Source organism: Peromyscus maniculatus, chromosome 15 (genome assembly GCF_049852395.1).
Source record: "Peromyscus maniculatus bairdii isolate BWxNUB_F1_BW_parent chromosome 15, HU_Pman_BW_mat_3.1, whole genome shotgun sequence".
Classification (NCBI taxonomy): Eukaryota; Metazoa; Chordata; class Mammalia; order Rodentia; family Cricetidae; genus Peromyscus; species Peromyscus maniculatus.
In genome coordinates, this window is record NC_134866.1 from 8,599,295 (window position 1) to 8,742,261 (window position 142,967).

At 44.7% G+C, this 142,967-nt stretch overlaps 4 protein-coding genes, 1 long non-coding RNA gene and 1 pseudogene across 12 annotated transcripts in view; 4 read left to right on the forward strand and 2 right to left on the reverse strand.

The window, feature by feature from the left end:
* Nucleotides 1–13,488: 13,488 nt before the first annotated feature.
* On the reverse strand, nt 13,489–34,907 carry Atpsckmt (ATP synthase c subunit lysine N-methyltransferase). Its single transcript, XM_006979972.4, has 5 exons — nt 34,790–34,907; nt 29,291–29,568; nt 27,095–27,232; nt 23,718–23,768; nt 13,489–15,083 (listed from the first exon to the last, which is right to left on the reverse strand). Exons 1-5 carry the CDS (start codon nt 34,839–34,841, stop codon nt 14,913–14,915), a joined length of 690 nt encoding a protein of 229 aa, XP_006980034.2. The 5' UTR covers nt 34,842–34,907; the 3' UTR covers nt 13,489–14,912.
* A 281-nt stretch (nt 34,908–35,188) lies between these two features.
* On the forward strand, nt 35,189–46,448 carry Cct5 (chaperonin containing TCP1 subunit 5). Its single transcript, XM_006979973.4, has 11 exons — nt 35,189–35,339; nt 38,497–38,557; nt 39,041–39,205; nt 40,753–40,951; nt 42,175–42,367; nt 42,444–42,593; nt 43,099–43,218; nt 43,798–43,983; nt 44,076–44,213; nt 44,410–44,590; nt 46,212–46,448. The coding sequence occupies exons 1-11, from the start codon at nt 35,235–35,237 to the stop codon at nt 46,337–46,339; spliced, it is 1,626 nt and encodes a 541-aa protein (XP_006980035.1). The 5' UTR covers nt 35,189–35,234; the 3' UTR covers nt 46,340–46,448.
* Nucleotides 46,449–47,267: 819 nt separating this feature from the next.
* On the reverse strand, nt 47,268–67,557 carry Cmbl (carboxymethylenebutenolidase homolog). 3 transcript variants are annotated; one of them, XM_076551680.1, is made up of 7 exons: nt 67,118–67,557; nt 63,719–63,905; nt 54,486–54,718; nt 52,643–52,750; nt 51,283–51,425; nt 48,836–48,927; nt 47,268–47,912 (listed from the first exon to the last, which is right to left on the reverse strand). In XM_076551680.1, exons 3-7 carry the CDS (start codon nt 54,698–54,700, stop codon nt 47,733–47,735), a joined length of 738 nt encoding a protein of 245 aa, XP_076407795.1. In that variant the 5' UTR covers nt 54,701–54,718; nt 63,719–63,905; nt 67,118–67,557; the 3' UTR covers nt 47,268–47,732. The 3 variants fall into 3 exon arrangements, with proteins under 3 accessions (XP_076407795.1, XP_006980036.1, XP_042117304.1); XM_006979974.4 differs by lacking the exon at nt 67,118–67,557 and adding an exon at nt 64,324–64,493; XM_042261370.2 differs by lacking the exons at nt 63,719–63,905; nt 67,118–67,557 and adding an exon at nt 63,633–63,652.
* LOC121822695 (uncharacterized) lies at nt 64,459–87,123 on the forward strand. The gene is made up of 4 exons (XR_006063872.2): nt 64,459–64,591; nt 74,801–74,999; nt 84,593–84,666; nt 85,631–87,123. It is a non-coding gene; the product is annotated as an uncharacterized LOC121822695 (long non-coding RNA).
* A 21,464-nt stretch (nt 87,124–108,587) lies between these two features.
* The window catches only part of Marchf6 (membrane associated ring-CH-type finger 6), a 67,930-nt gene continuing 33,550 nt past the window's right edge, over nt 108,588–142,967 (forward strand). The window contains exons 1-8 of one of the 5 annotated variants that reach the window (XM_076551681.1): nt 109,030–109,202; nt 129,353–129,457; nt 129,580–129,676; nt 130,483–130,556; nt 133,349–133,492; nt 136,398–136,470; nt 138,441–138,609; nt 141,563–141,752. In XM_076551681.1, coding sequence (XP_076407796.1) covers nt 129,391–129,457; nt 129,580–129,676; nt 130,483–130,556; nt 133,349–133,492; nt 136,398–136,470; nt 138,441–138,609; nt 141,563–141,752 — 814 coding nt within the window. In that variant the 5' untranslated portion in view covers nt 109,030–109,202; nt 129,353–129,390. Of the gene's footprint in view, nt 108,955–109,029; nt 109,203–115,179; nt 115,305–129,352; nt 129,458–129,579; nt 129,677–130,482; nt 130,557–133,348; nt 133,493–136,397; nt 136,471–138,440; nt 138,610–141,562; nt 141,753–142,967 lie in introns of those variants that run through there. The other 4 variants (XM_076551683.1, XM_076551684.1, XM_076551682.1 and 1 more) reach the window with 4 other exon arrangements.
* LOC102906720 (large ribosomal subunit protein eL30 pseudogene) lies at nt 122,587–126,558 on the forward strand (annotated as a pseudogene). Its single transcript, XR_013044671.1, has one exon. The product of XR_013044671.1 is annotated as a large ribosomal subunit protein eL30 pseudogene (transcript).

Consider the following 142,967-nt stretch of genomic DNA (forward strand, 5'->3'; position numbering starts at 1 on the left):
ATGAGATGTTCCCAGTGTACATCATGAGAAGCCAGGAGAACACAGCAGGAAGAAGGGGTGAGGAGGACTGAGGTGGGAGCACCTGCCACCCTCACAAGCTGCAGGCACACTCTGGTGCTTTCCTATAAAGCTGGCATGTCCTGAGGAACCCTACTCCCAGTGGCTTCATCTGTAATCATCAGAAAAAGGAAAGAAAAGAAATCTCCTCCTACTGATGAATAGGTCAGCAAAGAGGGGTACATCCACACAGTGGACCCTTACTCAGTAACATGAAGGAATCGCAAATGCATGAGCCCAGGTAAAAGGAGCCAGTTCAAAGAGCTGTCTCCATGACGTCACTCATCCGACATCCTAGATGATGAAAAACCCAGGTGCAGAAAATGGACCAGTGGTTGCCAGGCAGGAGCTGAGGACAGGAGCCATCTTCAAAAGGGCACAAGGGAATCTTACGATAATGGATTCATTCTATGTCTTAATTTCGGTGATAATCACATGACTCTGAATTGTCAAAACTCACAGTACTGTGAACTAAAAGGTGTGAATTTTTCCATGCAAATTATAGCTTAAATGTTAGAGTGTATGGCATTTATAATTTATCAGGGACACCTTTGAATATGAGGTTACATTTCTGCAGTGTTTATATATGTGTTACCATTATCAGCCTGTGCACAGAAGACAGTTCCAGTTTCTGAGGACAGACTATTAGTTTTTCTGAACAAAGGACTGAAGACTGACACAAAAATACCAAGCTTGCTTTGAAACTTCCCCCTGCTGTGGGAAAAAGAGTGTTCAGAAATTGCAAATCACACTCTCCTTTGTTTTCCTTCACATATAAGCTGAGCATCAAACCTTCTTTTTTGTCTGTGTTCTGGCAATAGTTCTGGCAAAGCAAACACTTTGGGGAGAGGCTTTATCATAATTCATCTAAATTGTTTCATGCTTGCTAGCAGTTTTCAGGATCTGACGACTAGTCAGATGGATGATCTGAAATGTTTGTTTACTGTTATCAGTCTAAATATTATCTGCTGTATTTGATAGCAAAGTGATTCTTTCTGCCCCCCCAAAAAAAGCAGAAACATCTGTTTTCCTAGAAACTCTCCCTGGACAGGGTCAAATTTCATGTCTTAAGTGGCACCAAATTTAAAAAAACAAACAAAAAAAAACTGGAGAAGTCATCACCAAACAATTGAAAATAGAAAATCCCAAATGTGAGTCACTTAACCAAGCTGAGTGAAATATGAATCTACTGCACACTTATCTCATCCCACGACGTGCTGAGCGCCCGAGCGGCTCCTCCTCTTCCCTTCTAAGCACTAATGGGTGGAAATGTTTGCCTTTCATTTACTGAAGACAGCAGAGGTGCTGCATCAGCAGACGGGCCACAACACAGCACACACCGAAAACACAGCGCCCGAAAACGCACACACCAAAAACACAGCGCCACCCAGCAAACTGTGAGCACAACGAAGAGGTTTCGCGGGGTCTGACTTTTGCAATCAAAAGTTAAATTCTGAAAAATTGAACTGTGGGAGGAAAAAGCCTCCACGGAGGACAGAAAAGGCACCTGGCACAAACCAGGTCCTGGAGGACCCGAGGTCTAAGACGCACACAGCAAAGCAACACCAAGCGGACTGTCAGACAGAGGAAGTGAACGGCAGCTTGACTCTCCACCGGATGCAGAACTGTTAAGCAGGAAAGGATTAGTCACACGTAATAAAAGCAGGAACATAGCAAACGTGAAATTCACACTTCTCTTGGAATCTACTACCTCAAAGCACACATTTTAATTAACACAGCTAAGGAAAAATGGTTAGTAGAAAAAATATTCTCCTAGCTAATCATTTGTTAAAAGGATTTTTTTATTAAAGATTGCAAATTTCAGGCCAGCAGGATTACTCGGAGTCAAAGATGCTTGCTGCTAAACCTGCCAGCCTGAGTTTGACCTCCAGGATCCACACAATGGAAGGAGAAAGCCAACTCCCATAAGTTGTCCTCTGACCTCCACGTGCTGCGATGTACATTACATGCATAATGAATAAATTAATGTAATTTAAAAATTATAATTTCCAACTTTGGATCCATTAACCCAGGAAGAAGCTAACACTGCTAGAACTCCATGGTCATAAAAAGTAAATTAAAAAAAAACTTAAAAAAGCTAAACAAGGAGCAAAATGTACTCCAGCTAGGGATTTTTAGCCCACAGAGGGACAGCGCGGCTGTTACCAGCTATGAAGGACCCAAGCCTGCCAGCATGTAAGCATATGCAGTATTATCAGCCAAGCTCCAAGCATACTAGCATATGCAGTATTATCAGCCAAGCTCCGAGCGTACAAGCATATGCAGTATTATCCAGAGACCCGAGCGCTCCTGTGAAGGAGGCAGATAAATTCTTACTGAGGATGCTGGAGAAAATGTGTGAAACAAGAGGTGACGGGGGTGTGGCATGTAGTGTGAGAAGACAGAGTGGGCAAAATCAGTTCTGAAACCCCAGACCAAGGGAGCCTGGTGTTGGCCTGTGGTGAGAGCGGGACTTGGAGGGGTTCTGCAGACCGCAACGGGAAGCTGGGACACAGGACCAGGTATGAGTTACCAATCACCGTCAGCATGACTACTCTGTGTTTTAAACGGCAGAGACAAAACCACTAGGGTCTGGGATAAAAAAGGAATGGATCTGGGAATGTAACTCTCTCTGTGGGAGAGCCTTCACCTAACACGCACAAATTCCCGGGGTTCGGCCCCAGCACAAAAGAAAAAAGAGCAATCTAGTAAGAGTATGGGCGGAGCGCAGTAAGCTATGGGGTCAGCCCCCCGACAGCCTCTCCCAGATATTTAGTTCAGGGACACCTGCAGACCACCTAAGACGTGCAGACAGGTGTGGTGCTCCAAGCTGACCATGTAGGACTGGCATCCTGGTGACGTGCTCACCTGCATGGCCTTCAGAGTTGAGACCCCCTGCAAGGAGCACCCAGAGTAGATCAGCCACTAGCAGAGCGATCTCCTACAGTGCCGTCAACAGAGCCAAGCAGACATGGTGCGGTGGAAAGTCCCAGAATCTGATGGCAGCCCTGTCTCATTCGGTCTGAGATTGTTTCCAACAATACAGACAAAAGCCCCTGCACAGGTTATTAACGTTCCAGTGGCATAAAGTACACAGGGGCGACCGAATGATGGAGTGATTAAATTAGCCTCCCCCAAAAAAAGCCTTTAAAGTCCACAGCAGTGGGCAGATCTGACATGGTCAAAATTTTTAAGAGAATATATAGTAAAGGTCCTTCACTTGCTGCAGAAACATGAAACACACTTGGGTCAGAAAATAGCTCTACTCATGCAGTTTATGTAAAAAACACAACCAAAAATAATAGTATGTGGGAAATACAGCTTATTGGAAGCATGACTGAAATCCCAGGTGAGTTGACATCAAGGTCTTAGTTGAGGACAAATTGAACATAATATGGGAGAGTCTATTCTTTGTACTTGGGGCCACACCTAGGGCCTAGGTCCACCTTCAGAAGCCACTTGAACAGATGGCATCTAACCTAAGGTTAAGGACAGATAGCAGCCTAAGGAAGAACTGGGGATAGGAGATTCACTAGGGATGGGAGGGTGTCCTTTAAATGCCTGAAGTCAGTCTCATGAAGAAAGCGTTCAGTATGTTCTGGGTTGCTCTGAAGATGAAACTAGGGCAGTGAGGGGGAGGAGGGGTGGCAGAGTGGCAGGTTTCAACCAGGTATAGAAAAGTTAAGCCCTGCATTAAAAAGGGCTGCCTTAAAAATTGGTAGGAGTTAGGTGCGGTGGTGCACTCCTTTAATCCTAGCACTCAGGAGACAGAGGCAGGCAAGTCTCTGTGAGTTCAAGTCCAGACCGTTGTACACAGTGCGGTTCAGTCCAACTCGGGCTACATAATGAGACTTGGTCTCAAAAAGAAAAGACTCGGAATGAACTGCCCAGCACTGGACACTTTCACAAGCCTCAGAAGGTACATAAGATGTGCTTCAGACAGGTGTTGATGGCTGTTTACAGTCAATAGCCTAAAGTTTCCATTCAGCACTGTTGGTGTATGACACTTGCTCTTCTGCCCGAAAGATCCTTTGTTAAACAACACAAGGGGCCGAGAAGCTCTTGGCTTTTATCAGCATTTTATCAGTCCTTCAGCATTTGGTACTGGTCATAACCAGTCAAAACTGGTCATAACCAGCTCCAAAAGCACTGACCGTTCAGAGAAGGCAAGCAAAGTCACTGAAATCAAAGTACAGTCTTCTGGAGGGTAGATGTGACCACTAGGGAGCTAGAGCGTGAAACAGGGAAGGGCATTGGGAAGGTGCCGCCCTCTAGGTGATCTACCAACACTGCTCCACTCGCTCCTGGTGAGATTCTCTGACTGCTACCTAACTCAGACTTTCTGTTTCTTTGAGCTACTGATTAAATCTCAAAAATTGAGTTTCTTCCTTTTATGATTTTCATTTGTTATTAAGACAAAGCAGGTCAAAGGGGAAGAAAGACTCTAACACATAAAAAATATCAGGAGACGCGCTAAATGGCTCAGCAGGTAAAGACACTTAGCCGCACAGGACTATGACCTGGGTTTGATCCCTGAAACCCATGGAAATGTGGAGAGAACTGACTCCACAAAAGTATATTCTGACCTTCACACACACACACACAAAAAAATAATTTTTATTTTATTTTATTTTATTTTATTTTACTTTGGTTTTCTTGAGACAGGGTTTCTTTGTATAGATCTGGCTGTCCTGGAACTTTCTCTGTAGACCAGGCTGGCCTGAAACCCAGAAACCCGCCTGACTCTGCCTTCCAAGTACTGAGATTAAAGGCATGTGCCACCACCCAGCAAATTATTTTTTAATGATGAGTGAACACTATTTACACATCGTTCATCACAGACACCCAGGGCTCCATCTTTCATGAAAGCCTACATGCTGATGGATTTACCTTGCTGAACTCCAGACGTCTAATCCCCAGAGTACTGCTGACCAATCCAATGGTCACATCAGCTTAGATTTCCGCCCCACGCCATCACTATTTCCCTGGATTTATATGGGCTTTTTAAAGTTGCATCTTAGTAAGGGTTTCCATTGCTGTGAAGAGACACCATGGCCACAGCAATTCTTATAAAGGAAAACACTTAACTGAGGTGCCTTACAATTCACAGGTTCAGTCCATTATCATCATGGTAGGGAGCATGGTGGTGTGCAGGCAGACGTGGTGCTGGAGCCGAGACTCTTACATCTTGCAGGCAACAGGAAGTCAACTGACACACTGAGTAGTATCCTGAGCATAGGAAATCTCAAGGCCCACCCCTAGAGTAACACACTTCCTCCAATAAGGCCACACCTCCTAATAATGCCACTCCTTATGAGATTGGGGGGGGGGGTTTACATTCAAACTACCACATTCCACTCCCTGGTCCCCATAAGCTTGTAACAATATCATAATGCCAAATGCATTTAGATCAACTTCAGAAGTCCCCATAGTCAATAATATAGTCAATATTCAATAGTCAATAGACTCAAACTTGTTTCAAAGTCCAAAGTCTCTTCTGCAATTTCTTAACTGCAATCCCCTGTGAAATCAAAATCAAAAAGCAGACCACATACTTCCAACATATAATGGCACAAGATATGCATTACCATTCCAAAATGTAGGGAAAGGAGCATATTGAGGAAATACTGGATCAAACCAAGACCAAAAACCAACTGGGTAAACTCCAAACTTTCCATCTCCATGTCTAATGTCAAAACGCTCTTCGGATCTCCAACTCTGTTCAGGTTTGGCTACAACATACTTCTTTCTCTTGGGCTGATTCTACTCCTTGTTAGCAGCTCTCCTCAGCAGATATCCCACAACTCTGGCACCTCTCTCCAAGGAAATCCAGGCTTCAACATCACAGCTTCATCCAATGGCCTCTCTACTAGGCCTCTATTCAGGGACACCCCTGATATGTGCCTCCAACAAAGCCACACCTCCGAATAGTGCCACTCCCTATGAGATTATGGGGGCCAATTACAAACTACCACACATCTCTTTTATAAATCAAAGCTAATCCTCTATTTGGGTGTGTAAACTTCAATTTTCATCCTTTAACAAAAAAATCAATTTGCTAGGCAGCTTTATATTGCTATGACATAATATCTGACTTACAAGAAAAAATATTTGTTTTGGATCATAGTTTTGCAGACTCTTAGTGTATGGCAGCTTAGACCAATAGTTCTCAGCCTACAATAAAGCCTAACATCAAACAGGGAAGAGGAGGAACACATGGTAGAAGAAGCCATGTAAACCAAGTTTCTGTCCCACCAGCAACTCCCAAATACCCAGAAGCCACTTCCCAAATTACCACACAGAGGCTTATATTAATTATAAATACTCGGCCGGTAGCTCAGGCTTATTACTAACTAGCTCTTACACTTAAATTAACCCACAATTCTTATCTATGTTTAGCCACATGGCTTGGTACCTTTTCTCAGTACGACATTCTCATCTTGCTTCCTCTGCATCTGGTGGCAACTCTCTGACTCTGCCCTTCTTTTTCCCCTCCTTAGTTTGGTTTTTCCACCTAACCTTAGCCTGCCTGGCTATTGGCTGAACAGCTTCTTTATTAAACCAATCACAGTGACAAATCTTCACAGTGTACAAAAGGATCAACCCATAGCAAAGCCACTCACCCCATGGTGGCCAGGAAGCCAAAGAGGAAAAAAAAAAGCCAAGTCTCCCAAATTCCTTTCCAGGGAATGTCACCAGTGACCTAACTTCCTTCAGCTAGACTACACCTCCCAAAGGTTACACCAGTGCCCAACAGGCAAATACCCCCAACTCCACTTTTAGCATATGGGACTCATAATAAAGTTATCTGGGTTCCCACAGCCTGAGGTAGAACCACCCCTCCAGTTCTGTAATCCACAGCACATGCAGCCTCTTTGGCCAACTCTACTCCATGCCTGCAGTTTTCCTTAGTAGACAGCCCACGATCCTGACATCTCCAACACCCTGTAGCCTCCACTGTAACTTAGGCCTCACCTTCAGCACCTTCTGTAATGGCCTATCAGATAACTGTAACTTGTGACACATTACCTGGCCTCAGCAGCTTTCTGGAACCTCAGCACAAGTCTCCATGACCCCCTCAATCTTGCATCTATCATGTCTGACAAAAAAAGCAGTTTCATGCGGCTAAGGCTCCCAAGTCCTGCTGCCAGCTTGAGATGTACCCTGGCTGCCTGAGCGGCATCCTCCCTCCTCTGTATGCCTTCGAGGGCTAACCCTGGGAAGCACCACCCTAGGCAGCTGTTTTTGAGCAGGGATCCTGTGGTTCAGGTCCTCACCAATCAAACGAATTTGCATTTTCACAGGTTAAAGCCTTCGATGGGTAGAGTCTTGACATCGGGGCATTTCTCATATGGGCCTAGTGCAAAGTGAAGGGTCTCTCCTTAATAATGTTTACATTTATCGTCTTTCTGTTGCTGTGAGAAAACACTATGACCAAGAAAGGGCTCATGGGGCTTCTGCTTCCAGAAGGACAAGAGTCCATCATGGTAGATAAGGGGCAGGCATGGAAGCTGGAGCAGGATTCTGAGGGTTCACATCTTGAATGGCAAGGAGGAAGGAGAGAACCAACCAGGGACGACTGAGTCTGAATTCTCAAAGCCTGCACCCCTGTAACAACTCCCCCCATCTAGGCCACACCTGGTAAACCTCTCAAACAGCTCCAACAAGTGATCAAGTGTTCAAATGTCAATAGTATGGGGACAGTCTCATTCAAGCCAACACAGTGCTATCTCTACAACAGCTGTCGTATTTCCTACTTACCTTGTACAGCCACACACTCACTCAAACGCCTTTCCTCACCACACTACACATCTGCCATCTTTCTCCTCCAGTTGTTGCTTCCTCTCTCACTGTCAACCCGGACAAGGAAGTGAACAATAGTCACTCCAAAGTCTGAATGCTATCCTGTCCTAAGGTTCCTCTGCTAAATAAATGAGTCCATCACTTTTTAATTTAGCCTCAGTCTATTTGCTGAGACACAGGTAGAATGTAGCCATTGTTGGAATGTAATACAAACGGCCTGTCACTCATTTCTAGTACAGTTCTTATTCCCCCTATGAAACCTCACAGCCAGGTCTTTACTGTCTGTATCCCTCCACATTCTGGTCCCCCAAAACTGCCCCCAGAATGGCCCATTAAGCTCCACCTGCAGCAGTCTGTCCTCACTAGCCCAAAGCTCCAAACTCTTAGACATCCATCCCATAACCTAGTTTAAAGGGTCCAAATTATGTGACAAGGTTTTATCACAGCAATTACCCCACTTCTGATAACAATTTCCTGTACTGGCTACTTTCTTCTCTACTGTGACCAAAATACCTCACAAGAGCAACTTGAGGCAAGGAGAAGGGTTTATTATGGCTCACAGCTTGAGGGCACAGCACATCGCTGTGGGGAACATGGGGCAGCTGAGGCTCGAAGCAGCTTGGTCACATCACACCCGCAGTTAGCAGGCACAGAGAAGTGAATGCTGGTGTCCACTCACTCACCTTTCTTTTCTCAGCCCAGGACCTCACCTCATGTAATAGTTCTGCTCACATTCAGGATGGGTCTTCCCTCTTCTGTTAAAACTCTCTGGAAACATCCTCACAGATATAGCCAGAGGGTCTTTCTCTAGGTGATACTAAGGCCCATCAAGCTGACAATGAGGCTTAACCATAATATTCCAAATGCACGTGCTGACCTCTTGACACCCGGTGTCTCAAAGCATGACACTGTTTGGAGATGGGGTATTTAAAGGGGTGAGTAAGGACTGGGGATATAGCTCAACGGGTGTTTGCTGGGCAAGCTTGGGGACATGAGTTTGGACCCCTAGCATACATGACAGTAAACTAGGGAGGGTGGGCAGGTCAGAGACAGGAGGACACTGGGGGCTTGCTGCCACATTTAGCCACATCCATAACTCAGGGTCGATGAGAAAACTTGTCTCAAAAAAATAAGGTGAAGAGCCACAGAGGTGGATACTCAACATCAACCTCTGACTTCCACAGAAGCACGCACATACATGTGCACATACCAGCACACAGGCATGTGTGCCCCAACACACACACACACACACACACACACACACACACACACACACACACACGATGTAGTGGGTAGCCATTCCAGCTTGGATCTGGAAGTTCCAACCCCCATTGAGACTCTGGCAACTGTCACGCCTACGAGGCGGGGCGAGGGGAGGTGCTGGAAACCCGAGAGCTGGATGGGCGAGCGCTCTCTCTGGGCGCGTGCTCTGCGCCTGGACCCTGGACAGTGGAGATTGACTGTGCAGAGCTCCAGAGAACACCGCTGGATTGCGATACAGCTTCCCCAGACCCCCGCCACCTATCCATTCCTTCATTTGTAAGTCATCCACTAAATAAATCTTCCTTTTAACTACGTGGAGTGGCCTTTATAATTTTCTCCAATAACACACGATGAGTAAGTTTAAATGGGGTTATTAGAGTGACCCTAATCCAATCTATCTGGCTTTCTTACTAGGGAAGCAGACTAGGGTGCACAGCAAGACACCAGGGACGGGCAGAGAGGAAAATTTATGTGAAGACACAGCAAGGAGGCACAAGCCTAGGAAAGAAGCCTCCAGAGAAACCAGCCTGTCAGTACTTGTACATTAGACTCCAGCCTCCAGAGATAAGGAATACATTCTGTTGTTTAACCCCAGTCTGTGTATATTGTCACGGCAGCTCCAACTAACGGAGACATGTGCATGCAACGCTGACTTTCTAATATGGGTGATGTGCTTGCACCGGAGTGTCTGTGTGCGAAAACTGTAAAGCAGTTCTGTTCTTTGAAGACACTGCTTTGCTGGCCCTCTTTACAGTGGGTGGATTATCCTTCAGCATATGCCTCCAATCAAGGACCACCCTTTGCCCACCAAAGACAAGCCTGATTCAAAGAGGCTCAGAAGCCAAGCTTCAGAGCTGCTCAGACGCTGCTGATGTCTGAGTTCATTGCAGCACGGCCTTCCCCATGCTCTGGCCAAGAAGTGCAAATAAGGAAAACACATGTGTGTCTTCACTGTCAGTCAGGATTAAGAGATTAAGTACTGTATGTGCCTTGCCCAATGTGTCACTGACTACATGCCTTAGTTTATCCAACAGAGAAATGCCATGTCTACACTGCAGAGCTCACAGGATTTTATTCTTTCCCTTTTTCTGAAACAAGGTTTCATATCATCTAGGTTGCCTTTGAGTTTATTATGTAGCTGACTGTGACCTTGAACTGCTGACCCTCCACCTCCATCTCCCAAGTGTGGAATTACAGCTGTGTACCACCACAGCCAAGAAATGTCCTTATGTGTGTAAAGGCCTTTGGTGGACAGTTAACACACAACGGCAGTCATCATCCTAGTTTCTCAGCAACAGACTTCTCATCACTAACGTGTTCAGGAAGAGAAAACTCACGGGGGCCAGCTTTGCCTTTCTGAGCTGTCATGGGTATGCAGTGCGGTGAGCAGGGATTGTAGACGTCAATCTGACATTTCTCCAGTACACATTAGCTTTTTTCAGTCTTCCCAAAATCAAACTTATTTTAGAGAGATCCTCTGACAAAATGCAAATACCTTTGAAGACAGCAATAGGTAATCTATCTCTTAAGTTGAACACCTACGTGAACAAAATGATCTGTAACACACCAGGGACCAGTCAGAGTGGGAATGCAGAGGGAAGAAGATCACAAACAGGCTGGAAGCTGCGCCTTCTTGCTTGTGATTTTGCCAACTGATACTTACACTTACAGGGATTTAGTCCAATGTTTTCTGCCACACTGTCATTCTGTTCACACACACACACTACAGAGTTGAATTTACAGCAAACCCTTTAAGACTCCACTACCTAGCCGGGCGGTGGTGGCGCACGCCTTTAATCCCAGCACTCGGGAGGCAGAGCCAGGAGGATCTCTGTGAGTTCGAGGCCAGCCTGGGCTACCAAGCGAGCTCCAGGAAAAGGCGCAAAGCTACACAGAGAAACCCTGTCTCGAAAAAACCAAAAAAAAAAAAAAAAGACTCCACTACCTAAATGCACCCACCAAATTGCAGAGATGTGTGCAGTTCTTGACTGTTCTGAAGCGCTGTTTTCATAAAGACTTGGACTTGATGCTTATTTTCCATGGCGATATGACAGAGAAGAAAACTAACTCCATGTCTCCCTTCCACCCTTGGATTAAACCCGGAGATCAATGAGCCATTGTTTGATCAATCCTTCCTGGATAATGTTCACACCATAATATTAAATTAGAAAAATAAGACATCTAATTTCCCCACCTATAAAAGTTATATGGTCCTTTTGTTCATGTTCAATTTGCATCAGCTCATTGAGTCACAAGTGTGCCGCTTCCAAGAGAATCATAATGTGTCATTATTACAGAGCACCTCAACCTAAAGGAAGGTGCTCTGCCTAAGAGGACTCTCAGACCACTAGTTTCCAAGCTGAGAGATGGTATTGTGTTATTCAGATTCAGCTATCCTCTCATTTAAACAAATATCCACCTTCCTGTTTAAGTACATGGTCCACGCTGTCTTTGGGGATAAGTTCCCCGTGCTTATACCTGTTTTGGCAAGTGTTATTTTCATCGGTCCTAAAGATTACCTATTTTATAAATGGAATCCTTCCAGGTACAGTTCATTCCATCTGAGCACATAAGGGCAGACTGGGCTCTGTTCCAAGGGTCTCTGGTCCTGTGGACTAGCCCCTCCCACTTGGGACTATGACATGCTCAGGAGTCTGTTAACTCGTCCTTCCGGTGAGCCCTAAAGTTTCTCTGGCCTCCGTTAAGGGATGTCCATACCCAGTCTTCATGTTCCCTAGTCTAACAGAGTCCACATAGTTCCTGCCAGCAGAGAGTCTACCCAAAAGTGTGCAGGACTCAACTCAGATTCTCAACCTGGTTCCAGCTGATTTGGGGAAGGTTTGGAAGGATGTTAGGGCCCCATGTGGTTGCTCTCTTGACAAGATTGGGAGTGGACAGAGTCCCTTAAGGGAGAATGGGGAACCATTAGTGACCGATGCTGACAAGAGGCTTCAGGAACTAGGTCCATGGGCCAGCAAGAGGCGCAGTGAGTAGAGGCCCTGGCCACCAAGCCTGAAGAACTGGGTTTGATCCCTAGGACACCCATGGTAGGAAAGAACTGATTCATACAAGCTGTCCTCTGACCTCCACATGTGTGTAGTTGTACCCTCACACACACCATGTACACACACAAAAATAATGTAAAACGGTATATTTTAAATGAGCTACGTCCATTCTAGCTAACCACCAGTCCTGAAATTTTAGAGCCCAGCTTTCCTGAGGCCTCACACTTCATGGCTATTCTAGTATAATTTAACTTCGTTCATCAGCATCCCAATATTCTGACCACTGTCACTTGTAGTGACAAACAGTTATGAGCAACTTACATCTGTGGGCATGGGAAGTTCTGCCGGAATTACGCTCCACTTTATTATACTGGCCTTAGAGGTCTGTTCAAATGATTCAGGGGCCCTACAAAGAGTGGAAAGGCCCCCATCACTTTGGTGATGCATGTGTGCTGCAAACATTGCTTCTGCAACATCCCCACCAAGTGGCTGTCCAGCTCCTGCTTCCCATCCACAGGAAGGAACTTCATGATCCAAGGCAAACATAACTTCAGGTGACTTCATGGAGTGCATTTCTACTGGGCATGGACTTCCTGTCTACATCTTCCCAGGGATCCTCAAGGCTCTCCAATGCCAAGCAGCACAGTCTAAAACCAGGGCAGATGAGGAGTTCATGCTCATGAGCAAGAACCCCTTGGATCAAAACATTTATGAGCAGTGAATGACACTGGGCTTGCACAAGCTGGGCAAGAGCTCCACCCTGGCTACCATTCTGTCTTCTTTAGCTTTGAATTTGATCAGGTTGGCACTTGTCCCTGACTCCAACCTGTTCAGACATGAACCTATTCCTGACATTCAAATAGTTCTTACGAGCAAACCTGACCAGTGTCCTTAACCTAGTAACTGATAACAATTCAAACTAGCCACAGAGGAGCCACATCTTCTAGTAGAAAAGTCCTCAAAGACTAATGCATGACCTCACAGAAACTGGTCAAAACACTTGTAAGACACTCTGAGGTCACACGACCTGGCATCAGCTAATGCTTACCACATTAAAGGGGAAGATGGTAAGTTATAAATGACTGCTGTTTGATCCTTTACAAACCCATCAGGAACGTATCTAGAAAACTGTGGGATATCTCCAGGGTACAAAAGACTCCACATCTACTCACAACATATGCCTGGTAAGGAACAGTGGTGGCCCCTCTCACTGTGTGTCCAGAATATAACAGCAGTAGCTAGAGCAGGAGGTGAGAGCAAGAGATAGACAGCAAGGTCTGTGCTTCCACCAAAACTGCCCACCCACCCACCTGGAAATCGCTCTTCAAGGGAGAATCAGACCTGGAAAGCAAAAGACAGCCACAGTGAACAAATGATTTAATGCCTACACCTTCCATGGGCTCCTCAAACAAACAACACTTCCATTTCTTCAGAGGAGTTCACACACACTGAAATTCGCTGTTTCTGCCTTCTACAGGAGACATTTCGGAGGCCAGGAGCCAGGCGTGTCTTCTCATCATGAACCAGCAGAGCTGGAACAGACATCATGCATGTGATGAGCGAGTGACAGAATGCCCCTTTGACAATGCCCCATTGTCTCCAGTCGGTTCTTGCTTTTATCAGCCATCTCTTAGAATTAAATCCCTACTAGGACAGCTCGGGACTTGGGTCCCAGGCATAGGAGCGGAGCTCGTTCTTTTCTCTGGAAGAGCAGATGAGCTGAGCGGCCGTACACCATTCAACATTCATTTTTCAGTCCACGAAGCCTGTCTACTCACAATCCAAGGCTTTCCCTGACTTGTCTTCCATCTAAATCAGTCAAGTCTCTTCTCAGGAGAAATGTTCCACAAGTGGCTGTTCTCATAAAATAAGAGAAGTGGCTGGCAGAAATAATCTGTAACTTCCCTGCATAAGCTTCCCTCGGTGTCTAAACATAAACACCATTGACTGGCCAAAAACACCGTGTTCAGTGTGTCACTGTCCTGGTGGCAGACACCAAGGCCTCCTGCTAACAACAGCAACTCAGTCAGATTCCAAAGCTCAGTCACTCACTGTTAAGCCCTTCCTAACTTCTCCCTGGGCCAAGGAACTTCTCTAAATGCCTCATCAAATCTAAGATACTACTCATGATAATGCAACTGACAGGAAACATACAATACTGCTAATTAAAGCCAAGTGCAATTTGTCACAATTTCCCCAATTTTAAACCATGTGCATGTCACATAGTCTGCTTACATACAGTTGTACATGTACATATACATTATTCAATCGGTAAAGTACAGTGGGCCACCAACATTAGGGCAAAATATTCCTTATAAATATTATCTTTTAGAAAATCAATTTAGCTACAAGCTACAGAAAGGAGATAAATCTCACTCATGGACAAAACCATAGGAAACTGTAGGCATTTGCATGAGTGCCCCTTCCTCTTCATGCGGCGTTCAACTACGCTGTTTCGAGATGACAGCCTTCCAGTCCATAAACATGACTCAGTTGTTTATATCTTTGAGCACCCTAGTGTATGAGACAGCAGTAAACCCATTCAAAATATTCCACTGAGCAAATTGTACTGGGAAGGTAGAGGAGGAAGGATCAGAGGTTCAAGTCATCCTCAGCTACACAGAAAATTCAAGGCCAACCTAGGCTACATCAAACTGCCTTTAAACCTAAATGTTTTTCTGAGCTCTATTCATTTTCTCCAAAAGGTGAGGACAGCAATGGTGACTTCTCACTCCATGCCAAGGAAAGTGAAGGTCTACTGGATGACACACTGGACGCTCATGGTCAGGACCTCTTTTCCCGTCCTCTGAAAGTGCTCATGTCGTACGCCCACACGGTGTCGATCCCCTCTCCAGTAGTGTGGTCTGGAGTCCAGTGTGGGAAAGGGAACCGGCAGGCAATAACTCTAGCATCATCCTCAAGTTCAAGCTCAAGTTTCTTCTCCAGCTGTGACATCTGTGGAGAACAACAGCCATCAGGTTGCCTGAATAGTAACAAAGGAGACAACTTCAAAATGCCTTTCTGCACTTCAAAGTCCCTGGAAATATTTACAAACACATCACTTGTGGCACAAAAGTTATCGAGCAATCTATCAACACAAGAAGACACATGAACACCAGTTACAGGGACATCTTCTAGTACCAATTCTAAAGTAACCTATCTTAGCAGATATGTATAATAAATCCTTGGTTTTCTGACAAAAATCATGATACGGCAATAATTAAAATACTAATTATTTTAAATGATTTATCTACTAAAGTACTTCAACACAGCATGTATTTCATGCATTTAAGACAATTTTTTCTATACTTTTAACATCTCTGAATTGGGACACATCAAACAACTGACATTATCCTAGAATTATAATCGCTGTTATTTTTTTTCTCTATAATAACAGTATACTGTAGCATCAACATTTAGAGTCGGTGAAATATTGTCTAATTAGACCATGAAAAAGCACATATTCTACCATTTAGAAATAATTTTAAGCCGGGCAGTGGTGGAGCATACCTTTAATCGTAGCACTGAGGAGGCAGAGGCAGGAGGATCTCAGTGAGTTCGAGGCCAGCCTGGTCTACAAAGCAGTTCCGGGACAGGCAGGGCTACACAGAGAAACCCTGTCTCAAAAAACCAAAAGAAGAAAAAAAAGGAAGAAAGAAAGAAAGAATTTTAAATGTATGTATAATGTACTAATGATGCATATCCCCCTTAGGGGTGGTGTTTAGTTCTACGAAGTACAGCCAGGACCTGACACACTACGCACCCCTCTCCCACTCAGCTACACCTGCAGCCACAACTTTAGTGAGTTTCTAAACAATATAGATATTATGTCAATCTCATATGATTTTATTACCCAACCTACCAATAGTGGTTTTAGTATTTGCTGAAAGTATTGACATTTTAATTACATCAACAAACAACTATTTAAAATTATCTGCAGTTTGTAAAAATGTATGAATACCCTCATGTTTAAAAATATGCTTCACTTTCTACTTTTAACTGATTTTGAGATGGTGTCAATTTGTAGACACGCTGCCAGAACTGAACATAGGACCCATGCGCAGTCCACCCTGGCTGAGCTCTGGCGCATGCGCAGTCCACCTAGCCAAGTTCCAGCGCTGCCTCGTTGCTCCTTACAGCCCTCCTCCCCCACGAACTGACTCTAAACTTTTGAGAAGAGGCTGCATACAACACTCCTGTTTCTTACACACCCCACATGAGGCTCACACCAGGAATCTTTTTCTCCCAGTAGTGTCCTGTACCGCCCAGGAAGCAGCTCCATGCTTAGCCGTATGGTTCCTCTGGTCTCCCAGTTTGGTTTGTTGTTGTTGTTGTTTGTTTTGTTTTGTGGTACTAGGGGATGATCAGCCTTGTGCATTCTGACCCAGGGCTCTACCCCACTCCTGTCTCTTCTGACCTGGGAGAGTCCTATCTTTCTAGTCTTTCATGACAACAGACCAATGACCCTCAGGTTCCTCTGCTATTTGCTCCCGATGGCTCAGTGGGTCTCTGGCAATGGCCCTGCTGTAAGCCTGTCACCTTATCAGAGCTCCAGGGGCCCAGAAGGCCCTCCTGCTCCCGATGGTGCCATCAACCACTGTTCGGGTGAATCTGGCATCTCTGTAATGTATTTACTGCCTTCCCTTTATCCTTAGCGACCCGCTGGAAGAAACTGTAAGCACCTTTACTCACAGACTGTCTCTGCCCTAGAAGTAGCAAATATTAAGGATTCTGACTGCAATCAATTTTTACTATAAAGGCTGCAAAGTAGCAACAGGCTGATCCATCTGTCCTCTAGATCAGCACTTCTCAACCTGTGAGCCAAGATCCCTTTGGGATCAAACAACCCTTCCACAGGGATCCCCCAAGACCATCAGAAAACACATATATTTACACTATGATTCATAACAGTAACAAAATTACAGTTATGAAGTGTGGCGGTCCGGGTAGGTGTCAATACAGACCATGATCTGCAAAGAGAGAAGAATGATTGACTTCATCAACTTGGACCAGAGTTTGGGGAACCTAATACCAGGTGGTTCATTGTTAGCACAATTAAAACACAGTACAATTTGAGAAAAGTTTCCAGGCAACAATCAGTCCAATTAGTCCAATCAGGTGCACAATAAAGCTTAAAAGTATCTTATGACTACATGGAGACTCTTTACAAAGTACATGTGACCATGAGGGTGCATTCTAAAGCTAAAACAAAGAATCTAGTGGGATCTCTGACCAACAGCATGGAGGTCAGCAGGCCATAAAGTACTTGTGACCTCCCCCTCAGGGATGTGCTGGGGATGTCTTTCTGTATGCTGTGAATGTGTTGCTCTGATTGATACATAAAATGCTGATTGGCCAGTAGCCAGGCAGGAAGTATAGTATAGGCAGGGTAAGCAGAAAGGAGAATGCTGGGAAGTGAAAGGCTGAGTCAGGAGACACTGCCAGCTGCCACCGCCATGAGAAGTAAGATGTAAAGATATCAGTAAACCACGAGCCACGTGGCAAGGTATAGATTTATAGAAATAGGTTAACTTAAGATGTAAGATCTAGCTAGCAAGAAACCCGCCACAACTATACTGTTTATAAGTAAGATAAGTCTCTATGTGTTTACTTGGGTCTGAGTGGCTGCAGGAACCAGGTGGACTACAGAAAACTCCAGCTACAGGGATGGGTAATGGTCTAGGGAGGGAAGAATCTGGAATAACCATTCTGGGGAACTAGGGTGAGGTCTGCCTCCACAAATAGTAAAACAGTCACCAGGTTGTTAACAAAATCTACTCTGAGCTTTCTGGATAGAATGCAAGTATTTGATTGTTATCTCCTCCATTGAGGAGACACCCCTACATCATTAACATTCCTGGTTCTTTCAGTGCGTCTCTGTGAGTACAAGGACCTCTGTGCTTGTGCCCCCCAACAATGAAATAGCAACAAAAATAATTTTATGGGGGGGGGTTGTAAATATACATCTCCATATTCTAATTTCATTATGCTAATGTTCAAACTGTCCTAATTTGGCCATGGAGCACCTCCTGCATCTGGCTGCTCCATTCTTGGACATACTCCCATTAAATATTTTGAGTACTTCCTCATGTTTGGGCTAACAACATGTTCCAAGCTTTTGTACCCTCCCTCCTGTAACCCTAGATCAGCTACTCTCAAGGATTCCTAGTTCCCTGTAGTGAAAAATGATACTTAGAAATGAAGATCTAAGCAAAAACTACTCCCTCTAAAAGTTAACTACAGCCAGACAGAGAAATCAGCAGGGCTCTTGTGAAGGTTTTATTCTTGACCAGCATCTTACAAAAATGACTTGGGAAAAAAAAAAAACAAGATACAGATGGAATAAGCCAAAATTCTAACGCATCATTAGAATTGATAATGGAGAAAAAAATTCCATTAAGGAGAAAAGATTTCTATTCTTCTAACGGCCAGCAAAGAACTAAAAAAAGAAAGAAGAAAAAATTATTCCTTGAGGGAAAAATTAAATAAGCAAAAAATGAGACAACATGCATTTTTCAAAATATCAGGTTTCTTATGGTAATTTTGTTCATAAAAAGATAATTGTAAATGTATTCACATTCCTATTCTTTCTCTTTTATAGTTTCTTTTATTTCAGAGTGGCTGTCATATGCTAAGTCAAGATAAACCTAAAAATGAAAGAAGCTATTTCAATCATAAGAAATTAACTGACTAAATTACACATAAATATGCATCAAATCTGTCCTGATATCACACACGGAGAGAAGTAGTGATGTGTCATGCCTGTCTAATAGAATTCAAAATTATTCATATAATTATGGATTTCACAGTGACACAAACTCATCAGATTCTAATCATATCTTCAAAATGTGAAGCACGCCTTGAATCCGCTACAGGCATACGGCAGACCTATGGCTGACGGTGCTGACCCGAGACCTGGCGGCCTCCTTCTTCCTCCACCTGGCTCCAAGGGTGAAGACGTCCTTACCAAGATCTCCTGAAGCCTTGGCTGTTATGCCCCACTCCCCAGACAAAGCTCAGGCCTTGGGCAGGTCCTCCCTGAGATCTGCCTGCCTCCTGGACTGGCCCATGGTTGTGCACACTCAGGCATGTGCACCTGAGCTCCAGACTCTCCCTCACCCAAGACTATCATGTGACTCCAGACTCCCCCTTACCTAACACCGCCAGTGTGACTTCAGGAGCCCACACAGAGCTGCTACAGATGGCTCTGCCTGTACCTCTCACAGCTCAGCTCCTGGTGACCCAAATATCAGGAGCAAAAGACAAGAAGTAGCCGGCCTGAACTCCTCTGTCTCTCACCAATGCTGGAGATGTCCACTACTTCTACTTAGTTTCTCTTTGCAGTGCAGCTGGAATTGGATGTCTTCTCACCAGCTAACCCACCCCAGAACGAGCCTTAGTCTGTCACCTCGACACCCAAAAGAGCACGTAAGTGTCTCCCAATTTCTAATGTCCTGGGTCTGACCTCCATGCAGTGGTGGTGATCTTCTTCTGTCCTATCCAGTCTCCCTGCCCCTGCTTACCCTCAACAGATCCTCCCCTTAGAAGGACCAGCATCCTTCATGTGCTGGTCCTATTCTCTGGCTCACCTCAAATTCACATCACCCTCTTCACCTGCATTTGCTCACTGCCTTCCAGCCAACAGGCCCTCACACCACTCAGCACTGTGCAACTGTAGGTCCTTAGCATGAATGACCGTTCGTGGATAGTACCCTTCCAGGGATCCTGACCTGCTCCTTCCCTGTTCTCGATGACCCCACAGAACATATTCTCCTCTAGTATATGGCATCTATGTAGATGCCTCGTTTAACATATAATCTTCCCACTAGTGAGAGGTACTGTGGGAACATGGTCCAAGAGTGGAGCAGTGTGAGAAGTTGGAGTGCTTTTACGAGAACACTACAAGAAAACAATACAAGGGTCTTCTGACCTCAGTTTCTCTAAAACACAGACTTATCCTCAGATTGTTCTCATGTTCTTCCCAGGTGTAGTTGCTAGGAGTGAGTTTACTTCAGCTTACTCATTATTGCTTGCTGTTGTTATGGAATTAAATGTTTAAACTATCCTTTATACGACTCTAGGGAAAACATGTCTTGGCCACATGTGGCTTGTCCTCTTGATTGTATACAGCTTGTGCTCATGAGAACTTTACTCCTGTGACCTTTCTTAACCCTTGCAGTATAAACTGTCTGAGGCTCTGAATAAAGTTAGCGATTGCGTGAGACGTTAGTCTGCCTCATTCACTGGCTCCATCCTCGCAGATCCCACCACCTCTAGACTGTGTAAGGTACCTCAGGGTGTACATGTTTTGTTACCCACTTTCGCAGTCAAGTGGTCAGGAGACCCTGTCTCCTGTGCAGCAGCCACACTTACTACACGAACAAAGCCTGCAGGCATAGAAGCGCACAGTGTATGATGTTCACTGAATTCAACAGAGTGGAAGGTAAGGGGCACTTCACGGGACCACTGAGGACAGCTTCATGGAGGAAAGGGTAGGCGTTCCCTCACCAACCCCTGTGCAGAGTGGGTCTGAGGTCACCAAGAATGGCCGGTACAGGCTCTGAGGAGCAGCACAGCCAAGGCCAGGGACTGACCAGATGAAGAACTGTGCAGAGAACTCATTAAAAAATGACTAAGCAAGGTCACAAGTGGGCAGGAGCCACCCCATGCCAATCTGAGTCCCGTGGCATGTTTGGACCTTTTCCCTAAGTTGGCAAGAGGTCACAGAGGGTTTAGGGTTTCGTGTTTTGGCTTTGGGGGGGGGGGTGTTTGTGAGACAAGGTCTCAGGTAATCCAGGCTGACCTCAAACAGGCTATGTAGCCAAGGATGGTCTTGAACTCCTGATACTGTGCCTCTGCCTCCCAAGTGCTGGGACTACAGGCGTGCACCAGAATAGCTGGTTTATGTGGTGCTGGGGACTGAACCCTGGGCTTCACGCATGATAGACAAACACCACCTGAGCTACATCTCCAGCCTCACAGAGGGTTTTAAACAAAGCCCCAGTTAACCTACTCCACATTTTGAAAAGAGCCTCTTGGTGCATAAATTCAGGCTAAATATAAAAATGTACAACCTTCGTAGTGTGTTCACCAGGTCCAAATGGGACTCCTCAGCGTACTCTGATACATACTTCATTCTGAATTGTCAGCTCCAATTTCCACCTCCAACTGCACTGTGCCTTCAGGAATAATCCAGTTGGTATTAAGAGGGCTGAGGCATTACAATGTCAGCTCTCCTCCTCCACACTTCCCTAAGGCTCCTCCTGGCTCCACAAGTGCCCATCAGTGCCTCAGCTGTCCTTAGACACTTGCCTTGACATGCTCATTTTGGAGGGCTGGCTGATCCATGCTCAAGAGAATGAGATGCAATTCAACAGCACCCTTACATAGCCAGGTAAACTCAACAGCACCCTTACACAGCCAGGTAAATTCAACATCACCCTTACACAGCCAGGTAAATTCAACATCATCCTTACACAGCCAGGTAAATCCAACAGCACCCTTACACAGCCAGGTAAATTCAACAGCACCCTAACACAGCCAGGTAAATTCAACAGCACCCTTACACAGTCAGGTAAATTCAACATCATCCTTACACAGTCAGGTAAATTCAACAGCACCCTAACACAGCCAGGTAACACTTTCCCAGGGCCACACAACTATGAGAGGGCAAAGCTGATCTCCAACTTCCCAGCCAGCATTTTCTCCTACCCCTGGCTACTTCCTCTTGACCAAAGTCTGACATGGGCTGCAAGTGGGGATCCCACATGTGACACTCCAGTTCAACAGATGCCAAATGGGCTCCTCCCGCCCACTGTGTGCAGAGCCCTGGCTGGCTGAGTCTTTTTTAAGGGGTATGAATGCCCTTTGGATTCCCACTGTTCCTCTTTTTCCCTAGAAACAAGGAACAGTAAAATGCTGAAATTCCTTGGTTAAGATTCATCTGTGTACAGGAGAAGAAGCAATAATTGCATGTATTTTTCAAAATAACAAAACTCACACTGCCCCTGAGGAAACAGCCCCCAACACTGTGCAAACCAACCCTGTCTCAGGCAGCAGGGCAGCCTCCACTCAGCATTACAAAGGCCACTGCTGCCCCCAGCTGGGACACGGCAGCAGGGCTTCAGAACAAACCCACATCTCAGCTTAACTTCCTCTCTCCAGGCAACATAGGATTCCCAGTAAATCTGCTTTTCTACTTTCAACATTCAAGTTACTTGTCTCCAATATACTAATTATTACATCTTAGAAGGCAGAAGCCAAACATCTTAAGTAGTAAGCCACCATCAAAATTCCCTATCTAGTCTATGATCCCAAATTATTTTTATTTGTGAGGTGAGGGGAGTTGAAACAGGGCCTTACTCTGTAACCTAGGCTGGCCTCAAATTTACAATAACCCTCCTCCCTCGGTCTCCGGAGTGCTGGGGTTATGCTGGGATTGCAGGCATGAGCCGAGGCCTGACCCAAGCAAGTTTTCAATGATCAAGGACCAAGCCCCCTCATCTGCCTTCACTTTTAGACAAAGCAGTTACTCACAGGTCCCATGGCAAAAACACGGATACAGTCACTTTGGTAATACCATCATTTCTGGTTTGTAAAAAGCAAAAAATGTGCCATCGTTCTGGAGGTTCCAATGTGAGGATCAATTTCTCAAGCAGTTAAACACTGTGTGTAAAAGTCCAAGCATAGCTGGGCATGGCAGCACATCCCCATAACCTCCACACTTGGGAACCGGAGGCTGCAAGTTGAAAGCCAGCCTGAGCTACATAACAGTTTCCAGGCCAGCCAGGGCTACACAGTGATATGATACTTAAGCTCAAAAAACAACAAAATCTAAGGCATAAATAAGAAAATGAAACAACAAAAATGAAATTTCCTTTTTATTTTAAATTAAAAACCCTATCCGTTATATTGTGCCATTTCAGCAAACATCCAATTCTACCAAGATTATTATGGCTACAATTACAGACTTTGAGAAGTAAAAAGGAATTGATTTCTCTGGTCTCTAAACCAGCAATGACAGTGAAGCATCCTACCCTGACTATCTCTGCAAAGGCTAGAGACACCATTTTCAGTACAATAGTGTGGCATTTTCACTTTCCAAGTACATAATCAAAGTTCAATACTCAGCTCTTTGGCAAATCTGTGAATTGGAGGAAATTGAAACCAGTCAATGCTCATCCACCCTTAAAATTATCTTCCAGCAAAACTAAAGAATGATCAATTCAAAGGGAACATCCCATTAACTTCCCCAAGTGATTGCAGTGGGGTGTGAGTGAACAGCCATGAAAATCATCAGCTATACTCAACGCTGGGACCTCATAAAGCAGTTTTCAAACTGGGATTGTTAAGGCTTTAGAGGATCATTGAGATTTTTTTTTCTCTGAAACTAAAACTTTAAAATGTGTCTGAATCTTTAATGATTAAACTTTTAAGGTCCTTAGTATTTTACTAAACCAATGAACTGAAATCCAGTGTTTCCCTCAAGTCACTGGGAAACCGTCACTGCATGTGTGAGAGGTGATGAACTGCATGCAGCTGATAGGCCGGCGACGTTACGCACCCCAGAAAACGGGGCTGCATACTCACCATCTGGGGCACACCAAAAATGACAACATTGGAGTACTGTGCGAAGGTGACCTAAACAGGATGGAGAAAGAATGGTGGGTTAATTCTAAGCAGACAAGCATCACAATAAACCTGCCTCACTGGAGCCCACATGGCCAGGCAGCAAGTTTTCACACACTCCCCCAAAGAAGAGCCTCCTTAAGAGGCCCAGCAAAGGCCGGGCGTTGGTGGCGCATGCCTTTAATCCCAGCACTTGGGAGGCAGAGCCAGGCGGATCTCTGTGAGTTCGAGGCCAGCCTGGGCTACCAAGTGAGCTCCGGGAAAGGCGCAAAGCTACACAGAGAAACCCTGTCTCGAAAAACCAAAAAAAAAAAAAGAGGCCCAGCAAAAAGAACACATTGCCCACCCTTTGATGCACACCAGTCAAATGCACCAGCTTTCGGGATGCATCCTGGGCCTCATCTCCCCATCCTCACAGGGACTCCATCGAGACAGAACTGTGTCCTGCTGCCAGTCAAATCTCCTAAAGCCACCTGTTTCAGGCTGCGGCATCTTCAGACTTCTAATCTTCTCCTCTTCCCTAAAACACTGCGTTGAAAGTTCAATAAAATGGTTTTTTGCAGCAGTTGAAAAATGGGGTAAAAGTGCTTTGCCAGTCAAAATTCTTATTGCCCAATAAAACCGTATTTGCTCTATGGAGACCGTTTAGTTATATACAGCCTGAAAACAACGCAAGCAAAATCTAAGTGCGTTTTTATAAGCTGCTGAGGACAGTGTTACAGTGGGAAATTCTTACTTAAGACAAAGCACTCCGTGAAGCTTCCTAACACAAAACGCAGGGTTTTGTTGTTTGGGTTTTTTATTTTTTATTGTTTTTACACCAATAATGCAGACATTGAGATCAAGAGTTAATAAATGGGACCTCATAAAACTGAAAAGCTTCTGTAAGGCAAAGGACACCGTCAACAGGACAAAAAGGCAGCCCACAGAATGGGAAAAGATTTTCACCAATCCCACATCTGACAGAGGGCCGATCTCCAAAATATATAAAGAACTCAAGAAACTAGACACTAACAAACTAAATAATCCAATTAAAAAACAGGGTACAGATCAAAACAGAGAGTCCTCAACAGAGAAAACTCAAATGGGCAAGAAACAAAGAAATGGTCAACGTCCTCAGCCATCAGAGAATGCAATCAAGACCACTCTGAGACTCCGTCTCACACCTGTCAGAATGGCTGAGATCAAAAGCACAAGTGACAGCTCATGCTGGCAAGGATGTGAGGCAAGGGGAACTCTCCTCCACTGCTGGTGAGAATGCAAACTTGTTCAGCCACTTTGGAAATCAATATGGCAGTGTTGTTGGTTGGTCTCTGGCCTTTTGGGGGCCTGCCACCCAGCTCCCAAATAAATACACAGAGCATTTCCTAATTATGAATGCCTGGCCTTAGCTTGGCTTGTTTCTTGCCAGCTTTCCTTAACTTACACCATCCCATCTACCTTTTGCCTCTGGGCTTTTCCCCTTCTCTTACTTCTGTAAATCTTACTCTTACTCCCTGGCTTGCTGGGTAGCTGGGTAGCTGGCCCCTGGAGTCCTCCTCCTTTTCTGGTTCCTAGATCTCTCCTCCCAGATTTCTCCTTCTATATATTCTCTCTGCCTGCCAGCCCCACCTATCCTATCTCCTGCCTAGCTATTGGCTGTTCAGTTCTTTATTAGACCATCAGGTGTTTTAGACAGGCACAGTAACACAGCTCCACAGAGTTAAACAAATGCAACATAAACAAAAGTAACACACCTTACAGTAGTATTCCCCAACATGGCAGTTCCTTAGAAAATTGGGAATTGATCTACCTAAAGACCCGGCTATACCATTCCTGGGCATATACCCAAAGGAAGCTTCATCCTATCACAAGGACACATGCTCAACTATGTTCGTATAAGCTTTATTCATAATAGTCAGAAACTGAAAATAACCTAGATGTCCCTCAACTGAAGAATGGATAAAGAAAATGTGGTACATTTACACACTGGAGTATTACTCAGCTGTTAAAAACAATGACATCATGAAATTTGCAAGCAAATGGATAGAACTTGAAAAAAATCATCCTGAGTGAGGTGACCCAGACCCAGAAAGACAAACCTAGTCTACTCTCACTCACAAGTAGATGTCAGCTGAAAGTAAAGGATAATCGTGCACAGACCCATTTCAGGGGCGATGCAGATGCCTAGTACAAGGGACATTACAAGAGTAACCCTAGCAACAATTCCTAGTGATGGAGGATAAGGAGCATCTTCTGTAACCAGGCAAGGCCTCGAGTGGAGGGACTGGACACCAACCCAGCCACAAACCTACAGCTCGTCCTGCCTGCAGAGCATTCTGGGACTGGTGCCCAGCAGAATCCTCATCAGAGAGACCAGAGAGACTTGATCCAGCAGCTGATGGGAACAGACACAGAGTCCCACAGCCAAACATTATGCAGAGCTCGAGGAGTCCTGCAGAGGAGGGGGAGGAAGGACAGGAGGAACCAGAGGTAACAGGGACACCACGAGAACACAGCCCACAGAATCAATTGGCTAGGACTCATGGGAGCTAGCAGACATCAGGAAGCCTGTAGGGGTCTGACCTAGGTCCTCTGTACATATGTATAGCTGAGTGGCTTGGTGTTCTTGTGAGATTCCTAACAGTGGGAATGCGGGTGACAGACTCTTTTGTCTACTTATGGGACCCTTCTCCTCCTGCTGGGTTGCCTGTCTTGATGTGATAGTATGTGCCCGGTCTTACAGTAGAGCATAATATGCCATGTTTGGTTGATGTCCAGGGAGGCCTGCTCTTTTCTGAGGGGAGATGGAAGGAGGGAGGATCTGAGAGACAGGGAGGGTGGGGTGAAAGGCTGAGAGAGAAGGAGGGGAAACTGCAGTCGGGATGAAATACGAGAGAATAAAAATAGAAGAATAGAGAGTCCAAATATATTAGAAAATCCTTCCTTCTATGATTATGAGAAGGAGCCACCATAGCAGGTTCATAGACTTCCTTCTATCATCCGTCTTTGTCTCTCTCTTAACACGCAAGCACACACACAGAAAAGCCAAATGTTTATCAAGAATAATCTGATTTCTAAGTGAAATGAAATAGCTCATTATTTCACAAAAGACAAGAAAATGCTTTAATTTAATCACTAAATTCTTAGCTTTCATATGACTTTTATCAAAACTTGAAGCTTCTATACTAAAGTACAGGCTAGTATAAATCTATGAGGTTAAAATGCATTTGCACTTTGTTGTCCCAAATATTCATTTGGACTTTCTTTTTCTTTCAACGATCTTCCTCGTCAGCCACACTCATTATGAATGAAGAAGCCCCATTAGCTTTTCTAGCACCGTCCTCCACATCACGTACCTTCCACAGATCTGAAATATAAAACCTGGCAGAGCCATGCACACCCTCTCTCCAGGCACGGTATCGGGAGTACCAAACCAGCCACGGGTTCAGTTCGTAGCCCACCGCTGGAAATCCTTCCTTTGCAGCCGCAATCACCTAGACAGAAGCAGGGGGTTAGCAAAAGAAAAATGTCATCTTGCATGAGAGTTCCCTATTTCGAGTTTGTAATATTCCATTAAAAGGTACTTCTTGAGAGCTACTGGGAAAGAGGAAGGGACCAGGGAGAGGGGAAATATGGTAGTTTTAGTGACAATGGCCCCCGTAGGCTCTTATAGGAGTGAAACTGTTTGGGAAGGATTGGTAAGAGTGGCCTTGCCGGTGGTGGTGGTGCACACCAGCACTTGGGAGGCACATCTTTGAGTTTGAGGCCAGCCTCATCTACAGAGAGGGTTCCAAGACAGCCAGGGCTACACAGAGAAACCCTGTCTCAAAAAAAAAAAAAAACAGTGGCTTTAGTTAAGGAGCTACGTCACTGGGAGTGGGCCTTTGAAGCATGCCATCCCCAGCTAGCTTTCTGTCTGCCTTTTGCATATAGATCAGATGTGAGCTCTCAGCTGTTGTTCCGGCACCCTGCCTGCTGCCATGACCCCCAGCATGATGGTGATGGACTCCAACCCTCTGTAAGTCCAAAACACTCTTTCTTCTCCAAGCTGCCTTGGTCATGGTGTCTTCTCACAGCAATAGGAAAGTAACTAAAGCAGGAGCTAAGAGATGGTAAGTGGAATGGGCAGGATCAACGTGCACTAAGTACATGGACAAAATTTCACAATGAAACCCATTACTTTGTATAATTAATACAGGCTTAAAAAATACTTTTGATGAAGATCTCACGTAAAAATGTTACATCTACAGTTCTATAGTTGATGGACCACACATGACTAACCCAAAGATTTCTGCATTTTGTCAAAGATTTTGCCTTGACTATCAAGAGATACTCAGGCTTGTTTTGGACAAATGCATCCCTGGTTCTGGCTTAGCTCACAAGCCCCATCCCTAGCCAGATGAGAGCACTCAGTGGTGGGCAGTGACGACAAGTAACAATGGGAATCACTTCATGTCACAGAACTGAAAATCATTAAGATGCTAAGTATTATGGTTCATAATAATTTGCCGGTCAGGTGGTGGTGATGCACACCTTTAATCCTAGCACTCAGGAGGCAGAGCCAGGTGGATCTCTGAGTTCGAGGCCAGCCTGGTCTACAGAACGAGATCTAGGACAGGCACCAAAACTAGACAGAGAAACCCTGTCTCGAAAAAAACAAAACAAAAAACTGCCACAGCACAAGAAATGCTTTTAAGCTTAGGTAGAAAGCCTGAGTCACCTTCCAGTGTCCCCATCATGATTTCAGGTCTCCCCCACAAAGCCAGCGTCCACAGGACCAGCGAACACGGTGCGGTCCTGCTGGTCGGCACAGCACGCGCTGACAGAACACGAGCTTGCCCTGCTGTCTCCACATCATCAGGGCGAGGCCCACGGATGCGGCCCCCTCCTCACGCAGGCTCACTCGCCTGCCAGTCAGTGGCCTTTTCTTTACTCAGAGATTCAGGCTGGTTCACAACATGGTAAAGTCACTGAAATTCTGATTTTTTTTTTTTTTTGGACAGGGCCTCATACAGCTCCGATTCTGTATCTAGTAGAGGCTGATCCTCCTGCCTCCACCTCCCAAGTCCTGGGATGTCAGCACATGTAACTGTGCCCACCCTGAATTCCTATCTTTACTCAAGCAGGGCTTCCCCAATGGCCTTTCTTATTTTAACTTTCTATCAGCTCCTAGAAATCGTCACTTACCCATGTATCAATACAGAGAAGCATAAAGTACACAAAAGTCAAGGTAATTTAGCTCCACAGCTCCATGTTTCTTGTAATCATGCCACATTTACTGAATCAAAAATTCTAATAGACTATTTGGTAATTAGCAATTAATTGCTCCTTTCTATCTGGCATGTTTACAGAGTACTTTTCCTCCAGGAGGAAAAAAAAATCAATCAGAGAAAAATGAACTCTAAACACATGCTGGTGGTCTGAGAGTTTTAGCCAAACACAAAGTGAAACACACACTTTCCTAACTGTCACATTTGGCACGACTTTGCAGAAGCCTCATAAGAAACATAAAGCAGCAATTCTAACAATTCAACTGTTTGGACATGACTCACAATGCGCCCATCGCCACTGCCGATGTCCACCAGGGGTCCTCTCCTGTGCTGCAACATCTTCACCACGTTTTCGATCTGCCTCGAAGTGGCAGGCACGAACGGCAAACAAACTCTCCGGAGGGCTGGTGTGACAAACGGTGTAACCACGGCATACAGTGTCACCAACGCCCCACCAATGAGCCCGGGAAACAAGAGCCCCCAATCGCTCTTCTTCAGACGGTTGGGGTCCAAACTGGGAGGCAGAACAGGTCCCGGCTGCCCTTCTTCCTCAGGTGTTTCTAGGCATGCGCCATTGTTGAATGAGAGCAGAAACACACACACAGTGCACATCAGAAAACTGACAACTCTTCTGACACGCGCACACACACACACACACACACACACACAGGCCAGCAGAGGTGTCTGATCCCGGAAGCTGCAGTTATAGGTGGTTGTGGCTGCCTGACATGGGTGATGGGAACCAAGCTTGGGTCCTCTGCAAGAGCAGCAAATGCTCTAAACACCGGCAGCCTCTCCAGCCCAGCTCATCTTTTTAAAGGATATGTTCACTGGATACAACCTAATTTACAAGTATAAAATTCTATAGTGACTTCTAAACGTCACCAACAAAATTAAAGTGATTTTGGGAAAATTCTTCAATACTAATGAAAGATCTAAAATCTTTTCTTTCCAATGTACTGGTTTAGTATGTGTCTAGGACTCAAGTAATGTGTTATCTCAATACCCATTATTGCAAGTTTTAATCATAAACTTCACATTTTTACAATCTGAACAAAGGAAGCTTCAAGAAAAAACAAGCATGAAAATGTCCAGTTATTGACCATCTGAAATGGGCTGAATGCATTATAGCATCTATAATCTAGTTGTATAGCTATAATTTTGAGGCAACCAGAGATGAAAATCAGATTTTGTTTAAGTCTTTAATAAATATGGTAATAAAAAAGTTTAAAACACATGGGGGGTCATTGCATTATTCTTAGCACAGAAGAAAGCAAACAAACTCTAATCTATGACTGCGGAGAAGTGCAAGTCCCCTTAATGTTCCTCCTTTTGCATTCACCCTTTAAAATGCGTCCTTAGTAAGATGAAAACTGAGGGAGGGGAAGTTGATTAATGACAAGCCAATCCCGGCTAAGAGCCAGACAAGGTGCCAGCTCTGTCACAGTATTAACACCGTGACCTCACAGTCCTCCTGATGAACTCCACCTCCATAAACCATGGGCCCCCAACTGCTGGACTCTGGAAAGGCGATCACAAGGCTCAGGCACACAGCAAGCAGAGGCACCCAGTGTCAACTATTTCACATTACTGGAACACTGTGGGACACCACCCCACCACCCCAGCCCCACGCCAGCAAACAGACCACTTCTGTGGGTAAGACTGGAAACACACGAATCCACAGGAAGCAGGAAAAGGTCTGCATATGACAGCATGGCTGCTCATAGCTGTCAGGAAGCCATTCTAAAGGGCTGCAGTGCTTACTTCAAGCTGCTGTAAGGAGTGAGCACAGCCTTACTGGCTTACACCACCTTTCTCACCATCCGCTGGAGGTCAGGAGTCTGCAGTGGGCTGGCAAGGCTGCATTCCCCCTAAGGCCTTTAGACCGGGGATCAATCCCTTTGCATTTTCCAGCTTTGATTTTAACCCCACAGCACTCCAATCCCTGCTTCCATCCCGATATCTCCTTTCTCCCATTCCTGTCCTCCTTTTTGACAACAGTGTGCACACCTAGTTAGTCCAAGATAATCTCTGGTCTTCAATCCCATTTGCACAAGCTACATCAGTCAGAATGCAGATACACTGGGGGGGGGGGGACATTCTGCACACTACACCTATCAGTGGGGACAAGCTATTCTACTGAGTTACAACTCTGAACACAGCACACAACAGAGCTGCCATACAGCACTAGGTCACAGTCCAGGGCAGCTCTCGACACCGCTTCCTCGGCTCAGCATAACTTCACTCTCCTCTCCTTTGCTGCCGACACCCCTTAAAGTGAGTTTTGAAGCTGCTTTTGTAGTAGACAGCCAACATGGAAGTAAGCCTGCTGCTGGGCAGTGATCGTGGGGGGCGGGCGGGGAGTCTGCTGCCGATGCTGTGGTCGTGTATAAAGTCACCCCTAGGTGTTATGGTAACAGGAACCTTCAGTGATTTCAGTCACCGTTGGACACTGTGGAGGAATATGCTATCGTCGTCGCATGTTTGCTCATCCGGGAGACGTCGAGGCTCACTGACTGCCTTCATGGAGAGCCTTCCTACTGGCGTCCCCATGGAGCACAGCACAGGCTGTAAACACATCTAAGATTCAGTCCTGGTGTCTCAGAACCTAAGCTAGCTGTTTAACATCTGATACTAAGCTGCTGCTGCTGCTGCTGCTGCACGATGGCTTGCTAATCTGGAGAATTTTCATTTTTTTCCTTCCACACAACTCAAAACTTAAGAGTTTAGTAACACTACTATCCTGATTACCACATTTAAATGAACGTGTATAAGGTATAAACCGAAAGACTGTAACAACGGTTAACTGCCACCCTTGAAGACCACCATTGGGAGGAATGGAGGCGCCACTGTTTTCCTTTTTGAGACAGTCTTGCTATGCTGGCCTTGAACATGCATCGATTGTCTTGCCTCAGCCTCCCAAGTTGTAGGATTACAGGCATCCACCACCACACTCAGCTTAGAAACCCAGCTTTTTAGGCTTTCCTGGGACAGGATTAACACACCTTGTCCAGTAAATGTGTACAATTCCCTGGGCTCTAGGGGGTGCATGCGGTCCTCCTCATCAGTCAGTTTCAGAACATGAGTGTCCACGAGCCCCTTAACCCTTTAGTGTCAGTGGGGGCACTACAGGAGATGGCTCAGTGGGGAGCACTGCAGGGAGATGATGGCTCAGTGGGGAGCACTGCAGGGAGATGGCTCAGTGGGGAGCGCTGGTGTTCAAACCTGAGCTCAGATCCCAGCACCCACGCAAAAGCCAGGCCCCACCACAGCACTGGAAGGGGGAGACAGGTAGATCCCAGGGACTGGCTCGCCAGCCAGCCCAGCCAAAACAGCCAGGCTCCAAGTTCAGCGGGCAACCCTGTCTCAAAAGAAGGAAGTGACCGAGCGGTGGTGGAGCCCACCTTTAATCCCAGCACTCGAGAGGCAGAGGTAGGCAGATCTCTGTGAGTTCGAGGCCAGCCTGGTCTACAGAGTGAGTTCCAGGACAGCCAGGACTGTTACACAGAGCAACTGTCTTGAAAAACTAAAAAAAAAAAAAGAAGTGGAGTACCTCAGAAATACCTTTTGTCAAACTTTGACCTCCATGGGTACACATATGGAACTTCTGCACATACGCACATACACACACACACACACACACACACACACACACTACAGTCTGTGGTCTTCCAACCAACTTCTGGCATTTAAAATAATGTACTCTAGAATCCTTCGTGCTATTCCTTATCAGTGCTTGATTCCTTTTCACAGCTGAACATAATTCCCTAACATAACTAGATCACACTGTTTATCAAGTTGGGCAATAGTTAATTAAACACGTGTCTAGTGGCCCAAACTCTACCTCACCTGTGTGTGTGTGTGTGTATATATATATATATATATATAGATATATATAGATATATAGATATATATATATATACACATATGTACCCATGCATAAACCCAGCAATGCATACAGTAACAAGGTCCCGGTCTCCAGGGTCTCCCAGCTGGCCTGTGTAAGTAGAGGGGACCAACCGAGGCAGACAAAGGATGCAAGAAATATTATACTGAATATGGGGGAAATGGAGGGAAACTATAAGCAGAAAACTTGAACTGAGGGCAAAAGAAGCCAGCCTGGGGACCAGGGCATGGAAGCAGGACAGAAGGAGAGGAGCCTACAGAAGGGCAAGTCTTTGAACAGAAGTGGTCATCGGGTCTCTCCTTCAGCATGTGGGATGGAGATCCAGCACAGGTTGTCGGGTCGGCAGCCGGTGCCCTTACTTGCCGAGCCACCCTTGAAGTCTTTGTGAAGCCAGCCTTGATGAATGGCTGCAGTTCAGTACATACATACAACGGAGTTTTATTCAGTTGTAAAGAATGACTCACAAAGGAAAATATGGTTTCTATCAGATGTAAAAATCTTAATAGTGTGATGTGTGTGTGTGTGTGTGTGTGTGTGTGTGTGTGTGTGTGTGTTTCTGAGGGAGGCGGAAGAGGTCTAAAGGGAGAAGGGGAAAGGAAATAACAGGGCAACAATACTGCATGTTTTCTCCTATGTGGAACCTAGATTTGATGACATATAATGTATGCACATATGTGATAAATAACTATGTGGGGAACAATGAGGAAATTCAAATGAGATGAGTGGGAGGGGAGGGGACAGTGAGGGATGCTTAACACAAGGTGCAATGATGTAATTTTATACGGATGAAAATGTTATCATGAGACCTTATTTTGTATTTTTTAACCCTTTCTTGTACTGCCCTAATGTCATCTGTGTCCTTTCGCTATACATCCCCTATGGATACTAGAAGCCATCCTAGACAGGGTTCTGACAGGAAATAGGGTGCAGAAGCCACCGTTGGATATTTTCTAATCTCAAATCAACAGCAAAATGGATTGCAGAATCCACCACTTGAATATTTAGAAACACCAACTCAACAAAATTGAAGGGAAATAAGACTACTACAAAACACAAAAGACACTAGGTGCATCACTGAGTAGAGGAGACAAGAGGGCTACTAGGCATTAGGCAAGATTAAGACATCAGCAACCGTATAACAGACAGCAGGCTGGCTGTCAGGTCTGTGCTGGTGCGAGCATTCTAATTTTGAGTCCTTGATAAAACCCGATAACAGCACAGCAGAGGCAGTTTCTGTTCTGTGGAGTACGGGGGGAGAGACTGGAAATTCGTGATCAGTCTAAGCTTACAAACTGCATCGTGATCTCGGGCCGGCGGACGGCGCAATTAGCGTTCTGGTGTCTTTCTAAAAGCAAAACGCTGGGGTTAAAAGACTCCGAAGCCAAGGCCGTGCTACTTTGTCTCCACCCAGCACAGACCCCGGTGAGCAAGTCACAGGATCTGTGCAACCTGGGGAGTTAAGAACCAACACTGCGTGCGTGCTGGCGACCAGGCGCTCTCCTCCCCGAACGCTCCCGGCAACCCTGTCAATCAATTATTACTGCAATTCTCTCTCTTTTTTTTTTTTTTGGCAGACAAGAAAATAAAGCCGCAGGCTCAGTCACTCCAAAGCAGCGGCTCGTCCACGACAGGGCTGGGACTCCAGCGGCCCCAGGGCTTAAGATCGGGCTGAGGAGTGAGTCGCGTGCACGGGAGCCCGAGGAGCCCCCAGCAAGCGCCGTGGACGCCGCCACCCACCCAGCCAGGAGAGCACCGGGCAGGGGCGTGGAGGACGGCGCGGGCGGAGAGCGCGGCACCCACGCGCTCCCGCGCCCCACGCGCGCCCGCGACCACAGCCCGCCAAGGAACCCGCCGCCATGCCGGCCAACTCTCACCTCCTCGCTCCATCGCGAAACTTCCGGGGAGGCCGGAAGTGGAATCTACCATCTTCCCAGAGCCGGGGTGGGAATCAAGGAGAAAACGTCCTAAGGAAATGAGTTCCCCGCTGCGACTCTGTATCCGAAAACTCTCCGAAACCAACACCTTGAATAAATAACCGAATTGGATCTAGTATTAGCACTAGTATTTGGGCTCTAGAAGTTGCCTTCCGAGTTTTGGAATAACCCCCCCCAGCTTCCTGGGTAATAGAAGTTTCCAAGAGCGGATTCCAGAAGGTACTCTCGGGCGTTAAAAAAAAGTCACAGGGGGAAAAAAGTCTCGCGCGGCCAGTACTGCGCAGGCGCGCGAGGTTTTGGGTCCTCTCGCGAGAGGGAGGCGCCTTCTCTATTCCGGAGTGGTCCCTGCCGGTTGTTGGGAAGCGCCTGTGCTCCGTCGCCCACCATGGCGTCCGTGGGGACCCTCGCCTTCGATGAGTATGGGCGCCCCTTCCTCATCATCAAGGATCAGGACCGCAAGTCCCGCCTCATGGGGCTTGAGGCCCTCAAGGTAACGGCCCGGAACGCGAGGCCGCGGGATGATGAAGGGAGGCGGCCGCTCCGAGCGCCCCTGTGCGCCTGCGCTGGCCGGGGAGCACTTCGGCCATGTGCTGGCCGGAGAGTCCCCGGCTCCGTGGGGGCCGCTCCGGGCTTCCGGTGCACAGCCACCCTCAGGGCGCGGGGAGGAGGCCTTACCCGAAGGCGGGGTGGGGCCGCATCATCCCCCAGCTCACCTGGGGAGCCGGCCTGCGGCCCCCGGGACGGGAGGAAGGTGTGGCCCCTCGCCGCGCGGCTGCAAACGGCACGTCCTTCGGGACAGGTGCCGCCCGTCCGCAGTGGTAGGAAAAATGGGAAAAGCGTCAGAAAGGGGGGCAAGCGACGGGCCGTGTGCTCTCCGCGTGCAGGAAGGATGTCTGCCCACTGGGGATGGAAGGAACTCCCCGGTGCGCACGCACGTGTTTGGAAGGGCCAGGGCATTGTTTGTGTTCGGAGGAGACGGTAAATGCTCTTGGGCCAGAAAACACCTATTTTGGGAACGGAAGGAGACAGTTTCAGTGGAGCATGGTTGGCTGCAAATTAGGGTGTTTCCCCAAAGTTGGCGCTCTTGAACCCCCGTCACAGGGACACAAAGCAGTTGTCCTGAGGGAAGGCAGAGCCGAATTGTCGGGTAGGAAGGAATGAAGAAGGCCAAGACCCAGAGCTTGGGACCCAGATGAGAAAGGAATGTCACTGACCAGCGTTGCCACAGAAAACGCAGAGGAAGGAGGGAGCCCCCGTCTTAGGTTTGACGAGTACCAGTCATGCCTCCAGGTTTGAGGTGTCCTTGTTCACCCAGTGTTAGGGTTTTATTTAAACAGATTAAGAAATAATGCACCTCCTCACTGACTCCAGTTACACAGCCTCTGTGGATCTGGTTTCTCAGTGGAGATTTTCTGTCGTGCCAAGGACTTGACAGTGTATTGAAGTGGCTGATGAAGTGGACAGAGCATTCAATTCCAACCCCCACACCCCACACACCGCAGGGGACTTGCAGATGAAGTAACATTCCAACAGGCAGAAATTTTGCCAATGTCATTAATGTTAACAGTGTGTCAGCCGTTTGCTAACTGCATGGACTGTTGTAGGTGGTCCTCACTCGGGATAGGTCTGTTTACAGAATTAGGCACTTAGGGACACTGTCATAGGGAAATTGCCAAAAAATTCACAGCTACTATGATAGAGAAGGTATGACTTCAGTCTACCTGAGTCAAAGCCAGTGGTGCAGAGCAGTGAGCTTAGCCTTGGCATTCAGGGCCAGATTATTTGTAGTAGAAGCTTGTTCTGTGTGTGGTGTTGAACTCTTGGTCTCTGCTCAATATATACCCGTTTGGCCAACCAGAAATATCCTTGAGCACCCAGAGAGACATTTCCCTGTGGTGGATATTCAAAAGGCCCATTATGAATACATACTGTCAGAGTGCATTTCAAGAGTCACCAGAGTTTGCAAAGACAAAAATGAACTTGGTGTTTTGTAGTCAGCCATTGAGGGTGACAGGAGACGTTCATGAACTTGTGTACTTGCACAGCTCTGAAAATAGCCAAGATTTCTGTGGTTAGAGAAATTTGTATCCACCTGCACCTTGGGGATAAGATGAGTTAGAGAAACTCTGAGGAGTGCTCTGGAGTGCTTTGCCTTTGAACTTCAGTATGAAGGCACAAGAGTCCTTTTAAACCTTTGGAATTGTTTCTGAAGGACTCTTTAGAAAATGAGTTAATTAGCAAATAGGAAGTGGAGGGGATATGGCTTTGGAATTCTGTAGGGTGATGTTGACCTGAGTTGGTGGTGGCAAGAATAAAAGATCATGACATTGAAGGGAATGAGAGCCAGGCACGTCTGGGAACAGGGAAGGGTCCTTTCAGACTTGTACAGCTAATATTTTAGTGACATTGATGTGAATTCTGGTGTGGGCAGATTGCTGTCGTTAACACCTGAGGTAGAAGAATTTCAGTGAAGACTAACGAACCAGACCAGATATTGCAGTGAAGCTGCGGAGTGTGTTCCTGGAGTGTAGGGATCAAGATCTCAGCCTATGAGGATAGTGGTATGGGTGCTGTAAGATTGGGTGTCCTGGGTCAGCCCCTTTGAATATTGAGGTTCATCTGTTTAGGGGCATGTAGTTGGCCCTTGGTCTTGTAGAACTTCTGACGTTCTGAGCGAGCCAAGGTGACAGAAAGTACCATATGCTTGCTGTGGGTGAAGGTCACATGACCATAATGCATATGTGGGTATGGGTCACATACACTTTTCTCCTGTGAAGTTCTACATGACCCAGGGTATAGGTGTATATAAAATAGGTATACAGATCAAACATGGACTGAAAATAAATCAGAAAAGACATTACTTTTAAACAATGTTATGCGTGTAACTTTGCTGTTGATTAAAGACAAAGGGCAGATTTGTGTAATAATGAGATGTCTGTGTGTTGGTTTTGGGTTTTTTTAGATTTATTTATTTTATGTGTATGTGGAGTACCTTCATGTATGTATGGTGCGCTCTAGTGCCTCTGGAGGTCAGAAGAGGAACTGGAGTCCAGGCGGTTGGGAGCTGCTGTGTGGGTGCTGGGAACTGAACCTGGGTCTCCTGCAGGAGCTGTTGACCACTGAGCCCTGTCCTGTGCATGCTGGGCAGTACTGTCAGTGAGCTACACTCCAGCCGCACTCTAGTGTCTCTCACACCAAGTGTGGTCTGTCATTGTTCGAGGACTTCAGGTGGAAGATATTTTAATTTTAGAACAGTCTCCAGGTCCCGTGCCCCATTCAGAACTTGACTTTTGAAAATAGTGTTTGCTAAGAATGTTAGCAAGGGTGGCTCTCCTGTGTGGGTGGGGTTAATGCCGTATATCTCTACAGTGAGCTTTAGTGAAAACGGAAGGTGTTCTGTGTTTACAGTTGGACATTGTGTTCTCAGAGTTCAGTAATGGAGACAGCCTGCCTCCTTCCCACGCTGAAAATGCGAGACACAAAGCTCTTGACACTAAAGCTTATAGCTGTGTGACTGCTCAAGTCAGACCTCGCTGTTGGTGTGGACATTTCTAGATTTTAGAAATTACATCCCAAGGCCTCCCTCCTCATTTACATCAACTTGAAGTGACATGTAACTGTGAATTTGCTTTTTCTGTTTCATTTAGTCTCACATCATGGCTGCAAAAGCTGTAGCAAACACAATGAGGACGTCACTGGGACCAAACGGTGAGAGAACCATGGATATTTTTAATAATAACGGTTTGAAGTCATTGTACAGTCAGTAACACCTTCAGAAATGCAGTGGAGCAGTCTTCCAGCTTAGTTCAGCTCCGTTCAGCCAAGCCGCTCTGAGTGTCCGGGCTTATACTTACAGTGTGCTCACAACTTTAGATAGGCCTTTCTTCACTTCCTTAGCATGTTCCAGAGCACACTTGTGTCTTGAGTTAGTACTGTATGTAACAGTGTTCTGTATATGGTGGTTAATCTGCATTTCTTTGATTTGAGACACTTAGACTGTTTCCAGTGTAGAGTTTCAATTAGCTGATGGAAAGATGTCTTTGGTGGGTGTTTTATATGTGTTGAATTATTTGTTTCCAATGAATTTTATGGTAAGAATTGTTTGATATGCTCTCTCTAACCCCTGTAGTAGTTGACAATACTGGTTACACATTATTTTGTCCAACTTCCTTCTGAACGTTTGTCTTTTAGGGCTGGATAAGATGATGGTAGATAAGGATGGCGATGTAACTGTAACAAATGATGGTGCCACCATTTTAAGCATGATGGATGTTGATCATCAGATTGCCAAGCTAATGGTCGAACTGTCCAAATCCCAGGATGATGAAATTGGAGATGGAACCACGGGAGTGGTTGGTAAGAAAAGAAACAGCCTTTCTTTTTTAAGATTTATTTATTTATTATGTATACAGTGTTCTGTCTGCATGTACACCTGCATGCCAGAAGAGAGCACCAGCTCTCATTACAGGTGGTTGTGGGTCACCATGTGGTTGCTGTGAATTGAACTCAGGACCTCTGGAAGAGCAGCTGGCGCTCTTAACCTCTGAGCCATCTCTCCAGCCCCAGAAACAGCCTTTCTAACTTCAGAGGTTGTTTAGAAGCAGCACACGAGCTAATGTTTCTGTGTCAGGTCCTGAGGACAGTGGGACAGACTAGAGTAGGGGAACACATAGCACAAGTGGGACAGACTTGGAGAAGTAAGTGTTGGGAAAGAACAGGAAGGAGGCAGGGAGAGTTAGCAGTGAGATAGGACAGCTGATGGGTGCTTTTGATCCATTTGGGTTTTAAGCTAAAGGTTGTTAAGATAAATGTGGAGGAGGTAATTGGATTGTGGGTTGCATTATATCATATCAGTGTTCTTGTCCTTGAGCTGACGGCTCTATCTATCATGGTTAGACAGAGAATGCCCAGGTTGTCATACCAAAACATAGAAGGGGAATGGCATGCCTTGATTCCTGCTCCTAATTCTCAAAGAGTTAACTGGAAAAGGTGTATGCATCTGAAAAGAAAACAGGGAGTATCCTGTTTGTTTTACTGTTTTTAGCATTTTTCCCCTGAGATTGGGAATCTTCAAAATGATCCAAAGTTTGAGGGCCAGCAAGATGGCTCGTCTAGCCAGCCTAAGTTTGATCCTTAGGATCTGCATGGTAACAGGAGAGAGCTGACTCCAGCTGGTCATCCCTCACCTCCACACCCATGCATGCTTGTGTATATATACAAAAATAATTCTAATTGTAATTGCTTTACAGATCAAAGGAGATGAAACGCATTAATATATGCAGAGTTAGCTTTGCTGCAACCAATTTAAAGTCATTTATTCAACACTCTTGGAATTGCCCTAATTTCCCAAGCACTGCTGTAGGTATACATGGAATGCAGCAGGTTTTAAATTAGCAAAACCAAACTCATTTCTGTCACCAAGAGGGGAAGGGAGACGGGTTGCTGCTTAGGGACCAGGCACTCAGCAGCCCTCCACAAGCCAGGATACTCTCACCAAGCAGAAGTCCCTGGCCACAGAAAACAGTTTGCTACTATCCATTTAAAGTATTGTTCTTGCATGTGGCCTACGTCTTTCTGTTTGTACATTTATTGTGAGGAGGGTCATAGGACAATCAGAAGACAACTTTTGGGAGTCCATTCTACTATGTGAATTCCAGTGCTGTCAGTATTGTCAGGAAGTGTCTTAAACCACAGACCAATCTCACTGCCCCAGCTTGCCTAAGTTTTTATTATCAAATTCATCTTTAAGGGGCAGCTTACTAGACCTTGACTATGATCAAAACTAAGAGGGGGAGGCTCCTCCCTTTCCATCATAGCCCTAGCTTCTAAGGTTACATCCAGCCCAATTCTAGAACTTTCTTAGTTTTGTAACTTAAACTGGTGGTCTGCTGTCTTGCTTGCAGTCCTGGCTGGTGCCTTGTTGGAAGAAGCTGAGCAGCTGCTGGACCGAGGCATCCACCCGATCAGAATTGCCGACGGCTATGAACAGGCTGCCCGAATTGCTATAGATCACCTGGACAAGATCAGTGATCATGTGCTTGTTGACATAAACGACCCTGAACCCCTAATTCAGACTGCAAAAACCACGCTGGGCTCCAAAGTGTACGTGTCCTACCAGTAGAGCAGTGTGGTTTGCTGCTGTTTGGGTTGGTTTTGCTTGCTTTCCTGTTTTTGTTGGAAGTGGGATTGCCAGGTAGTAAGTCACTCTGCCTATAAAGTTCTTCCAACACTTTTCCCTCCCCTCTTCACTAGGAAGTCACTCTGGGGAAGCATTTGTGCTTTTATTCAATAAGCAGATGGACTGCTCTAAAGTTTTAATGTCATGTCAGTAGGAGGATGGCCCTAACATTGACCTTCCTTCCTGTCTGTCACTATTTCCTAACGTCTGCTCCTGCCCCTGAAGGTTAAGTGGTCTCAGCCTAGGGGTGCTCCTCTCTACAGTGGCTGAAACTCCAGTCTGCTGCCGAAATATGGCATTAAAACCCAGCGAAAGCATAACTACACACAGAGTTATGACATTTCATAAGTGTTTCCTTGTACTTTGCTCCTGTTTGTCCCCTCCTGCTTGATACCACTTTTTTCAATGTAAATATTCCACATGTGAGAGAAAATGGGGTAATTGTCTTTATTTCCTCCTTTTTGTCCTCTCATTTCCCCGTTATTACTCTTTACATTTGTGTGTGCGTGTACAACTTGTGGGAGTCTGTTCTCTCCTACCAGGTTGGTCAGCAGGCTTGGCAGCAAGCGCTTTGACCCATAGAGCTACCTTGCCAGCCTTAGAACTCTTGGTTAAATCACCTAACGCTGTGAGCAGTATTTAAATGCAGAGCTGTTGAAGTTTTTATGTATCTGGTAATTTTAGCAGAAGAAATGGTCTCAATAAAAGGCAAATGCAATAAATTTGAGCTGTGAAGTTCCTAAGGACTGCTCATTCAGTGTCTGAGAAGACCCAGGAAAGCTGAGCACCTGCAGCAAAGGACCAGATAACCAGAACAGAAACAAGGCTAGAATGTAGTTAGTATCTGAGTAGATAACTGAGCATCCTGCTCTAAGGTGGACCTGGCCACCACCAGATGATTCATGCCTTTTTAGAGGAAAATCAAAGTACATGTAGGTGTCAAGACTTGGAAGTAGAGTTGGTTCAAATCATAAGGGGTTTGCACAGCTCAGATGTATTGCTTTGCCTAGGCCGTTACTGTCCCCGGTCTGCTTTGAACTTGGAAAGGAAGGAGCACTGGTTTTCCTAGACCCATTGAGTTGCATGACGTGCTGGATTGGTTACTGCAGTTGTGTAAGGAATGTGAGAAAGGTGTGTGTTTTCTCAGGGTGAACAGCTGCCATCGACAAATGGCTGAAATCGCTGTGAATGCCGTCCTCACTGTGGCAGACATGGAGCGAAGAGACGTCGACTTTGAGCTCATCAAAGTGGAAGGCAAAGTGGGTGGGAGGCTGGAGGACACGAAACTTATAAAGGGTGTGATCGTTGATAAGGACTTCAGTCACCCACAGATGCCAAAAGTAAGTTAGTGCTCCTGCACTTTCCCACTGCTCGGAACTAAAACCCTCTACTTACAGTGTTGTTGCTTTCCCATAGAGAGTGGAGAATGCTAAGATTGCAATTCTCACGTGTCCATTTGAGCCACCTAAACCAAAGACAAAGCACAAGCTGGATGTGACCTCTGTGGAGGACTACAAAGCCCTGCAGAAATACGAAAAGGAGAAGTTCGAAGAGATGATTGAGCAGGTCAGTCCTGTGCTGCTCTCTGAACCAACTCCTCAGGAGTAACTGAATTAGCATCTGGGGACTTTGTCACGGAGCTACAAATAACATGCAGTGCAGCCTGTGTTCAGCATCAGTTGTAAAAATAAGTACTGTAAGAAAAACCAAATGGCATAATAGGAAAGCAGCTGGTTTGCCCTGAACTTCCTTGAGAGTTTGGCGTCTTAGCTGTGCCTTTGGTTAGCAGCTCTCCTGGGCTTGAGTGGAGCAAGCGAGAGCTGTGAGTAAGAGGAATTTAAAGCACAGTTGGCGAGCAGAGTGGTTTCTGTTGGTACGTGTTTTAGTACTGGAAGGAGCAGATGAAGATGCACACTTGTGTATTTCTTCTCTCTGTGCTTTCCTGTTCCTTTTCAGTGCATGGACTTCACACACACTGCTTTGCGTCTCCCCCTTTGTTTTTTTCAGGTCATGTAATGAGGAACAAATAACTGCTTGTTATTGATAAGAGTTGTGGCATTTCTTTTCCCAGATTAAAGAAACTGGTGCTAACCTGGCTATTTGCCAGTGGGGCTTTGATGATGAAGCCAATCATTTACTTCTTCAGAATGCCCTCCCTGCAGTTCGCTGGGTAGGAGGACCTGAGATTGAGGTAGGAGGCTGACATTCAGAGCCCTTGCTGAGTGTGGGGTGAACCTGCAATGTATGCCTGTATTAGGGTGCCACTTTGACAGCTTGCCTGAAATAACCATCGCACACCAAAAAGCAACAACTTAGAGAAAGAGTAACTGTGGAAGAACATTCTAGAATCATCTTTATTTGAATGACAGTGTGTTGTAGAATGAGCTCTCTGGGCTTCCCTCTTGACTTTCAGGGCAGGAAACCTGGTGCTGTGCCTTCAGTGGCAGCAGAATAGGAAGAGCTCTCCTAAGCCCTGAGCTGGGCAAGCTTTGCTTCCCTTCTCCTTTTGCAGCCTGCTGTGCTGTGGGGGCGTGTGAGCTGGGTTTGCAGACCAGGCCACCCAGACTGTAAAGAACTGAGTTGGAAGTTGACTATGATAAGAGCTGGGTAGCACCAGCCCCTCAGAGCCTGTTGGGCTGCAAGACAATTTGCAGGAACCTTGAAACTTTGCCCATCCCAGAACAAGGTGGTCCTAAGTTGCATGTGGTTCATTTGTGGTCTGCTTCTGGAAGTTCACTAGCATTGATCGCATCTGTCTGTCCTCTAATAGCTGATCGCCATTGCAACAGGAGGGCGGATCGTCCCCAGGTTCTCAGAGCTTACCCCTGAGAAGCTGGGCTTTGCTGGTGTGGTGCGAGAGATCTCCTTTGGCACTACAAAAGACAAAATGCTGGTAATTGAGCAGTGTAAGAACTCGAGAGCTGTGACCATTTTCATCAGAGGAGGAAACAAGATGGTAAGAATCCGTCCTTGAGCTGGGAGGTGGCTCAGTTGGTCCAGGGTCTTGCTCCAACTGCATGAGGTGCTGAGACATGACCTTCTCCCCAGATCATTGAAGAAGCAAAACGATCCCTCCACGATGCCTTGTGTGTCATCCGGAACCTCATCCGAGACAATCGGGTTGTATATGGAGGAGGGGCTGCTGAAATATCCTGCGCTCTGGCAGTCAGTAAAGAAGCAGATAAGGTAACGGGCAGAATCGCAGTGAGAACTACTATGTCTATGGTTCAGGCATGTTTTATATCCCACCACCTTCATCCTGTAGATAAAGGAACCGTGGTTTATTAAGCATGTCCTAAGTGTTCCAGTGCATACTTAGGGAACTGTGGTTGGGTCAGGTTGGCTCTTGCCAAGTGCACTCACTGCCCCTGTGCCCTTCCAGTGCCCGACTTTGGAGCAGTATGCCATGAGAGCTTTTGCAGATGCCTTGGAGGTCATCCCCATGGCCCTTTCAGAAAACAGTGGCATGAATCCCATCCAGACCATGACTGAAGTCCGCGCCAAACAAGTGAAGGAGTCCAACCCTGCCCTTGGAATTGACTGTTTGCACAAGGGCACAAATGGTGAGTTGTCTTCTGGGGCTCTGTGAGTGACCCAGGTTTCCACTGACTTGGAAAGCGTGTGCTCTTACTGTGTGGAGTAGTACATACCACAAGGCTGTCTGATGTGAGTTCTTGAATGCACGTGGCTAGTTAAGTTCTTGGTTTGAGTATTTGAGTTGATTGCTGTGGGACCTAGTCTTAGTGACACACTACACTCATTTTACTACAGTACAGGACGGTCTTCCTTCACACAGATGGCTGTCAGATTCCGTACAGCGTAGTTCTGTTCACAGCATGCCACTGGCTGTTCTGTGGCTGTGGAGTTTGGTAGATTTATAACGAGCAGCTTGGCAGTTCAGCTGTTGAAAAAGTGGCAGACATTTAACTTGGTGGAACTTCATTACATTACTTTACTAATAGACCATGCCTACATTCCTGCAATGAATTCAACCACAGGACTTGACAGTTTATGAAATAGCAACTCCAGCATCCAAAACAAATAACAACTCTTAAAGTAACTTGTGTTGATATTCTGACATGAAGTGTCTACTGATTGAACATTGCAGAGACATGATTTCACTGCTGTGCCTCTGGGTGCTTGGAGATGTCATGTCCCATGACTGACCCATGAGCCCTGGCAGTTCTGCTACCATTTTCCAATGTAAGCATGCCCTCAGTACTAAGGAAATTCATCTGAAGATGACATGGGGAAAATTGGAACCAATTGACTGCTACAGCTGGGATTTTGGGTTTTGGATTTTGTTTATCTGTTAAAATTTATTAGCAGTGTGGTGGTGGCTTTAATCCCAGATTCAGGAGGCAGAGGCAGGCAGAGCTCTTGAGTTCGAGGCCAGCCTAGTCTACAGAGTGAGTTCCAGAACAGCCAGAGCTACACAGAGAAACCCTGTTTCAAAAATTTTTCTTTAGTGTGCATGAGTGTTTTGCCTGGATGAATTTAAGTGCACTACTTGTGTGTCTGCTACTCTTGGAGACCCGAAGAGGGCACTGGGATCCCCTTGACCTGGAGTTAACTGGATGGGTGTAAGCTGCTGTGTGGGTGCTGGGAACTCCGATTCTCTCTAAGAGCACTTGATGCTCTTAATCACTGAGCCATCTCCAGCCCTTCTTTTTACAGATATAGTTTTTATTTACTTCACTGTTTAACACTTTGATATTGATATAGATGCAGATATGATGAATTCTTGCCCCCAGACCCTGTTTTATAAATCTTTTTCCCACATTCCTGCCTTTAGTTCTATTAGAGTTTAACCAGGACTGTCTCTATGACCATAGGTTTGTAAAACTGTCCACTGGAGCCCAGTGGGCTCTCTCCCAACTGAAGACATAGATCACCCAGAGTCCACCAGGGCTCAGTAGATAGCAGGGAGAGATGGGGCCCCGTGAGCCTCTCTCTGTCCGTGACTGACAAATGGCGCAATCTTAAACCATGTTTGCTTTTGAAGTGGAATTTTGCTGTGTTGCCCATGCTGACCTTGAACCTCAGCCTCCCCAGTAACTAGGAGCACGGATAAGCACACTACAGCCTGCTACATGTAGCTTTGTGATGACTACATGAGTTGAACTGCTTGTTGACAGTAAATTGCCTGCTCTGAGACCACTGGTTCCTGTATTTGTTTTTCAGATATGCAGCACCAGCATGTCATAGAAACCTTGATTGGCAAAAAGCAGCAGATCTCTCTTGCCACACAGATGGTTAGAATGATTCTGAAGATTGATGACATCCGTAAGCCTGGAGAGTCTGAAGAATAAAATGTACCATCCACCACTTGACTAATAAAGGGTGTGTTGTGCGCATCTGCAGTGACCACTGGTCCTCAGCCTGTGATGCTGGAATAAAAGCGGCTCTTTGGTAACCGTGCCCCTTGTTCAGAGCTCAGTGCGGGATACCTTCTCACGGCCTCTGTGTTAGTAGATGTCTGTAAGCATCCTGCATCTGCAGTTAACCGTGTAAGGAAGCAGATACAGACGACAGATACTGTTTTCACAGCTTAGCGGTCCTGTTGTCAGGGTTTGTTCTGCAGTTGACGGGACAGGAACTCCCCGTCAGGAAGCAGAGCGGTCCTGACTGTAGAGGTCCATGAGGGTGCTCCTGGGTTGTACAAACACTTTAGGACTGATGACACCAGTGCCGGAGACCAAATCCTCTCTCACATGCCCCCAGGCTTGCTGGACAGTGGCCAGTTAGCTCATGTGCCAGTCAGAACTGGCATGGGCAGCACTGTGCCTGTAGCATGTGCTTAGAGGACAGTTGAGGCACAGGTGCCTTCTTGGCTCATGTAACATAACTGCTTAAGCCTGGGGGGTCAAGGCCCACCCAGGCAACCTGGCATTCCCTGTTTCAGGGGGGATCCCAGGAAAAGCAGGACATTGTTGATGACATCTGGAGCCTCATTCCTTGCAGAGGTAGGCTATGGGCTCTCTCCTCCTCCTCCACCTCCACCGGTTTAACGGCCCTTTGGAGCCCAGTCTTGGACACAGTGCCGGTGCTTGGGGAGAGTGTGGGACACAGCAGGATGATAGCTAGTCGTAGCGTTGCTGTCAGAGAAAAAGGCCTGCAGGTGGTGCAGACTGAACCTTGGACCCACGTGGTAAAGACTGCCGTTAGTTGTCCTCTGACCTCCACCTGTGTGGCACATACAGACACAGACGCTTGTTTAAAAGAGAAGCTACAAATTCATAAATTAAAAAAGTCAGTTTATTAGATTGAATAATTGGGTCTGTGGGAGCTGAATTCCAACACTACTCACACCAAAGTGCATATGGGCGGCATTGAGCTTCACCAAAGCCCATAAACATCTGGGGAGGTTTAACCTACCTAGTTGACAACTTGTGATCTTCCTGGCTTTGCACATGACTTGTTTTAACAGTCTTCAGTTAACAATGTAAAGCCACGTCTGAGAACCCAGCTGGTCCCTGAATGGCCCTAGATTCCCCTAATAATTACAGTTACACTATCATTTGAAGTCTTCAGGTAATGAGCATTTATTAAAAGTTTCTATTGTGCGTTAAGTATTTTTCGCTTAGTTTCTGCTATGTTTCAGAAAAAATTTTAACATTTCTATATTTTATGTAAAGTAAGAAATCAGATGGTTAATTGTGTCCAGGCAGACGTGATTGACAGCTGTCGTGTGCTTGAGTGCTGTTAAATGAACTTGTTCAGCCACTCAATGAGATTCCTCCTCGCCTCCTCAATGTAGGGCTTGTCAGCAGGGGAGCAGTCTTCTCTCTTCCGATGCACAAAGCCATGAGTCTGCCCAGAAAATGTTTTAACTTGGTAATTAACTACGCAGTGTTCCTTCAGTTTCTGGGTCAGCACAGAGACCTAGTGCACAAAGAAATAAAGTGAGGTGTTGTGACTTTAACCCTGAGCTGACATCGTGCTTTACCTAGAGAGCAGGCTTCACGGCTTCTGAATTGACTTCAACAGTTCCTGGCCCCTGTCGGGTTGCAGAGCAACATAAGGATGATGCTACACCAATTACAGAAGCTCCTTTGTTTACCCTAAGGCTGAGACCCAACAGATCCATTCTAAGTTAAAAATACGATAGGTCCAAAGTACACTGAGCATGGTGGTGGACATTTTTACCCTCGCAGAGACAGGCAGGCAGGTCTCTGAGGCCAGCCTGGTCTGTGTAACGAGTCCTTTGTGTAAGGGGTGCTCAGTGGTGGAGCACATACTCAGCATGTGTGAGCCTGCTGGGTCCAGTCCCCCAGCACCAGGCAGGGGACCTTGAGCACAGCTGCCCTGCTGACCATCCCACCCCAGCAGAGCACAGTGAGACCATTGCTGCTTCCCCTGGTGACCATAGGGCTGATGGGGACGCATAATTCATCCCAGCTGTCAACATGAGACCACATGCAGGTGTGGCTAGGCCAGGAAAAGAACCGAATTCAAAATTGGTCTCCTGTGTAATGCTTTTGCATTATAGTAAAATTAAACCAAATTTCTTAAGCTGAGGACTGTTGAAAAGGCTAATTTACAAATGACTGCTTTTAACTTAGACTTTTTCCTTATCAACTTCCTGGTCTTAATAAATCTGACTTTATGGTAACCAGTAGTGGGTTACTGTGGAGACCATTCCTTCTCACTGAATGGGCTGTTGGGAACATTTCCTTCAGCTCTCATTCTGGGTTTAAGTTCCATTCTTAGTACATTTTCATCATTGGAAACAGTTACAGTGATAAATCAGCTCTTTGGAACTTACTCCAAAAATGTCAGCATGTGCTATTAGGCTGCCCACTCACCTGCTCAAGTGGGATCACGGCATCATTTTCTGCAAAAATGAACAACGTTGGGTTCTTCAAATTATAAATGCCTTCGGACTCTCTGATGATGCCTGGAAAGAGTTGAGAGAGATTGACTTCCACAGAAAACTGCCTGAATTTGGTGTGGTTTTACAAAGTAAAGCAAGTATTAAGAGATTTCCGTGAGGTGGAGGGGTATGTGCATGTGTTGATGTACATGACCACGTGGGGTCTTGTGCACGTGAGGTACAGAAGTGTGGAGGCCAGATGTCCACATCCAGTGTCTTTCTCAGTCACTCAACATCTTACCTTCTGCTATAGGGTCGCATTGAACCTAGAGCTCAAAGGTTTCTCTAGACTGGCTAATTTGTGAACCTGACGGACCCTTCTGTCTCCCCCATCCAGTGCAGGGGTGAGAGACATGCAACCTTCTCCCCGCAGGCTCTTACACAGATGCCAGGGATCTGAACTCAGGTCTTCATGGATGTGCAATCAATACTTTACCGCCTTAACCCATCTCCCCAGCTGGTTTATTTTCATTTTGAGCAATTCCACAGAAGCCTGACCTGTGAAACTCTAAAAGTGCAACTGAGTTAGCCAAATCTTCCTCTGCACCTAGTGCTGTGTGCTGCTTGGTGTGTGAGGACAGCAGTCTGAGAGGTGCTCCCTCTTGAGATGGCTGTTGCATCAGGTAAAATTTTTAAACCACTGCTCTAGAAGTTTCTATGCAGGCCCCACTTGTTCGGGTTTCAATGAACTAGACAGTTTTATTCATAAGAACAGCAGCCGTTGGACCAGGATATTAATCCAACAAGACCCTAAGGGTAGTGTCTGCTCTGCAAGTCACTGTATGAAATTCAGTGTCCATCCTTTAGTGAAAAGTATTGCCCTGCCAGGCCCAGGCAACCCCCAGGTGTGTTTGCTTGGGAAAAAAGCAAGTCGTGTACTGTTGGAAGACTGGACAGAAAGTGAGTCAGAGGACTCACTTGCCAAACAAGCCTAAGGACCTGAGTTTGATCCCGGAACCCACATAAAGTTGTTCTCTGGCTTCCACACAGGCATTGTTGCATGCAGGTACACACACACACACACACACACACTGTGCACACAGACATGATCATGATGACTTAAAAAGATGAGAAGAACAATCTTCCCTGCTTCCTGCCAGTGTGATAACAAAGCTAAGTAGCACACAGCATCTCTCCCCCATTACTCCTCTCCAGAAGGCAGCAAGCATCAGGAAGGATGGCAGTGCTCCCTGCCCAACTCCAGCAGAGCCACATGTGGGTGGATGTGTCCCAACTCCTGTGTGTGCCCAACTCGGCAATTGCCTTCCGCTCACAGGCTGCACGACAGCAGCCAGCAGGTGGCGCCAGAGACACATGCACGCCAGGAGCAACCTTTTAATTCACCGATAGACCCCCCGGGCTGATGTCTGAGGCCAACTGGTGATTTATTGAATTTGTTTTGTTGTTTGAGACTGGCTCTCACTATGTAGCTCATGCTGGCCAGAAAATCCCAATCCTGCTTCAGTCTCCCAAGTATTGGGATGACAAGTGTGTGTGCTGTGCCTAACGATATTTCCTTTTGTGTTAGGAAATATGTTGGGTTTTTTTTTAGTGCTAATAGCAGACGAAGTGCCACGTCAAAGAGCTCATAAGCCATATGAGAACTGCTTGTGCATGTGTAGCTTTTTGAAGTAGTGGTCAGTTTTCTTGCATCATTTTTTTTTTTTTTTTTTTTTTTTTTGGGTTTTTCGAGACAGGGTTTCTCTGTGTAGCTTTGCGCCTTTCATGGGACTCACTTGGTAGCCCAGGCTGGCCTCGAACTCACAGAGATCCGCCTGGCTCTGCCTCCCGAGTGCTGGGATTAAAGGCGTGCGCCACCACCGCCCGGCTCTTGCATCATTTTTGACATTTCAGTCTGGATGCTTTTAAATTCCCTGTGCTGCTGCTGCTAACAGGTACAGAGTTCTTATCTCATGCTTAGAGCATCTTTGTTTCCATTTGGCTAAATGTAAACGTTGGGGATGGAGAGATGGCTCAGCAGTTGCTGGCTGCTCTTCCAGGGGACGCAGATTCAATTCCCAGCATCCCCATGGTGGCTCACAACCATCTGTAGCTAGGGAGGGGATCTGACAAATGTCTTCTGCCTCCGTGGGTACCAGGCATACACATGGTGCACAGACGTACGTGTAGGTAACATACCCATACAAATTTTTTAAATCTGCTAATTTTTTTTAAAGGTGAAAGTTGCTGTTTGTACTTTAAAATAGACTTTGCTTTTTCTGTGTCTGTGTGTGTGTGACAGAGCCATCTCCCCAGTTCTGTTTTCAGATTCAGAAAACCATGCTAAGCTGGTTCCTCTCGCGCCATCAGGTTTTGTATTGCAGCATCTGTCACTCCCCCACCCCCCTTTCTCTTGAGGGAAATGCACTGGGCACTTACCGTAAACGGACACCCCTGCCCTGACTTCTGGGTATGTCATCATCACATGGTGCACAACAGCGCCTCCCCAGCAGAAGCCTACAATGCCAATCTTCTGGGCATGACACTGTTGTGTCAGATACCTCATGACAGCCTCGAACTCTCTACAACAGAAAGAAAAGGCGATGGAAAGAGAGGGCTGATTCGTGAGCCTCCAAGGTTATGGTGACCGGGATGTCTCCGTGGACATTACTTGAAGGTTTTTTTTACTTATTTGGTGGTGAGAACCAGAATTCCTAGAAAGCAGCTGTGGCTGCAAGGCTGAGGGACTGCTTGAAACGAAAACTTGGGCAGCTGTGGGGAGCTTGGACGGTTACAGGTCCAGAGCCTAATTACAATGCATCCCTGTCTCTAACCCACTAATGAGCCATTCCTTGCCCACCTCTATTGGCTCTAACTCATGTAATTAGCAGATAAAGCTGAACCTAACATCCTGATAAACAGATAAAAGCCTTTGGAGTGCATCAACTCAATAGAACCCTATTCACCAATCACAGAGCTCAGAATGCTATCAGCTAGCATCTGGGGCCTGCAGCTGAGATTTCTCCATTCTACTGTAACCACTTAATGTTTCCACCAATGTATTTCAAGTGTCTTGACTTAGAATTTATCTTTATTCTGTTACTATGAAACCTTCATGACACTGTTTCCATAGTGGAATTTGAAGTAAACTAAATCTCTGTGGTTGCAGTAGTCTGTGGCTCATACCTGACCAATCAGAGAACAATCTCCTGGTCTGAATGATGGTTTTCCAGGGTGGATTGCAGAGGCCATCATAACCGGAGGGGAGCAGGAAATATGATGCTCTCCAGGTTGCTGGGAGAGAGGCTATGGAAGAATGGGCTGCCTCTGAGGTGGGGCTTCTTGAGGATGAAGCCAGCACACAAGAAGTGAGGCTGAGCAGCGACGGAAGAATGAGAGTTGGGGATACCTTTAAGCTACGGGCCAATTCCTACTTGAACCCTGAGCTAATTTCCATGGTTCTATAACCCAATAGCTCTTTGAACTGCTGATCCACTTGGGATAGGTGTCCTAACACTTGCAAACAAGCACCTATGTGGACACAGGACTTTGAACTCCTCACTTCTAAGAGAGGTGAGCAGCTATGCTTGCTGGGGCAATGGGACAAGGTGTGTCAGCCTCCATCCACAGCTCACAGTGTGCTGGAGCAAAACTTTCCCATCATGCTGTTGGAAGGACTTTGACTAAGGCCAGAAGAGGCCCTACCCCACAGGAAGGGAGCGGGGAGAGGAAACCTGTGGTGAAGCCCGCTGCTCTGTGGGCTGCGTCACATACAAAACCAAGCCTGTTGATAGCTTACCGATTGATATTTCTGGGATTTTTTGATTTTATCCACTCAGGGAAGGTAGACCAGTCACCAGCTGGGTCCCATGGCTCTTGCCCCACAAAGAAGTCTGGGACGATGGCTCTGTAAAATACGGACATGAATAAGCTTTTGATCACTTTGACTAATGTTTATTAAGCGCCTTATTAGGTTGCCAATTCTTGGCAGAGGGAAGGAAGAACCTGGGCCACGAAGGCCACCCTTGATTACATCAAAGGTTATCTGGAACCAAGCCACTTTGCCTCAGATCCCACAACTGCAGCTACACAGCATCCAGCAGCTTGGGTGTGACTCTGCTTCTCAAGAGCTATTCCAGTGCAGAAGGAGACAGACCTGGTACAGACCCTGAAATGTCCTTCCTTCCTCCATGGAGTTAGTTGTTCCTCTCAACCAGACCCAGAGCACTGGCTTTGGCCAAAGGTCACCCCTGAAGAATGTGAATAGTCACTGTGACAAGGTAATGCCCCACCCCAACCTCTGCACATTCTACCAGTTTCCTGCCCCAAGAGTAAGGTCCACAGCACGTTCTAGAACAGGCCAGAGAAAGTCAACAAGCAAAGTGAAGACTAACAGAGGTTGACCTCTGCCCTCTATGTCTCACTACAGTAAGCACAAACCCTCACTCACACACACATCTATATATTGTACACACGCACAAATCGTATGATCAAATGATAGAGGACCCAGCACAGACAACTGGCACAGTTTGGAAATCATGGACATTACTAATCCTAGTACTTGGGAGGGCAGAGGCAGGACTGCACATTGGACTCCATGCCATTCTCCTAGAAGCCAACTCAGGAGGGATGGAGCCAGGGCCACAGTCTCCCAAAGGGACGGGTTAGCTGTGGCTGTGATTCAAGGCAGAGCAACCAAGAGCCTCTGTCTTTGGCCTTGACTTCCCAGTCTTCAGTATGGGGAAGGTAATATCCCTCCCTCGCAGGGCTGTTGGAAGCATGAGAGGCTGTCCACATCGGCTATCATAGGCTTATTTAGAGGCTTCCCCCAGGAAATGGCCCCACTCTCCTCAAGGTCGTCTTCTCATCCCTCGATAGGTCTGCTAGGTCTGCGTCGGCAGTGGGGGAGAAAAGAAAGGCTCACCCTGGACTTGCAGCTTTCTGTGCACTATGAACCCAAGTCCCCAGAAAATAAGCCACCTTGCCCGTGCAAAAGATGGCGCTAGGCCCATAAACTGATGGGAACTTCACCACTGTGGAGGATTTGGAATGCTGCAGGACCAGAGCCCGATTCTCTTGGGTTGTCTTCAGCCCTCATAATCTATTCATTACCATCTCTGTGTCTGACCTAACATCCCTGTGACTATCAGCTAAGTCATATGGAGTGCAGTAACAGCAATCAGATATCCGGTGACATCCACAGCGGAAGGTTTTGCTGGAACTCACCTGAAATTTCCACTGATTTACTCTAAAGGACCCTTGACGTGTGACTTTCTTTTGTTCTGAGTCATCTTCCAAGAAGATCTGTGAAACCCACCCTGAGGCTGAGATGCTTGAGGGTGCACAGGTGTGCTGGCCTATGCCTGGATGGGACCCTTTGTGGGGAGAGGACCCTCTGTCCAGCATGACTGTAGGGCCGGGTACTGCTGGGGACCTGATGCCCAGGGATTCTGTTGGGAAGAGTTGGCTCCACCAGGTCAGTGTTAAATTTCAAAGGGCAGTTCCCAGTTCCCATCACTGAGATAAGGAAATAGATAATGTAAGTGAGAATACAGCTCAGGCTGTTAGGTTTTGTCTTTCAGAAGGGAACAAAATGGACAACAGAAATTCGCATGAATTTAAGCACAGAACTTCATACGTACGTGTATCCATTTCCAGCAATCATGTCAGCCATATACCTAGTGTTGGGCAGCCGCCAGCCAAATATATCCTGGACAACAATCACAGCTTTGCCTGCGTCCACAGGGGACCGGGTGACATATGCCTTGATGTGCTCAACCTGGACTTCCTGGCCCATGCCACCGTACTCTAGCTTGTGACCAATGTCACATGGGCAAGGGTTAGCTTCATTAGCCATTGGGGTCTTGATGTCAGGCTAGAGAAGAAATGAAATATTCATTACATGCTGACTAGTACAGATCTAAAGATAATCTACACTAAATAAATTATCATCAAAATTACTGGAAAAAACATCTAACTACACCTATGACATTTATTCGGAAATAACTCAATGTTGTACTGGCTAATGTTGACTGTGACCTTGACTGGATTAAGAGATGACTAGATATTTAGTGAACCTGTTGTTTCCGGAGACGATTAGATCATAGCATTAGGACCTGTCCTTTGGTGGTTTTATATCAGGAAGGATACAGGAATACCTTCACAAAGCATTGGCCAGGACAGTCTTTTCAAACAGATATGAACAAACTCTCCATATGGTAACTTTGGTGTAAATCTCAACAAATATTTTACATAAATGCAATAAGTGTGAGAAAAAAAAAACTGGAAATTAGCTCAGTTGCTAGAGCACTCACCTCGTATGCATGAAGCCCAGAGGTAGAGCCCAGCACTTCACAAACCAGGTGTGGTGGTGCACACCTGGGAAACCGGTGAAGTCGGGCAAGCATAGGGAATACCAGCTTAGGACTCCAGTCAAGTTGAGATATGCTCACACCTCTCCTCTAGTAACACACCTAGTGGCCTAGGAAGCCTGCCTGCACATGCCATGCACACACACCCACTCTGAACAATGCACATAGCAACCCAGGACTCCTGGCATCAAGCGTGTGCACAACCCCTCAGAACAGTGGAATAAGTTTCTCCTCTCCTTAACAATCTTCAAACTCAGATTCTATGCAATCATGCTCCAGTTGTGTGACAGTAGGAGGGGCTGATCTGGTTTCAGCTGGTTTGGTGGGCCTTTGCAGCAAGGCAAACTCTGTCCTCTAACTGAACTTTTAGGAAAAATTCTCTATTTGGTATCTTGTGCCTATTCATAATTGAATATACATATGATTAAAACCAGGTGCACTGTGGGAAGGGATGTGCACAATTTAAAAAAAAAAGATTGTATAGCTTAAAAACTGAAATAGAGAACCATAAAAAAAAAGAAAGAAAAAAGTAGTCCAGGCATAGTGGTACATGCTTTTAACCCCAGCACTTGGGAGGTAGATGCAGGAGGACCTTCTGGTTCAAGGCCAGCCTGACTTACATAGTTCCAGAACAGCCAGAGTAACACAGTAAGACCCTGTGTTAAAATAAAACAAACACAAAACCACCCAAATCCTCCCCTATTGACCAAGTTCTCCTCCTCTCAAACTCTACAAAAGAAGGCCCGCCGGGGCCAGGGCTGCTGGGTACTTTTTCAACTCTGTGTTTTGCTGTCAGTGACCTGTTCTAATGCTTTGTTTTAAATAACATTGCCTGATACTTGCAGATTCGTGTGAGCCTGTATTTTCAATTCTTTGAATAAGAGACAGAGAGCCTGAAAATGCCTGGTTGACCCTGAACGGTTCCCCTGATTGGTAAGTCAATCAGCATTTAGGAGGTCGAGGCAGGAGGATGAGAGGTGAGTTTAATGTTCTCCTCAGCTACATAGCAGACTATATGAGAGAGAGCACACCTCGGAACTAACTAGCTAAACACAACAAGAGCATACTACAAACTCACAAGGTTAGAAATCAGTGACGATGGAGCCTGTGTAGTAAGTGAGTACAGCGCACTGCAGAGAACCCTCCAGTCTACGCGGCAGGCACGTGTTCAGGGGGGCAGAGTGAAAGTGAGCTCCGCCTCAAGGAGACGTCGGAAGTGAGTCAGTCCACTCAGGCTGCTGTAACAAAACACAGCAGCTCGGAAGCAACGCCATGGTCCTAAAGACTGTGGGACCCAGGAGCCCCTGGTCAAAGTGACAGTCGCTCCGCTGTCTGGAGCAGGCATCTTTCTGAACCACAGATGTCACCTCCTCCCGGTGTCCTCACGTGGTAGGAGCAGACGGACAGTTCTCTGGAGTCTCTTATGAGGGTGCTCATAAAATCCGAAGAGGGGCTGGGCCTTTGTGACCCTCTCCTCTCCCACAGGCCCCACCTCCAGATAGCATCGTCTGCAGGATCACATTTCTGTGTAAGTAATTACTTCGGAAGTACATGTACATTCAGATCTAACAAACCCTTCAAAGAGACGAACAATAGAAGACCCTGGAAACATTAAATTCTGACTCTTGGAAGAGTTCTAAACCAAGCTCACACACAGCCAAGATGTGACTGATGAGAGAGAGAGAGAGAGAGAGAGAGAGAGAGAACGAGGGAGAGAGAGAGAAACAAGCACAGGAAGGAAGCAGGGTGGCGCCCAGGAGAGCAGTGGGAAGGAAGACAGAACTAAAATGTGAAAGGTGTCCGCACCTGAAGAACGTTACCCAAGGCCGTCTTCTGGCCTCTTTATGCACACACACATACACGCGCACACCAGAACACAGACACACACGCGCACAGAGAAATAAAGTAAAACAAAAACCATCTGTAATTAGTGGTGAAATTCCATGAAACCAAGGAAGGGTAAAAAAAAAACACAGGAGAGGACAGTGTCCCAAGGTCGACTGTGGGGCCAGAGTCGCTTCATTTGCTCACAGAGCTCAAGACTAAGAACCAGAGAGGTGGGAACCTAAAATGGGGTGGGTGGGTGGGGAACACTGTCCTAGACCCCCCGGCCTTGTTTATGCAGTCAGGTGTCAGGTGCACAGAAAGGCACAGCAGGGTTCTGTGTGGTCATCCCAGGGGCCAACAAGACACAGTCCATCCACATGGGAAAGACAGACTGGCCAGGGACGGAACAACAGAAGCCACATGGAGTGGCCCAGCTGAGAAAACAAGTCACACAGGGCCCCTCGAAGCGCAGCAGAGATCACATCCCAAGACTCCAAACCCAAGCAGAGAATGCGGAATTCGCCTGCTCCGTGCGAACAGCTCTCCTTTAATGTTGGACCGCGGCCTAATTTCTTAAAGGAGACTCCAGAATCATCCCATCACCAAGGAAAAGATTAGTGAATTTCAATCTACTTTAACTAACTGCTGAGGATAAAAAAAAACCCAGCTGGGACTGGAGAGATGACACGGTGGCTAAAAGCACTTACTGTCCTCGCAGAGGACCCGAGTTCAGTTCCCAGCACTTACTGTCCTTGCAGAGGACCCGAGTTCAGTTCCCAGCACTTACTGTCCTTGCAGAGGACCCGAGTTCAGTTCCCAGCACTTACTGTCCTTGCAGAGGACCCGAGTTCGGTTCCCAGCACTTACTGTCCTCGTTCAGTTCCCAGCACTTACTGTCCTTGCAGAGGACCCGAGTTCAGTTCCCAGCACTTACTGTCCTCGCAGAGGACCCGAGTTCGGTTCCCAGCACTCACATTAGGTGGCCTGTAACTCCATTTCCAGGGGATCTGAAGCCCTCTGACCCTCGGGACACCAACACGCATGCAGTGCATGTAAACTACACACACACACACACACACACACACACACACACACACAGATACAATGGGCAATTTTTTAAAAGAAAAAAACAAGCTGAGTGCACACCCCTTAATCCCAGGACTTGGAAGGCAGAGGCAGGTGGATCTCCATGAATCTGAGGGCAGCCTGGTCTCTCTACAAAGTAAGTTCCCAAACAGTCAGGGCTACACACAGAGAAACCCTGTCTGAAGAAAAATAAGGAAAGGAAACTACAGACACCTCAATGTTGAGTAGATGTTTACAGATGCAGAAGACTGCTGCTATGATGGCAGGGGGCGGGGGCTACTGTCGCTGGGTTGCACAGTCCTGTCTTTCCTAGACAAATGACATCTGTACAGATGAAGATGTTTGGGACTTGTTTCCCTGTGTTTCTCAGAGTCTCCAGTGAGTTGTGAGTCCAAGGTTGCCCTAGTCTCTCTACTTAGATATCCTTGAGATTGTTCACAAGTTTTCAGATGTTCACTATAGAGAAGCCAATCAAGTTACTAGGAAGTAATTAGGATGAATAAGATTGAAAGGCAAAGGGTGTCATGATGCCACCTTTAATTCCAGCACTCAAGAGGCACAAGCAAGCAGATTCCTTGAGTATGAGGCCAGCCTGGTCTACATAGCAAGTTCCAGGCCAGACTGGATGATATACTGAGATGCTGCCTAAAAACATGTAAAGCTCAATTAAAAACTCAGATATTCATACAAAGAGAAGAAACACACAGACGAGACGTGTGTCCTGGAGAAAGTCACAGGGAGGTGTGCACACACTACCATGTCAGTGATGGAGTCACGGGGAGACGTGCACACACTACCACACATTAGTGAAGAGCAACATTTTGTTGTTGTTGTTGTTGTTGTTTGTTTTTTGAGATAAAGTTTCTCTGTGTAACAGCTCTGGTTGTCCTGGAACTCGCTCTATAGACCAGATCCCTGTAAGTTCGAGGCCAACCTGGTCTACACAGTGAGATCTAGGTCCAGGAGAGCTACATAGTGAGACCCTGTCTTAAAACACAGACACACACAGAAGAGAGGTGGTGGGGGCGGGGGGGGGGGGGGGGGGGGAGGTAACATTGGGCTCTATCAGCGGTTCTCAACCTTCCTAAGGAGTCAGGGAAAGTCCACCCTGAACACTGCTCTGGGCAGAGGAGGAAAGTGAATCTCCCGAAAAAGAACAAAGGAAGCAAGCGAGCTGGCTGAGCCAGGCAAGGGGAGCGGGCCAGTAAGCGGCGCTCCTCCACGCCTTCTCCTTCAGGTCTTGCTTCCGGGTTCCCACACTGAGTTCCTGCCTCAACTTCCCTCGGCGATGGACTGTGATAAGCCAAATAAACCCTTTGCTCTCCAACTACCTTTTGGTCATGGCGTTTAATCACAGCCATAGGAAGCTAACTAGGATCCAGGAGGAATACAAGTTGGCTTGGAAGCCAGCTTGGGTCAGAGACCCTTTCTCTAAAAAAAAAGAAGGAAAGAAGGAAAATAGCCCCGTGAGCTACTTTCCACTGCTGTGAGGACCCAGGGGAGCCTGGCCTCTCCCCCAAGGCCACCCATAACAGGCTCTTTTGACTTGAGCTCCAATTCCAAACGGAATTTTTACATCTAGGAGCGCCAAGTTTTTTTTCTGCCACAGAATGGGGCAGAGCCAACACAGTGCCACGTGTGGAGGGCTGGAGTTCGGCCAAGCTCTTTCACAAGGTCTCAACTGCTGAGCCCAGCCTGGAAAGCAGGAGCCAAGTGTACTCTGGACAGGGCAGGCACAGGGCAGCCAGTTTCTACCCACGGATTGGCCTGTTGGGGTCCAGGCTAAGAATCGGGAACACATGCTTAACCCTTGGCAGCCCATGTTTTCTGCGTCTGTCTTCAGGATTTTTGCTTTTCCCCGTGACACATTTTCTAAAAGACAGATTGCAGGATAAAACAAAGGCGTCACTCTCATGCAGACATAAAAATGATAGCCCGCCTCATGACCAGTGAGACTAAGTCTGAAAAATCACAGGATCTGGGTGGGAACAAACCACGGGACTCGAGGCTTCTAGGCTCAAGAGTAGCACAAAGCACTTCTCAGTTGTATTACTAAAGCAAACAGAGCATGAGGTGACATTTACAGTTAGCTTAAGCAAATGTAAGAACAGCGAGGGAATGTACCTGGTGTTAGACCTTAGCACCATGTGAAAACAGCCAAGAGTGAGTATCCCCCCAAGGCCTTTGCCTTTCCCCACGTGGACATGCCAGGGCATTCCTTCACGTCCTTGCTTTCGGGTGCATTCATGTATGATAGTTTATGCAGTTCTTTCTAGAAGGCCACCTTATGAGAAGAGCATTCTGTACTCTGTCCCATCCATAGGTCACAGTAAGTTCACACCTGGGGTGACTGGAGAGAAAGGGGGAGATGCTCTAACTGGCTGGAGCCCATTTCCCCAGGAAGATGGGATGAAGTTCACATGGATACAAGCTTTCTCCCCAAGGAAAGGAGGAAGGAGATTGATTGTGTAACAGGCATGATGTAATTTAGAAATCTATCAGTCTACCAGTTAGTTACCCGTGACCTACAAAGAATTGCAAAATGACTCAGATACACGGAACAGGGCTGGACTCCAAGAGCCAGAGAGTGGGCCAAAGAGGACGGACACTTTGCACTGAAGCATGGTTTCTTCTGCACATTACCAGGTCCTTCACAGGAGTGAAGGCAGGGTCCTGTCCCTCCTGTGTAGAGTAGGCTCATTAACTGTGTCTTTGAGGACATACCCTCAGACCAAGCCTGTGGTCTCCACTGGCAGAGCCTCCAGAACTCAGGGACCTCTTGGTGCCACCAGGAAATAGTGGGACATTCCCCTATGGAGGGCATCCTGATGATTGTGTCTCTGGCCAGAGCCACAGTGGCTAGCAGCAGAAAGTGCTGGATTCTCCAAACACATTCGTGGAAGACACTGCAAATGTATAAAGTTCTTGTAGTAGGACATTTATTGCCTCCCACAGGCAAATTCCTCTGTAAATTGTAAGTCGAAAGACAAGGTGGGCTGGGTGGATCACTTAGCTGGTGGAGTGCTTGTCTGGCAGGCATGAAGCCCTGGATCCAATCACCACATCTCCCCAAATACAGCATGGTGGCACAGATCTGTAATCTGAGCACTGTGGAGATGGAGGGTGAGAAGTTCAAGGTTGCCCTTGGCTACATACGGAACATGAGGCCAACCTTGGCTAGTGACCCTGTCTTTAAAAATAAAAACAAGCAAGTTGTGGTTTCAAATGCCAGTAGGATTTGCTGAAGGAGGCAGAAACAGGGGTTTGAGGCCAGCCTGGGCTACAGATTTGTCTGGGCAGTTGTGGCACATACCTTTAATCCCAGCACTCTGGAGGTGGGGACAGGCAGATCTCTGTGAGTCCAAGACCATCCTGGTCTACAGATTGAGTTCCAGGACAGTATGGGCTACACAGAGAAACCCTGTCTTGAAAAACAAGACAGATAGATAGGTAGATAGATAGATAGATAGATAGATAGATAGATAGATAGATAGATAGATAGACAGATAGACATAAAAACTCCAAGAGGGTTCCTGTTGTAGGTGTGATGTACAAATTTCAAAGGCACCTTCACCCCCTCCAAGGGCTCCCTCATCTCCTCCAACAGCTCCTTCATCCCCTTCCAAGGACTCCTATATCTCCTCCAAGGGCTCCTTCATCCCTTCCAAGGACTCCTATATCTCCTCCAAGGGCTCCTTCATCCCTTCCAAGGACTCCTATGTCTCCTCCAAGGGCTTCCCATGTCTCCTTTCTCACAGGCACCTCTCTGGGGCTTTCCTTCACTGGACATAAGTCTGCGCTTTCTGACTTCTCTGAGTCAACTAAGACATCTGTCTCCTCTGTCATGACAAACACAACACCTTTATACCTGCCTGGAGAAACCTGTGGTGATACATTGTGTCCCCCAATATTGTGCACCCTAATAAAGCTTATCTGAGAAAAAAGCCAGCCACTGTATTAAACACAGAAGTCAGGCAGTAGCAGCACATGTCTTTAATCCTAGCATTTGGGAGGCAGAGATCTATCTGGATCTCTGTGAGTTCAAGGCCACACTGGGGACCAGAGCCAGGCATGGTGATACACAACTTTAATCCCAGCACTAACCATAGAGGCCTGGAGGTCTGTACTGACAGACAAGAAGTGATGTAGCTGGGTGGAGAGAGCAAGTGAGATTGTAGAACAGAAAGGCCTATAGGCGTGGGTATACAGGAAGTAAGTCTCTTTGGAGACTGAGGCATCAGTAAGGTGAGGTTGGCTGTGGCTTGTCCTATTCCTCTGATCTCTCAGTTTTAACCCCAATATCTGGCTCCAGGTTTATTATTATTATTATTATTATTATTAAGACCGTTTAGCAATTTCTGTTACAGAAACCTTTTGTGGAAAACAGTCTTTTAGTAGCAGAACTCAGTATTAACACCCCCCCCCCCAGAAGTCAGACAGGTCAGGAAAGCATGTGGGAATGTAGTTTTCCTGGTTTCATGCTTTCAGGATTTGTGTAGCTCAGAAGTCAGATCACACAATGAAGCTGCCCAAAAGGAATGGGGAAATAAGTTCAGCAAGCTCAAGGCGCAAACAGGATTGCAACAGGAAAGTCTGCAGCTAGGAATCATGGACAGGGCTCAGGGTGCAAGGATGCATTTCATTCTGCAGAAAGCTGGCATTCAACAGGGAGGGACTGGCCGTTTGCCAGGTTAAATGTTGCAGAAGCTTCACTGCTCCTGATTTTGAGTCCTGCCCTGGGAAAGGCAGAGCCAGCTCTTAGCCTTGGGTGATTCTGCCTCCCCTCCACGTACTGAGTTTTCTTGACCATGCTTGCCACGTGCATATCTCTTGTTTGGATAGCGTTAGAAAGAAAGCTAAAGAGGCACATAGCAACCTCTTTAAACGCGCCAATCACAACCCTGCCTTTGGCCTGCTCTCTGGCCGTTGGAGGCCCAGCAGGCTGTCCCGGGTGTGCACAGGGCTCCTTTCTAACTATCTTGTTTTAAACGGGCTCTGAAAACAACAGGTGGCCTTTTCTGTCAGCAAGTGGATATAAACTGCATCGGCCAGTCTCTGCAGAGCCTGGGCCAGACCTCGTAGCCATGGACTGTAAAACCACACTGACTCTCTCGGGAAGGCTGACCTGCCATCTAGGATGTCATATTCTTATATGACAGCACCTCTTCCCAGCACAGAAGACCTGCCAGACATGGGTACTGATTTTGATGCAAATATGCTCAGTTTGTCCATGGTTCCATATTCACAAAAAAAAATCATACAATTAAAATGCCCAGCCTAAAAATAGTATTTAAGGGCAAGGGTTCCTTGGGACCACGAGTTGGTCTACAAGCTCTCAGCTGTTTTAAAAGCTAACCTCTGAACACCTACAAGAAAATATACTCCGAAGCAAAGGGTGGCTGGCTAGGTCTGGATCAGGGTGTGGTCCTTGCCTTTTTGTTTTGCAAGGACGGTATAAACTGTCATGAAAGTTCATTTGGGAAGACGGACTTGGAAGTGCCTCACCTCTACATCAGCAAAAGCCCTTTGCTTCACTGCAAACCCATGCACAGGTTCAGCAGGCTTGACCGTCCCCAGCGACCTGCACCTACCTTGTCCGGTGGAGGGGTGAAGAGGGCAAGGCAGGCAGGCAAGCCGCGGGAGCAGACGCCCTGGAGCTTACTGCCAGTGGAGAGCCAGCCGTGCAGAGGGAGGGAGGAGCCTGGTCCAGCACGGGAAGTGGACGCGCTGGCTGACGGTGACGGCGGTGGCCGGGTGACCTGTATTCCCTGGAAAAGCCTGAGCCAGGGAGCAGGGGAGGAGGAGGAGGAGGAGGAGGAGGAGGAGGAGGAGGAGGAGGAGGAGGAGGAGGAGGAGACCTGAAATCAGGGGGTCTGCAGGGATCGCGAAGGGGCTCTCTCTGGGATGGAGGCAAGAGGGCAGGGTGGGAAGAGAGTGATAGGAGGGAAGCAGAGGCCTGAGGAGGCAGCGGGGGAGCCTGGGACACTGCCCGGTGCCTATCTGCTGGGACCTGTACTTCTCTGTTGTCAATCACAATCAGGCTATTTCAAGGAACGAGCTAGTGCATTTCTGTACTTATCCCCCACGCCCATGTTCACCTCATGCAACCCGAGTTCGTTGTCCACAGAGGAAGGAAAGTGAAAGAAAACTTTGAGGAAAGAAGATGGAGTGGGTAGAGGCTTCCCGCTGCCCTAACCTTCCCCAACACCCCCAGGCAAGGGCGATGAAACGGGGTTGAACGTCCTGTACTGTCACGAAGATGTAGAAGATAGATACAGGGGCTGGTTCATGGCCTTCCTCCGGGTAGCTCTTGTCTTCACGACAATCCAGACAATACTCCAGAACGACCCCGGGGAGCAGGTGTGTCTCTGCTAAGAGAGGTGGACGGCATCAGAGGCCTGTGAGCTCCATTCGACACCTCATGTGGACAGGACTGCTCCTCTGTTATGGAACCGTCAAAAGAGGTACAACGGAGGGGGGGGTGCCCTTCTTCAGTTTCCGGGGGCGGGGCGGGGGGGGGGTTAACCTGGGTTTTTTTGTTTTGTTTTGTTTATTTATTTTTAATTTTCTGTGTGGGTATTTTGCCAGCATGTGTGTCTGCATGCCTGGTGCCCCTAGAGACCAGAAGAGCGCAGTGGACCCCTGGGATTGGAATAACAGACAGTCGTGAGGCCCTGTGTGAGTGAGTGCTCAGAACCAAGCCTGGGTCCTCTGGAAGAACTTTGACTGCTCCTGACTGCGGGCCATCTTTCCAGACTCTGTTTGTTTGTTTGTTTTTGAGATGGAGTCTCCCCGTGTGATCCAGGCTGGCTTTGAACTCTTGATGTTCCTGTCACTGCCTCCCAAGTGCTGGGCTATGGTGTGTGTGTCACCACACACACGATGCCACTTTTCCCTCCCTTTTCTATGTGTGTACGTGTGTATGTGTGTATGTATGTATGTATGTATGTATGTATGTATGTATGTAGAGTGTTTTGTCTGCATGTTGAATGAAATGAGAACACGACCACTCCATGGTATGGTTGAGGAAAAGGTTTTTTTGTGGATATGAGAGAGAGTACATCCAGAGGCATCTGGAAGAGTCCAGACTGAACATGGCCAGCAGAATAGACCAGGCCATGAGAGGAGAGAGAAAGGGGGAGCATAAGAAAGGAAGAGAGAGAGGGGGCAGAGGAGGGGCAGGAGCCAAGAGAGAGAGAACAGCCAAGAGTGGCTGAAGTGGGGGGTTAGGTACGAAAGAGGAGCTGGGGGAGGGGAGGGGAGGGGAGGGGAGGGGAGGGGAAAGAGGGGCAGGGAAGGAGGGGGAGGGGAGGGGAGGGGAGGGGAAAGAGGGGGCAGAGAAGGAGGGAGAGGGGAGGGGAGAAGGGAGAGGGGAGGGAAGGGGGAGGGAAGGAGGGGGAGGGGAGGGGAGGGGAAAGAGGAGGGAGGGAAGGAGGGGGAGGGGAGGGGAAAGAGGGGGCAGGGAAGGAGGGGGAGGGGAGGGGAAGGTGGGGGAGGGGAGTGGAAAGGGGGCAGGGAAGGAGGGGGAGGGGAGGGGAAGGAGAGGGAGGAGAGGGGAAGGTCCCTGGCAGGGGCATGGTGAGAAGACCTGAGAGGTGCCATGGGTACTGAGTGAGCCTGGAGACCTGTGTTTGCTTTGATAGGCAACACAGTTAACCATTTGTCCTGAGTTTCATTGGGATCTGACACACATGCATATATGTATGAATGTGTGTATGTATATATGCATGTATGTATGCATGCATGCGTGTATATATGCATGCATGTATGTATGTATGCATGCATGCATGCATGTATATATGCATGTATGTATATATTTTGTATGTGTGTATGCATGTGCACCATGTGTTTGCCTGATACCCTTCAAGGCACAAAGAGGATGGTGGATCCCCTGGAACTGCAATTACAGACTCCAGTTGTGGGCCACTATGTGGGTGCTGGGGACCAAACCTGGGTCCTCTGGAAGAGCAGCAAGGACTCTTCACCACTGAACCATGTTCCAGCTCTTCGATTTTCTTTTTTAAGAAATAGAAATAGAGACAGTATGTTAAGAAGAGGAAGGCAGGCCGGATGTGGTGGCACAGGTCTTCAATCCCAGCACCCCAGAGGCAGAGGCAGGCAGATCTTTGTAAGTTCGAGGCCAGCCTGGTCTACAGAGTGAGTTCTAGTGCAGCCAGAGCGACATAGTGTGTCCCTGTCTCTAAATAAGTAAGTAAATAAATAAATATAAAATAAGAGGAGCGCACCCATAAGAAGGGAGTGGACAAGGATTCGGGGAACAGAACGGACTCAAAAGCTGTGAGAATGTTGTAAGGGACTGGGATTGTAGCCCAGTTGGTAGAGTGCTTGCCTGACATGCACAAAGCCTGGGTTGGATTTCCCAGCACTGCATAATAAAATCAGGAATGCTGGTATACTGTCTCAATCCCGGCATTCGGGGTGGAGGCCAAGAAAAAGTTCCAAGTCTCCCTTGGCTACGTGGTGGAGCTGAGGCCTGCCTGGGTTACATGAGACACTGTAGCATTAAAAACAAACAACTAGCTTTTAATCGCAGCACTCGGGAGCCAGAGGCAGGTGGATCTCTGTGAGCTGAGGCCAGCCTGGGATACAGAGCAAGTTCCAGGACAGCTAAGGCTACACAAAGAAACCCTGTCTAAGAAAAACAAAACAAAAAAAAAACCTATTTTCAAGTATTGTTCAACATCTTTGAAACTCTGTAGACATGGAAATAATAGATATGACTAATTACATATCATTTTTCTCTATTTGCTAAATTTAGCTCCTCAAGTGTCAGTTCTAGTCTCTGATTTAATAACACTGTTATTAATAGATGGGATTTTATATTCTAAGGACTCTGCCTTGTCACAATTTGCTAGCCTTGTAACACAAATCTTAAAAGGTCTTATAATTAAAAAAAAAAAAAAACAGAGACAGATAGTGGGGTGAAAGCTGAAAGAACAGGGAAGCAGAATAGCCAGCCATTAGCTTACCTCTGTGAAATCCTCAGCCTCAAGAGAGCAAGTTCCTGTTTCCTCACGCCTTATATACCTTTCTGTGTCCTGCCATATTACTTCCTGGGATTAAAGGTGTGTGCCGCCACACCTGGCTCTGTTTCCAGTGTGGCCTCGAACTCACAGAGATCCAAACAGATCTCTGCCTCCTGAGAGCTAGGATTAAAGGTGTGTGCCATCGCTTACCTGACCTATGTCTAATTTAGTGGCTGGCTCTGTCCTCTGATCCCCAGGTAAGCTTTACTGGGACGCACAATACATCACCACAAGCCTGTGGTGAGCCCAGTTTGAGGGGCTGAGTAGAAGCGTGGTAATGGAGAGAAGGAGTACGGTTATAACTGGGCCACAGGAGCAGAGACCATCTTCTGGTTGAAGAAGGCCTGCTCTTCACATGAGTCAGCCCCGATGATGATTCTCCAGCTCCCACTCTGAGCAACCCAAAGAAACGCCTCTGCCCTTTGCATTTGTCCCGACGTTAAGTGCAAAGTCAGGGGGTGACACCAGATTTGGCCCCTTCCCAGGGGAGGCTGGCTAAACGGCAGGGATAAACCCTGACCGGAGAGCTTCTCATCCAGGGGGTCCAGGTGGACCTCAGAAACTGAGCCCCTGGAGCCAGGCACATGCGCGCACGCTGTCACTGCAAGGGTTCGGCTTATTTACACAAGCTGGCTGCGAAGTGTTGCTAAGTAACCACATCCAGTGTTAAAGGCCAAAGTTGACACACGAGGCGGGGAGGTGGTGAGAGAAGATCGTGACTCAGCAACACCTGCTGGTCCAAAGCCCGCGTCCGTCCTTCCTCCTGCTTCTCACCGGGATGGCGAGGGTGCCCTGCAAAAACGCAGAGCTGTTCTTCATGAAACTAAACTCACACGCTTAGGCAGGCATGAAGCACATGAGGAGAAAGCCAGCCAACGGCTGGTCCTGCTACTGCGTTAGCCAGCAGAGAGGTATCTCAGCAGGGAGCCGCACAGGAAGACTTCCTCGCTCCGCCTCTCTGGAGAGCACAGTCCTTCCAGCTCACCCAACCAGGAAACACAAGCGAAGGGAATCCTAGGAAATACGGTCCGGTCTATGACAGGGGACAGACACATTGCCAAACTGCTACACCATGGCAGATGCCTTACCAGACCTCGATGGACACAGCCCATTCAGATGCTGATCCTAACTTCCACAGTGATGGGATTAGGAGGTGGAGTCTTAGGGAGGAGCTCAGCACAGTTAGTGTGCCGGAGCAGAAGGGACCGGAGTAGGAACTATAAAAAGGCTACACCCTCCACTATACTACCTTACCTCAGGCGCGGCGCTGCTTGAGGGATGTTTGTTGTGTGACTGACCGAACTTAGCGTGGTTTGGTTACGACCGTCTGATTCTGTGCCTGGAGACAAATCACACATGCACAAATGTTCTCCCGTGCCACAGGTTCACCTGCAAACAGAATCCTTCAGATTCTAGTCTGATGTGTCTGTAGTTGAATGACATACTGCCCTGAGACTTGCCTGAAATGGAGGATAGGTATATTTTAAGGGTTTTTTTTTTTCTATTGTTGTTCATTTTGTTTTCTTTTGTGTGTTTGTTTGTGTTTTTGAGACAGGTTCTCACTATGTAGCGTCCCTGGCTGTCCTGGAACTCACTAAAGTAGACCAAGCTGGCCTCAAACTCACAGAGATCTGCCTGCCGCTGCCTCCTGAGTGCTACACCTGACCTATTTGGGGTATTTTTAAAAAGATGTATTTGTATTTATGTATCTGAGTGAGTGTATGCCACGAATGTGTGGGTGCCCACAGAGAAAAGAGCATCGGATCTCCTTGGAGGTGGATTTACAGGCAATTGGGAGCCACCGGAGTGGGTGCTGGGATTAGAACACAGACAGGTCCTCTGGAGGAGTGGCAAATGCCTTTAACCACACTGGGCCATCTCTCCAAACCTGATGTCTTATTTTTAAACATCTGAAGAATGAAGAGAAGCCACCAAGGTGTTACCACCTAGAATGAATCGAGGACCAGCAGCAGTCACAAATTCTTTCCATGGGGCTGGTGTGGTAGCGTGTGTGTGTGTGTGTGTAGGGGGGGTGCGTGACACCCGAAAGTGGCAGCTTTCTGGCATCCGCTGCTTCATTTCCGACGCCACTGGAAACCAATCCCCACAGCGAATATTTAACAAAGGCTGTTAAAGTCGTCGGTGCGGGGGTTTCCTGATGAGCTCTCCCAGCCGAGGGAGCCTCAAGCTTCAGGGTCCGACCCAGCAGCTGCTGCAAGTTACTCTTGCGGAGTTGTTTTGATTTTTCATTAGGAAACGAGGAACCAAATTCCAGGGACCGATGAGTCCAAGCTGAGTTAACAAAGGAACAAGGGCAAAGTCAAACAAAACTGCTGACCGTGCCAGCCCCTGTGAAGGACGCTGCCCTTGATCACAAGGTTAGGAAAAGAATTCCCTCCGAACCACCTCTCCAAAGAAAACTGAAACAAGTCAGAAGCGGCGCCTTTGTGCTTCAGGGTATCTGGGAAAGGTACCCAAGGAGAGCACCCCACCACCTCATCTGTTCCCACTTACAGGCTGCCGCTGAAGAGAGGCAGCTAGGAAGCGCCCCTCCCTAATGTGCAGGCCAGGCATGGGGGCGCTTATTGCCCTCTCTCTCTCTCTCCACCTCACTTGTCACATATCTGTACTAGGTAAGTAGCTGCCATGCTTTCTTTGAAGGGCTTATATGACACAGCATGGGTCTCACTACAACCCCAGTTTACACCCTCATGACAGATGCTGGGCTAGCTTCACTCCCAGAAACCTGAGAGTCACAAACTATGCAACAAGGTTTACTGTCTCACCCCGCTAAGATCGTGGCTAAATTTAGCCATTTTTGGTATCCGAATTAGGTGCTGCTTTTATAAAACCTCATATGTGGAAGTGGCTTTGGAACTGGGCACGAGGCTTTGTTGAGAGCAGCTGAGAGGCTTGGACAGCTTCAATAGGCTTCCGGTGCTTGCAGGAAAGCAAAGCTGAGGCTGTTAGAAATGCAGGGATGGGATCTTCTGAAGCACGCCAGAATGCTGAGCGGTGCTATCCTCAGCCATGGAGACAGAAGTGGATGTACTGGGTGCCTTAGTGAGGATGTCTCAAATCAGAATGTTAGGGTTTGCCAGTTTCCTCCAGTTGCATCAAGTAGGATGATGATGTGCTGTGGGATGATCCTTCTGTAAACTCTCAATATGTATTATTCCCATTGGTCAATAAAGAAGCTGTTCAGCCAGTAGCCAGGCAGGATAAGGTTGGGCAGAAAAAAAAACAAACTAAGGAGGGAAAGAAGGAGGGCAGAAAGAAAGAGAGACAGAGAGAGGGAGAGAGAAAGAGAGAGAGAGAGAGAGAGAGAGAGAGAGAGAGAGAGAGAGAGAGGCGAGTCAGCTGCCCAAGATGCCAGAGGACCAGTAAAGCCACAGTGCTGTTGTTTTTGCTCTTTTGCGGGCCTCCCACCCAGCTCCGAAATAAGTCACATATAGAGACTTATACTTAATTATAAATGTCTGGCATTAGCTTGGCTTGTTTCTTGCCAGCTTTCCTTAATTTTAATTATCTATCTTTTGCCTCTGGGCTTTCCCCGTTCTCGAGATTCTATAAATCTTACTCTTACTCCGAGGCTTGCTGTGTTGCTGAGTGGCTGGCCCCTGGAGTCCTCTTCCTTCTCTGACTATTTTTTCTCTAGATAATTCTTTTTTCTTCCTCCTCCCAGCTTTCTCCTTCTATATATTCTCCCTGCCTGCCAGCCCCGCAGCCTATTTCTCTATCCTGCCTTGCTAGTGGCCGTTCAGTTCTTTATTAGACCATCAGTTGTTTTAGACAGACACAGTAACACAGCTTCACAGAGTTAAACAAATGCAACATAAACAAAAGTAACACAACTTAAAATATTATACAACATTTCCCCCTTTTTGTCTAAATAAAAAGAAAAGGTTTTAACTTAAACATAGTAAGACTATATAAAATAGCATTTATCAAGTAAGGATTACATTCACAATATTCTGTCCATTTGTAGTTAGCATATTGAGAGAAAATAATGCATTATCTATCCTATCTTAATGAATCCAAAATTTTACACCTAATTTACTTTCTAAGATAACTAAGGAAACCTGCAACTGTAACTATCTAGTCTTCAACTCCATCAAAGACCCAGAAGGATATAATATTATTTAACAACAGACACAGTTGGCTACCTGAACAGTCACCTAAAGTTTCTCTTCAACATTGGGGCATCCATCTTCAACCTACAGGCCCAGAATATCTAGCAGACTTTTCAGTGAAACAGAAAATTTGAAGGACTATCCAACTTTGTATTGGTGAAGTTCATCAGTTACTTTCCTCTGTATCCTGCAGAATATCTGGCAGACTCTTCTGTGAAGCAGAAATTTTGAAGGACTTGTTTTGGTAAAGCTCAATGGTCTTTTTCCTGTGTGTCCCTCATGTCCAGTCTGCACATCACATTGTTAGCAGTCAAAGGCAAGAATAGTTTCTTTGCCTAGTGGCTAACCTTGCCACAATGAAAGCAAACTCCCTAAGGAGTTTCTTCAATGTCCATCATCTTCTCTGAAGTAAACTGGTGCTGCCAGGAACAGGTGCATCTCATTGTCATGAAAACTTTCAGTTAACAAAACATTTTTAAATGCCATATTCTATAGGTCTTTGAAGTATTTGAAGACCATCTATCTAAAACATATCTATTTAACCTAGAAAATATACCTATCTAAAAATTTGGTTGTTATAAATGACTAACTACTGACCTATGTTTCTTGATTGTCCTATATAGTTTATAATAATAGCTTTCAAAAACTAGAACTTTACCTTACTTTTTTAAATGAACTGCATAGGTACAATACCTTAAACAAGAGTAGAAACATTTATATAATACATGGTAACAAAACAACCTTAAATTTGTATCAATATACAAAAACCCTTTAGACAAGAGTAGAAACATATGTACAGTGTAATAAAAGTAACTTTAAATTTATATCAATACACAAAAATCCTTCAAACAAAAGTAGAAATATATATATATATATGTATATATATAGTGTGTGTGTTGTAACAAAAATTACTTTAAATTTATATCAGTATACAAAAGTCCTTACATATACAAAACATTTGAGATCAATAGTTGCTCCTTAGTTTATAGTCAATTCAATAATCTACCTTATTATTTAAAGCAGATTCAACAATCTACTCTTCTCTCCTATTATTCTTTTTTAAAAAATATTTATTTATTATGTATACAGTGTTCTGTCTGCATGTGTCCCTGCAGGCCAGAAGAGGGCACCAGATATCATTACAGGTGGTTGTGAGCTACCATGTGGTTGCTGGGAATTGAACTCAGGACCTTTGGAAGAACACTCTTAACCACTGAGCCATCTCTCCAGCCCCCCAGCCTATCATCCTTATATTCTCCTAAGTGATAACAAACATCCATAACCCACCAAATAACCAAAGACCACCCATACCCCCAACTCTTGGGAATGTGGGCATAGTTTTCTCCATACTGCTTCCAGCTGTCTGTAGACGAAGTATCATTAGGGTCCCAGAGAGAAAATTTGAGATAATAACCAAGTCCTGGGAAGACCAGCTATAATTTTTGTTGACAGATATTACCTGTTAAGGTTCAGGAGGTCTCCCCTGATCAAACCTGATCCATATTAACCCCGAATGAATCCATAACCTCTTATCTCCTGTGAAAACAAAACTCCAAAGCATTTTTGATTTCCATTAATAAATATATTTCTTATTTCTTTTTTAAAGTTAAGGTAGCCCTAAAGTATCTAGGTTGGTTCAATTTTGCAGTCCTGTTCACAAGCCCATGTCTGCCAGCAGCTGTCTCTTGCCCACCAGCCATCAAAAAAATTCAAAATCAATACAATAACATACAGGATCCAGACTCCCTGTGTAATTCCCATCTCTACATGGCTTTTTTAATTATTATTTTACTTCTCTCTTTAAAGACTTTATTTTTAAATTATTCATTTAGAAGTTTTTTCCAACCTGGACCTCTTTTATTGCATATCTTTTAGCCTTTTTGATTGCATGAACACACTTTAAACTGCTAAGTGGCATGGACTTCTGCCCTAGGCTTTGGAAGAATAATATTAAAAATAATATCATAGATGGCAATACTTAGATTAATAGAAATGGGTTAATTTAAATGTAAGAGCTAGGTAGTAATAAGCCTGAGCAATCGGTCAAACATTTATAATTAATATAAGCCTCTGTGTGGTAATTTGGGAAGTGGCTGCCGGGTATTTGGGAACAGGCAGTGGAAAAGAAGGCTCTGTTTACACTGATGGGGACACTTGAGCAGAAAAAGCAGCTGACACTGTATCTGGGGAGACATGGACAAGTGTCTCTTCACCCCAGATAGAGACCCAGTGACAGACCAAAATAAGGATACCATCAAAGTCCAACCTGGTAAGCCAATGAGTTTATTGGGTGAGAGGTTATTTATAGGATCAGAAAGAATTCAAAGGCAGCTGCATCATTAAAGTTCACCCCAGCATGAATAACAGCTCATAAAAGCTGACCTCACCACACCACTTGTAGACAGCTCACTGCACCACTTATAGACAGCTCAACAGGTTGGAAAGTTGCCTCTTCCAGGCAGCTAGTCTGGTCTGGTCGCTTCAGCAGTCCCTCCTGCTTATCTGACCTTGGGGTCTGATGAGCTTTTGATATGGTCAGTTTCAGGGACTTCCTGGGAGTTCTGAGTTGCTTACTTGAATCTGAAGAGCCTTCTTTAGAAGTCATTGGGTTTTAACAGAGGAAACTGATACATAGCAGGAGCTGGTACTGGGTGGCTTTGGAAATGGTCAGCTTTCTCAGAAGCAAACTATATAAGTATGAAATGGATGCAGGGGTCTGCCAGGAAAGCTGTCACCCAGAGTTCTGGAGGCATGGCCAGAAAACATATATTGGTGAGATTTCAGGAGCAGGGGAGATAGGTCAGTAGGTAACGTGCCTGCTCTGCAATCCAAAGACCTGAGTGCAGATCTAAAAAACCCAGATAGAAATCTGGGCATGACAAGAGCCAGCCTGTAACTCCAGCCTTGAGGGAAGGGGAGCAGAGCCAGGATAGCTGAACTGATGAGTTTCTGGTTCTGTGAAAGACCCTTTCTCAAACAAAACAAAACAGAAAAACAAAAAACAACAAAGGTAGAGCACAATCAAGATAAGACACATTGACATTGGGCTCCCACATGCATATGCACATACATACATGCACACCTACACACACATGAGCACACACACACACACACACACACACACACTTCAGAAACAGAGAAGGCATCACCTCAGCCGACCTTATTCAAACAAGGGGTCCTTCACTGAGATTAAGAGCACACCTCACAGACTAAGCAGCCAGTGCCTTTGGTGGGAAATCCTCCACAATGCCCTCAGGGCTGATGCCATGCTCAGCCCGCAACTGTTCCAGAACTGGAACCCAACTAGGGGAGGCGGGTGTGTGTGTGTGTGTGTGTGTGTGTGTGTGTGTGTGTGTGTGTGTGTGTGTGTGTGTGGTGGTACTCCTAACAGTCATTTAATTTTTGTAAAGGTGACTTTCACCTTGATGCTCAGGTGCCCATTTCCCCTCCCCCATCTTGCTTTTCCTCCTCTGTCCGTCCACCCATGGTGAAGAACTGAAGCTGTTAGCAAAGGCCAGCACACAATTAAGGATTATCTCCAATTGGCCACATGGCTGTCCATTTGGGAAAGAGATCCTTGAAGCCCAGTAAATCACCAGATGATGGTATCCCTGGATATCTACTGAAACTTCCTGAGAAACTCTGAGCAAGAGGCACTGAGCCACTAAGCTCAGAGTCCTGACACTTAGAAGGTATGTGAACTATTAAATGTTGGTGAGTAGCATTCATTTGTTTAGAACAAGATCTGTCCCTCGGCAGCCCATGCTGACCTCGAATTTACAATCTTCCTGCCTCACCCTCCTGAGGGCTGACCACATTCATGTATCATCATGCCTGGCAGTATTTGTGTTAAATTATGTGTTTCTGATGCTTTGGCAGCTGGGTCCTTGCCAACCTGGACATAGCCCTCTAGGGCTGGCTGATTCCTAGAGATAATATACCTTTCATTGGCAAACTAACCAATCCTGAATCAGATCTCAATGCTCCTTTATCAGGTGCTACTGGGCTCTCAAACTCAGAACACTGACCATCAGCTCTTCATGCTAGACACCTAGAGAGAGCCCTTATGTATGGTGATATATTGTGTACCCTAATAAACTTGCCTGATCAGAGGACAGAGCCAGTCACTAGATAAGACATAGAGGTCAGGCAGTGGTGGCACACACCTTTAATCCCAACACTCAAGGTCTCATGCCTTTGCGTGGGAAGCACACATGCCTTTAATCTCAGGAAGTAATACAGCAGGGCAGAGAAAGGTATATAAGGCATAAGGAAAAGGAATGCACTCTCTAAAGAGATTTAGTAAAGGTGAGAACTAGTGGCTGGCTGCTCTGCTTCTCTGATCTTTCTTTCAGCTTTCACCCTGAGATCTGGCTCTGGGTTTTTATTAAAAGACCACCTAAGATTTGAACAACAATTATGCCTGGAACTCTCTGACATCACTCAGATTGGCCAGTCTCACCCTGCCTTACCCACTTCTTCCCATGGGAACTACAAAAAAGGCTTTCTTCAAGGGGACATTATATCAGATACCAAGGACATTCAGAAAATCAGTAAGATATACCTTAATAACTTATATTCCACTAAACTGGAAAATTTTTTTAAAAATGCACAATTTTCTAGGTTCACACAACCTACCTAAATCAAACCATATGAGACAAACAACTCAGACAGTTTTATGACAAGCAATGAGATTAGAACAGTAATAAAAATTATCTCAGCTAAAAAAAAAACCCAGACTTTGGAGGGTTGACTGCTCAATTCTACCAGACATTTAAAGAAGTAATACCAAATGTTTCTCAAACTACTCCATAAAATAGAAACAGAAAGAAGACTCCACACAAGGCCAGATTTACCCTAACACCAAAACGAAATACAAAACACACACACACACACACACACACACACACACACACACACACACACACAGAGAGAGAGAGAGAGAGAGAGAGAGAGAGAGAGAGAGAGAGAGAGAGAGAGAGAGAGAGAGAGAGTTATAGGCAATCCTCCCTGGTGAACACAGATGCAAACATTCTCAGTAAAATACTTGCAAACTGGTTCCAAGAACACATAAAAAAGATCATTCATCATGTTCAAGGTGACTTCATTCCAGTAATATAGAGATGGCTTAATATATTCAAATCAATAATGTTATACATTCCATGAATAAACTCAAGACAGAAATCAACTATCAGGCTGGGTGGTGGTGGTGCACACCTTTGATCCCAGCACTCGGGAGGCAGAGGCAGGCGGATCTCTGTGAGTTTGAGGCTAGCCTGGTCTACAGTTTGAGTTCCAGGACAGGCTCCAAAGCTACACAGAAACCCTGTCTCAGAAAACCTAATAATAAATAAATAAATCACACTATCATCTCAAAGATGCAAAAAGAACTTTTGACAAAGCCCCAAATCTCTTCACCAAAAGCCCTGAAAAAAAAAAAAACAAGAACAGAAGGACCATACCTCAACCTAATAATGACTAATAATGATGAGCCCACCCTGCAATTATACTAGACAGGAAAAATCAAAGCATTTCCAGACAGGACTAGACAGTGGTGGCCACTTTCTCCACTCATACCCAGTACAGTACTTGAAGTCTTAGCTAGAGCAACAATCCCAGAGGGTAACAAAAGGGAGACACATACAAATGAAAAAGGAAAAGTCTTTATGTGCAGATGACACATAAGAGACCCTAAAGACCCGAGATAGCCTGAGTTCAATCCCCAGGACTTACGTGGTGTTAATAGAGAATGGAACTGACTCTAGAAAGTTGTCCTGTGGTCTTTATATACACATTGTGACAGCTGTGCCCATACATGTGCTTGTGTGCACTTGTACACACACACACACACACACACACACACACACACACACACACACACACAAATAAATGTGATTTAAAAATAAATAAATAAAATCAGCACAACATTCCCATTCACAATCATTTCAAAATAACAACAAAACCGACTTTGAAATAAACCTAAATCAGGAAATGAAAGATTTCTACAGTGGAAAAATGAAAACACTGAAGAAATCAAAGAAACACTAGAAGATGGAAAGACCTCCCATGTTCATGGACATTGTGTGACAAAGCTTTTTTGGGGAGCTGCTACACACACATTCATTCACCTTAGATACAGGGAGCCCATGACAGACCGAAGTATGGATACTACCAAAGTCCAACTTGGTCAACTGATGGATTTTATTGGGGTTACTTACAGGAGCAGAAATGACAAAGCCAGCTGCATCACCAAAGCTCACCCCAGCACAAATGACAGCTCACAAAAGCTGGGAACCTGGAGCATATTACATTAGTTCTGTGGCCTCTTTTAGCTTAAAATAATCCCAGTAGTGATTTTTTGGGGGTTATTTGAGGGGGGCTTGTTTTGTTTTGTTTTGTTTGTTTGTTTGTTTACTGAGACAGGGTTTCTCTATGTACCCCTAGCTGTTCTGGAACTCACTCTGTAGACCAGGCTGACCTCAAACTCACAGAGCATCCACCTGCATCTGCCCCCTGAGTGCTGGGACTAAAGGTGTGTGCCACCACCATCTGGTCCCCTGGTGATTTTTAAAATCTCCCATAAGTGGGGGCTGCTGGAGAGATGGCTCAGTGGCCAAGAGCACTTGGTGCTCTGGCAGAGGACCCAGCTTTGGTTTTTGACACACACATAAGGGGCTCACAACCATCTGTAACTCTAGTTCCAGGGGTTCTGACACTTTCTTCTATCCTCTGTGTATACATACAGACAATCAGGTAAGCACAAATAAGAATAAATTTAAAATTTTTCAATCTATACATAAATATTTTTATTCTTCCAAGCAAAGGACAGCTCCTCCCCTTAAATGTTGGTTATTCTTAGTGGCTGGCAATACGACAGCTTATGCCTTCTAGACTAAGTCAGAAGAGGCATCGTGGCTTTCTCCTTGCTTCTTAGAGAAAGATGAAATAGTGTCTACTGTTGCTTGCAGCAAAGATGCCACTCTGTTAGGGCGAGGTCACTCCCTCACTATAAACTGAAAATTTATTCTAAGTAGAATAGATATTGGGTACACATAAGTTTCTGAACAGCCTAGCTTCGCTGCACAGTACACTATAGAGTAGTGGATTTGTTTTTTGTTTGTTTATTTTGAGACAGATTTTCTCTGTGTAATCCTGGCTGTTCTGGGACTCACTCTGTAGATGAGGCTCACCTCGATCTCAGAGATTCGCCTGCTTCTGCCTCACAAGTACTGAGATTTCTCAAATATTAGTAAGGAACAGCCTTAATAATCTTCTTCCCAGGGGCCCAGTAGAGAATCTATGAATGGCATGAATTATTTTCGGGAAAAGAATCTAAGTACACCGAGCTCTTTATCCGTCTGCTTCATTCCTCTGAGATAAAATTCTGTCTCCACAGCTTCAGTTCTGCTCTCGTGCCCAGCTCCTTTCTTGCCTGATTTCTCTCTACATTTATCTGCTGTCCTCTAAGTTCTACCTTAATTCTCTCATCTTAGTTCCGCCCCATCTAGGTTCTCATCCACCTAGTTCCTTCCTGTCTCAGCTCCTCCCCGATCTCCTTCTTTCTCATCTTGTTCCTCATCTTGTTCTTCCCTATCCCCCTCTTCTTCATCTCCCATCTCATTCCTCTAGCACTCTCTTCTAGCCCTTCAATCTAGTTCTTCCCCATCTCAGTTCCTTCCTCTCCAGTTTTTACTCATCTAGTTCTTTCATTCTCTTTTCTCTTCTCCATCTAGTCCTTCCAAGTCTCTGAGGTTTAGTTATATGCCCATGCAATAGCAATGCTCTGGCTAAGGCAAGTTCACCAGGCTTGAATTCCCTCAGGGTCAAAAGGGGGGGAGGCAATAAGATCCACACAAAAGGGCAGTAATTGCCAGCCATCATTTGCAACCCAAATGGGAAGTGACTAATGGAGAATAGAATCAACTGAGGGCTAAATTTGGTTAATATCTGAGCATGGTATTTTATGTGCTCAACTATATTCTTAGAAGTGGTTAGTTAAAGTGCTAGGAGTCTATCAGTGACGAGTGGAAACAAAACTGCCTTATTTTCCTTTGGCCGCTTATCTGTCCAAGCTATCTTGACTACTTACTGCATTCTGTCAGGGCCGGGGAGTGTACTTGGTGGCTAGGCAGGCTGAGTCAGCTTGATGTACCAGTAAGTAGAAACCCTTTAGTTCTGAGTTAATAGTTAGAGGTAGATGTAAAACTGGAGATAAGAGTTTGGAAAGGAAGAAAGTTAACTTAATTAGCACATCCACCAGGCCTTCTCAAATAGGTAGTCTGGATGCTTAAGACTGTTCTTAGAGAGTACAGCTGTATCTCTGATAAGATACTTTCATCCATCCGGGTATGGTCCTGGCCGGATGCTGCTAATGATGATAATTACAGAAAGGCCTGAAATTAGGGATCCTGGATGCATTACTGCACAGAAAGTTATTTAAATATTCCATTAGTAAAGGAGAGATTGTGCTCAATGAATGAAGGAAAAGCTACAATAGCACACAAGAAATTCACAGCAGGAAATGGCTGATAATCAAAAGCCAAGATCACCAAGATTCCTTGAGCCTCAGCTTGACCTCTGGAAGGCCCTTGGTTTCTTCCAGAATATCTTTGTCATAATGAGCTGAAATCCAACTTCATATATTTCCTGTGGCCTACAGCAGAGATTAAAGACATGCAGCATTACCTACCCCCACCCCACTCTGCTCCACCCCCGGCTAGAGGGATGATTTCTGCCCCCTCATGATGTCTAGGCTACCTACAAGCTGCTGCTACTTGCTGCCCCTGGCCAGCATCACAGAGTACCAGTACCGTATCTACCAGTAAGCTGGCTCTGGTTTAAGGTAAGAGGAAATGAGTTACTTTGCTAGAGTGTGGCTGGAATAGCCACACATGAATTCAGGTGCTTTGCCATGGCCATACTCTACGATATGATTAGCTCTATGGTTAGAGAGGACAGTGAAACAGGTACAGAGGTAAGGAGGGAGGGTGTGGCAGCACACGCTTTAATTCCACAGCAAGGCACATAGACGTGGGTAGACAGGAAGTAACTCACATTTGGAAGCTGCAGAGTTGGTGAGGTGAGGTTGGCTGGTGGCTTTCCCTATTTCCCTGATCTCTCTAAGGCTTTCACCCCTATATTTGGCTCTGTGTTCTTTATTTATTAAGAACATTTAGAAATTCATCTACAAGCTGGAGAGATGGCTCAGAGGTTAAGAGCACTGACTGCTCTTTCAGAGGTCCTGAGTTCAATTCCCAGCAACCACATGGTGGCTCACAACCATCTGTAATGAGATCTGGTGCCCTCTGCTGGCCTGCAGTCATGCTGTATACATAATAAATAAATAAATCTTTAAAGAAAGAAAGAAAGAAAAAGAAATTCATCTACAGTTGGTGCCCATGTGGCAAGAATTCATTAAAAAACTATGTGTGGGCTTACAGGGCCCCTGCCTTGGGCCCAGCTTCACAGTTCAGGCCAGAGCACGTGGCTAGAGTCTCTTTGGCTTTCTTTCTCCTGGTAGATGGTGGGTGCTCCCTCTCTCTCTCTCTCTCTCTCTCTCTCTCTCTCTCTCTCGATTCCCATCTCAGACTGCCACCACACTAGGCAGCTTCTTTGAAATTCCCTCAGACTTTACTGTTCTACACAGTCGACAGACTTGGTAAGTCAATTAAGATATCATTCTTTTTTTCTTTTTCCAGAGCTGAGGACTGAATTCAGGGCCTTGCGCTTGCTAGGCAAGTGCTCTACCACTGAGCTAAATCCCCAACCCTAATTAAGATATCTTAAAGAGTGAAATTAGTTAAAAGAGAATCTTTTTCCCACATTAAAAAAAATGGGAAGCATTGGCCAGGTGGTGGTGGCGTACACCTTTAGTCCCAGCAGCTGGGAGGCAGAGTCAGGCGGATCTCTATGAGTTCGAGGCCAGCCTGGTCTACAGAGCGAGATCCAGGACAGGCACCAAAACTACACAGAGAAACCCTGTCTCAAAAAACAAAAAAAAGGAAACATTTTTACAAGGGAAGGAATTTGGTCTCTGTTTGATGACACATTAGGAAGTCTGAAAATGCAACAATTAAATAAGAAGATAATTAACATTGATGGGCTGTATGTAACATCAATTATGAATATTATTTGTTTGATCATTTTTATTTTAGCATTAAAAAGGTTGGCCCATTTAGGTGCCAAGATGAAAGCTTTAGAAAAACCTGTTTAAATAAATTACAGAGAAATTCAGACCCAGACAGGAGAATCTAAAGGTGAAATTATTTCAGGATTGAATTTTACAGTTACAAAGAGACAGCCTGTTTTCAAACAACCAAACTTAATCTATCCGGCAACCTTATAGGAACTACCTGCTCTAGGGCATGTATGAGCTAATTTGACTCCAGTGGAAATGTTAGATTTAAAGGAGATTTAAAAAAGCTATAGTATCATATGGCATGCATCCTCCATTTGTAAAGCAGATGTTAAACTCGTGGTCAACTTGTAATAGAATTATCCCTCAGGACTAGAAAGAATAAATTATAGCTATCCTAGAAGCCAGAGCACAATTACAATGAAGAACTTGGTTTAAAGAGGAAGTTAAAAACCATAGAACACCAATGTAGAACTAGAGGTGTGGAAATTTCCCAGGACCAGCTTCTTGGAGAAGGTGATTACACTAGTATACAAAGACAATGTTTATGTGATACCCAAACCTTAATTCTATGCTGCATGGCAGCCATGAATGCATGGGACAGAATTAAGTAAGCAGGAAAGAAAATTGAATCATTTCCAAAAGTTATACAAGGCCCAAAAGAATCCTTCCTTCACTTATAAAGAGAGCTGATTGGATTCTGTCTCACATTGTTTGGGAAACACCCATATCTAGAGCCCGTACATTTTATACAGATGCAAACAAACAAGGAAAGGTAGGCTACAAGTCAGAAAATTTAAGTAAAGTGGTTCAAAGTCCTTATAATTTGGCTCAAAAATCAGAATTGTATGCTACTCTGTTGGTATTAATGGATTTTTCTGAACCTCTCAACATAGTTACTGACTCTCAGTATGCTGAAAGGGTGGTCTTACATATTGAGACTGCAGAATTTATCCCTTATGAGTCAGAATTGACTTTGTTATTTATTCAGTTACAAGACATAATCAGGAATAGGAAGCATCTCTTATACATAACTCACATCCAATCCCATTTGGGTCTTCCAGGCCCTCTAACACAGGTAATGATGAGATTGATAAACTATTGATAGGAAATGTGCTGGAGGCCTCAGAATTTCATAAAAAAAACATCATGTCAATAGTAAAGGTTTAAAAAGAATTTTTCCATAACCTGGCAACAAGCCAAGGAAATTGTGAGGAAATGTCCCACTTGTTCTTTTTTATAATCAGATTCCTTAACCAGTAGGATGTAACCCAAAGGGTACTCAAAGGAATGAAATCTGGCAGATAGATGTGTTTCACTTTGCAGAATTTGGAAAACTGAAATATGTACACCACACCATTGATACTTATTCAGGATTTCAATGGGTGACTGCTCTGAGTTCTGAAAAAGCTGATTCTGTAATCATGTATTTGCTAGAAGTTATGGCCATCATAGGTATACCTGCACAAATCAAAACTGACAATGCTCCATCATATGTCTCTGTTAAAATGAAACAGGCCGGGCGTTGGTGGCGCACGCCTTTAATCCCAGCACTCGGGAGGCAGAGCCAGGCGGATCTCTGTGAGTTCGAGGCCAGCCTGGGCTACCAAGTGAGTTCCAGGAAAGGCGCAAAGCTACACAGAGAAACCCTGTCTCAAAAAACCAAAAAAAACAAAAAAAAACAAAAAAAAAAAAAAAATGAAACAGTTTTTTGCTTATTACAATATAAGGCATATTACAGGTATACCACATAATCCTACAGGTCAAGCAGTTATAGAAAGATCAAACAGAACTCTAAAGGATATGCTAAATAAACAGAAAGGGGTAACAAACCCCCCCAGAAATAGATTACATAATGCTCTATTAACTTTGAATTTTCTCAGTGCTAATGAGAAAGGAACAACAGCTGTGGAGAGACATTGGATAATAGAAAAAACTTCAGGATTAAATCAGCCTATATATTTTAAGGATATGCTGACCTCAGAATGGAAACCAAGATATGTGTTACGCTGAGGATGAGGTTTTGCTTTTGTTTCTATGGGAGAAGAAAAGCTGTGGATACCATCAAAATTGATAAAGGTTTGAGTTGAGCAAGAGAGACCTCTTAATTAGAAGAGGTGATAGTTCATCAACCAACATGACCATCCAATTTAAACTAACTTATACCACTAACACATGCCTTTTCATTTAATCAGATAATAACTTGCCAAAAGGGAACCTCCCCAAAGTTAGGCTTGGGGAAGGGTTTTTTATTTTATCTTTCAGTATAATGAAGGCTAAGAAATCTGAAGAACACTGGACAAATGAGACATCTGAAGAAAAAGGACAAATCATCTAGAAAAAATGTCCCAAGAAAAAGAGTAAATTGGCCTATTGGTATATCACATATAAAATTTCATAAGTCTTCCTAAATGTTTGTTTCTGCTCTTTTCTGCAGACACTTAACACAAATGGTCTTTATGTAGTCCCAGTTCAATTAAAAATTAAAGCTGGCTTTGGAGTTGGAGAATGGCTCTCTCCTTCTTTAAACCCAAGCATGTTTGTTAAAAGGAAAAGGCAAAATCTCTGTATCATGTCAGAAGAGCCATCTGATATGGGACAGAAGAAAAACAAAAATTAAGGGATTATTCCATTGCCACTAATCTCAATTCTTTGGTTCTATTTTGATTCTTCAAATTTTTCTTAAGGTATGAATTTATATCAAAAATTTATAAGATTTATATATATACATTTTAAAACTTTTGTTATGATATTACTGGTCATATAGAATACTAACTAATTCTAGAAAAAAACGCTTCATTTAGCTGCCTATACATGTTTTTGTGTTGGAATGTCTATCAGTTTTCTGCAGGGAATCAATACCAGACCTAACAGTGAATTTGAAATGTCTAGAAAGATGATGGGCCCCACAGTAACGATTCCATGTAGACAATAATAATATCACTAAGCTGACAAACATCACCCAAAGATCAGCTTTAGACTACAAACTGCTCACGACAATTTCGAGATCGCTAGCTGAGATGATCACAGACTATTCTAGCAAAGACTTGAGATAAGCCCTGCACTTTTGCATTATGCATAGACCAGACAACAAATGATACAGCTATCTCTCCCAGGACTAGACAATTAACCCAAAATTTTTCTTTTCAGGATCCCCTAAAGATGCCTCCACCCACAAACAGCAGGAAGCAATTTTAAGAACACAATGCCCACATTCCCAAGAGGTGAGGCAGGTGGTTTATGGCCTTTTAATGGGTTTGGGTTTGGGATAACTGTCATTGTTTAGGATTGTTGGTTACAAGTTGTTATTGTTAACAGTCAGGAAAGAGGCTAAACAAAGGAGATTAGATTTAAGGTTCTTGTTTGAAAAAAAAAAGAAAAAGAAAAGAGAGGATATAGATAAGAGGTAGATTATTGAATCTACTCTGAAAAAAATAGAAATGATAGAATAAAGGGTAGATTATTGAATGTACTTTGAAAAGAAAAAAGAGAGGACATGGACATGATACAGATAAAAAGGTAGATTATTAAATTTACTTTTAAAAGACAACTACTAGTTTTAAATATTTTATATTGGATTGGATTTTTATATACTGTATACAATATGTATATTGATACAAATTTGAGATTGATTTTGTTAGAAAATACTGTACGTATATTTCTACTTTTTTTTTTTTTTTTTTTTTTTTGAGACAGGGTTTCTCTGTGTAGCTTTGCGCCTTTCCTGGAACTCACTTGGTAGCCCAGGCTGGCCTCGAACTCACAGAGATCCGCCTGGCTCTGCCTCCTGAGAGTGCTGGGATTAAAGGTGTGTGCCGCCGCCGCCGCCGCCGCCGCCGCCGCCGCCGCCGCCGCCGCCGCCGCCACCCACCCCCACCCCACCCCCACCCCCCCGGCGTATATTTCTACTTTTGTTCAGGATATTGTACCTATACAGTTCATTTAACAATGTAATGCAATTTGCTAATCCTTGAATGTTATTATTATCAAATATTATGATATAAAAAAATGAAAGTTAGTAGTTAGACATTACAATTGAACTTGTAGTCATACTAGATATGTTTGCAAGGTCAAGCAGAGATATATTTTAGATAGGTCATCTTCAAAACCTTCAGAGATCTACATAATATGGCACTTAAAATGTTTTAATAACATAGATTTTCTTTTCTTTTTTTTAATGACTATGAGACATGTCTGCTCCTGGCAGCATCAATCTACTTCAGAGAAGATATGGGCATTGAAGAAAATGCATATGGAGTTAACTTTCATTGTGGCAAAAGTTAGCCACTGGGCAAGAAAGTGCCCTTGCACTGACTGCTGACAGTATGCTATCCAAAATGGACAAACAGGACACAAAACAAAGGACTACTGATCCTTGCCAAGACAAATGTGGCTGTGGCTTTAGCAACAGGCATCCTCCAAGGCACCATCACTGAAGTGGCTTTGCAATCCGGAAAAGGTACAGCGCCCCTTTCTTCAAAGGCAGCTGAACAGGCAATGGACCAATGGCTTCTGGTGTGCAGTGGGACAGTAGCTGAAACAGTTATTCTTGACAAAGTAACTAGATTGATGGAGTCTATTCTCTCAATGGTAGACTGGCATTTAATAAAGGAGATGAAGCTACCCACAAACCAAGAAGAAATGAATGCCAAGATAAAGCCACACACAAGCTGAGAAGAATTGGCAGCTGAATTCCAAAAACACCAGCAATTTCCAGAATTTAAAATCCTGAATCATGACAGGACACTGGTGGAATTCAGACTTATCTGGTACATGGACTGCTCTCACCGAAAGTAAGGTTGAGCTGTAGGCCTTGTGTACATCCTACTTCATAAATGAGTCTGTCAGATATGCTAAGCCTGAAGGCCAAAGATGATGTTCCAATGTGCAGAGAAACCTGGGGTGACTATCCAGGAAGCTGGCTGTTTCCATCATAACTCATTTTTTGGAAGTCACTTGTTTGCACTTCCTGTTTTACTAGGTAATATTATTTCCTTCTTGGGTCCCTGAGGGAGTTCAAGATTAGATAGTTATAGTTACAGTTTTCCTTGTTAAGAAATTCAGAAAAGAAACTCACTAAGAGGTGTTAAGTGTATAAGTTTGAAAGACACCATAAGATAGTTTCCTGTTGGTAGCATAAGTTAGGATAGAAAGTGAAAAGCACATTTTGGACTCATCAAAATAGGATAGATAATGGAATATTTTCTCTAAATTTGTCAAATACAAATGGACTAGACATTCTTGATGTATTTAATGCTTGCATATATTGTATATAGTTATTGTACTTATTGTATATAGTTTTTCTTATATTAGTTATAACTTTAAAATTTTTTCTTTTTATTAGACAAAAAAGGGGAAATGTGGTGATATTTTATTTGTGCTGAAATGTGGTGATATTTTATTTGTGCTTTGATAAATAAAGCTTGCCTGGAGAATCAGAGGAAAAAGAAAGCCATTATATGTAAACAAAGAAGTCAGACAGTGGTAGCACAAGCCCTTAATCCTATCACTTAGCAGGCAGGATCTCTGTGTGTTTAAGGCCACACTGGAAACAGAGCCAGGTGTGGTGGCACATGCCTTAATTCCACAGCAAGGCACATAGACTCGGGTAGACAGGAAGTAACTCACATTTGGAAGCTGCAGAGTTGGTGAGGTGAGGTTGGCTGGTGGCTTTCCCTATTTCCCTGATTTCTCTAAGGCTTTCATGCCTATATTTGGCTCTGTGTTTTTTGTTTATTAAGAACATTTAGAAATTTGTTTACAGGAGGGTCCTACCAGGACTCCAGGCCTGCATTCCATCTCTTTTCATCCTGAGGTTCAGATATTTTATTTTGAGATAAGATCTTACTAGTTATCCCAGGCTATTCTTGAACTTATGATCCTTCTGCCTCAGTCTCAGTGTCTGTGTGCTGGGAATACAGGTGTGAACCACTGTGCTACCTCCAGTTCCTTTCTCAGTTCTAGTAACTAGCTTCCTTAAGACACATGTCTCTTTCATTAGCCTTCCATGCTTGCAACTTAAGAGTCTCAATATATGGGCTGGAGAAATGGCTCAGCAGTTAAGAGCACTGGCTGATCTTCCAGAGGTCCAGAGTTCAGTTCCCAGCAACCACATGGTGGCTCACAACCATCTGTAATAAAATCTGGTGCCCTCTTCTGGCTTGCAGGCATACATGCAGACAGAACACTGTATACATAATGAATAAGTAAATCTTTAAAAAAAAAAAAAGAGTCTCAATATATATTCCATGAAGTATGGCCCTATATATCCCATGTGAATGTGGCCACCTTACCAAACGCCCACAATTTGGAGGCTTAAGGCAACAGGAATGTGTTCAGTCACTGTTCTGAAGATACAGGTTGTGTCCCTGCCGTGCATCTTGGGGGAGGATGCTTCCCTGCCTCTTCCTGCTGCTGGGGCTGCAACTGTTCCTTGCCTGTAACTGCATCACTTCAGTCTCTTCTCTGGCTACATGGTGGCCTTTTCTGTCTCTGAGTCTTCCTCTCTGTCATCTCTTACAATGACACATTGAATTTAAGCTCCAAACACTAGTCCTGGAAGATCTCAGCTCCAGATCCTTAATCACATCTGTAAACAAGATTCCACAGATTTTGGTTTCAGGGTATGGACCCCACTTCACACAGGCTTCTCACCAGGCCTTGGCAAGCAGAATAACCTCATCAATGGATGGATGCATGTGTGACATCCAGATTTCAGTCAGAGAGTATTTTAAACAAATGTCACCTGCAGTCTGACAAAGCGAGAGAATGCAGGATTCCAACAAGTTTAATCTTCATCTGTGTTGGAGGGCATGGGTGTTTTTAAGACCCCTGTCAAAGCAAGAGGCGTGTAACTGGAGTTTGGACTTGTGAGCCACATGACCCACCCTCTGTAGGTCACAGAAGCATCAGTGTTGTGGAAGGCAGGCCACAGGGCTGTCAGACAGCAAGAGGATCCATTCTACCTTTCTGAAGTACCAGGATTCCTAAGTGCTCCAAGTCCCTGGCTTAGCGGCCCAGTGATATGGGATAGTGGGCAATGTTACTTGGGGGCAAGCATCTTTCACTTGAGAATTCTTATAGCAAGTGAAATCTTATAGGAATTAAACAAATGAGATCTATAATTTGATCTTTAACAACTGACAAAAGAACAAAGATTTATGAATTGTGAATTTCATATGTCAAATATTAACATGAAAAGCCAAAATAAATACCCGCACAGTTCAGTACTCAAAAAAACTAAACTCAAGAATACCATATGTCTTCTGTCAACAAATCCATGTCATCCCTATCCCTCTCTAGCTGCCAATACAATGAAAGCTTTCTAAGGTCCAGTGCATCCAATAAGCTAAAACGCATCAAGTTAAAATTCTCTTGAGTTTGCAGTATTTCCTACAGGCCCACGGGTTGCGAGCTTGGTCCTCAGTTTTGGCCACTCTTGTGCAGCTGTAGAGCTTGGCCAGCAGGGTCATTCTTCGGAGGTTGGTTATGCCCAATCCTGGTCCAACCTGCACTCTACCTCCTAGTCCATCACAATGTGACCAACCACTGCCTCACACTTGGCCATCATGGGGTGCACCATGCCCACCTCTCTGCCATGATGGACTGAAACTTCCAGAAAAGTGACCCCCAAAAGACCCTGAAGTTGTTTCTGTCATGCGTATTGGTGACAGACAAGAACACAAAGGAAAAAGTTTTCTAGCCACACATGATCTATGCAGAATTGTTATGCTCCAAACCACCGCCTGGCTTTATGTGTGTCTATGGTATGGACATACATGACCCTGTGTGGTTTATAGAGGTGTGTTAAATCCAAAGAACTGAGTGGCAGAACTCTGAGCTCTGGAGCCAGACTGTTTGAGTACATCTCAGCTCTGCTTCTTCGTTTAACTCAGGGCCTCATCAGCTCATCTGTAAATCTGGTAGAAATGGCGCTCACCACACAGACTTTTTGAGGACTAAATAATGTGACACAAAGTGCCTACAGCTCTGCCTGGTTCTTGATAAAACTCCACAGATAAATGGTAGTCTCTGTGACATTTGAAAATCTCAGGGTCTCTGGGCTGCCTCCCTACATGGCAAGCTCGTGGTGCAAAGGCTCATCAGCACTGAGCTGAACAGAAACAGAACTTAGCTCCCTACCCAGTCTACTTGGGGCCAGCGATGGACTGGGCTCCGTGCTTGCTCAAACAGCAGCTCTGTTGTACTGGTGGTCACGACAGCCCCCTCCCTAGCCATCAGCTGGATTCCTTCCATATTTATGTAGTGAGAGGACAGAGGATGGCAAGACAGATGAAGCTCTATGCTTCCAATGAGCTCCTTCCTAAAATCCATGACCAGGGTAAGGGTTACTCCAATGTCAGCTTAAGCTAGGGGTCTAGTTGGGTCAGACACTAGTCTATAGTGGCTGTGAAGACACTTTGTATATGTGATAGCATTTGCTTCAGCTGATTCTCTCTCTCTCTCTCTCTCTCTCTTGCTTCTTTGTCTCTCTGTCTCTGTCTCTTTCTCTTTGTGTGTGTGTGTGTGTGTGTTTCAGGCAGTGACCCCTATGTTGCCTAGTAGGCTGGTCTCAAACTCTTGGCCTTGAATCTCCTCTTGTCTCAGCTTCCCAAGTAACTAGGGCTATAGATATGCACTGCCTCACTGGGTTTTAAATTGGTTGACTTTAAATAAAGGAGATTAAGCTTGATAACGTATGTGGGTGAGGCTCATACTATCAGCTGAAGGTAAGAACACAAACTGCAGTTTTCAAGAGAATATGTAGCTTCACTGAGTTGTTAGTGTGACAATCTGCCTTGAAGATCTCCAACTGGCCAGGCCACACAACTGCACAAACCAATTCCTTAAAATGAATGAAACTCTACCCCTCCCCACCTACGTTTGTCAATCGGGATTACCATAACCAAGTACTACAGATGGGGTGACTTCAACAACCGATATTTATTTTCCTAAAGTTATGGAGGCCAGAAGCTCAAGATCAAAGTGCTAGCATGATGTGTGTCTGGTGAGGCTTCCTGCCTGCCTCTCCCGCGCAGCTGCCTTCTGCTTGTCCTCACGTGGTGTCTCTTCTGTGCACCTGTGGAAAAAAAGAGACACGGCAATTGTCTTTCTTGAAAAGACAGCATCCTGTTGTAGAAAGGCCTCAGCCCGTGACCTCATTTCTCCTTCATTACTTCTTCCCTCAAGGCTCTACCTTCCAATTCAGTCTCAGTGAGGAGAAGGGCTTCAACATTTGAATTCAGGGAAGAGGCACAATCCAAACATAGCTCTAGCTACCCAGCCTATTGAACAGCAATGTGGAAGTGTAGGCCTTTCCTCCCCAACTGGCTTTTGGTCCTGGTGTTCTGTCGCAGAAATAGAAACCCTAACGAAGACAAGTTGGTATCAAGATTGTGGGATATTGCTGTGACAGACCTAGCCATGTTTTTAGGTGGACCGTGGAAGGACTTTGGAACTTTGGACTGAAAAGCCACTGAGTCTTGAGAGTTCAGTGAGCTGTTCTGTACGAGCTTGGAAGATAAGAATGTTGAGAACAGTGCAGAAGATGGAGGCCTGGCTTGTGAAGTTTTGGAGGGGAGTTTAAAGACCCTATGGGGTGGTTTGCTATCTTGAATTAAGATTCTATTGTTCTGGTCAGCTGGGGCTGAAGAGTCAGCATGATTAACGAAAGACTGGCAACATTGAGGTGAAACCTTTGTATCACTGGACCAATTGATGCTGGTTAGCTGGAGCTAAGAAATTAGCCATGATTGAGAAGAGACCAGCATCATTGAGGTGAAATCTTCCAGGAAGTGTTTCCTCAGGGTCAGCACATACAAGCTGTGTGTTTCAGAAGCAACTGAAGTTGTACTTTGTGCTGGCAGCCAAACTTGGTAGTTTAAGAGTCACCCAGTGGTACTGGTTTTGAAAGCATGAAGGGGTCATGCAGAGCAGCTGAGGCTGGTACTGTGAGCGTCCAGGGGAGGCCATTGGCGAAAGTGCAGCCCAGTTGCAGCAGGGACCTCTGAATTTTGGAGATGCCAGGACCATGGGATGACCACCAAGAGCAGCAGCAGCTGTGGAGTGGAGCCAGCTGGAGCCTAGACGATGATCTGTGTGTGCTGCAGAGGGTGGAGCCAGAGAAGTGACTCAAACTCCTTGGAGGAACCTAGACGATCATGAGTGAATCCCAGATAATCAGATACTGACTTATTTACACTGTTGGAAAAATTTGGTTTTGCTTGGTTCAGATTGTGACTGTGTCCTGGCTCGTCCCTCTTGAATAAGGTATTTAATTTAATTATGATGTTTATAGAAGCCCACAGCTGAAAGACTTTGAACTTTTAAAAGACATTCTGGCCGGGCGGTCGTGGTGCACGCCTTTAATCCCAGCACTCAAGAGGCAAAGACAGGCGATCTCTGTGAGTTCAAGGCCAGCCTGGGCTACAGAGTGAGTTCCAGGAAAAGCTCCAAAGCTACATAGAGAAACCCTGTCTCAAAAAACCAAAAAAAAAAAAAAAAAGACATTCTGGATTTTTAGAGAAATTTGGTATTTTAAAGAGACTGAAATTTTAATGTGTTTGAATTTGTAAAGACTGTGGGACTTTTAAAGTTATTTAAAATTTTTAATGTGAGATCTTGGGGATAAATTAGAAAGGAAAAGCATGGCTTAATTGTGATGTGTTTGTGTGTCAATTTGGCAAGGGAGGGTCAATTGTGCTGACTAGTCTTATGTCAACTTGACACACAAACTAGAGTTATCTGAAAAGAGATCAACTGAGAAAATGCCTCCATAAGATCTGGCTGTAAGGTACTTTTTCAATTAGTGACTGATGGGGAGGGTCCAGCCCATTGCAAGTGGTTCTATCCCTGGGCTGGTGGTCCTGGGTTCTACAAGAGATTAGGCTAAGCAAGCCCTCCACGGCCTCTGCATCAGCTCCTAGCTCCAGGTTCCAGCCCTGTTTGAGTTCCTGTCCTGATTTTCTCCAATGACAACAGTGATATGGAAGTGTAAGCCAAAGAAACCCTCTGCCCAACTTGCTTTTTGGTCATGGTTTTTCATTGCAGCAAAAGAAGCCCTAACTCGGGCGATTCTGATTTTCTGGAAAGTCCCCTGATTGATAGAGACTGCATGGAGTTTGACACTTTATCACACACAGTTGTTCAGCTGATCCCAGTGCTAAGCTTGGTGTCTCTTGCCACCCACAGCCTGCTTGGTACAAGAGGTCAAACCTAGCTGTTTTCCAAATGAGAAAGAGACAAGGACTGCATCTTTTCTTTCATATGTAGACTCTAGAAAAGCAGACTATGCAACGGAAAGGGAACTATTGAAGGACAGGCAGAGAGAGGGCCAGAAGGCTGGAGGCAGACTGTCATGTGTAGGTGAATGTGACGCAAGTGTGTTTTTATGAAAATGTCATAAGGAAAACCAGGCACAGTGGCTTACACCTGTAATCCCAGCACGTGGGAGGTTTAGGCAGGAGAACTATGAGTACAAGGTCATCCTTAGCTACATAATGAGTTGGAGGTCAGCCTGGGCTATGTGACAACATGTCTCAAAATAAATGTAATAATGAAAATCATCAATTTATTTTACAATTAATACATACTAAAAAAAGGCATAATAAAAAGGATATCCTTATTTAACACTCCCAAAACTACTAAGGTAAAGTCTTGATATATAAAGTCAGACATTATGAATGGCTGTTTAATATTACTGCTGATAAAGTAGTTTTATGAATTAAAATGAAGAGAGGTTTATAATAGCTCTCTTTATAATCGTGCCAAATAGAACCAACCTTAACATCTAACGAACGTCAACAAGCTGTTGTACATCTGCACAATGGAATACTCCTCAAACCTAGAAGGAAACAAATGATTCACGTAGCCTAAGACATGAGTAGATGAGTGACAGAAATGAGGCCTCAAAAGATTTCATCTGACTTGTCTCATTGACAGTGTTCTGAAAGCTGAACCTGGAGGGAGAGCTGCTGAGGTTTAACAGTTTCTACAGCTTAATGTATGAATGAAGCCCTGCGTTTGATTCCCAGAACTGCTTAAGGAGGCATAATTGCACACACCTGTAATCCCAGCCGTCAGGACATGGTGGATCAGAAGTTTAAGGTTGTCCTCCATCATGAGTTGGAGGTCAGCTACATGAGACCTGTTGTTCGAATCTTAGATGGTCTTTTAATAAAAAACCCGGAGCCAGATATCAGGGTGAAAGCTGAAAGATCAGAGAAGCAGAGCAGCCAGCCACTAGTTCTTACCTCTACGAAATCCTCAGCCTGAGGAGAGTGAGGTCCTCTTTCCTCACACCTTATATACTTTTCTCTGCCCTGCCATACATATTAATTCCTGGTATTACAGGCGTGTGTGCTTCCCAAGCAAAGGCATGAGATCTCAAGTGCTGGGATTAAAGGTGTGTGCCACTACCGCCTGACCTCTATGTCTAATCTAGTGGCTGGCTCTGTCCTCTGATCCTCAGGCAAGTTTATTAGAGTACACAATATATCACCACAGAGACCTTGTATCAGAAAACAAAAAAAAATCCAATGGAACCCTATGAAAGAAACACTGCCTGATTGTATGCTTCTGTGGTTTTTTTGTTTGTTTGTTTTGTTGTTTGTTTTTTTGAGACAAGGTCTCACTATGTAGCTTGGCTGTCCTGGAACTCTCTCTGTAGACCAGGCTGGCCTTGAACTCAGCTGGGATTCAAGGCATGGGCCGCCGTGCCTGGCTATGTGTTTCTTTTTTCCATAAAGCAGCAAAGTTTATCCTGCAGTAGAGACTAGGAAGAAGAGTTTTCATTTAAATTCCTGCAAGAAATGTCATGCTATCGGGGAGGGAGACTGGGGAGAGGAGACGTGCACCCCTTAGGGAAACAGCCTTGTCTACCAGTGTGCCGGCAGCTGCTGAGGGGGGCGTGCTCCCACCCGAAAAGAAGAGCAGGGAGGAAGGGTCCACCTCGCAGAAAGCTGAGATCAAAGAGGGCACGGCCACACTGGCCACACCTTTGGAGTGCAGGGGAGAGCAGAAACGAACAGCAGACACGCAGTCCCTTCAGCCGCTTCCTCTCACCCTATTTTGCTCAGTGATAAAACTCCACGTGGCACACATTGTTATATTTGGGGCTGAAAGGTGAATCGGTAGGATTTCCCAGTCACTTCCGTGGTGGGGACCTTACTTCATTGTACTGGGAGGTCGGGAAACGTGGTTGTTGTTGTTGTTTGAGGGTTTGGTTTTTGGAGCTGGGCATCTGCAGATTGGACCCAGGCCTCACACACACACCCAACAAGCGCTCTTCTACTGAACACTGTCCTAAGTCCATAAGGTCTTCCACGGGCCAAGGACTCCACTCTGGCGTCGGCTGGACAGCAGTTGTATTAGTCACTTATTGCTGAGCTCCCAGAGTCCTGAAACCACACTGAGTGGTACCTGAGGTTTCTGCTGCTCTCCCTGTTCAGTCAGCCATGGGACAGCTCCAGTTGGAGGGATAGGTCTGGGTCCTCTTGCTAGGAGGTCATTGCCGGTCCTCAGGGATTAAAAAGGCTCCCATCATCTCTCAAGGCCTGGACTCAGAGCTTGTAAGGTGCTGCTTCTGCAACATTTTATATAAAGTGATTTACAGGCCAGCAGCAGAGTGGTCCTGTACAGACTGGGGCGATACACTGCAGAGGAGTAAAAGATACAGGCAGGCCATTCCTTCAGGGCCCTACCTGTAACCCCAACCACCATGCTACCAGTAACACTTGGGGAAGAAGGAGCTCAATTAGCTCTTTTTGTTCGTTTGGTTGATTATGTTTAAGACACGGTTTCTCGACCACGTAGTTCTCGCAGTCCTGGAACTTGCTATGTAGACCATCAGGCTGGCCCCCAACTCACAGAGATCCCCCTGCCTCTGCCTGTCCAGTGCTGAGATTAAAGGCGTGCTCCACTAAGGCCTTAACTCTGAAACTGTGAACTGAGTGAAATTAGGCTAAAAATTTTTTTAATGGAAAATTCATATTCAGTGCAATTTTAATGCAGTATGCAGTTAATCATTTTTTAAAACATCAGAAATCAGTTGTAGATGAATGTGAGAAATGTTATTTCCTGTGGTTTTATTGTTTGTTTTACTTTTTTTTTTGTGTGTGGGGGGGTTTGAGACAGGATTTCTCTATGTAGCTTTGGAGCCTGTGCTGGAACTCACTCTGTAGACCAGGCTATTGTGTGTGTGTGTGTGCATGGGTGTACATAGGGGTGTGTGTGTGTGTGTGTGTGTGTGTGTGTGTGTGTGTGTGTGTGTGTGTGTATGCATGCATGTGGAGATCAGAGGACAGCTTTCTGAAGCCAAGACTCTCCTTCCAGCAAGTTGAGGCTTCTCTCACTTCTGCAGCCCCACCTTCTCCCAGCTGGCTGGCCCCTGCTGGGGTCACATGTGCAACAGTATCTGGCTTCTTACATTGTTTCTGGGGACACTGGGACTGGGCCCTCTCCTCAGCCTCACCTCCATTTTTGTTTGGTTGCTGTTTTAGATTGGCATGGAAAATAACACATTTGCTCACAGCCTTTCCCACATTTTTGTTGGGTTTTGTTGACTCCTCTCTCCATTCCCCATCTCTGTACCCCCATTCTCTCCCCTTTGTCCCTGTACTTCCTTTTCCACCTTCCAGGTCACGTGGTCTGTTACCCTCCCTCCTGGCTCCCTTAAAGCCTTTTTCTTTCCCCCTCCCAGGCTGCTTCCTGCTTTCCTGACATCTGCCCACACTCACTCCCACATAAATACACACATATAATGAGAGCCATACATGAGGGAGCATATTGATGTCTTCCCAAGTTACCCTACCTAACATCATATTTTCCAGTTATATTCATTTTCCTGCACATTACATGTTTCTTTGCAGCTGAATAAAATTCCATGGTCACTATGCACTACATTTTCATTGGCTGATGGACATCTAAGATTCCCTATTGTAGATGAGGTTTTTTTTTTATCATCAGAAACTAATAAAAAACTACCACAGAATCCATTTGATATTTTTAAATGTACTATTATTATGTAATTGTGGGTCAACTCTCTTTGGTTTCCTGATATCTAAACATTGCCCAATGTTGTAGAACAAATGAAAGGATCCAATTCCAAGAGGATGTGGTCAAACTCGAACTTCCTCGTGCGCTAAAGCAGCATAGAGAAAGACCTGCATGATCTTTCCACACTGTTCAGACTTATCCTCTCACACACACCCCTATGCCCTGCCAAGCCTTGCCAAACCAGAGCTCTAGCAATAAGAAGGCATGCTTGGATGGAGACCAGCTCCACACTGGCACCCAGCCACCTCTGCAGCCTGGGCTCATCCCAAGAAAACCCTGGAAGGGGGTACAGTGCAGAAATGCCACAGTTAGGAAACCAAAGGCCAGACTGTGCCATGCTTCACCCTTGACAACCTCTTCCTTTCAAAGCCTTTGTACTCACAGTTCTCTTTGGCCATGAACTTGGCCCTCAAAAACATTTAGTGAAAATCAAGAACATAATCAAGGGGTTTGGAATTTTGTACTCTCTGGCCTGCCATTCTATAGTTCAAGCCCAAATTTTAGCCACATCCTTCCCATCCAGGGGATGTTTTGTTTTTGTTGTTTTGTTGTTTTTTTTTTTTTTCCCCTCTGACTTTGCGTTAGGACCCCTCTTCTAGAACCCGGATCCTTATCTTCAGCCCACAGCCTGAATGTTAGAGCAGACATGGTACCACCCTGAGATGCCAGTCTCTCGGGAGCTTTGGGCAGGAGGAGAGTGGCTGTTTTTTACTGACAAGCAGACAGACAGAGCAAAGGAACATGGAAGAGAAAGGAGGAAAGGAGGAAGAAAAAGACACAGGAGGCACAGGGCTCCTGTCCTCACGGCGGCTGAACTTGAGGTGCCATTGGCTGTCTGTGCAGAGTCTGGAGAGGTTGGCAAGTACACTGGTGGGCATGGGGTGAGGGTGAGGGCTAAGTTGCAGAAGGAGCTCTCTTGGGCAGCTCCCAGCAAGGCAGATGGTAAAGGTTCTTCCCCAAACTGAGAACGTTGTGACCTCCCTCCCAACTCCAAGTCTCCTCCTGAAGCTCTCTTCTTGGCACTCAAACTCACTGGTGCTCTTAAAGCTGTATATGCGTGACTCCTCCTCACCAGCCTGAAGTCACCTGACGAAGCAGCCTGAAGAAGGAAGGGTCTGTTCTGGCTCACAGTCTGGGTCTAGAGTTCTTCACGGAGGGAGGCACAGCAGCAGCCTGCTCTGTGGCAGGAGGCACAGACGGTAGATCAGGAGGAGGACAGCAGGCAGGAGCAGGGCGCGCTTACACCTCTCAGGGCATGTAACTTCCTCCCAAAGCTCCCATAACCTCCCAAAAGAGTGCCATCAGCCAGAGACCAAGTTTTCAAACACACAATCCCATGGGGACGTTTTACACTGCAAATGTACCAAGCAGTTAGGGACGGCACATGCCCCACGAGCTGAGAACGTCAGACCAAGTTTTGCTTTCTCTGGAAGATGTCAACGAAAGCCTATGGAAGCAATGTGACTCTCCTCACTCACTACCCGCTACTGTTAAGCCTTTACCTCCTCTCCTTCACTGTCTCCCAGACAGCAGCCCCGTGAGACTTCCACCCTCAGGCTCCCTGGCTCTCCACCTCCAAGATCACCCGGATACGAGCCGAGCACCTGCCCAGGGAAAGTACACAGTACCAGGGCCTCTAGGTTCCCATCTCAACTTCCTGGTGTATCGCTGACTTTGTGCCTCAGTTTATCTTCTCTCTTCTCACTACTGCTATACGCATCAAATACTCAGACATGGCTTGGTTTTAATGCAATCTGGTCTTCCTCCCCAGAAGCCTCTTTTCTGAGTTGCTGCCAACACACAGACTCTTTGAGAGGTAGAGGCAAATATTGTCTCAGCTGCTGAGCTCCTCCCCAGACCTGGCAGATCCCCCTGCAGAGCTGGCCTCTCTTGGGCGCCCCTGTGGATTTCCCACTTCTAGCTAAAACATCTGGCATGGGTTATGGCTACAAGGTGGGGTGCCTGTCTCTCTCCTCCCCTGGGGGAGGAGGAAGTACTTATTCCCTGGGGGTTCTTCTGCTCCATTCCCTCTTTCCAGAACACCTCCTCTTTCTTGCATTCTGGGATATCCTTAGAGAGCCTCTCCTTAAATCCCCGGGGGTGGGGTGGGGGGAGGGGAAGTGATCAGTGCTGTGAAGTCTGTTGTCTCCTCTTAGGTTACATTTAATTTCATCCTGTGTGTGTGTGTGTGTGTGTGTGTGTGTGTGTGTGTGTGTGTGTGTGTGTGTGTGTATACATGCATGGCATGGAAAAACTTGTGGGAGGTGGTTTTCTCTTCCACCTCATGGACCTGGGGATCAAACTTAGGTCATCAGATTTGGCAGCAAGCACTCTTACTGTTGAGTCATCTCCCACCCTTGTTTGCTTTTTAAATTGCTCCCTCTTAACCCAACATGTAATATTAGGTTTGGACAGTCCCTCAAAGTCACTTACCACTTGACCTCAGCAATTTTGCTTCAAAGTATGAAGCCAAAAGTACATATATCCACACAATATGACTATGATTGTTATGATTATTCGTAACAGCAAAAAAGCAGAAACAATATGAGTGTTCAGTACCTGAGGATGATATACACAAAACAGGGCATATTAAAACAATGGGCTGTGGTGGTATATTGTGTACCCTAATAAAATTTTCCTGAAGATCAGAGAACAGAACAAGCCATTAGATTAAACATAGAGGCCAGGCAGTGGTGGCACACGCACCTTTAATCCTAGCACTCAGGAGGCAGAGATCCATCTGGATCTCCGTGAGTTCAAAGCCACCCTCGATGGCTTTGATGGACTGGATGGACTCAGTCTAGGAGAGAAACAGAGCCAGGCAGTGGTGGCACACACCTTTAATGCCAGCACTTGAGATCTCGTGCCTTTGCTTGGGAAACACACATAAAACTTTTAATCCCAGCACTAAGAAGGAAGTGATGGCTGGGCAGAGAAAGGTACATAAGGCGTGAGGAGACAGGAACTGAGGCTTTTCAGGCTGAGGAATCCTAGAGGTGAGAGGTGGCTGTGGCTTGTTCCTTTGTCTCTCTGATCTTTCAGCATTTACCCCAATATCTGGCTCCGGGTTTTTTTTTTATTATTATTATTAAAAAGACCATTTAGGAATTGGCGCAACAATGGGCTATTACATGTGGCAATAGAAAGGAATGAAGTGCTGATTCATGCTATGCTATGGGTGGGCCTTGGAAGCATGTTACTTAAAGAGGTTAGATATGAAAGATCACCTTATCTGTCTTAGTTACTTTTCTATTGCTGCGAAGACACCATGATTTAAAAAAAAAAAAAAAAAAGAAACCTTATAGAAGGAAGAGTTTATTGAGGTTTATGGTTTCAGATAGTGAGTCCATGGCCATCATGGCAGGCAGAACGGTAGCAGACAAGCAGGCATGGCCCTGGAGCAGTAGCTGAGAGCTTACATCATGAGATATAATCACAAGGCTGATCGAGTTAACTGAGAAAGCTGCGGGCTTTTGAAATCTCCAAGGCTACCTTCTACAACAAGGCCACGCCTCTTAATCCTTCCCAAACAGTTCCAAACTGTGGACCAAGCATTCAAATATATGAGCCCATGGAGGCCATTGTAGCTAGAGTTTTCCTGCCTTGCCCACAGTCAGGACAAATCTCTCTCACCCACCAGTCCCACAGCCGCTCAGACCCGACCAAGTAAACACAGAGACTTATATTGCTTACAAACTGTATGGCCATGGCAGATTTCTTGCTAACTGTTCTTATAGCTTAAATTAATCCATTTCCATAAATCTATACCTTGCCACGTGGCTCGTGGCTTACCGGTATCTTCACATGCTGCTTGTCATGGTGGCGGCTGGCAGTGACTCCTTCTGCCTTCCTGTTCTTTCTTTTCTCCTCTCTGTTAGTCCTGCCTATACTTCCTGCCTAGCCACTGGCCAATCAGTGCTTTATTTATTGACCATACAGAGTAATTTGACATACAGACCATCCCATGGCAGGCCGTTCTCATTCAAAGCAGCACACTCTCTGAAACCGTCCATTCTGTAGTCCAGAAGCAGACCAGCAGCTGTCACTGGCTGGAGAGGAGCGAGTGACGGCCAGTGGGGAAGGCTTTCTTCCTGCAGAGAGGAAAATGGAGACGATGGATTATGCCAGGGCTGTGTGACTGTTTGAATCAACTAAACCATCGAACTGTGTGCTTGCAGGGGAAGAGTGAGTCAGACCCCACGGAGCCTCATGAGTGTTTGTAACTTACTGTCTCCGACAGGAGAGCGCCCAGGGGGACAGCTCCAGGCTCTTCCTCCCTCACCTCCCCTTTACTCCACGCTGCCTCCTTTCTCTTCTCAGTGGTGGGTCAGCAGGGAGATTAGAGAAGGTTCCGGGGACCACGGAAGGTCCTCGGGGTGGGGGCAAAGCCCGCAGAGACCTGGACCAGCAACTCTGCCACGTTCCCAGGTCCATCGTCTCCAACATTTAAGGAGCTGTTTTCAAATTCTTAGTGCCAGCAACTCAGACTCTGGCACCTGGATTCCATCACTGCAGATCATGGTGGGAGTTCAAGGCTAGCCTGATCTATATATTGAGTTCTAAGCTAGTCAGGGATACCTAGTGAGACTTTGCTAAACACACAACAACAACAAAACAAAAAACAACAACAAAAAAACCCAAACTGGTGAAATAGCTTACAGGCGAAGACCCCTTGTCTCCAAGGCTGGTAACTAGAGTTTGATCTCGGGGACCTACATGGTGGAAGGAGAGGGAAAACACCTACAATTGTCCTCTGATCTCCACCTGTGAGCTGTGGCATGGTCCTCCCCACCCACACATTCAAACAAAAGAAATGAAAATATAATAAAAACTATACATACACACAGTAGGGGCTGGCTCAGCAGGTAAGTATTACTGTTGCAGAGGACCCAAGTTAGGTTTCTAGTACCCACACTGGGTATCTCACAACCACCTATCTATAACTCTAGCTCCAGGGGGAGTTACACCTCTGGCCTCTGTACGCACCTGCACTCACATGTACAAAACCCCACCACTACATAATTAAAAATAAAGTAATCCACCGGGCGGTGGTGGCGCACGCCTTTAATCCCAGCACTCGGGAGGCAGAGGCAGGCGGATCTCTGTGAGTTCGAGGCCAGCCTGGGCTACCAAGTGAGCTCCAGGAAAGGCACAAAGCTACATAGAGAAACCCTGTCTCGAAAAACCAAAAAAAAAAAAAAAAAAAAGTAATCCTTAAAATACATACATACATACATATATATATATATATATATATATATATATATTTAGGGGTAAGAATGTATATTTATAATCTCTTAATTTTTTTTAAATAAATTGACACATTATACAGACAGTGAAAGAAACATTGGTAAAGAAAATGGCAATATAGTAACATTTGGCTACTGTGGGTGAAATGTCGGTGAGAATTGTACTACAGGCTTCAATGTTCTTGTTAAGCTGGGAATTATTTAGAAGAGAAACTGGGCTCAGCAGTGTTCATGTGTGAATACACACACACACACACACACACACACACACACACCTTACTGCAAGCATATGGGGAATCTCACTGTCATAGTACCCACGAATTAAGTCAGATACAAAAGGCCTACAGTCTCATTGTAGCTACAAAAGTTTCAAGCCAGGCAGAGCAGCAAGGTGGTAATGGAAATCATATCCTTGTCGAAGAGCTGGGCACCGAGGAAGGTAGGAGGAGCCTCCCTGGGGACCCTGGAGAAACGGAGATGTTCCTTCCATTTCTCTACCTGGAGCTGAATGCTGGTTACCAGAATGTGCGCTCATGTGTGCACTTTCTCTGTTCTTGCTGTTAACCTTCCTTTGAGAAGGCTGCGACTGCCCTACCCCCATCTTAGCATGGAGCTCTTGGATTCACACCCTCCTGAAAAAATTGAGGTATTCATGCACATTCAGTGGAGGTTGCATTTATCTTGTTATTTCGTTGCTGAGCAACAGTTTAAGCTGCACAACCCAGTGAGGGCAACCATTAAGAACCAACGTGGGGGGTATGCTAAACAAGGCTCTAAGAATGATGGACATGGAAGATTCCCACTCTCTACCTCCCTTGTATTCTCAGAGGTGGGGGATGGGTTGGGCACATTGAGTAACACAGACCGCGCAGAAGGCTCAGCCCCTCCTGGCATGGGATGCCTGTAGCCAGCCACTCTGCAGAGAGCCTGCCTGCCTGCCTGCCGCATCTATCACCATGGCAACTACCTCCCTAGCACAGGGGCTAAAATGAGGCTCTGTAGGTGTCCAACAGTGATTGGATTCTCCTCTGACACAATGAACAAACTGATGAGTCACTGAAGGGAAGGGCTAATTCTCGGGCACCATCATTCCTGCTGAAATGAGACAGCCTGGAGGCTGGTGAAGAGCCCTCCCTCAGAGAGAGGGGAGGAGAGTATCGGAAGGTCGGGGTGGGCAAGATTCCAGCCATAAGACCTCAGAACTAGCCACTAAAATTAGGTAAAAATAAACAAAGGCTACCCAAACGAGAACAAGCAGAGATTATCTGCAGAAAAGGAGTCCACCATTACTATTTGTGTTTGGTAGAGACTAAAGGCAAACAGAAAAGTGAAACCTTTGTAATGGAAAAAAGGAAGGCTGGGGTGGGTAGGTGAGAGGCCAATGGTGTGAATGAGGTGCAGAGGAGCTAACTGGAGTCCGGGAATTCCACGTGTCTGGAATGGGACCCTATTTACCTTTCTCTGGCTGGTCCTGAAGTAGAAGCAGCAGCAAACACATCCGGGTCCGTGCTATAGACTGAACCCTGACCTGGCTGTATCAGGCTCCCTGCTGCAGAGACTGGGCCATGGCTTTCCGAACCGGCCTCTGCAGACTGCGGGACAGAGTTCTGTTGTTACACATGGTCTGGCCACCATCTGCTTATTACACAAGCGGTTTCTCCAGAGGTTGGAAAGCTCCAGAGAGGGGTGCTCACGATCTGGTTGACAAAGAAGTGGGGCACGAGGCAGGGTGTGGAGAACCTTTGAGGGCTACCCTACTTGGAGACCCAGAGGAAAGCGATAGAAGGGGCGAGGTAGGGCGGAGGAAGGCTTTTCTAGTCTTTGACAAGACAGGGTGGACATGAACTAAATGTGGCCAGTTGGGCAGGACTTACGGGGGCCCTGGTGCTCATGGCTCTGCCTCAAGCTCCTTCCTTTTCTGCCCCCATGTCACTGACTGGTGTGACTCCGTAAGAGCGAGAACAGTGTTGGGTATTGTGGTCTGAATGAGATGTCCTCAGAAGTCTCAGGCATCTGGTACTTGGTCCCCAATTGGTGGCTATCTGGGGAGGATTAGGAAGTGTGTGTGGCCTTGGTAGAGAAAGTATGTCACTGAGGGCAGGCTTTGAGGTTTCAAAAAAACTGGTGCCATTGTGAGTTAGCTCTCTCTGCTTCCTCTTTATGGGTGGGGATGTGAGATCTCAACCGCTGCTGCTCCAGTGTTATGGCTGCCAGCCTGAGGCCAAGCTCCCCACCACAGCGGTGATGTGCGCCTCTGGAACCCAACCGAACACCTCCTTCTGTTGCCTTGGCCATAGTGTTTTTATCACAGCAACCTGAACCAAGACAGATAATTCTTAAGAGGTTCTTGAGCTTCTGAACCACAAGTTAAAGAATTTAAAAGAGTACATATTGTTAAGATTATAAGCTAAGGAAGCCATCAGAGATTTGGTGTCAGGGCAGGTAACTATACCAGGTGGTGGGTAACTGAAGAGACCACGGTATCTACTAACCTTGTGTGCAGGGCGACCTGAAGATTGAGTCTGGGTGAGACTGTGTGCCTCTCCAGGGATGGGAGGGAGGACAGTGGGGGTGAGTTCTACTGTCTGTTGTGTGTTATTTCTTACTCTTGCAGTTTATATACATGCGTGTGCGCATGCACACACACACACACACACACACACACACACACACACACACACACACACACAAGCGCACAGGCGCACAGGCACGCACATGCCCTTCAAGAAGCTTCACAAAGGAACTCACAAGGTCAGTGAGTACAACACAGGTACATTCATCCAGAAAGAATTCATGTTTACTCTTGCCAGGAGCTTAGGAACCTCACAGCTCAAGCTCATCTTTTTTTTTTTTTTTTTTTTTTTTTGACAAGGTCTCATTATTAGTCACTGTATAGACCAGACTGACCTCAAACTCAGAGATCAGCTTGCCCCTGTCTTCCAAGATGTGTGCCATGGTGCTTAGGCCCAAGCTCGTTTCTACCAAACTCATTACCTGAGATGATTTCATCACCAATGGCTTTAGTCTGAGCTGTGGTACATGTGAGGAGTGACACATGTGTTTAATTTTTCAGGAATATTTCTAGCCTTCCCTCTCTCTATTTTCTGCATTTTCTCTATTACTGGGGAATCTGGCCATTTTACTCTTAACATCTTTAGTTGTTCAGTGTAGTAGATTGTCTGGCCACACCAGGCTTCTCTCTTTCCCCTGCACACTCTTCTTGCCCACCTTGCTTTTGGGTCCCATTTCCAGGAAGAGGAGCGGGATGAGGAAGACAGAAAGGGAGAGGAGATAGGAACAAAGGGAGGTGAGAAGAGGAAGACAAGGAGAGTAAGCGAAGAGGGAGGGAAGGAAGGATTTTAACACGACACCATAATTGCCCTCTGATTTGTTACTGTCAATGTTACGGTCGTGGTAAAGCTCTTGGCTTGGTTACTGTACCTCTGTTTCTTCAGGAGAGTTCTGTGCCACTGTTGCAAGGTCACAGGTTGGAGACACACTTATGCTCACAGCAAAAAAGACAGAGTTGAGGACGTAAGGACAGTGAGAAGTTGCTAACGCTAAACCAACGAGGTTTAGAATATGGAGCCCCAGAGTGAGGCCGAGCTGTGCCTTAATGCTGCTTCCTTTTCCCCTTCGTGCTGGTTTCCTGCTGGGAATCTGACAGCTCATCTGTGAAATGGGTGTATTTACTTTGCAGAATTGCTATTGATATTCATGGGACATAATAGGGACTTTGGTTAATTACTGTTATTATTCGTTTGCTATTGTCATAGTTCTTGCTCAAAAAATTATAGTGTGTCCTCCCACATGTCTTCCTGAGTCATTTTCTCATCACATAACAAAATACCCGACACAAGTTGCTTACAAAGAAAAAGAGGCTCTAGGCTAGCCAAGGCTACACAGTGAGACCATGTCCCAGGGAGAGGGATGGGGAGAGGAAAAAGAGGCTTGCCTTGCTCAGTTCTGTAGGTTCAAGACCATGGTGTCCTTCATAATTTCATGTCTGGTGAGGATCCCATGATGACTGGTGTGCGGGGTGTGAGGAAGCCCTGAGTGAATATGTAAGGAGTGGATGAAGTCCCAAGGGGCTGTGTATTATTGACATGAGCACAGCCATGTTAAGGACACCAATGCTTCCGACCCGTGGGAACTGACAAAGCCTTCCTGTCAGTGAGGCTCAGAGGCATAGCAAAGCCTTCTTCTGGTCCAAGTGTTTTTTTTTTTTTTTTTTTTTTTTTTTTTTTTTTTTTTTAACAACAACTGTCCGGTATGTGCAAAAACTAGTTAACTGCAGCTTCTTCCTTCAGATGACTGCAAAGTGAGACAGCTCGGCTACAGAGACTCCCATTAAGACTAGATCACTTGGGGCTGGCGAGATGGCTGTTCTTCCAGGGGACCTGGGTTCAATTCCCAGCACACACATGGCAGCTCACAACTCTCTTTAACTCCAGTTCCAGGGGATCTGACACCTTCACACAGACATATATGCAGGCGAAACACCAATGCAAAATTAAAGTAAATTAAAAAAAAAAAAAAAAAAAAAGACCAGCTCCCTCCTCCCTTGCTGCTCCTAGCAATCACGCTGAGGTTCCCAGGTTGGCTTAGTGATGGCAGTCCATGAGAACGAGCATGGCCCACAGGATCCCAGCTTTTCTGTATGACACTTGTCCTGTCTTCATTCCCGTTGCCCCAAGCTGTGCAGGATGTGGGAAAGGAGGAAGGGGAAGTGCACGCAGGAGTAAGTGATTGCATCTAGAATCAGGAGCTGAAAGCATGGCTGGGCTACACTTAGGCTTTTTTGGTAAGAACTCCCCAAGAACAAACCTACATGGACTATCTTCTGGTGGCACACCCCAGTTACCTAGGCACCTGACGTTAGACCCCACCTCCCAAAGTTTCCAGCGCTTTCCAAAAGTGACACCTTCAGGTCAAATTACGACATCCCCTTACACCATCAGTAAAGTACCCTCAGAGCACAGTAAACAGTGTATTTCCACACACATGCGGCAGTATCTCGGACATGTTTGTGTCCGTGTTGTTACAGGACAGTCATTAGGTTCAGGGATGGGCAATTTGCTGGATGAATTAGTTGCTCTTCCCTGGGAGTGTTAAACTTGGGAATAGAGAGCTTCACATTCACCCTGTTTAATGGTAAGGCTGGAGCTTTAAAGCCAAGAACTATCAATGGCCTTGTATCCAGCCATATAGAAGAAGCAGGCTGGACAAGATAAACCAATGTGCACAGAAAGGCCAAGCTGAGGGTGAGGCAGAGAGACTCTGGTTCTAGTAGCCCTGTGGCCCAGCAAAGTCCTATCCTTTAAGTTCACGTTAAGAGTGGTTTCCTCCTTTTAGCCTAACAATAGTTAAGTTTCTATCAGAGGCATCTGGGCAGGTCTGATTAATTTATACAATTAAACAGGTTGTTGTGCAGACTGCCTGGCACATAGTAGGGGCTAAAAAAATTGCCTAATTACTTCTATTTTATCAGTAGTCTAAACCAGTAAAGGCAAGTAACTGCACAAAATGTTGCTCTGTGGAAGGGAGACCTGGTGGAAAGTTCTTTCCCTCGAGTTCCCAAGAGAAAACAGAAAATCAAAAGGAGAAAGCCCTCCACTCCACCACCCAACATCATCTGTGGCCAAGACGTTTACATACCTGCCCTGAATAGTATAAATAGTGCTTCCTTCAGTCAAATTTTCTCTCCCAGAATCCTTCCTCCCATGCTGACAGGCTTGAGTTCTGGTTCTGTGTCCCTGGTCTCAGCTGGCTCGAAGTGTGTTGCTGCTATAGACCTTATACTGATTTCTTATTGGAATCATGTGGGAAGGGCAGAGTTGGGGAAAGAGCTGCCTTCGAAGATGATTTTGCTTTTTTTTTTTTTTTTTTTGAGATAGTCTTTACTCAATGGCAGCTCAATTCTCAAGGTCAGCCTTTGCAAAGTTATTGTTATTACTATCCATTACTACTATTATCCATTACTGCAGCAGTAAGTTTGCCCTGAGTAATACAGAAGGCAGACACATCAATGACTTTATTCAAGGGTGGTTGTTGTTTCTGAAGGGCTCCTTTTCATTATTTTAAGCCTTACTCAGATGCGGATCTAAAGAAAGGTCTTTCCAATTCCTACTCAGAAAGTTCGGTTTCTTGAATCTATTTTTTGTCACCTGAATATTTAAGCGTCGAGGTTGGAAAGACGTCTTTGCTTCTAACCTATACTATCTTATTTAGAGGAAACCAAGGACTGCGAGGAAGGATGGCCAACTGATGAGAGCAGAGCACAGTCTTTCATCATTCTTTCATCAGCAATTTAGCTCTCGCCAGGTAAGCGTCCGTAATTGTGTCGCCATCCGGCCCCATTTCCCTGAGAAGTGTGCCTATGCAGTGTCGGCTTGCAGCGGCGAAGCGTACTTTTCCGACCAATTGCATAAGCCTCCCCGGGAGGAATTTTTGATAACCTGGGTGGCTTATCTCTTGACATTGCAGGGATGCTTTTGTACGTCTTTGAACCGAGCGTCAGAGACACGCCGGTGAGGAACCGACATGCTCGTGCTCGTTCCGGGGCCCAGGCCGAGTGCCGGGTGGGGGGTGGGGGGTGGGAGAGTCACGGTCGAGTACCCCCAACGCTGGGGGCCTTTGTCCCGCGCGCCCCCGCCCGCCCTCCCGCCGGGCTCGCAGCGCTCGCCCCCGCCGCCCCGCGCCCCTTTGTCCCGGGAACACGCCGCAGCTCCGCGAGAGCGCCGCCTCGGCTTTCTTTTTCCCCCCGATCCCCGGTATAGCCTTCGCCCGCACGGGGCCGCTCTGCTCCCCGTGCGCCGCCGCCCCGCGCCCGCCGGGTGCCCGGCGCGAGCGGGAGTGCGCGCCGGAAGTGACGCGCGGCGCCCCGGCGCCCCGCCTTTTCCGCCGCGCGCCCCGCCCAGGCCCGTCTCTCGGCCGCGCGCCCCTCCCCCTCGGCGGCGCTCTCTTTTCTGTCAGCCGCTGTCCCCCCTCTCTCTCTCTTCCCCGTCTTGGGCCCCCGCGTCGCCGCCGGTGGCTTTCTCCCCTCGCACCTGAGCGCACGCACGCCCCTGGCCCGGGCCGCGGGCCCCGCGTCCTCTCTTCCTCCCCCCCCTCTTTCCCTTCGGGCCCTGAAGGGCTCTGCCGGGTCGCGGGCGCCTGGCGGCTGCGTCACCGCCGCCCCCCTAGACAAGATGGACACCGCCGAGGAAGGTGAGGGCGGCGGCGCCCGCGCCCTTGCAGCGGCGCCCGCGCTCGGGTCGGGTCGGGTCGGGCCGGGTCGGGCCGGGCAGGGCCGAGGCGCTCGCGGCGGCGCTCTCCTTCCCCGTCCACCCCCCCAGCAGCCGGGGGGTCGGTTTGCTCGCCGGGCCGGGCCGGGCCGGGCCGGGGCGGGCGCGCGCGAGTCCAGCGGGTCCTTCCCCACCTCCGTCCCCACCCACGCCGCGGGCTCGGGTCGGAAGGTGACCCTCTGCGCGCCCCCCGCCGGTTCCCTCGGGCGACGACTCCGCCGAGGAGGCTGGGGCCCTGGAGTGCCCGGAGTTGGGGTGTCCGGGACATGGGGGTGTCCGGGACGTGGGGCGTCCGAGACGTGGCCCGGGGAGCGGGGGAAGCGGGCGCCGGGAAGTGGGGTGTGCCCGAGACCCTAGGGTGCCCGAGATGTGGGGGTTGACGGGGACCCCTCCGGAGGACGGCGGTCAGCCGAGGAGGAGGGGGCGGCGGTGCGAAGGCCGGGGGAGGGGGCGTTTTCCACTCCCCTCCCCCACTCTCCCCTCCACCCCCCACCCCCCACCCTCCCTCTGTGTTCGAGTCTGTGTGCTGATTGTCCTGTAGGCCGCCGCGAAACTTCTTTGTTGACTTTGAAACTTCGCGGAACACCCCGCGGTCCGGGGTGACTGCCCAGTGGACTGAACTGGCCTGACCCCCCACCCCACCCCCGTTGGAAAACCTTGCCCTCTGCTTACCTTTACCCCGAAGTGCGTTGACCTGAGCCCGGGAGCGCAGGGGTCCGAGAGACGAGTGGGGGGACAGAGGCTACTGTTTACGTTCCTTCTTTTAAAAAAACTTGACACCGGCAAGCGAGCATTGTTTGTTTGGTTTGTGAACGTGTGTTCTGGATGTGGTTGTTGGGAGGAATAAGCAGATAACACGAGGCGAAAATGAGAATAGGAGGCAGATGCTTAGCTGATGGGTGTTTTAAAGCGGTTTCATGGTTTTAGAGTCGCTGGTTTATTAGTGAGTCTGTAGAGGAAGTTATTGATCATATACTTACCGGTGTGGATACTTACACTTCGGATATGTTGTTGTTAGAATGAGCGTCTTCTTCTGCCTAATGGTTTATTTTGGCGACTTTAAATGGCAATTGAACCAAGCACTATATTGAAGTCATTAGAGTAATAAAAAGTTTTATGTTAATGTGATGAGTTAAAACTTGATTTTTTAAAAGTCTTGATAAAAGCGTATGGTTTACAAAACATGCTCAGGAGCGCCCACTTTAGTTCCGACTGCCCGGGGAGGGTGGTGGTGGTGGATGTGCGTGTTAACCATTTAGGCTTATTTTAATAGCTTGTTTGAGGCTCACACAGGCAGTAGGAGACAGTTGACCCTGTTCTCATTGCTCGTCGCTGCCAGTTCATTAGGCTACAGTGTGGTTACTATGTGCAGTGAGTGAGACTAGTTGCCATTGGAGACCACTTTTGGAAAGACAGACAGTAAAATGAAACTGTTGAAGATTCAGTCACACAGGTTGATCTTGTAAGTGTCCATCTCTGTAGGTTTCGCATCCTTTTAGTGAATATTTAGTGTTTGTCTTTTTGTATTGTTGGCCTTTTAAGAAAGAGTTTTCTCTCTGTTCGTCTGTTTCAGTTTCCTGCACTACCATGACAGGCTTTGATTCAGATTTTTTGTTTTCTTGTTTTTAATAAGATTTATTTTGTTTTATGTATACGAGTGTTTTGTTCGCATGTATTGATGGTTGTATGCTGCCATGTAGGTGCTGGGATTCAAACTCCGGTCCTCTGCAAGAACAAGTGCTCATAACTGCTGAGCTATCTCTCTTGCTCCTTTTAAGTTTTAATGAATAAATCTAGTAAGCCATGAGTATATTACTTGCTTTGTACTGGCATATTATATGAAATCCAAATTCTTTTCACCTGAGCACTTGGTGCTTGCAGAGACAGATGGTATGACCACAGTTATTAGTAACTCAGGGATTGAGAAACTAAGAGTGTCTGGTGTCATGAGGGAAATGGTACTTCTAGTGTTTAAGGATATACCTTTTTTAAAATAGCGGGATAAGATATAAATGATTTTTAAAATCGGTTTGGATATTGTTCTCAAAGTAACTAGTAGTTACCAAGGAATCGCTCTGTGATTCTCCTTACTAAACACTTTATATTGCATATCAATCTGTTAACATGTTTAGGAAGGCTGCAACCTGCCATTGTACAGGTGAAGAAGGAACTAAAGTTTAGTTTGGCTGAGTAATTTTCCCAGGTTCACTCAGGTTGAAAATGGCAGGAGAAAGAGTCACACTCATGTCAGACCCCAAACTTAGTTATTTATAAGTGAACATTAAGTGACTTGTTTTTGTCATTTCCTTTCTAGGATGAATCGTTGTTGTAAATTAACAAGAACTATCTATATTTTCAACTGTTCTATGTAACTACTATTTGTGAAAGTGAATTTGGGTATTTTATTTACTTATTTGTATGTATGTGTCGGTCAGAGGACAGCCAATAGGAGTCAGTTTTCTCCTTCTACCAAGTGGGTTCCAGGAGTTGAACATCAGGTCACTTTACCTGATGAGCCATCTCTCCAGGATGTGAAAGTGAAATTAAGAGTTCTAATGTCCGGGGCTGGAGAGATAGCTCAGTGGTTAAGAGCACTGGCTGCTCTCCCAGAGGTTCTGAGTTCAATTCCCAGCACCCACATGGTGGCCCACAGCCATCTGTAGTGAAATCTGATGCCATCTTCTGGTGTGCAGTATGCATAATAAATAAATCTTTTTTTTTTTTTTTTTTTTTTTTTTGGTTTTTCGAGACAGGGTTTCTCTGTGTAGCTTTGCGCCTTTCCTGGAGCTCACTTGGTAGCCCAGGCTGGCCTCGAACTCACAGAGATCCGCCTGGCTCTGCCTCCCGAGTGCTGGGATTAAAGGCGTGCGCCACCAACGCCCGGCTTAAATAAATCTTTAAAAAGAAAAAAAAGAGTTCTAATGTCCATGTTTGTAAAGTTTTGAATTGGAAGTCTTTTTGAAATTTTCACAATTTAAATTTGACTTGAAATAACACTGGGAGGGAGGGATAGTTTCATGATAAATATTGTAAAGTGAAGGTGACAAAAAGCTTGTAAACAACTCTTCTACCTGCTTAGTTACTGCAGGATAGTTCTTTTACAAAAGGTTTATTTTTGTGCGTATGAGTGTTTTGAGTGTATGCATGTATGTATGTGCGCCATGTGCATGCTGTGCCATGGAGGCCAGAGAGAGCACTGGATGGAACTGGTGTTAGGAATGGCTGTAAGCTTCCTTGTAGGTACTGAGAGCTGAACCTAGGTCCTCTGCCAGAACAGCCAAGTACTCTTTACTCTTTATTTGTCCGGTTCCTGTACATTATTTCCTAAATTAAAGAAATGCATTTTTTTAATTACAAAGGAAACAAGCATTTGTTATTGTTGTTGTTGTTTTCTTGGTGTGTGTGTGTGTGTGTGTGTGTGTGTGTGTGTGTGTGTGTGTGTGTAGGTAGGTAGGTAGGTGTGCCCGTTTCATGGTGTAATTATGGAGGTCAGGAGACGGTTTGTGGGAGCTGGTTCTCTACTTTCAGTCTCTACTTCAACCTTGTGAGTCTTGTGTACCACACTCAGGTTGTTAGCTTTAGTAACAAGCACCTTTACCTGCTGAGCCAACCCCATGACTTCACAAATTGATATTGTAAGTATCCATTAATAAGAGTGCATACTGTATGAATGGAGAGAGAGTTCAGCTTTAAGAGTGCCTACTATAGGGCTGGAGAGATGACTCAATAGTTAAGGTCACTAGCTGCTCTTCCAGAGGACCTGAGATCTAGTCCCAGCACCCACATGTCAGCTCACAACTGTTTGTAACTTCAGTTCCGGGAATCCTTTGCTCTCTTCTACCTCCAAGGGCACCAGGTATGCATGTGCTGCACAGACATAGATGCAGGCCAAGTACCTATACACATTAAGAAAAAAAATTCAAGTGCATTCATTTTTGTTCTTTCATATTCTTCTGGAAGACCCTAGTTTACTTCCCAGCATCCATGTCAGATGTCTCACAACTGCCTTTAATGCCAGTTTCAAGGGATCCAACATACTCTCCCCTCTGTGTACCAACACACATAGCTGACATACAGATACACACACACACATACACGTAAAGAAAAGAATAAATAAAGTCTTTTTAAAGAATCTGTTAGTACTATCTCTTATTTAAAAAAAATACTTATTTTCTTAAAATATTCTATGAAAAATGATTATTAGTAAATTAATCACAGAAACTGAATGTTACTCTTAAAAATAGCATGTTGCGCCGGGCGGTGGTGGCGCACGCCTTTAATCCCAGCACTCGGGAGGCAGAGCCAGGTGGATCTCTGTGAGTTCAAGGCCAGCCTGGACTACCAAGGGAGTCCCAGGAAAGGCGCAAAGCTACACAGAGAAACCCTGTCTCGAAAAAAAAAAAAAAAAAATAGCATGTTGCATTCTTCTGATAGACCATCTACAATACTGTAATGCTTGGAATGTTTGTATTTACAGTAAAGCATTTATTTTATAATTTCTTCCTGTTCATAGTAAATAATTACCAAAGTTTAAAGATTGCTAAAGTGCTAAATGTATTGAATTATATTTTTGTCAAACCAGCAGCAACTTTGTAACTCATTCTTGTATTTGGTAGATGACTCATTAGCTGTATATAGATTGCGTGAGTACAGGTGTGTTATGTAAACTACTGGCATCACTTCTTTCAGCTTCAGAGCTAGAGTAGAACTTAGGCATCTAGCCTCTTTGTTTTATAAAGGTCAGGAGTCCAATCTTGCAATGCACTGAGATGTTTCAATTTCAGAAAAGAAATTCTATACTGTGCTCAAAGATAATTTTTTTCCTTATAGGAAAAGTGCTACAGTGTTGGACTAGATATTGTAATCAAGAACTCATGTCTGAAGCTCTCAACAAAAATATTAAGTATTTTGCTATAGTAGAATGCTAATATTTCAACCCAGTGATACACAAAGCAGTGTCTTTTGTTTCCATTTTGCTAAATAGCTATTAGCAGACATAACAAAATTTTATTAATATTTTTGTGGGATACTAAAAGTCCTATTTTGCATTTTATGATGGAAAATATAATTTTTTGTATGTATTTATTTAGGGTCTCTTCTCTATAGTCCTAGCTGTCCTAGGAATCACAATGTAGAACAGATTGGCCTCAAACTCAGAGATCCACCTGCCTCTGTGTCCCAAATGCTGGCTGGGATCATTGGCATTCACCACCATGTCTGGTCCTGGAAAATACTCATTTTTAAAAGTATGAATCTAAACTGTATTGTGACTAATCACATTGTTTAACATTATGGCAAAAACTTGGAGTCGTTTAAATTTAGGAGAAAAGCATTAAAAAGATGGGCAGATGTCAGAGTCAGACAAGTAGTTTCCTCTTTTAAACATTTTAGAAATTAGTCTTTAACTGTTTCCAGACAGGCCTGCTTTATCCTGACCACAGACCTGTGAACCAAACATGCCTGCATTTATCTGGCATATTTATTGAATATGTCTTTCAATCTAGACAGTTGGTGTGCTTGACTTAGGAAGGAAACAGAGAAAATTCTTTTTTCATAGAGCTTAAAATCTAGTTAATGTGGTAGGTGAGGAAGGGGAAACAAATTGCACATGGAGTAAACTGTGGCATGCCTAAATAGAAGGCGTCATGTGTTGTGCAGAGTAGCAGGTATGAGGGCAGTTTGACAGCAGAAGATGGAACAGAGAACATAGGAGGATTGTCCCTGTACATGCTCCGTGGGTAGAGCAGGAATAGCCTCTATGGTACAAGCATGCTAGGAATGTCAGGAAACCACTAGGAAGGCGTCTCTATGAGCTTGGGGAGAGTAACTACATCAGGAAGACATTTGGGGGTGGTTGTCTAGAAGTTCAGAGGGGCCACCAGTGTGGGACTTTCTGTAGTCTTGCTAGGAGGTAGGGCCTCTAGAACAGTTCCTTGTAGCTAGAGCAGAGGTGACATACAAATTTTCTTGCCACTTTGTCACTGGTTTCTTTCCCTGTGTAGACTTGTTGGCTACTAGGCGCTAATGCCAAATTTCTGGGAGCTAGAATATGACCAGCTCATTTTTATACAAGAAGCAGGGTGGTAGTGGGAAAGGTAATGAAAAAAAAAAAAATCAAAGGAAAACTGACTGGCATTGTCTTTTCTTCAGCTGGCCATACATTCCAAAAGATGCCTGCTGCATGGCTGAACTGGAGTATTTAGGATTGGAATGCTGTGGTGAATGCTGTGCTATCCAGAGGCCGTTTTTGAGTTACCGTTCCCCTTTTCTTCTGTAAGGACATGAAGATAATTCATTTTTAGTGTAATGAAGAATGAGGTCTTAAAAAGGAATAAGAAATCAGTCATCAAGGGAAACTTCTTGTGAATGTCCATTGTATTTTAGTGGGCCATGGAAGTTAAGATAGTAGGAATGGAATGTATGTAAAGCAGATCAGTATAAACACATAAGAACTTAATAGTTGAGATGCTCTAGGGAGTAGGAGTTAAAAGGAAATGATTTCCAGAGTAGTTTTATTAGCCAACAATGGGAAAAGTTGGGGTTTGGTAATTGTTTTAATTTCCAAGGACTGCCATGACAGTGTTATAAGCTATGTGTTAACTGAGTACAGTTCTTTTGGACAGAAGCTTTGGATCTGAGGAGTTAAGGATGTCTTCTTCCTGTGTGTGTTAATGAGGGTTCCAGCTACACAGATCTGTGTTTCAGTCTCTTACCAGAACAGTCCTACGGCGTAGGTCCTACACTAACAACTGCACTGTGATGTAACCACCTCTTCAAATAGAGTCATGTCTGGGGAGTTTTTCTGCAGGAGAGATGGCACAGGCACGCTCAGTTCTTGAAGGCTCAGAAGTCAGTGAAGCACTTTCTTTACTGTGTTTCCAGCAGAGTTTCTCAGTGTAGCCCTGGCTGTCCTGAAACTTTCTCTTGTAGCCCAGGCTGGCCTCAAACTCACAGAGATACTGCCTCTGCCTCCCGAGTGCTGGGATTAAAAGCATGTACCACCACTGCCTAGCCACATTTCCTCTACTTTTATTTATTATTGCTTAACCTCAGTATTGCATCCTTTCTCATTTTTCTGAACTTCTTTTACTTCCACCTGATGATGTATTCTGTAAAGATGAAAATAGGTTGATAAAGTACAGTTTGCACCTAGTGAAATTTATCTTTTTGTTATGCCGTTCTGCTGGAACATGCTTGAGATGGGAGATTTGGAGATACCATGCCTTTAAAAATTTTGTCTGTATTTAACTCACTCTGTAGCCCAGGCTGGCCTCGAACTCACAGAGATCCGCCTGCCTCTGTCTCCCGAGTGCTGGGATTAAAGACGTGCGCCACCACTGCCCGGCTTGTATTTAACTGAATATTGAACACCTACTGTGTTCTTTGAACCTTTGCTAACTAGGTAAATAAGTTTCATTTCTTCCTTCCTCAGACATTGCATAGTGCCTAGAGGCATTGTATTGAGTGGAACATTTTCAAGGTTGTCACACTTGGTCTGTTTCAGGAATGCCCCTATGGGCTAATGTGTGTGATGGCGGTGCTGTTTGGGAGGGTGGGTCCTCACTGGAGAGAAGTGGATTGTGGGGCACTGGGCCTGGAGGGTCATCCTTTGGGTCTGAGATGTAACAAGTCTTACTGCAGGCTGTCACAGAGAGCCCTACTGGCTATATTTCCCTGCCACTTTGAGATCACTGTTCTCTTTAAACAGTGAGGCAGGATTAGGCTCCCTCCATTTCTTCTGTCAGGCATTCTGGAGAGAAGTAGTCCAAAGGATGCTGGTACAGAGAGATGGCTCTCAGTTTACTCAGAACACTTTATACTCTTCATGGTTCGTCTGTCTGTTTTGAGACTGAGTCCTTATTTGTCCCTGAACTTCCTGCGTCTCCTAGGCTGGCTTCATACCTGGAGTCCCGTGTCAGTGTCTGACATGCTGGAGACAGAACTAGCTTTCTTTGCACTCTTAAAATTGAGAAACCCAAGCATTTATGTTTCTGTGGGTTGTATATATAGATACTTACCCTATTAGAAAGGAAAATCAGTCTTGTAACACTTTGTTTTATGTTTATTCTGTGTTTGCACTCAAGGCTTGAGTATGGAGATCAGAGGACAGTTTAGAGGAGTTGGTTATTCACTTCTACCATATGGGGTCCTGGTGTAACTCAGGAGTCAAGCTTGGTGGCAAATGCCTCTGCCTGCTGAGCTGTCTCACTAGCCTTGATAAATAACCTTTAAAAGTTAGGTGTGTTTAAAGGTAACGATGAAGCTGGAGAGAAGGCTCAGCAGTTAGGAGCACGTACTGCTTTGGCAGAGGACCCAGGTTCAATTCCCAGCACCCACACACTGCCTCACAACTTCCTGTAACTCCAATTGCAAGGAATCTAATGCCCCTTCTTACCTCCTAAGGTACCAGGCATGGAGGTGATACACACACACACACACACACACACACACACACACACACACACACACACACATAAAATAAATAAAATTTAAAAGTAATAAAATCAGTGCATGCTAACAAAAATGACTTCATGATAAATATATTTCCCCAAGGTGGAAATCTTGATTATGAAGTCTAGTATTATTTCACATCTTTAAAGATGTCTTATGTGTGGATTATTAGAAGACAGATATTCACTTGGCATTTGCATTCACTGTTTACATGTTTTAGTAAATGAAAACTTGGGATTGAAAAGGAAGGAGTATTTTCAGATAGTTTTGTGTTTGTTACTATGTCAAAACTTAACAAGTGATAATATATCTGAAAATGTCACTTTTTAAATTAAACTATTTAAACCAGCTGTTAAAATGTTTAATGTTTGGCCTAGCATTGGAGAGATGGATTAGTGATTAAAAGTACTTGTTCTTGCAGAGGGCCCCCGTTCATTTCTCAGCACACACATGGTGATGCACAACAATCCATAACTCCAATTCCAGGGAATCTGACTCCTTCTAGCTCTGAAGGTACCAGACATACATGCAGAAAAACACCCATAAACATAAAGTTAGTAAATCTGTTTTTTTTCTTTTCTTAAGAATCTGTTGGTCTAATGATATGGGATGCTTCCATATGTTGTAAAATGTACATGGGCAGTTGATTTTTGACAAAAGTGCAAAAGCAATTCCATAAAGAAAGTATAGGTTTTTTTTTTTTTTTTAAGTAAACTGTGCTGGAAAAACTGAATATCCACAGGAAAATGAACTTGGAGCCATGGCCTTTTTAGTAAACCAAGGTTAATTCAGAATGTTAGACCCAATTGAGAAGCCCAAAACTAACTGTAGGAGTGTTTGTGTGTGTGTGTGTGTGTGTGTGTGTGTGTGTGTGTGTGTGTGTGTGTGTGTGTTCGGTCTTGGGCTAGGTTGAAACTTCTGGAAGCTTGATTTCCCAAAGAAGGATGCTGGATGTAGGTTTTTACAAAGGTACTGAATAACCATTTAATTCAGGCAGTTCTTTTCCTAAGTATATACCCAGTAGTATTCAAAGTAGGTCTTTACGCAAAAGGTGGATCTTACGGGCAGCTTTAATCATGATAGGCAAACAGTGGAAATAAGAGTGTTATCATTTCATAGATAAATGTGTCCTGTGTATGAATGGGCATTATTCACTAGTGCTTAGAAACAAGGGACACCTGGAATGGACTTCATGAACATTATGCTAAGTGAAGAAAACCAGTGGCAGAAGACCATATCTTACATGATTCAGTTTGTATGGAATATCTATTGTAGACAAATCTCTATAGAGAGAAGTAGATTGGTGGTTGCTTGAAGTGGGGAGGCCTGATAGAACTGCTGTTAGTTACAAGGTTTCTTCTTGGGGTGATGGTTTTCTAAAAGTAGTGATCATGATGTAGAAATGTAAATAACTCAACTGTTGATTTGTACACTTTTCCATTGAACTTGATGATAGATAAAGAATACTATACTTTAAAAAGTTAAATTCTATTTCTGACATTCTAAATAGGGTGGCTAAAGTGATCTGATGAAATGACCAAACCAAATGTTCCCTTTGTGCCTGTGACAGGTCTGAAGTGGGTCAGGTCTTCATCAGTAGGGCTATGGGAAAGTGATCACTAAACCACTGACAGCGTAGCAGGAGTAAGAAAGCACCCTTCCTCTTAAATGCTCGTCAGCACCCTTTACTGACAAAACTGAACTGAAAAAAGAAAGAGGTGGTGGAGGAGCTTAAGTGTTGGAGAGGCATCTTGATGCTGAGAGTAGCTATTGCTTCTGCTGCTGAATCTTTCCCCCCAAGCTGCTGGCAGAATCCCCACCTAACCTCTGTTAACTGGTTGGAGCCCTGTACCTGGAAAGTAGTTGTCTCTGCCAGTTGTTAGGACCAGAATTGTACAAAAGTTTGTTTCTTTCCTTCATCCTGCTTTCCGAAGTGCTCCTTCTAGACAGAATCTTAACACAATTTTAGTCTTTTTTTTTTTTTTTTTTTTTTTTTTTTTTTTTTTCCGGTTTTTCGAGACAGGGTTTCTCTGTGTAGCTTTGCGCCTTTCCTGGAGCTCACTTGGTAGCCCAGGCTGGCCTCGAACTCACAGAGATCCGCCTGGCTCTGCCTCCCGAGTGCTGGGATTAAAGGCGTGCGCCACCAACGCCCGGCAACACAATTTTAGTCTTGAAGGAGGCCAGAAAATGTAGTTTTCAGGCTTCCAAGAATAACAGTAAAGGTTATTGGTTTGTAATGATAGTAATCTGGAAAGGTAATACATACATGGGGAATCAGGATTTTAATGTTTATTACTGTATGTGAGGTGTATGTATGTGAATGTGGAGTCACATTTGTAGACTAATTTATTGCCCTCCAACTTTATGTGGCTTTGGGGATTGGATTCAACCGGTCATGCTTATGCTTCAAATACAAATGCCCTTACCAGCTTGCAGGCCCAGGGATTGGAATTTTCAACTTCTTCCCAAATTCACATAAAAAAAATAGATAAGATTCTCATGGACAAAGAATTTGGAGATCAGAGCAGGGGTTGAGACAGGATGTCATAGGCTTAGGTTGACCTTGAAGTTTCTATGGGGTTGAGGATGATTGTGGACTGTTACCTCCACTTGCCAAATGCTAGGAGCACTTAAAGTTTTAAAAGAACTATATTCCATATGGTAAAAGCATACAATTTAGCTATGTACCTCCTTTTGCATATGTAGGCTAGCTAAAGACATCCAGAGTAATATTTTTCAATCATATGTTTTTAATATTTGCCTATTATGATTGAAGCTACTAATTGTAAACATTTTACTGATAGATAAGAAAAACTTATTTCCTCCAGATGAAACTGTTTGAATCATGTTGCTGCTGTATACTCAGGATAGGGTGTGATCAGAGTGGCAGTGTGCCTTTGTAGTCTGCTCCAAACCAGTGAGGAATGAGATAGTTCCAGTATAGGGCATTGAAGAGTAGTTTTTTAAGTCAAGGTCATCCAAACAGGAAAAGTGGGAAACTCCTGGAATCTAAGGAAACCCAAGGAGATAGGACTGCTAAGTGTGTATGGAGTATACAGGAAAGGAACATCAGGTAAAGACTAAGGGATTCTGAATAACAGTGGACTTCAGTGATAATGTATCAGTATTGGGTTATTAATTTTAAGAAGGCATAACAAATCCTAATAAGACATTAATAATAAGATATCATGTACTGAATTTTCTGCTATCTCTTCTCATAATTTTTCTAAGTCTGTTTTATAAAATAGTCTTATTAGTAATAACAGTAAATTTTGAAATTACCACATTTATCATCAACAGAAGAACTGAGACATCCTCAAATCATCCTACATAGAATAATTTTCAAAGAAAAAAACAGGTCTGGAGATGGCTCAGTAGGTAAAGTGCTTGCCATGTACATGTGAGGAGGAGCTGAGTCCAGATCCCCAGAACCCAAGTAAAGCTGGGCACAGTAGCATGTCTAATCTTATTGCTTCTGTGGCAAGACAGGATGTGAGATGGGAGAATACACAGCTAGCCTGGTGTATGCAACATCTCTCCATCTTGAACAAGGTAGATGGACCAATACCTGAGGTATTCCTCTGGCCACTATTTTTGCACACACATACATCTTTTATACTCTTGTTAAAACTCCAATAAAAAAGTGAAGCAAAGAATTCAGACATAATTCGCAGAGAATGAGAACCTGGTACAGTATTTGGAAATGTTCAGCTTGGCCGTAAGTCTTTTTGATTAGCTGCTGGTACTATATAGTTATTTTTAAATCTGCATTCATTAATGTTCAGTAATGTGTTTCACTATAGGAAAATATGCTTTACAAATAAAAGCATAATAAAATTGAAGGAATAGATGGCAAAGATACCATCTTAGTATTTTCTGTCAAATAGGAGTTAAAAGACGTGATGGGGCTGAAGAGATGGCTTAGTGGTTAAGAGTGCTGCTGCTCTTTCAGAGGACTAGGGTTTGGTTCCTAGAACCCACTTAGAGCAGTTCACAGTCACATGTTACTCCATCTCCAAGGGATACAATGCCCTCCTCTGGTCTGAGTACCTTTGCACGAATGTGCACACATGCACGAACACAAATAGATAAAAAGGGGTACAAAGTACTCAGGAGGTGGAGGAGGCAGGAGGATCAACAATTCAGAGTCTCAACTAAGTAGTGAATTTGAGGCCAACCTGGGTTGCATGATACTTTATCTCAAAACAATAGCAGCACTCCCCTGCTTTCCCCCAGAAGACACCTGAGATCGAGAAGCAGTTAATTTCTTAAGAGAGACCTTGAGAGTAATAAAACATCGGTTGGAGTTGTTTTTAGAAGTACTGTGACAGGGCAGTGAGATGACACGTAGGTGAAGGAAGGCACTTGCGGCCAGAGCTGGGGACCTGCACCCGATTCCTGGGTCCATAAGATGGACAGAGATGGCCTGTTGCAAGTCGTTCTCTGCCCTCCACACGGGAGGCCCGTGGCGCATGCACACATGCGTGCATACACAATAAATAGATTCTTGAAATGTCTCTTGAACCTTGAGTGGTTTTTGTTTCGTTTTTTTAATACCATGACAGAGGGATTGGAGTGGCTCAGTAATTAAGAGTACTTGTTCTTCCAGAGGACATGTATTTGGTTCTCAGCACCCACAGGATGCTTACAGTCATCCTTAACTTTGTTCCAGGGGATTAGACCCCTGTTCTGATTCCCGTGGCACCAGGCACACATGTGATGCACATACATACATGCAGGCAAAACATGCATAAACATAAAATAAATCTGAGAAAAAAAAACACCATGACAGTAGAAAATTAATTTTACTTTCTCCTAAGATCCAATTAAGGATGTGTATCAAACTCCACAATCAAAATTTTTGTTCTCTAGAGGGAGGGGAAACTGCAGTTGCGATGTGTTAAAAACAAACATTTTTTGTTTTCTTTTATCATGTCTCCATAGTATTAATGGGAATGTGATTGTTGAACACTCCTGGTGTGTTCATGTTTTTGTTCTTGTTCACATAGTTCACATAGCCAGTTATAAATTGAATATACACCTGAGGATAAATGGAGCTAGTGGAAAAGGCACTTACTTGGATTAAAGTGTATATTTTTAGCAATAAAGAATGATGGTTGCTTCCTTTCTCGCTGCCCGGCCATCTTGGCGGCTGGTCTTGGTTGGGGGCCGTCCCGCACCTAAGGCAGGAAGATGGTGGCCGCAAAGAAGATGAAAAAGTCTCTGGAGTCGATCAACTCTAGGCTCCAGCTTGTTATGAAAAGTGGAAAGTACATGCTGGGGTACAAACAGACTCTGAAGATGATCAGACAGGGCAAAGCGAAATTGGTTATCCTCGCCAACAACTGTCCAGCCTTGAGGAAATCTGAAATAGAATACTATGCCATGTTGGCTAAAACTGGTGTTCATCACTACAGTGGCAATAACATTGAATTGGGCACAGCATGTGGAAAATACTACAGAGTATGCACACTGGCTATCATTGACCCAGGTGATTCTGATATTATTAGAAGCATGCCAGAACAGACTGGTGAAAAGTAAACCAGGAAAGTTTTTCTTTAATAAAAGTTTACCAGAGCTCCTTTAAAAAAAAAAAAAAAAAAAAAGAATGATGGTTAACTCTTGCATTAGAAGTTTTATACAGAATTATTTAACTGGTAAAGAGTTCTTAATTGCCAGTGGGAAACAGTGATATTTTAGAATCCCTTTACTGTTTTTTTCCTACTTGAGGCCTTGCCTGTTATTGTTTTTAATACAATAAAAGTGACTTAAGGAAACAAATGGGTACGTACCGTTCAATTCATATCAGTGTCCCATGGTGAGGATTGGCCTAGAACTACTTGCTCTTTCTCTTGAGTAACTTGTGTCTAGGTCGAGTCACCCTGCATTGAGTGCTTTCTGCACTGTTTCTGCTGCCCACACATTAGTACCTGAGTTATCAGATCAACTGCGATGCTGTCACAACACTCGTGCAAAGATCTCTCACTTTGCTTAACCATTATTGATGCTTGTGAGTCTGTTACCATTTATTAGAATTGCCTACTTACTATTGTTATTTATCCTTTCCTGCTACGTGTGTGTGTGTGTGTGTGTGTGTGTGTGTGTGTGTGTGTGTGTGTGTGTGTTTCAGTGCACCTACGTTTATTTGTGCATGTAAGAAAGGCGTAGTATATGTAGGGTTTGACACTGTTCTTAGTTTCAAGCACTCACTGGTATTGGTTTCCTGTGGATAAGGAGAGAGTTTTGTTTGTGAATTTTGTTTACTCTACCTCCCTTCTCTCCCAATGCTCTGTTGACAAAATTGTTATATACTTTGTTATAGTTATTAAGGTCTTTTAAGTATTCTTGCTATTTAGATAGAGAAGTTTTTATTGTCAAATTTTAAATTCACTATTTTCTCCAGTAAATGTTTTGGTTTTTGCTTATTTAATTCAAAAATTTACACTGGATTCTTTATCTTCTATGTCCCTGAAAACGTGATCTTCAGTCTTTCAAATGTGTTTGTCACGGACTCATTTTTATGATGGTTGTGATGTTAACATCTATTGGTTATGGTTTTTCATTTAGGCTAGGGTTTTCCTTATGTTTGGTATGAGTGATTTTTCAGTTGTATTGTGGATATTTTTGCTTTTGTGGAGCCTCTGGTTCACATTAACATGTTTGGGGTTTTGTTTTAAACAGGTCGTTTTTTATGATGTGCAGGTAGAAGAGGCATGGCCTCATTACTACCAGCTGGAAGTGAAAGCCCCCTTATCCCCTTTGATGTTAGTAGTGGGTGCTTTGTTGTTGCTCTTTAGGATTTCTGGATCCCTGGCACGCCTTTCCTGATACCCACAGAGTGAGAAAAGTGGCTCCTTATTTGTAGAAATTATATTCACAATAAGCCTCTTCCTTCCTTCCTTCCTTCCTTCCTTCCTTCCTTCCTTCCTTCCTTCCTTCCTTCCTTCCTTCCTTCCTTCCTTCCTTTCTCTCTCTCTCTCTCTCTCTCTCTCTCTCTCTCTCTCTCTCTCTCACTCCGTCCCTCCCTCCCTCCCTCCCTCCCTCCCTCCCTTTCTTTTTCTTTTTTTTTTTTTTTAAATCATCTTGGTGGGTTGTATACTTGGTATGTTAGGAGGTTGATGTCTTGTGGGCTTTCATTGGCAGGGGGAGGGCTAGGATCACATCCTTTTCATGTGGCATTTGTTTTGGGTGCAGTGGTAAAAGTTGAATTAGATTGTTGACTTTTGGGAATTTTGTTGAGGCAAATAGTATTTAAGTTGTCTCCTTCCTTTGCTGGAACTATTGCCAGTACAGTGTATTGTTCATCATGCTAAAAAAAAAAAACAAGTCAGTAAGATAGAAAATTATTAATGTGGATTTTCCTATTTTCTTGTATGCATTAAGTTTTGTTACATACTAGAGCCCTCTTGTAGCCTCTGTCCTGTAAATTTTTAAATGACCACAAATATTATTTATATTAATTCGGCTTTTTATTGTTTCTATTAACAGTTAATAATTATGCATAGGATTTCTTTGCATTTCTTAGAGTGTAGTCTATTAGGGATGTATGAGTATTGATGGCTTTCTTTTTTTTTTTATTAAGATTTATCTATTTTTATTTTGGGTGTGTGTGTATGTGTGTATGCTTGTGTATAAATGTACACCCATTAGTGCCAGTACCCACAGAAGTGTCAGATGCCCTGGAACTGGAGTTAAGAGTTATGTGCTGTCTGATGTGTGTACTGGTAACCAAACCCACGTCCTTTACAAGAGTAGCAAATGCTATTAATGTCTGTGCTCTCTCTCCAGGCCTTGCTGTTTTGTCTGTCTGTCTGTCTTATTTAAACTGCATCTGTTTATTGTGTGTATCTGTGGGCATGGTTGTAGTGCACAGTGTATGTGGAGATCAAAGGGAGACTATGTGGTCTATTCTCTTTCACATTTACATGGGTACATCCAGCTTACATAGCAAGTACTTGAACTTGCTGAGCCATCTCACAGGCTCCATAATTGCTGTTTTAAAGTGTCTTCATTTCTTTTTTGTGGTTAGTCATGACATAGGCTTGGGTTTATTAATTTGTTTGTGCTTTCATTTAGGAGTTGCTTATTTCCCATTTTGATATAACTTTGTTTTATAATTATAAAAATGATTTCCATGGTTCTGAAACAAGATGAATGAGCAGTCTACAATGATCTTACTTTTTCTCCCATAAAATTGGTCTAAGTGTAGGAGGCCCTTAATAATTCTATGCATATTTGTTTGGAAAGGATCATTACCGTTATCTGACACTCCCCACCTTCTTCAAAGAGCCAATAAATGTATCAGAACAATTACTAATGAACAGTGGTTCTCAAACTTAAAAAAAAAAACAAAAACAAAAACGTGTTGTTCCCCCTCCCCCCACACACACTGCAGTGCATGTGCTGAGGTTAGAGGATGACTTTCAGTTGATTGTTGCCTTATCAACCTTATTAAAACAGGGTCTCATCTTGTTCCTGCTCTTGTGCTGTGTGCTCCAGGCTAGGTAGCTTTCAGGCAGTTCTCTTGTCTCCACCGCCCATCTTGCTATACAGGTGCTGGAATTGCAGGCGCAGGTGACTGCGTGCAGCTTTTTTCCTGAGTTCCAGAGGTCACATTCCATTTGTCAGACTTGTGTGAGTCATGCTTTTACCTGCTGAGCTACCTATCCCCTTGGCCCTGCCTGGTTCTCAAGCTTTTGAGGTTTTAACACAATGTTTACACTCTTAAAGACCTGAAAGAATAAAATGGAACCATTTTTAATTTTACTTAAATAGTATATTCACTATGGTAATATAATACCATTTTTCATTAAATCATATCTTCCAAATCCCCCAAACTGATGAGAAGAGTGGGTATTTTTTTATATTACAATTTTTGTTTTTTGAGATGGTCCCTTTATGTAGCCCTGGTTGTCCTGGAACTTGCTGTGTATGTGTATCAGGTTGTCCTCAAATGCAGAGATCTGTCTGCCTCTGCTTCCTGAGTGCTGAGATTAAAGGAGTGTGCCGCTATTCCTGGTTTATCTTTACAGTTGTCTTCAGTGTCTAGTTTAATAGAACAACAGTTGGATTTTTTTTTTTTGTTTGTTTGTTTGTTTTTCGAGACAGGGTTTCTCTGTGTAGCTTTGCGCCTTTTCCTGGAACTCACTTGGTAGCCCAGGCTGACCTCGAACTCACAGAGATCCGCCTGGCTCTGCCTCCCAAGTGCTGGGATTAAAGGCGTGCGCCACCACCGCCCGGCTAACAGTTGGATTTTTTAAAGAAATCTGTGATAGCATCCAATATCATGTGCCCTCTACAAACACCACTATAAGCTAGATGTGATGTTTTATGTCTATAATCCAAGCATTTGGAGGCTATCACAGGAGAGCACTGAGTTTAAAGTCAACCTGGGCTATGTAGTGAGATCCCATCTTAAAAGAAAAAAGAAAAGAAAGAAACCTGCAAATTGGCTCAGCAGTGAGTAAAAGAGACTCTTCAGGATTGCTAGAAGGTAGTTCTTACTTTCAGTCTCTGAGTAAGAAAGGGACTCTACAGAATTCCAAGGATCCAGCTTCTCTGCTACACATTAGCTCTGGCTTGAGTTGAAGTTGGTTGTCTGTGCATGGCATTATGTTGTTGGTTTGTTTCTGAGAAGGATGAGACCTTCTGAAAAATCACTGTCCTCTCCAGGTGTGTTGGGCCCCCTAAGGAGATCTCCCACCTCAGTCCTTCTTGCCCATAGATAGGCTCCTCCTGCACTGGAGCACTCTGAAGTTTACCGCCACCTTGGTCCCAGCACAGCTTTCTCAGCTCACAGAGTTGCGTTGCCTTGAACTAGTCATCCATGTCCATATGTTTTATCACTCACTCTTGTCCTTGTCTCTTGCTGACCACAGTGTACCAGTAAGGTGCATCCTTGCTCTTTCCCAAACCATACTTGGGAGCTGGCCAGTCACCATGTTCCTTCCTGGAGGGTAGGTGATGTGGCAATCCCCCTTCATGTGAGCCTGGGTTTGTTACTGCTTTTTTCTTTGCATCATGTTCCCATGGAGCATTCTCAAAGGAGAGCTGTTGATACAGGATCCATATGTGGTAATGACCCACCTGTATTAACTCACACCATCCTGCCCCCTTGGTTGATCTATAGTAATGAATGCCTGTGTCGTTACTCAGTGTGGTGGTGATGTGTAGGACCTTGGGCAGCATTCGTCTCCTGCCTGGATAGCTGATAATTTTAAAGCTAATCTGCACCCACAGCACTAGTGGCCCTGGTATGTGTAGATAACATAGTTCAGCTATAAGCACCCATAGCCTTGTCACCTTTGTGTGTTGGTTGCACTTTCTGCTGTGGCAGTGACTAACCTGGAACTGAGGTGATGGGGAATCTTGGTTCCTTTTCACAGAGGGGGCTTGCTAAACTACTGTCTCTCAAAGGAAGGCAGGGGCATGCATATTACTAACTCCCAGCAGGACAGAGCAGTGATAGCAACCTCATTGACCTCTACCACAGAGACTGAGCTGTGAGATAGCTCTTCTGTGGGCAGGGAAGTGTAGCTTTTCCATATTGGTGAAGAGACTTGTCTAGTTGCTTGGTAACCAGGGAGAGTCATGTAATAACCAAGTAAGTTTTCCTGAGTGTTTAGTGTCGCTTGGCTTGGACAAGCAGCATTTTGTTACTCAAGAATGAGCAGCCAGGAAGTCTATAATGATCCAAGTGGCCAGAACTGGTGTGCTGTGGTGCTCAGCTTGTGTGTCTTCTAATCCAAAGGGCAGCACAGGCCCTCTAAGTTCATTAGTGAAGCAGAGATCAGAGCTACAGCTCTTTTACATTGAGTGAGGAATTCCCTGTAGGAGAGGCAGTCAGAAGCAAACGGTATATCTTTGCTCCTTTGAACATTGACAGTTGCCCTTGGGATTCATTGGCACTTGGCTGTGAGGGATGCCCGAGAAGGCTAAGTAATAGCAATAGTGAAATTTCAGAGTGTGGTGTTGCAGAGGAGCTTTAGGGGAAATGAGCGAGAGAGCACAAACGATCTCCTGAGGTTTTCCTCCATGCCGTTTGCTAGCCACAGCGATGGGAGGGCAGGAGATGTGTGCGCTCCCCTTGGTGCTAGGGTAGGGAATGCTCTCCCTGTGCTGACTCTTCAGCCCTGGGCTCCTATAGCTTCTGCTTCCCCTTTCTCTAGTAGGAGTCGGTGAGGTTCTGAGGTACCTTCCTTGGGTCCTGATTGTGTGTGCGCACACTATGTGTGTGTGTGTCACCGGTTTCTAGTTTCCTTCTTTGTATGTGAGGCAAGGAAAGAGAATCTACTGTGCATTCCTCTGCTGCTACTGTCTTAAGTCCTCAGACATGGTTTTTTAGAAAAAAATTTTTTTAAAAAAATGATTTTTCCTTTAATGTGTATGAGTATTTATCTGCATGTGCTATGCACATGCAGTGCCTGCAGAGGCCAGAAGAGGGCGTTAGGTCCTGAAACTGGAGTTGTAGACAGTTGTGAGCCACCAAGTGGATGCTGGAAATCAAGCTGGAGTGAGTCCTCTGGAGGAGCAGCCAGTGTGTCTTTAACCACTAAGCCATCTTACCTGCTCCCTGAAAAGTAATTTTAGGAATAATTTTATTTTAAAAATAATTTTGAGGTTGGCATACAAAGTGACGGGCTTTATTGTTGCATTTTCATGTATGTCATTATATTTTGGTATCATTTTCCCTTCCCCCTCAGATGGTTTTGTAGTACTTAAACCCTTAGGACTGGATTTAGACTTGTAAAAACGTTACACTGTTGCAACACTAATATTTGTGGCCAGGTGACCTGATTCTGCTTATTTGTTTGGTTGAGTGTTATAGGATACTGCAAGTGTAGATAAATTAAACTTTTTGTTATTTTCAGCTTTATTTACAGAACATTCTAAGGAACAACTCACCTTTATGCATTTTGAAGGAACGTACTTAGATTCTGATATACCCTTAATGAAAGTTTCATCACCGTTTTCAGGTTTCCATCCTATTGATTGATATAATAAATTTTACCTTTAGCACAAAATATTTTTGTTTTGTTGGTCTTTTTGTATAAGAGTCATAACTAAAGGTAATTCTATTTTTCTCCTTTGTTATCAGACATATGTAGAGTGTGTCGGTCAGAAGGAACACCCGAGAAACCTCTTTATCATCCTTGTGTATGTACTGGCAGTATTAAGTTTATTCATCAAGAATGGTAAGTCATTTGGAAAATTGTATCATTCTTAAATTCAATTTTATCATCTGTGTAATAAAATTGATCATTTCAGTGATCTTGACCAGTAATTCATTATTTTTAAGCTTTTGTTCTAAAAATTTCTAACAATATTTATAGTTTGACTAAGCAATGACCCACAGTTAATACCAGACATGCTATTTTGGTATATAGTGGATATGCGAACGATAGCCTATTGTTAATTTCTATCACTGAGAAGTTGTTTTGTTCATGGACAGAATTATGTTTTTCTGGTTTTTGAGTGGCATAATTTTAGCTTATATTTATTAAATATTCTGTGCCAAGAACTATCTTCTGTGCTTTACACATCTTAACTCATTTACTCTTTGCAAGAAAAGTCTGGAACATTATATGGATGTATGGATGAAGAAATGGAGCACAAACAGGTTCAAGAACTTGTGCTATAAGCACATAACTTGCCAGGGGGAGAGTGGGAATTCAGCCCTGGTTACCAGCTGTGAGCATTGAAAGGCCAGTATCAAAACTGATGCTGACCTCGGATTATTTACTAGTATTCATTTAGCTCTGAAGAGATTAGAATTTTGGCTAATTAAATCTTTTTATTAATATAATGTATATTGGTTTATATTTATGTTAAGTTTTATATCTTAGAAAGCACATAAAAGTTAAAATAGTCTACATTTGAAATTCTGAAAACTATAAAAGTTCTATGACACAAAAATTTTAATAAAAACACTAGTTTTCAATGAAATCTTAATGCTGCTTTGTTTTAAATATTGTATTCATGAATGTCTTTGTAATTACAGCTTAGTTCAGTGGTTGAAACACAGTCGAAAAGAATACTGTGAATTATGCAAGCACAGATTTGCTTTCACACCAAGTAAGTTCATTTGACATTTTCACTACAGTTTTCTTTTGTTATTTCTGGCAACAAAAGGTGTTTAGAGTTTGAAAGCAATAATTTTCAACCTCATTGTCTTTGATAGTAATAGAAAAAAACCTGTTCCACTTAGAAGGATATTTTTAAAACTGTCTTCTTTTAATTTAATATACCCATGCATGTTTTGTAGGCTGTTTTCTTTGTGTTTTTGCTTATTTACAGACTAGCTTAAACATACACAGAGGTAGAGTGAGTGAAAACCCATCACTTAGTTGTACTTGTTTTTCAGCTCACATGGCCTCTCTCTCTTTATCTGTGCTCTCATTTCTTACTATATTCTTTAATTTTTTTGGGCTGTTCTTTTTAAAAGATATCCTGTCAGTTTTCATTTTATCTAAACATTCTCAGTATGTGTCAACATTCCTTCCTTTTAAGAAACATTATTATCTCTGATTTGATTTCATCAAAATCTAGTGCTGTTCAGCCTGAACTCCTTTTGAGGTAAAGCTGTAAGAGTGAAATAATAATAGTAAAGAGTAAGAACACTTTTTTCTTTTGGAAACCAACTTTTTTTTTTTTTTTTTTGGTTTTTCGAGACAGGGTTTCTCTGTGTAGCTTTGCGCCTTTCCTGGAGCTCACTTGGTAGCCCAGGCTGGCCTCAAACTCACAGAGATCCACCTGGCTCTGCCTCCCGAGTGCTGGGATTAAAGGCGTGCGCCACCACCGCCCGGCGGAAACCAACTTTTTAAAATGTATATGTGTTTGATTGTGTGGGTGCACATGTGTGCATGTAGGAGGTGTGTGTGTGTGTGTGTGTGTGTTCACATGTGTACATAAGTGGGTTTGAGTGAGCTAGAGATGGATATGGGGTTTCTTTTTTCTTTTTCTTTTTTTCTTTTTATTAGAGACAGGGTTCCTCTGTAAAACAGCCCTGGCTGTCCTGAAACTCACTATGTGGAACATGCTGGGCTCAAACTCACCAAGTTTGGTCTGCTTCTGCCTCCTGAGTGCTAGGATTAAAGGCGTACACCATCACGCCTGGCTAGGAAATCCTTGATTTTTTTGCCCTCTACCTTATATATTGTCATTTGAATCTTGAACTCCTCACTTCAACAAGTCTAGCCAGTCAGATTGCCTTGGGATCTCCTGGCCCCACCTTTTGAGCACTGGATACAGGCAGGCCATGGTTCCCATGCCCGCCCAGCATAGCGTGGATGTTGGAGATCATAACTCTGGTCTTCATGCTTGCATGCTATCTTCCCAGCCCCGGGAAACAAACTTTTAAGCTCATGTGTTGTAAGGCTTCAGTAACTATTTTTCAGATGTTTAAAATTTTAATGATAATACTTGTGTTATATCAAATAGTACTGTACTGGCGAATTATTAAAAACTTGAAGCACAGTTTTTCATGTTGTGATCCTTATACATTGCACCTGATTTTTTGTATTTAATATTTTTTTAAGACTCTTGTGCTTCTTAGAACAAATACTCTAACTTATCATTAGTTTTGCTTGCTATCTGACAAACATGTATAATTGAAGTTACTGTGTTTTATTTATTCATTGCCAGCAAAAATGCCACTTGTATTCTGTAATAGTCCTTATTTTCTCTGGTGTATAAACTCATTACTGCTTGTAAAGATTTATAGCAAACTAGACTAAATGGTTGAATGTCTTCATGAAATTTGACTAATAGAAAATATCCTGTAGACTTTTACTTTGTATGCTTGCTTTTCTCCTGACATTTGTGCAGTGTTTCCTGTAGACCTTCCTCAGGAAGCTCTCCTGTCCTTTCCACCAAGTGTCCTGTTGGCTGGGTGATCTGTGGCATGTACAGACTTGCCATTTGTTGGAGCTTATGACTTATGTTCGTAGACGAGTAGTTTTGTGATACTGCTCTTGAATGTTTTGTTTTTACTATTTTTTGGCTGCTTAGTATTAAACCTAGCATGTTATCTGTGCTAAGCAAGCACTTTGCATCTGAAGTACTCGCCAGCATTGTCTTTTTGTTTAGTTTTGGTTATATTTCCCCTCCCCCAGCTCTGTTTTATAGATTTTAGATCATTGATTTTATATAATAATTCCTTGTTTTGGGCCCTTTAGAGAAAGAGGTATTTGAAAGACAATGTGTATTATCTGAAGTAGAGCTTTTTAATAAATAACAGTTTTTACTGGAACAATTTTTAGGAAGATATTTCCTAAAATGTGGGACTGTTCTTGAACCACATTTGAATTACATTTTGCAAAGATGTCTGAATTTATCATTTGAAAATTAAAGTAAGATGTTAGGATTGGGGGAGGGTTGGCTAAGTGACGTCAGTGAACTGTTGGTCCTTCATTAAATGACTGTCACAGGCTGTTGGGTGCCATGGCCAATGCCTGCATTTGGGAAGTTCTCTGATAACATGCCTTCAGATTTGCTTTTGCCCTTGTTACCTTTTCTTGATCCTTTATAGTTTGAGAAGCCATGTCATTGTATGGCTTGCATGTTACATATGTGTAAACTGATACTGCTTGAGATTCAAGGCTGTAAGCAGAGGAGGTAGATTTCTTCCCCTCGATGCTTTTTCTCTGCTCTGTGGTCTTTTTTTTTTTTTTTTTTTTGTTCATTTATGTATTTTAGTTGTGGTTTCTATAAAAAAAGAGACTTGTATAAATGTAGTATTATCATAATGATTTGACATTCAGTGGCATATAGGAAAAATACTTAAGCACAATATCTCTACTTTGTATTTATGAATTAAGTTATTTAAAAGTCCTCATGAAATCCTGTGTATTTTTTTCCTCTTACAGTTTACTCTCCAGATATGCCTTCTCGGCTACCAATCCAAGACATATTTGCTGGACTGGTTACAAGTATTGGCACTGCAATACGATACTGGTTTCATTATACACTTGTGGCCTTTGCATGGTTGGGAGTTGTTCCTCTTACAGCATGTGAGTATTCATCCCTCTTCTGGAGTTATTTAATAACTTTTTTATTTTATAAATGATTTATATTTTAATTGTGTTGCCTAATACTACGAATGATGTTTAATTAGTTGATTTATATTATCATATATTAGGAAAGCCTTGTTTAGAAAACATCTTCACTGAGTTGTTTCTGGAGGAGGGAAGGGTGTTTTTCTTAAAGACATGGAGCAGTATTGATAATACATGAATGGCAGAGTATATAGATAGGATTCTGTGGACTTTAAAACAAGCAAGGGTTTTAGATACATGTAATTTACATTCTCATGTCTCCTTAAGTACAACTAGCTTGACTACCTACAGAGATGAAAGACATAAGCACTGGTGGAGAGTGACTTTAGTGAGCTAGATGGAGCCAGTGAATTCTCCTACAGTATAATTCAGAGGGACAAAGTAGTTCGAGTAAGAGAAATAGGAGAAGCTAGAGCTGGCACTTTTAGTAACACCTAGCAAGTTGTTCTACAAGGTAAGGTTATTGGAGATGAGGAGTTGATCATTTCTGTTATGAAGGAGACCACAAACCTAAACAAGACAGTGGCAAGTTCCAGATAAAACAGTTTTTTACTGTAAATTCCTCACCTTCCAAATATACTCAGTTGGAAGAACAAAATACACTTAGGTGTTCAGAATGTTTGCCACCTTAAACTTGTAAATGATACACACTGTAAATGATACACACCTTAATCCTATCTGTATAGAGGCTGAAGCAGGAGGATCTCCAGTTGGAGGCCAGCTTGGTCTTCATGGGGCATAAGAACTGAAAAAGAAAAAATCATTCAGTTAAAGTGGAAGACAACATGCCTTTCTAAAATCAACAGATCATACAGTCGAGCATAAGTGAATGTTTGACTTCACTGTAACAAGCTTGATTTCTGTCCTGACTTTGCATACACACATGTGCATCATATAATACATACTCTTACAGACTTCTTTTTTTTCAATTTTTTAAAATTAATTAATTTATATATATATAATGTGCTCTATCTGCATGTACAACTTTATGCCAGAAGAGGGCATCAGGTCCCGCTATAGATAGCTGTGAGCCACCATGTGATTGCTGGGAATTGAACTCAGGACCTCTAGAAGAGCAGCCAGTGCTCTTAACAGCCATCTCTGCAGCCCCCAGACTCTCCTTTTTAGTTCTGTTTCCCATCCCTCTTTCCTAGTACATGCCAGAGTTCTGAGGAGCCCTAATGCTGTCAGTCCATTTGGGTATTGACTGATGGTTGGTTTGTTAGTTTTACTTATTATAAGCATGTTTGCTTCCTTTTATATAGGGATGTAAGTAATTTCCATTATGGACACTTTTTATTCTTCTGCCCTTTTGAGTTGACCAGTAAAAGAAGCCATTGAACTCATTGAAAGTGTCTGATATAAGACTAAGAACAGTGCTTGAACTAATGTGCAAGAAGTGTTCTGAAGAAAAGCCTCAGCATTTCCTTAGTCCCTTTCTAAAGCCCTAGTCTTGTTACTGCTTTCTCTCTAGAATTCTGCCTTTCTCACTAAACAACATTCTACCTTTTCTGAATAAGAGGGTTAAGGATGACAGTGAATTCTTTTATGCTTGTGTTTTCCCTCCATGGCCATAATTTAAGATATTCTTTGTTTGAGACCTTTTGAAACTTTTTTTTTTTGTTGTTTTGTTTTTTTGTTTTTGTTTTTCGAGACAGGGTTTCTCTGTGTAGCTTTGCGCCTTTCCTGGAACTCACTTGGTAGCCCAGGCTGGCCTCGAACTCACAGAGATCCGCCTGCCTCTGCCTCCCGAGTGCTGGGATTAAAGGCATGCGCCACCACCGCCCGGCCTGAAACTGTTTTTTTTAAAGTCTTTTAAAAACAATTTTCTATGTGTGTGCTCTTATGCTATGGTGTGTGTGGAGGTCAGAACGACTTTGTGGAATGTTTGTCTCTCCAGCTTTCCATGGGTTCCCAGGGTTGAGCAGAGGTTGCTGGGGTCAGCCATCTCATTGATCCCTGAAGGTCATTGGATTATGCACTGTGCTGAAGAAGCTTCTCAGTTCAAAGACGCCTGATTCCCAAATTGAAATCTTTTGTTTTTTACAAATAGTTACTGAATTTTGCAGTTCTAGATTTAAAAACAATCTTCATATTATGATTTAGATCACTAATCTAGCCCCCTCAACATCTAAGCAAGTTTAAGATTCCTAGAACTAAGGATGTAGCTCAGTGTAGACTCTTGTCTAACACGTGGGAGGCCCTACTTTCAAGTGGTTCTGCAGAGACCAGCCAACACTGCCATGGAGAACTTACTGTTTACTCACTCTTTTTGTGCTCTTAAAAAGTAGGTTTTGGTTTTGTTTTTTTTTTTTTTCCCTCCCCATGCTGAAACAGTGTTTCTCTGTGTAGTCCTGGCTGTCCTGGAACTTGCTCTGTAGACCAGACTGGCCTTGCACCCAGAGATCACCTGCCTCTGCCTCCTGAGCGCTGGGATTAAAGGTGGGCACTACCACTGCCTAGCTAAGAAGTAGTATATTGAGGCCAGTTAGGTACCTCAGCAGGTAAACACATTTGTCATACAAGCTTCTGAGTTTCATCCCTGGAACCCACGGTAGGTAGAAAGTTGTCTTCTGACTTCTACACACACACACACACACACACACACACACACACACACACACACACACACACACACACACACCATGGTATGTGGGTGCTCATACTCAGACAACCATGCACACAGGCCTGCAATTAAAAAAACAACAAAAACTAAAGCCCAGTATGAGACTCAGGCCTACAGAGAACAAGAAAGCTTGTTTTCTTGGTGCCTGTGATGTTCCACTTGACCTCTGCTTCCTTGAGCCATTGTGAGTTCATGGTGCTAGTTGTGACTATGCCATTGTGCCCTTGTTTGTAGGCCGCATCTACAAGTGCTTGTTTACTGGCTCCGTGAGCTCACTACTGACACTGCCACTAGACATGCTGTCAACGTGAGTATCAAGTGTGAGAATGGAGTTTGGGCAATGTGAAGGATGTTTTTCCTCTTGTATATATTCCTTTGTTTGTTTGTTTGTTTGTTTTGGTTTTTGAGACAGGCTTTCTCTGTAGTATAACAGCCCTGACTGTCCTGGAACTTGCTCTATAGACCAGTCTGGTCTTGAATTCACTGTGGTCCACTTGCCTTTGCCTCCCAAAGTGCTGGGATTAAAGGCATGTGTCACTATACCTAACCTATGTTTTTATTCTTATTATTTGAAAATTCATCTAAGAACAGCAATTCATTTTTTTTCCTTCTAACAAGGAAGCTACTTGACTTATGCATTAAAAAGTTGTTCACTGGCTTTTCTCTTCATGTGACGTTAGCACTTGGCTGGGCCTGTGTTGGCATGTCAGTTGACTGGCTGTGGGCTACACTTCCTTCTTTAGACTACTCACAGAAGAATGCTAGGGGTGAGGGAGAGTATTACATATTCTCTATAGTATACAACTTTTTCCTGAAAGTTCTGCACATGTACCGTATGTGGCAGTATGAGTTATGTGCAGATGAGTTGGGTTATCTCCAGGCAAACCACCTCATTTACACAAATGTGCAAAACACAGTTCTGAGACATCATGGTGTCAATAGCTGCCATTTTACCTGCTCACAGTTCTGGAGGTCAGAGTTGGTGTGGCTTAGTCGTGCTTAGCTGGGCAGTTCATCTCTGAGCTTGTCTGAGTCACACGTGTCTTTCCTGGAGCTATCCACACAGCCTTTCATCCTCAGAAGGTTAATGGAGGCTTCTCCACAAGAGGACTTCAGCGCAGCATTCTGAAACTGGGATAGTGGGAGCCCATAAGCCCTTTTCTAAGCCCTGGAGTGTGGGCATCCTCACCTCAGGACTAGGCAAAAATGAAGCTAGTTCACGTGGAAGCAGGCATTAGAGAAAAGGGCTCTAAAGTGTGGTTCCATTTAAAATCTATAAGAAGTTAGTTGTTTGGCAAAGAAGAAATGGAGAAGGAATATTTCAGCCCCAACTCATCCTGATTTTGATGGTATAGAAGGTCCTTTAGTAAGGGATGGTTTGGAGATACTGTAGACAGGACCTCCTTTGGAATGATAGCAGTTACAGTGTGGGGCTGCTAGGCTGAGGTCTCTCAGACTGACCTTTCCTTAAATTTACCAGAGACAAAAAAGTAGTCAATTTTCTAACATCTATCATTTTTGAGTTATGCTCGAATTATTCTGAAATCACAGACATAGATAGTGAAGAATACGTTTCTTCAGAAAAGAAGGAGCAAAGACTCCCAAGTGTTACAAATCTAACATTTCCATGTGTGGTTACTAAAGAAACCACACTCTGCCTCTTTGGATTTATTTTGGTATTTTTGCAGCTAGCATTAAAGCTAGGTTTACCATTTAAAGAGTTTCTGCACCATGCATTGTGAGTTTCTCCATCTGGTCCGTGGTATACTGAGTGTCCTTCAACCTTCTTTATGTTGCCATTTTATCAGTCACTGAGGGAGCTTCCCACCTTTCTTATTGAGTGTGTTCTTTTATGTGCTTCCCTGTCAGTTACCTCTGTCAGTTAAGCTTTAAAGTTCTGTTAGAAGGATCAAGCAGAATTGCTCAACTAACTTAGTAAATTGTATAAATGCAGTGTTTGGGTTTGTTGAGTGTTTTTGCTGGATTTTTTTTTTTTTTACCTTTATACTTCTGTTTCTTGGCTGTGCTAAAAGGATAGGCTGGATAATTAATAGCTGTATATTCTGATGTTATTTTATATCTACTTAATATAAGTATACAATAATATAAGTATATAAACGTACATATTAGCTAGCTTATAAGATAGAATTTCAATGTCATTATATATAATCCTTTAGAAGCAACTGAATTTTACTGAAAAGTTAAGATTTTTCTGGGTTTTTTTTTCAAGTGTCCTTTGAAGTTAATTGTGTCTAATTTTTTTTTTTTTTTTAATAGGGAAAATTTGTTGGCAGATTGCTTACAGGGCTGTTTTGTGGTAACATGCACACTTTGTGCATTCATTAGCCTGGTGTGGTTACGAGAGCAGATAGTCCATGGGGGAGCACCAATTTGGCTGGAGCATGCTGCTCCAGCCTTCAATGCTGCTGGACACCACCAAAATGAGGTAAGCCCTCACGTGAAATGTATCTTCCTTGGGCAGTATCTGAAAGTTATTGTCACCCTCTACAATCCAAACCCTTGACTTTCATGTGCCACATAAATGTGCTCATGTCATAGAAGAGGACAGTGGGAAAGTTTGAGGGATTAGGAGGACTGTGAAAGGGAAAAAGAATGTTTCTCCGACTAATCTTCCAAGATTGGAACAGTGTTAGTGGGAATACTAAAACACTCTTCCATTCTCTTTGCATGGGTCAGCAGCTTAACTTGGGCCTGGAAGGTAAGAAACAATTTCCTATATATAGCTGAGTGATGGCCGCACCTGCAATCCACCACAGGAGGCAGAGGCAGGCGGAGCTCAGTGGGTTCCAAGATAGCCAGGGCTACATAGTAGAGAGACCCTGACTCAAAACACGCACGCACGCACGCACGCACGCACGCACGCACGCACGCACGCACGCACGCACGCACGCACGCACGCACGCACACACACAGGTTTCTGACATGCTGCACAACATTTAGGAGTGTTCTACACCTATCCCAACTTTTTTCTTCGTATGTGAAATGCCTTTTCTATTACGTAGGAAAAACTTTATCAAAAGTAGCAAACTTGGTCAGTCAGATGGCACAGTAGGAAGATATGCTTGCCATCTGACCCTGATAACCCTGCTTGGAGTTCCCAGAAGCCAGTGTACAGAGAAGAGATGTCCTGTCACCTCCGTACATGCAGTGTGGCATGTGTAGATCTCTCTGTGGGTATGTGCACACACAACACACAAAATTAAAGAAGAAAAGAATTGTGTACGGTTTTCTTATGAGTGACAATGTGCTCACTTACAAGGATACTTGGCAGCCTGTTAACAGGAGGGCACAGCAAGAGTATCTTTAGCTTTAGTATCTTGCCTGCTGGGAAATTGTAGGGCCAAGAATGTCATACAGCTACTGCTCAGTGAAGTGAAAAGTTCACACTTCATATACTTTTTTTCAGTGAAACAGTTGGTCACAAACTATTCAGTGGTAATTAATCTTTGTTCCTATGATTTGTTTTTAATATTGATATTAATAATTATTTAATAATATTAATAATTATCTATCATTTATTAATAATTTATCATTATAAATTATATAATATTATAGATAATTTATATATAAATATATAATAAATAACTTATTAATAAATAATATTAATAATTATTTAATAATAAGATTGGTTTCATTAAGTCTGGAATTTTTTTAACTACAGAGTACGCCTTTTCCTTAGAAAAGTATGCATAGATGAACCCAATACCACAAGCCCTGCCGCACACACCCCTTTTCTGGGGATGGAACCCAGGGCCATGAGCACACTGGCCAGCATTCTGTCACCGAGCCATACATACCCATAGTCGTTTTGTTAATTTTTAGACTGGGTCTCGATATGTAGCCCAAACCGGCCTCAAACTCACTTTCCTTCTCCTTCCCTAAGAGCAGTAGGGGTATACCCCATGCCTATGCAGGTAGTGCTGCTAGAGAAGATTAAGAGAAGCATGTTGCTATTCTACCTTGTAGTTTGAAGCATTTAATGTAGTTTTGTTTCAGGATTTTCATTAAATCCAAGGGAATTGTTTTTTTCTAAATAATTTATTTAAATTTATTTTATGTGCATTGGTATGAAGGTATCAGATCCTCTGGAACTAGAGTTACAGACAGTTGTGAACTGCCATGTGGGTTCTGGGAATTGAACCCAGGTCCTCTGGAAGAATAGCCAGTGCTCTTAATCGATGAGCCATCTCTCCAGCCCTGGGAATTGTGTTTTAACTTAACAGTTAAATGGAATTATGTCTTTGCATTTGGTTGGTAGCAGAATTTTGATTTTTTTATAATTTTCTGGAATTGAGGATTGAGTTCAAGACTTCACATGTACTAGGTAACTACCCTCCCATTGAGTCACACCTTCAGCCCTTTTATTTTTGGTTTGAGATAAGAATCTGGCCAAGTCCAACAGTAGGCCTCAGACTTATAATCCTCCTGCTTCAAATCTACCTTTTTCCCTATAGTAGCTGTAATTACCACTCTGGGCCACCATCCTTGGCTTGGTAGCCCAAAAGAGCCAGAAGAAAATGCATTTGGGAATCAATAAAGGCCATATATGGAAAATCCTATTCTCTAAGTCAAACTAGAAATCAGTTACTCAAGTGTTAATAGCAGCAAATTAAGGTGTATATGTGTGTATACATGTGCATACATTTTTTTTAAAAAATGTGTTTTCATCCCTAAGAGAATTAGACATACTTGTCATATTTATAAAAGATTATGGATGATGTGTTTAAGACAGCCAGATTTGCCCATATTTTATAATGGTGTGTGTGTGTGTGTGTGTGTGTGTCTGTGTGTGTGTGTGTGTGTGTGTGTGTGTGTCTGTGTGTGTGTGTGTGTCTGTGTGTGTGTGTGTATCTGTGTTCATGTGTATGTGTATAAGTGTAGTTGTGTATGTGCCATTGTGTGCATGTGTAGGCCATAGGACCACCTTTGGTGTAAGTCCTTGCCTTCTACCTTATTGAAGACAGACAGCATCTTGGGTTCTCTACAGTTGGTCCGTGAGCTTCCAGGGATTCTTCTGTCCCCATGTTGGAGCACAGAATTACAGATGCTTTACTGTGCCCAGCTTTATTTGAGTTCTGGGAATCCAAACCAGGTCCTCACACTTGGGTGGCAAGTGCTTTGCCCACAGAAACTGTTTCCCCAGCCCTCTAGTGCTTTCTGAAATGTGTACATTGAAAAGTGAGTTCACATTCTTATGTACCAAGTTGGTCATAAATGAGATACATTTAAAAGAGATGAGCCTGAAAGATACTTCTTTTTTTTAACTTTAGTGGGGTTGTCTTTGCTGGTTTTGTTTTTCTTGCAGGGTAAAGTATGATTTGGAACTAGAGTAAAACTGAGCCACGTGGGTGAATTCCTGGGCTTTTCTTTCATTTTAGGCTCCTGTAGGAGGAAATGGTGCAGAGAACGCTGCTGCTGATCAGCCAGCTAACCCAGCAGGTGAGAATGCAGTGCTGGGTGAGAACCCTGATGCCCAGGACGGTCAAGCAGAAGAGGAGGAGGAGGACAATGAGGAGGAAGATGATGCGGGTGTGGAAGATGCTGCTGACGCCAACAATGGAGCCCAAGGTAGTGTCTGCCCCGTGCCCTTGCTCACCCTTCAGGACGGCCGGTCATTCTTAGCTTGCACCGAGCACAAAGAGAGCAGTGCTTTCATGTTTCATGATGTGTCCGAGTTCTGTTTTGACAAGCTAGCAGTTAGGAACACACAGGTACATAAGGTCCATGTTTGAGGAGGGAGCTTGGTATAGAATTTCCTGGGTTTTTGTTTTTTGTTTTTGTTTCTCGTATTTTTCTCTTTGCTTCCATGGAGTTACTGCACTTTTCAAATAAAAAAAGAACCCCTCAAGTGTACAGTACAGGCCAGGTGCCACCTCTAGAAACCATCTTTTCGTTTTCTATCAGTGCAAACTCTGGCTCTGCGTTGCATTGTCAGAGCTCATTGCCTGTCCTCTTGTGTTATCATCGATCCACTTTGCTAGTGTCTGTGTGCATAGTGCCAGACACTTGAGACAAAGTATTCAGTTGTGAACAAAATGCCTGGCCTGCCTTCTTGGGAGGTGCTGGTGGAGGGAAGAACTAGGAGATACACTGTGTTAAGTGTGTATGGGTCGCTCTGAAGATATTTGTCTTATATAAGGTTTCCCAGGAAACTCAGAGTAAGTGACTTTTGCACTGAGACCTGAAAGATAAGAAGAAACAAAATGGATAATGGGAGCAGTCGGCTTTCTCAGGGAAAGCTCAGAGGCTCCGAGAAAACCGCTTTGGCTGCTTCTGCCCTAGTGCTTGGCGGTCACCTGTCTCTTGGTTAGTGCAGTAGCTCTTGAGTAGTCTTTGCATATGTTCTTGCCCCATCTGGTGTTCATTGTATTCTTCCACTTTTATTTAAGTCCTGAGTAAAGCACAGTCCAGACTGCACACTCCTCATTTATTATTTAATCCCTATCTGCTTTGCATTTTTTTTTAACTCTTTTTTTTTGAGACAGGATCTCACTGTGTAGTTCAGACTGGCCCAGAACTTGCAGTCCATCTGCCTCAACCTCCTGAGTGGTAGGATTTCAGGCTTTGTACCACCTGATCCAACTCTTACATTTTAAATATATATGTTTATTTCTAAGTGTGGTGTGTGTGTGTGTGTGTGTGTGTGTGTGTGTGTGTGTGTGTGTGTGTGCGGTGTTCATGGAGGCCAGAAGAGGGTGATCCCCTAGAACTGGAGTTCCAGGCAGTTGTGAGCCACTTGACATGAGTGATGCTAAGGACTAAATTGGGTCCATTAGAACAGTC

What these genes read in the sequence shown, in the direction of transcription:
- Atpsckmt (XM_006979972.4), bottom strand. Translation starts at nt 34,841, where the DNA reads ATGGTAGATTCCACTTCCGGCCTCCCCGGAAGTTTCGCGATGGAGCGA. An exon ending in TTTCGCGATGGAGCGAGGAG is followed by an intron (nt 29,569 to 34,789) that starts GTGAGAGTTGGC and finishes GCGCATGCCTAG; the next exon opens with AAACACCTGAGGAAGAAGGG. An exon ending in TTTTTGGTGTGCCCCAGATG is followed by an intron (nt 15,084 to 23,717) that starts GTGAGTATGCAG and finishes TGTTCTCCACAG; the next exon opens with ATGTCACAGCTGGAGAAGAA.
- Cct5 (XM_006979973.4), top strand. Translation starts at nt 35,235, where the DNA reads ATGGCGTCCGTGGGGACCCTCGCCTTCGATGAGTATGGGCGCCCCTTC. An exon ending in GACGTCACTGGGACCAAACG is followed by an intron (nt 38,558 to 39,040) that starts GTGAGAGAACCA and finishes TTTGTCTTTTAG; the next exon opens with GGCTGGATAAGATGATGGTA. An exon ending in GTCACCCACAGATGCCAAAA is followed by an intron (nt 42,368 to 42,443) that starts GTAAGTTAGTGC and finishes GCTTTCCCATAG; the next exon opens with AGAGTGGAGAATGCTAAGAT.
- Cmbl (XM_076551680.1), bottom strand. Translation starts at nt 54,700, where the DNA reads ATGGCTAATGAAGCTAACCCTTGCCCATGTGACATTGGTCACAAGCTA. An exon ending in AATCCCAGAAATATCAATCG is followed by an intron (nt 51,426 to 52,642) that starts GTAAGCTATCAA and finishes TTTCTGTTGTAG; the next exon opens with AGAGTTCGAGGCTGTCATGA. An exon ending in CCGTGATCCCACTTGAGCAG is followed by an intron (nt 47,913 to 48,835) that starts GTGAGTGGGCAG and finishes TTTGTGCACTAG; the next exon opens with GTCTCTGTGCTGACCCAGAA.